The sequence below is a fragment of the Canis lupus genome, chromosome 2, assembly GCF_011100685.1.
Source record: "Canis lupus familiaris isolate Mischka breed German Shepherd chromosome 2, alternate assembly UU_Cfam_GSD_1.0, whole genome shotgun sequence".
NCBI lineage: Eukaryota > Metazoa > Chordata > Mammalia > Carnivora > Canidae > Canis > Canis lupus.
Window position 1 is genome coordinate 72,953,496 of NC_049223.1, and position 114,545 is coordinate 73,068,040.

The 114,545-nt window shown below is 46.4% G+C and overlaps 4 protein-coding genes and 2 non-coding genes across 21 annotated transcripts; 1 reads left to right on the top strand and 5 right to left on the bottom strand.

Annotated features, from left to right (window-relative positions):
- Positions 1–15,655: 15,655 nt before the first annotated feature.
- LOC119870609 lies at positions 15,656–15,762 on the bottom strand. Its single transcript, XR_005356260.1, has one exon. It is a non-coding gene; the product is annotated as a U6 spliceosomal RNA (small nuclear RNA).
- Positions 15,763–22,701: 6,939 nt separating this feature from the next.
- HMGN2 (high mobility group nucleosomal binding domain 2) lies at positions 22,702–26,446 on the bottom strand. The gene is given in 6 exon segments (NM_001003101.2): positions 22,702–23,543; positions 23,905–24,000; positions 24,631–24,681; positions 25,023–25,052; positions 25,236–25,280; positions 26,283–26,446. Coding segments are annotated over 6 exon segments (273 nt in total). The 5' UTR covers positions 26,298–26,446; the 3' UTR covers positions 22,702–23,507.
- A 1,139-nt stretch (positions 26,447–27,585) lies between these two features.
- On the bottom strand, positions 27,586–55,008 carry DHDDS (dehydrodolichyl diphosphate synthase subunit). 4 transcript variants are annotated; one of them, XM_038531459.1, is made up of 9 exons: positions 54,877–55,008; positions 54,266–54,383; positions 52,325–52,441; positions 51,273–51,415; positions 48,165–48,281; positions 47,154–47,255; positions 39,078–39,192; positions 36,955–37,062; positions 27,586–29,926 (listed from the first exon to the last, which is right to left on the bottom strand). In XM_038531459.1, exons 2-9 carry the CDS (start codon positions 54,326–54,328, stop codon positions 29,690–29,692), a joined length of 1,002 nt encoding a protein of 333 aa, XP_038387387.1. In that variant the 5' UTR covers positions 54,329–54,383; positions 54,877–55,008; the 3' UTR covers positions 27,586–29,689. The 4 variants fall into 4 exon arrangements, with proteins under 4 accessions (XP_038387387.1, XP_038387383.1, XP_038387386.1 ...); XM_038531455.1 differs by having other exon boundaries at positions 27,586–29,929; XM_038531458.1 differs by having other exon boundaries at positions 27,586–29,929; positions 54,266–54,338; positions 54,877–54,969.
- A 3,431-nt stretch (positions 55,009–58,439) lies between these two features.
- On the bottom strand, positions 58,440–71,933 carry LOC119876034 (protein lin-28 homolog A). The gene is made up of 4 exons (XM_038529593.1): positions 71,903–71,933; positions 71,255–71,439; positions 60,764–60,948; positions 58,440–59,640 (listed from the first exon to the last, which is right to left on the bottom strand). Exons 1-4 carry the CDS (start codon positions 71,931–71,933, stop codon positions 59,421–59,423), a joined length of 621 nt encoding a protein of 206 aa, XP_038385521.1. The 3' UTR covers positions 58,440–59,420.
- Positions 71,934–81,995: 10,062 nt separating this feature from the next.
- LIN28A lies at positions 81,996–100,562 on the bottom strand. Of its 4 annotated transcripts, XR_005355941.1 has the most exons (5): positions 100,137–100,562; positions 98,552–98,694; positions 98,117–98,219; positions 92,267–92,596; positions 89,864–90,507 (listed from the first exon to the last, which is right to left on the bottom strand). It is a non-coding gene; the product is annotated as a lin-28 homolog A (transcript). The 4 variants fall into 4 exon arrangements; XR_005355942.1 differs by lacking the exons at positions 89,864–90,507; positions 92,267–92,596 and adding an exon at positions 81,996–82,415 and having other exon boundaries at positions 100,137–100,559; XR_005355938.1 differs by lacking the exon at positions 92,267–92,596 and having other exon boundaries at positions 89,870–90,507; positions 100,137–100,557.
- Positions 100,518–111,522, top strand: ZNF683 (zinc finger protein 683). 10 transcript variants are annotated; one of them, XM_038531461.1, is made up of 7 exons: positions 100,669–101,084; positions 102,800–102,881; positions 103,726–103,846; positions 104,743–104,947; positions 107,782–108,470; positions 109,994–110,122; positions 111,152–111,522. In XM_038531461.1, exons 1-7 carry the CDS (start codon positions 100,997–100,999, stop codon positions 111,446–111,448), a joined length of 1,611 nt encoding a protein of 536 aa, XP_038387389.1. In that variant the 5' UTR covers positions 100,669–100,996; the 3' UTR covers positions 111,449–111,522. The 10 variants fall into 10 exon arrangements, with proteins under 10 accessions (XP_038387392.1, XP_038387397.1, XP_038387394.1 ...); XM_038531464.1 differs by lacking the exons at positions 100,669–101,084; positions 102,800–102,881 and adding an exon at positions 100,518–100,662 and having other exon boundaries at positions 103,722–103,846; XM_038531469.1 differs by lacking the exons at positions 100,669–101,084; positions 102,800–102,881 and adding an exon at positions 100,542–100,658.
- Positions 111,523–114,545: the final 3,023 nt, after the last annotated feature.

The window sequence follows — 114,545 nt, forward strand, 5'->3', positions numbered from 1 at the left end:
AAATATTACAAGGCTTTCTACAAAAACAGGAGGCAGGGGATCCCTGGGTGGCTCAGCGGTTTGGCGCCTGCCTTTGGCCCAGGGCGCGATCCTGGAGTCCTGGGATCGAGTCCCGCATCAGGCTCCCGGCATGGAGCCTGCTTCTCCCTCCTCCTGTATCTCTGCCTCTCTTTCTCTCTATGTCTATCATAAATAAATAAATCTTTAAAAAAAAAAACCCCACCAAAAAACGGGAGGCAGTCCATCACCCACTTCCTCCTATTTCCACTTTTCCAGAAGCACCTATTTTCAATTTTCAGCTGACTGTATTTTACATTTATCTCCATCACCTCTAAGTAGCATGCTTGTTTTGCCATTTCTTGATGTGTCAGTTTTAAGCACTATCTCTTGATTTTCTACTGAGGAAGATAAAGTTTTAACTCTTTCCCCATCACCTGCCCCACATACACATAATCCTGTCTCCCCAAACTGCTAACATAATTTTGGTTGGTTGAGTAGTTACTGTGCACACTATTATATGTAAGTTATGATTATTTTTCATTCATTCATTCATTCATTCATTCATTCATTCATTTGAGAGAGAGGGTGCAAGTAGGGGGAGGCAGAGGGAGAGGGAGAGAGAGGGAAAGAAGCAGATTTCCCACTGAGCCTGGAGCCCAGACCGGGGGGGGGGGGGGGTGTTGGTGGGGGGAACACAGAGAGGGAATTGGAGTCCACAACTCAGAGATCATGACCTGAGGCGAAACCACAAGTTAGATGGCCCTCTGGCTGAGCCACCCCGGTGCCCCTACTTTTCCTTTCTCGTACAGCTGTTTGCTTTCCCCAGAGTTAATAATTGTCCTGTTTCGTCACTTGCTTAGTTTGTATGTATCCCACTCTCCACCAGTTATCCAAATGTCTTCCCAAACTGTTCCCATACATCAGTGTCTCAGGTTGGTATCTCTAGAGGTGGATGGGGAGTTAGAGATGTTTATTAGGGATCAAAGGAAGTGGGTGGAAGCAGAGTTGGGCAGAGGAAGAAATGGAAGTTCAGTGAGGCCTAGCAAAGCCCCCCCCCCCCCCCCCCCCCCCCGCAAGCCTGGCAGGGAGCCTTGGAGCAAGTGTTTCCCCTCAGAGGGTCTGGAGGCCGGCTGACATGCTCAGGCCCTTAGACCTGCCAGTCACAGTGTGGGGGTGGCCTCAGGGAAGGATGCCATCTTGGGCAAGGCGGCTCTGCATCGGGGGCGCCCTGAAGGAGCTGGCAGCTGGCAGTGGTGCGCTGTCCAGACTCCCTGCAGATAGGCAGCAAGCCCTTCCTGGAAGTGGGTCCTGGAGGCACAGCTCTATCTCCTACTACTTCACATATTCAGTCAAGTCCATCTCCTTGAGGAAACTGTTCTCAGAGTCTTCTTTCTATTCCGATCTGGAGTATTTTCTCTATACACCTGGTGAACAGTTAGCATTCTAGGCAGGGAAACATCTGGATTTTGTAGGGTTTAAAGTTTATACAATCTGGAGGTCCTAAAAAAAAAGCATACAAAATTAGGTATAATTTATTTAGATTGATAAGCCAATAAATCCTGGAGCCTCATATCCCCTGGAGACTCAGGACTTTTTCTTCTGAGATCTCATCAGGCAATCTAGCAGAAAGGATTTCTGATTATAGTTTGGCTTCTCCTGCCCACCTAGAACCCTCTGCAACTCCCAGCACTCACAGGGCCCCGTGGAAGTGTAGAACTGGAGCTTAGGCTTTGGGAGCTTCTCAGGCAGCTCCCCCTGCTCAACCTGGGATCTTCTTCAGGCTTCCTAGAGATTCCCCTGGGGACTGATTTACTCCATCCTTTCTGTGGAGCACCTATTCCACTAGTTTCTTGGGAAAGAGGATGTGGGAAGCGACATTTTGAGATCTTACGTGTCTGCAAACATCTTTGTTCTACTTTCACCCTTAATAATTTGACTGGGTACAGAATGTATTTTAAAAACTCCTAGAGGGCACCTGGGTGGCTCAGTGGTTGAGCATCTGCCTTTGGCTCAGGCCGTGATCCCAGGGTCCTGGGATGGAGTCCCACCTCGGGCTCCCTCTACCTATGTCTCTGCCTCTCTCAGTGTCTCTTATGAATAAATACTTAAATCTTTAAAAAATGAATAATAAATAAAATAAAAACTCCTAGAACAGTTCCTGGCATGTAAAGGAAACTGGGTGGCTGAGTTGGCTAAGTGTCCAACTCTTGGTTTCCACTCAGGTCATGATCTCATGGGTCTTGAGATCCAGTCGTGAGTTGGGCTCCACACTCAGCGAGGAATCTGCTTAAGGTTTCTCTCCTCTCCCTCTTCTCCTCCCTCCTCTCTCTTTTAAATAAATAAATAAATAAATAAATAAATAAATAAATAAATAAATCTTTTAAAATTTTATTTTTAAAAAGAACAGTACCTGGCATATTATGAATACCATTGGAATTTCGCTATCACTATTATAAATAATTCTAGTTGAGGATTATTTCTTTTTAGTGCTGTTACTGAGAAGTCCAAAGGCATCCTGATTGCTGGTGCTCTGTATGGAATGTCTTTTCCCCTTTGGAAGGTGGAGGATCTCCTCTTTTTCTCCAGGGTTCTGATATTTCATGACAGTGTCTTGATACTGGTCTGTTTTCATCCATGCACTGAGCACTTTGGAGATACTTTTCAACATGGAAGTATCCATTCTTCAGTTCTGGGAATTGTCTTCAATTTTTAATTGACATCTCCTCTCTTTTTTGTGTTTTTCTCTTTCTGCAATTTCTGTTGTCCACATATTGAGTGCCCTGGGCCAGTCTTCTAAGTTTCTTTCTTTCTTTTCTTTTCTTTTTTTTTTTTTTTTACTTTCTTCTTCTCCATTTCTTTTTTTCTTTGTTTTCTTTCTGGAAGGTTTTCTCAAATTTATTCCAACGCTTCCATTGCATTTTTAATTTGCAAGGGCTTATTGATGATGATTTTTTTAAATGTTTGTTCTTTTTAAAATAATGTACCCCTCTTGCCTCATGGATGCAGGATGTTCTCTTATCTCTATGAAGATATTAACAGAGGTCTCCTTGGCCTGATCGGATTACCTCTGAGAAAACTTTTCCAGGTCCCCTGCCTGGAGCGCAAAGCCCTGATCCAGCTTTCTGGGAGGCCAGCTGGGAAATGGGCAGGAGGTGTCTCAGCATTCACAACATGGATGCTTGCATCACTGCCTGACTTAGGAGGATGCTCCCTCCCCTGCACCTGTGGTTTCCCCATTCCAGTGAATCTGTTTTATATCCTTTCCAAAGAATAGACTTCCAGTCTTCTACCGGGATCGGGGAAGGAACCCCAATGTCAGACCCCCAAGGGACCTGACAATTCTAATCTTGAAACAGCTTCCAAAGTCTTATTTCAGACTGCCCTACATTTAAACATGTAGGCCCCTACCTGGGCCTTCTGAGGGAGTCTGTGATCCTTCTTCCCCACATCCAGCTTAGGCTCCAGTTTTCTTGGGTTCGCTGTGTAGTTACCACCCAACCATCTGTTTCCAGCTTCCAGATGCTCTGCTCTGATCTCTTCCTGCACTTTTCTCATCTTAGGGGGTTTGTGCCTTAAACAAAATCTCTTTACTGTAGTTTTAGTGGGGTTTTAGGAGGATGTGGAATTAGATGTGTATGTTCAATCTGCCATAATTTTCAGAACTTCCATTTTTCCCAAACTAGTAAGCAGGATAATAATTACAGACTGTGAGAGCTTTGGAGGGAAACAAACCTGGGGCCAAGATGAGCACAGCAGGCAGGATGACTCAGATATAAGAAACCCACATTAGTCGTCGTCGTCTTCTTCTTCTTCTTCTTCTTCTTTTTAAGATTTATTTATTTACTTGATAGAGAGAGGGCACGTGAGCATGATTGGGGGTGAGGGAGATGCAGAGGGAGAGAGAGAACCTCAAGTAGACTCTGAGTCTACTCGTGAGTGCGGAGCCTGACATGGGGCTCAATCCCACAACCCCGAGATCATGACCTGAGCTGAAACCAAGAGTCTGACGCTTAACCAGCTGAGCCACTCAGCTGCCCTTGGCTCAGATAAATTTAAAAATTTTTGCATTTATGTTTTATTGAGATATAATTGACCTACAACATCATATTTGTTTTAAGTGTACAACATAATGAGTTGATACTTACATATATTACAAAATGATGAGCACAGTATGTCTAGTTAACACTCATCACCACCCATAGTTACAGTTTTGTTTTGTTTTTCTTGTGGTGACAACTTTGACATCTACTCTCTCTGCAACTTCCAAATATATAATACAGTATTGTTAACTATAGTCACTTGCCATACCAATAATTATTGAAAGAACCAGATGAAAGTTGGTGTCATCTCACACAGATGGTGGGTTGGAGAAGAGGCTGAAGGGGAGACCGTGGACAAGGTATGTGACCTGGGAGGGAGAGGTGACAGCCTGAGCTCAGGGGAGGAGCAGAAGTCCTGAGAGAGGAAGCGATAGGTCTCAGGGCCTGGTGGACTTCAGCTAAAGGAAGCCATCCCTGAGCCTTTACTCAGTGCTCAGCCCTTGGCCCATGTGAATGTCTATAACTCTGGACTTGGTGAAATTAGCTGTGAACTAACTGCGTTATGGGCAGATCACACTCGGTGAGGGTGTCAGGAGGAGGAGGATGCCCTGGAGATGGATCTTAAAAGCTGATGGGGACATGGCCAGGATGTGGGAATGATTCAAAGGCCTCCAAGATTCTGAGCCTGGGTGAACAGTTGGCTAGTGGGGCCACAGGCAGAGGCAGGAGACCTGGGTTTCAGAAGCACTGATCAGTCCAGGACCTTGAGGATGTGCAAGGACCTCTGAGGGGCCAAGGGAAGAGGCAGGGCAGGGCATGCACCTCAGGCTCTGCATGGCCTGGTTTTCTTCCTGGGTTTGACCTCATCCAGCCCTGCTCCTCCCCTCACTCCCCCTGCACCCCTGTTTTGCAGCCCAGCCTGGTTCCAGGCCGCTGACACCAGGTTGTAACAGCCCCATTTTCCCTACCTCACTCCCAGCCTCTCCCCAGGGGGCCTGCCCTCACCTTCCCGCCAGGAGCCTCTGCCCCTCACTTCAGCTCCCCAGAAGTCCTCTAGGAAATTTTGGGCTGGGCACTTTTATAGACCTGTCTCTTACCCCCTTGCATTTGGTCAGGTACCCCACATTTTAAAGATAGGAAAATTGGGGCAACAGGATGGCTCAGTTGGTAGGGCATATGACTCTTGATCTGGGGGTTGTGAGTTTGAGCCCTATGTTGGGCATTTAAGCCCCACACTGGAACAGTAGAACTAATCAGGGAATTACATTTGGTGCTGCCGACTCTGACACCTGATCTCCTCACTGCACCCCAAATGCCAGGCAGACAGGAAGCCTGGGGTCAAGGCTACTTCTCATAGCCAAAGCTCTGGGTGCCCTGTGGGGGGGGTTCACGTTGTATTAAACAAGAGAGGTAGGAGTTTGAGGGACAATGCAGCAGTGTTTGGAAGCATAGACCTAAGGGCCTTAAGTGCCACTGTGCTCAGGCTCAAGTCAGCTCTGCTGCCTCCCCTACCTCAGTTTTCCCTTCTGCAAAATGGGATGAAAATAGTACTTGCCTTACTATGGGTATTGTGGGGATTAAATGAGGCTCATAGAAAACCCTGTGCATCTCTTTTCCGGAAGCCCCTGTCAGGATCAGCTGTTCCCCATACTCCGGCTAGGGGCGAGAGCCAGGGAGCGCGGGTTTCCTCTGCTCTAGCCTGAGGACTGAAGACAGGAGGAAGTATCATTTCTTATCTCCATTTTATTACTGAGGAAGCCAGGCCTCAGAGAGGAGAGGTTACTTGCCGAAGATCATACAGTCAGGGACAGAGCCAGGATTGGAAACAGGGCCTACCCCAAGCCCGAGCCTGGCATCTTGCCACCGTACCAGCTCCTTCCCCACCATGTTGTTGGCCCCTCTGTGGGCAGGATGGAAATACTTCCTTCACTAGAGGCCCAGATTCCCCTTTTCCTGGTCTGAGGTACCCATAAAACCCCATATCTTCAGGAATGAGATTCAACCCCTCCCCTGTTCTTCTGTGCTGGGCCAAATCCTGGCCCATCCCTGTAGCTCAGGACCTGGTGACAGACCTGCTCCCACTCCCATCCCAGTGAACCTGGGGAGGGCCAGAGGCGGGCAATCAGGGCATGGAAGGCAGGCCTAAGCTGGTAAGGAGAGTGGACTGTGGGTTCTGGAACCAGATGCCCTGGGTGTAAATTCAGCTCTGTCATTAGCTTTTACTGGGTGACTTGGCTAGATAACTTCATCTCCCTGAGCCCCATGGCATTCAGCTGTTAGATGATGGGTGGGGATAAAACCTCTTATTAGGACTCTTTTTTATTTTTTTTCTTATTAGGACTCTGGCAAGATTGTTATCTTGGGGTTGGTGCCAGTTGGCATCTACTACTTCTTTGCTGAGTGACCAGCTGACTGATCAGATGAGTATAAAAGGTTTGTTAGCACAAGGCCTGGCTTGGGAATGGCAGCTTCTGAGGAACAGCTTCTCAATACCTGGCCCTACCCTGTGATGCCCCTTATGGGCACCCTCTCCACCCCCAGTCCTATCATACTTGGGTCCTTGGCCTGCCGGGCCACCCAGCACCAAGTGCTGTCCCACTCCCCACCCTGTGTATGGTCTCTTTCCAGCCATGCCCACCCCCAGCTTCTGAATACATCCCTCATTGTCCCATCGCTGGCCCAGCTTATGACCTCAGACCTAGAGCTTGTCTCTCTTCAACATCTTTTTTTTTTTTAATGATTTTATTTATTTATTCATGAGAGACAGAGAGGCAGTGACACAGGCAGAGGGAGAAGCAGGCTCCCCACAAGAAGCCCAATAGGAGACTCAATCCTGTGACTCCAGGATCACGCCCTGAGCCAAAGGCAGACGCTCAACCTCTGAGCCACCCAGGTGTCCCTCTTCAACATCTTATATTCGCCCTCAAACACAGTTCACTTGTTCTCTTAACATTTATTGTTTGGTTCCTGCATAGCAGGCAATGGTAGGGGCCAGGTTGAATAAAGTCTAATACAAAAATACCATAAATGCCTCTTATTCACGGTCATCCAGCATGGCTGCACCTGAGGATGGACTCAGAGCACTTGAATTCATAGCCCAACTGGACCGCTTATTTACTCTGTGACTTTGGGGAAATTATCTGACTTTCCTCACCCTCAGTTTCCTCATCTTTAAAATGGGATAATAACAGTATCTACCTGATAAAGTTATAAGAAATGAGCAACCTAGAATGGAAGTTTGAGAAGAGTGGGATTTTGGTCTGTTTTGTTCATTGCAGTATCACCAGCACTTAGCCTAGTGTCTGATACATATAAGCTATTCAACAAGTATTTGTTAAATGAATCTGTGTGATAATATAGTGAGGTAATGCATGTAAAGTAATGCTAATAGAAATACAATGCAAGTTACTTATAATTTTTTTTAATATTTTATTTTTTTTAATTTTTATTTATTTATGATAGTCACAGAGAGAGAGAGAGAGAGGCAGAGACACAGGCAGAGGGAGAAGCAGGCTCCATGCACCGGGAGCCCGACGTGGGATTCGATCCTGCGTCTCCAGGATCGCACCCTGGGCCAAAGGCAGGCGCTAAACCACTGCGCCACCCAGGGATCCCTAATTTTAAGATTTATAGAAGCCATGTTGAAAAAAAGATGAAAAATGTAAAATTAATTTTAATAATATATATTTTAACATTATGTGTCCAAAATATCATTGCAGCATGATCTCAATGATTTCAGTAAGAATTATTACAGAGGGGACAGCTGGGTGGCTCAGCGGTTGAGAGTCTGCCTTCTGCTCTGGTCATGATCCTGGAGTCCTGGGATCAAGTCCCATACCCGGCTCCTTGTGGGGAGCCTGCTTCTCCCTCTGCCTATGTCTCTGTCTCTCTCTCTGTGTCTCTCATGAATAAATAAATAAAATTGTAAAAAAAAGAATTATTACTGAGATTTTTTTTTTAAGTAATTGCTATGCCCAACGTGGGGCTCAAAGTCACAACCCCGAGATCAGGAGTCATATGCTTTACCGACTGAAGAGTCAGCACCCCTGAGAAAGTTTGGATTCTTTTTTTCCTACTGAGACTCTGAAATCTGGTATGTATTTTACCCTTCTAGCACATGTCAATTATACAACAATATCATAAGCAATGACCTACCAAAAAAATAAAATTGTATTTAACAAATATTTTTGTTTTTAAATTTAAAATAATTAAATAAACTGAAAAAAACTTGGTTCCTCACTAGTACCAGCCATATTTCAAGGGCTCAGGAGCCCCATGTGGTTAGTGGCTACCAGATTGGGACAGCACAGATACAAGGTACTCAGGGCACAAGTTAAGTTCCTAGGGAAGTGCAGCTACTACTAAGGATTTGGAAGACGTCTGTGCTTTAGGTTGAGTGAAACAAGAAAGTCACCGAGCACTGTGTACAACATGATTTCACGTGTGCAAACAAAGAAAAGCCCCACCCCCAAGCTATTTATATTTGTTAAATATGTAACCCAGATGTAAACAGAAGCCTCCTCGCCTTCTAAGGGCTCCAAACCCAATCCATGAGAGCAGCAGGAAAAAATGAAATGTGCCACAGATGCCTGCTAAGGAGAGTGGGCCCAAACAATGGAAGGCCTTTGTGTTAGCTCCAAGAGGAGTCTGGCGGAGGAGCTGGGAAGCAGAATTGCTTGTGTTAGGAAGGGAGGAGAGTTTGAATTTCCCAAGGGTCAAGGTGATGGAACGCCTGGGGCAAAGGGCCGGGGAGCACCCCTCCCTGGGAATGGGGGTGGCTGAAAGGATGTAAACCCATCACAGAGATGACACTGAACGTTGCTTGCTATGTGGGGTAGAGCGTGAACACTTTGGGGCCCCCCCAACCCTCTGTGACGTCTACTTGCCTAACCAATGTCAGTGTGCATGAGTTGTGGGGTAGAATCCATAAAGAAGCTGAGCTTTTCATCTGGGTCAGAGAGAGGAGATGGCAAGGGCAGAACCAAGGGCCAGAGACTGAGGAGACTGGACTCACAAGGGTCCCCTTCTTTCTCCCAACACCATTCCTGGGATTCAGAGAGGTGACTTTCAACCTCCCCTGATTCACAGAGGTGGACGTGGCAGCTCGCCTCAGCATGTCTGCTGTACCTCAGAGGCCAAGGGGGCCTAAGAAGACATCTGGACTCCTGTGTTTGTCAATGCCCAGGAAAACGCCGGGAAGAGTCCACATCCACATGACGGTGGCTGCCTCTGGGAGGAGTGTGGGGGTGGAGAGGTGAGATTTTCACGTTTACCCTCTCTATGTCCGTATGGAGTGGTTTCAAAATGCTTTTACAGTGAGCAGGCTGTACTTTTATGTTTAGAAGGAATAGAAAACACTGCCCCTGAACCGTCCTCTCTGCCTTTGGGTAGGCACCCAAGGATACATGGCCAGTGTGGAAAATTTAGAATATACAGGTAGGTAAGTAGGAATGAGCAGCAAAAGTCATTGTAACTCACTGCCTAGCAGTGACTGCTCTCGAACTGCTGCTGAAACTGCAGAAATGTCTAGCCTCCGGGCTGGCCCTCTGTAGGGCTGGCCCTAACAGGCCTGGCCATTTGGCCCCAGCCCCAGACTAGTCAAAGGTCAGAGTGGCCAAAAAGGTTGTCTTAGGGCCCGGGGCTGTGAGGGGTCTCAGCCCGGTGCCTGGAGTGCCCTGGTGGGAAATGGGGCCTTTGCTTTGGCATGGAGACTACTGTGGGCCTTGGGTATGTCTCCATTCAATTTGGGGGCTGCGCAGGGAACATAGGAGCCCCCCTGTGGCACTGAGGACATTGCCTTCTCATGGCACAGAGGGGAGGAGTTTGGTCAGCCTAGTTGTGAACATGTTACTTAACCATTCCACGCTTCAGTGTTGTGTTTTGTAAAATGTTGTGAGGGTTAAATGAGATAATGTAGGTCATACAATTGGCAAAGTAACTTTAGGAAGAATGAAGATTTATTTTTATTTTTTAAAGATTTTTACTATTCATGAGAGACATGCAGAGAGAGAAAGGCAGAGACATAGGCAGAGAGAGAGGCAGAGAGAGAGGCAGAGAGAGAAGCAGAGAGAGAAGCAGGCTCCACGCAGGGGGCCCGATGTGGAACTCTATCCCAGGACTCCAGGATCATGCCCTGAGCTGAAGGCAGGTGCTCAACTGCGCTGAGCCACCCAGGCATCCCCAAGAATGAAGATTTTCTAAGAACAGTCTTTGCTCAGCTAAGCCCTCTAGCCCTGGTGAAGGAGGTGAGAGGGTGAAGTTTTTTCCTGTTAAACATGAGGGAGTGGGGGATGGAATCCCAAGGCCCAGTGTTCCATCTGGTTGAAGCAGAGTCAGGAGCCCCTGTCCTGGGGTAGTGGCATCAGCAAGCAAGCTGGACACTCCTGAAGGCTCAGTGGTAGATGATGGACACTGGGGTGGCAGTTGGCAGCTTTAAGGTCTGGGGCGCATCTTGGGAGCCAGACCAGTACGGAGGCAAGTGTCAATTCTAGTCCCCACTCTGCCATCAATGTGGCCCACGGTACTACTAAGGCCTCACGATAGTGTGGAGGTTTCTTTTTTTAAATATTTATTTATTTTAGGGGGATTCCCTGGGTGGCTCAGTGGTTTAGCGCCTGCCTTCGGCCCAGGGCATGATCCTGGAGCCCCGGAATCGAGTCCCACATCGGGCACCCTGCATGGAGCCTGCCTCTCCCTCTGCCTGTGTCTCTGTCTCTCTGTGTGTCTCTCATGAATAATAAAAGCTTTTAAAAAAATAAAGATTTATTTATTTTAGAGAGATAGCATGTGTGAGTAGGGGCAGGGGCAGGGGAAGACAGACTCTCAAGCAGAGGCCCTGTGGAGCCTGACCGGGGCTGGATCTCACCACCCTGAGACCACCTGACCTGAGCTGAAATCAAGAAAGTTGGATGCTCAGCTGACACAGGTGCCCCCGCACAGAGGTGCCCAGTGCAGCCTTCCTTTGGGCTCAGCCCATCCAAGCTCCAATCAGGTTTAGTTACTTGACAACTATGTGATTTGGGGCAGGTTACTTAACACTCCTGGTGCTTCAATTCTCCCATCTGTAAATGGGAACCGTGAGGTGACTAGCTTGCTGTGAGAATTAAATGTGGGAAGGCAAACAAATTATGCAGAGGATACCAGCCTTACAGTGAGGGCTCACTAGCGATGCAGACTTGTTGGGATGGCCTGTCTGCATCACAGAAGTGGCAGGTGGTCCTTGGGATTCTTTCTGGTTTTGGAAGTCATCATCTTTCGTGTCTGACCCAGCTTCTCAGAGTACCCTCCTGTTCAGTTCTACCTACAGCCCTGAAGAATGAGAAAGCTCTTGAATAACTGAGAAAAACACCCTCTACCCCATGCGTTTTTGTGGGAAAATGAAGGCACTGTTTCTGCTGTGACCAGTCAAGTATGCTTCGACTTCTCAGTCCAGAGTCCACTCTGGGCTCTGATGGTTCAGTTTCACACCCAAGTCATTAATTCACACAACAAATGCCATCTGAGCATTTGCAGAACAGATTAATGGCTCACAGGATGGGCTCTGGAGTCAGATGTGCCTGAACTGGACTTGTGGTTAGGCTACACTTAGGTCTCCAGGACTCTGTTTCTTCAGCTGCAAAATGGAGAAATTAATTCCCATTTCTCAGGTTAATGTGAGGATAAAACCAAACACTGTCTTGAATCATCTGGGGCTGTTTTTAGCTACAAGTAACAGATTAGCTGACAAAACCAATCAAGGCGCTTAGTTCTCTCACAGAAGTTTCTGGATTTGGTAGCTCTGAAGTTGGCTGGGCAGCTATTCAGGCTCACTCTTTCTGCTCTGCCATCCTCAGTCTCTGGACCTTATGATCCCAAAGTAGTTGCTGCAACCCCAAGCTTCATATCCTCACAAACTCCTTTCTTACCTTAAACAATCTTTCTCCAACTGTAGCAGGCACAAGATTCACCCAAACAGCTTTTTAAAATCCCAGAGTCAGTCCCAGGTCCCTTCTCCCGAAATTCTGATTCCGTGAACGTGGGGCAGGACTCAAGAACTGCATGCTAACAAATTCGCAGGGATGCTGAGGCCCCAGAATTCATGGTAGCTTACCCTGGGAATGTGTCTTCCCCTAGTGCTAACTTTAGTCCTGAAGAAGAGGCTGGGGCGCCTGTGGTGGCTCAGTCAGTTAAGCAGTTAAGCATCTGCTTTCAGCTCAGGACAGGATCCTGGGGTCCTGGGACTGAGCCATGAGGCAGGGCTAGGGCAGTGGGTGGGGTGGGGTGTGGGGGTGGTCCATGGTCAGCCAGGAGTCTGTTTCTCCCTCTGCCCCTTCCCCCTGCTTGTGCTCTAACAAAGAAAATCTTAAAAACAAAACAAAACAAAACAGGCTGAGGAATGGATTCAAGTGCTGGTACTTTATTTGGAAGATGCAAGCCCAGGGTGGGTGGGGGTGGGGGAGGGGAGGGAGGAGGCAAAGCAGTGAGAGGAGGTGCATTATATCCTGTACTGCTTCCCAACAAGCTGCAAAGAGGCACAGTTGGTCACTCAGCCAGTATGTTAATTAACCCAGAGACTTTTCTGGAAGAGCGGAAAGGAGGAATTTTGGAGAAAAGGAGGTGGCAGTTAACCCAGTTCCCTCCCTTTCCATCTATCATTTCCTACCTTTCAACATTTGCTTCTGGGGAGCTTATGTCTCCACAGCTCTGGAGGGAATCAACCAGCCTCTTGGCTGCCTCTGAGGAAGCCAGAGCTCACTCACGCCCCTAGGAGTGGTTTTCCTTTGGTGGTTGGTACAGGGTGGGGTCCAAGTGGGAGCACTGAAGAGGCAGTTGAGAAATCTGGGAGAACCCACAGGAGTTGTGTCTACTAGAGGTAGAACTGCGCAGACAGTGGCAACTAGTTGAGTCCAAAGCAGATTTTAGATACTGAGCCAAGAGGATTTATTGATGGATTGATAATGGAGTGTGGGGAAGGGAATATTAAGGTTTTGATGGATGATGGTGCTGTTTACTCGTATGGGGAGAGCTTGAGGGGAAGTTACTTTGTCAAGAAAATTAATCTTTTGCCCATGTTAAATTGGTGAAGTCTATGAAGTGGTTTAACTCTGGATCTGAGGGGAGAGGTTCTTTCTGGAGATCAGAATTTGAGTCACATACACTGTCACATACATGGTATTTAAAGTCAGAGTGCCAGTTGTGGACACCTAAGAAAAGAGGTTGGTTGAAAAGAGAAGGGAGAGATGAGGCAGGACACAGGGCTGGTGGCCTGTTTACCAGGTGGGAGCAAAAGCCTCCTTCTCCAGGTGGGCGGAGGACAGCATGGGGGGTTGGCAGTGGTCATGAAGAACACACCTCTTTGGTGAGCTTTGCTGTAATGGGGAGCAGAGAAATGGGGCAGCGGCTCAAGAGGACCAAGGGAGGATGCTTTGAAAGTGTTTGCAGATGGGAAAGATCCACAGGGACGAGATGGAGAGGTGAGAGAAAGGGGACCGCTGCCCGAGTTCAGTCTCATAGCGCAGACGGAGGGATCCAGATCCCAAACTGCAGGCTCAGACTCAGAGAAGAGAGTAGGGGACGTGGGCACACTACACTGCAGGCAGGCGGTAGAGGAAAGGGGAGTGAATTCACCCTGTCTGACTCCATCTTCTAGGACTGAAGTTTGAGTCACTGAAGTGGGTTTGGGTTTGAGTCATTCAAGTCACTGAGGAAGGTGTTGGAGATGGCAGAGGAGACAAAGGTGGGAATTCTGAGGAGAAAAGGTAAGCGTGTCAGAGCAATGTGACAGGAGAGCTGGGCAGGGTTGGGGGGCCAGCAGAAGTGCGGGCCGAACCGTGAAGTGGGTTGGTTAGCGTGGCCAGTGGACATTGCAATGTTCAGCCGCAAGGTGCAGGGGCTGGAGATGGGCTGTGCATGGGAGGGGGAGGGGACCGGGTGGAGGGTGGTTTGGAGCTGGGCAACGACAGCTGAGCTGAGTGAGAAGGGAAGTGAAGACAGGGGAGAAGAGGTGACTGCTGGAGCAAAGTGCAAAGAGGTAGAGGCCATGGGTTGGAAATCTCAGTGAGGCTGGAAGAGGGGAAGGTTATTCTAAAAGGCAGTAATAAAAAGTTAACCACTGGACAAAACCGTATGTTTCAAAATACTAAAGACAAACAGCTACAAAAAAAAAAAAAAAATGAAGAGAAGGGGTGTCTGGGTGGCTCAGTCAGTTAAGTGTCTGCTATGGGCTCAGGTCATGATTCCAGGGTCCCAGGATAAAGCCCTGCCTGCATCAGGCTCCCTGCTCAGTGGCAAGTCTGCTTCTCCCTCTCTCTGCCCCCTCCCTACTTGTGCTCTTGCTCTCTCTCAAATGAATACAAAAAATTAAAAGAAAAATGAAAAGAGAAAAAAATAGACAACAGAAGGACTATATATAAAAGACTTGAGATATATATAACATAAAACAGTATGATGGATCAAGGCCAAACATATTTATCACTTTGTGCTACTGTAAAAGAACTGAGGAACATCTACAACGGATCTCTAGAATATACTGTTTTTTTTTTTTTTTTAATTTTATTTATTTGAGAGAGTGTGTGCAAGTGCAAGCTGGGAGAGGACCAGAGGGACAGGGGGAGAGAACATCAAGCAGACTTCCCACTGAGTGCAGAGCCTGTCTTGGGGCTTGATCTCATACCCCCAGACCATAACCTGAGTGGAAATCAAGAGTCAGTCACTTAATTGACTGAGCCACTCAGGTGCCCCCAGGATATACTGTTAAGTGAATAAGCAAGGTGGAGAAGTGTATAGTAGGCTCTCTTTTTTATAAAAGATTTTTTTTATTCATGAGAAACACAGAGAGAGAGAGGCAGAGACATAGGCAGAGGGAGATCTTCGCAGGATCCCTGTGGGGAATCCGATGTGGGACTTGACCCCAGGACTCCAAGATCATGCCCTGAGCTGAAGGCAGATGCTCAACCGGTGAGCCACCGAGGCATCCCTCTCTCTCTTTTTTAAAAAAAAATATTTGAGAGCAAGTGAGAGAGTGCAACAGGGAGTAGGGGAGGGGGAAGAGGGAGGAGCAGAGGGAGAGGGAGAGTCTTAAGCAGACTCCACTCAAAAGTCCACGTGGGTCTCAATCCCATGACCCTGAGTTCACAACCTGAGTGGTGGAAACCAAGAGTTGGTTGCCTAACCCACTGTGCCTACCCAGGTGGCCCCTACATAGTCATCTGTTTAAATTAAAAAAAAAAAAAAATAGAATGATTAAATTAAATAAAACAGGTCACTGAATGGAAAGAGAGGGAATAAGGTAGAGGACGTAGAAACAGAAATTAGATTTTGAATAGATCTCGTTTTGTAGATTAGACTTGGAACTACATAAATATTTTATGTATTAAACTAAAAGAAATTATTATTCTTTAATTCTATAAGGAAATGCAAGTTGACATTTTCTCATTTCCGAGCTATGTAGAAAGGACATATTTGCATCTAAATTTCCAGGTGTAACTCAGCTTTGTTAACATGTCACAGACTGCTTTACAGGAGTATTTTTATAGTAAAATACCATAATTTCATTATTCAATACCATATATTGTGCTTTGACTCATCATTTCCTCTGAGTTAACCCAAGAAGGGTTGCAGGACGCTAGGGAACTGCACAAAATATGGAGCGCTTCACAAATTTGCGTGTTCTCCTTGCGCAGGGGGCATGCTAATCTTCGCTGTATCGTTTCAATTTTAGAATACATGCTGCCGAAGTGAGCCCAAGAAATTCTTAAAAAATGGAAAAATAAATAAAACAGATTAATGTAAATGCGCATCCAGTCAGTAGCAAGCCACACAGAGAGAAACTATAGTAAATTTAAAACACAGTGAGCTGACTCTTATCTGCCAAGGAGGAAATATCCCCAAAACAAAGTACAAACAAAACCTTAAGGGATCCCTGGGTGGCGCAGCGGTTTGGCGCCTGCCTTTGGCCCAGGGCGCGATCCTGGAGACCCGGGATCGAATCCCACGTCGGGCTCCCGGTGCATGGAGCCTGCTTCTCCCTCTGCCTATGTCTCTGCCTCTCTCTCTCTCTCTCATTAAAAAAAAAAAAAAAAAAAAAAAAAAAAAAAAAAAAAAAAAAAAAACCTTAAACTCCCTCTTGTTATTCTAATACTGTTGTGGGATATGGGATAAAACAACGGAGTAATGGTGTTCAGCTAAGTTCATAATTCAGAGTGCAGATGAGAACTGGCATTCTCGATGTCGGGAAAAAATATACACATGGAAGATACAAGAGTTAAGAAAAATCTCAAGTCTGAAATGTGAACACAAAATAGGAGTATGTTTTATCTTAAAAAGGAAACGTGTCCTAGCTTTGTATAACAAAGGCCATAAACGATGACCACCACAACAACAGTGGACACTCTAGAACTTAGATTTTGGTCTTGCAATGCCATTCACCACTAAAAGGAACCAGAATTTGGGTTTTTTCCTAGAAATAAGTGACCCAGGACTGGAGCAGGAAATGTACAAGTCTGGAATATCCTATCCTACTAGATAGCAAAGGAAGTTACCAAATGTTACTTACTATCAAAAGGGTTGTTATCAAAAGGACTCAGCAGCCCCTTGAAGAGGCCCCCCCTCCACTGGACAATAAGAACAATTTGAGCATCAGTAAGTTTAATAACAGCAATGAACTGAAATGCATAAAATGTTTAGTTCAGTGATCATGATAGTAACAACACTAAAAAGCAACCCACTGGTCACTTTTGTTTGGAGAATACTAGTTAAGTCCAACTCATTATTTTGAAAACTGGTCCAGGACACCTGGGTGGCTCAGCAGTTGAGTGCCTGCCTTTGGCTCAGGGCGTGATCCTGGGATCCCAGGATCGAGTCCCACATTGGGCTTTTTGCAAGGGAGGCTGCTTTTCCTTCTGCCTATGTCTCTGCCTCTCTTTCTGTGTGTCTTTCATGAATAAATAAAATCTTTAAATAAAAAGAAGAAAAAAATGGACCAAAGACTTGGGCATCTATTCTTTTTCTGATACGAACTGCAATTCCAGCTAACCAAATAGCAGGTGAGTCAGTTTCTCTTCTTGGTGGTATTTCAGGCATTATGTGAAGAATGGGTAGTAGGCTTATCTTCATTTTGCAACTCTTGATGAATAAATCTAGGCACTGAACTTCAATGGCCATAATATGTAGACAACCAGACGTGGGGTCTCCTGATGAAAGCAAATGACACCATGTGCTTTTACCACTAAATATGAATCCAATCACACTTCTAAGTCTACTCCTATTTAGTAGTAAATACAAAGGACAAAGAAACCTGTGAAACAACACCATAGAGAAAGAAGAGCAAAACCAGACTGGCAAACAGAGATGGAGGGAATCCATAGGAACCAAGAGATAAGAAAGATGCCATCATTTTTAATACACAGATCCTGTTTGGATTCTCAAATAAATTACTGAAGAAAAAAAGACACTTGGGGAATTAGAAATTTGAGAATTTGGAGTATTTCATATTAAGGAACTGTTATTTTGGTATGCTAATGGTATTATGTTTTCTAAGAAGCCTCTATCCTCTAAAACAGTTAAGTATTTATGGATGAAACGGTGTGTCAGGTTATGGTAAAGGGGAGGAGCCAGTGGTATAAATTAAGCAAAATTAGCTGAGTTTACAATTGCTGAAACTAGGTGCTAGGTACATGGGGTTTTGCTGTCTTATTCTACCTTTGCACATACTTTTTTCTTTTAAAAGATTTATTTTAGAGAATGGATACATGGGAGGGGGGGGGGTTAGAGGGAGAAGGTGATAAGCCAACTCCCCACAGAGCCTGACACAGGGCTTGATCTCATAACCCTGGGATCCTGACCTGAAACCAAGAGTCAGATGCTTACAGACTGAGCCACTCAGGTGCCCCTATTTGAAATTTTCCATGACAAAAATACAAATTTCTGAATTCAAGTCACCATGATTTAAGGCTTTCACTGGCCATTGTGATACAAGGAAGGACAGAGATATCTGCGTATCTTCCGGGTTTCTTGCTTGAGGAATGCAACGGGTAGTTGTGTTTTAGCAGGTGTAAGAAAAGTAGGGGATTTAAGTTTGCAAAGAGGAGTTCCACTCTGGTCATGGTGATTTGAGGTGGCTGTTGTCTGTCTGGGTGGGACTGCACAGGAGGTTGGTGGAAATACTGAACCCGAGAGATGTGGGCAGGGAGTGAAAATGTGAGTCACTGGATGATGTCCCCAGGGAGAAACCACAGAGAAGGGCTTTGAGAAGTGGTCAACCAGACAAATTGTACTTTAGGAACTGGGGGGCCCCAGAGAGGTCTAGGACAGTTTTTAAAAGGAGGGAATGTGGGATCCCTGGGTGGCGCAGCGGTTTAGCGCCTGCCTTTGGCCCAGGGCGCGATCCTGGAGACCTGGGATCGAATCCCACGTCGGGCTCCCGGTGCATGGAGCCTGCTTCTCCCTCTGCCTCTCTCTCTCCCTGTGTGACTATCATAAATAAATAAAAATTAAAAAAAAAAAAAAAGGGAATGCTTGAAGGCTTACTTCACACTGTATACAAAAATTAACTCAAAATGTTTTAAACACCTCAATTTAAGAGCGAATATTTCCTAAAACTCTTAGGAGACACAAGTATAAACCTTTATGGCCCTGGACTGCGCAACAGATGCAGATAGGACACCAGGCATAAGCAGTAAAAATTACGGAAATTGGACTTCACCAAAACTAAAAACTATTGTGTATCAAATGTCACCATTAAGTGAAAACCCTCAAAAATGTGAGAAAACATCTGCAAATCATAAATCTGTTAAGAATCTAGTATCCAGAATATATAAAGAACTCCTGCACCTCAACAATAACAAGATACATAGCCGAATTAAAAATGAGCAAAAGGGACATCCGACTGGTTCAGGCAGTAGAGCGTGTGCCTCTTGATCTTGGGGTTGGGAATTCAAGCCCCATGTTGGGTATAGAGTTTACTTAAAAAAATAGGCAAAGGATGTGGAAAAAAAAAAAGGATATATATAAAAAAAGATATACAAATGTTCAATAATCATGGAAAGATGCTTAACATCTTAGGGTGTGGAAAACACAAATCAATACCACACTGAAATATCACTTCATACCCACCCGGATGCCTACAATAAAAAAAGAAATGGGAAAATATGTGCTGATGAGGATGTGGAGAAATCGGAACCCTCATGCATGGCTGGTGGGAGCGGGAAATGGTGCAGCTGCTGTGCAAAAATGGCCTGGCAGCTCCTCAAAAAGTTGAGATTCAAGACCCGGCAATCCTACTCCAAGGTATGGGCCTAAAGGAACTGAAATCATAGGTCCACACAACAATGTGTAATAGAGGATTCATAATACCCCCAAAGTTGAAACAACCCAAATGCCTACAACTAAGTAAAAATCTGGTACAGGTTTCCCCTGCTGTCCAGAAGTAGAGCCTTCCCATGAAATCTTTCCTAAGCCTGGTGACACAGAGGGAAGCAATCACCACTCACTTATATGAGGACATTTTTGAGCTTTCCCAGACTCCAAAAAATGACATTTCTTAGGCTTTTGAGACCTTAGGACACTCTCAAATGGATTCACAAAATAAATGGAGAAAAAGCACAGATGCTCACACAGCAAAGGTATGATGATGGTTTGGTGTGGAATGTAGTTATGGAGGAGGGAGCCTGGCAGGTGCCACGCTTGCCGCTCAGGGGGTAGTGCTGCCTGTAGAAGGGGTCGGGGAACCCAAATGCTATTTTGGAGGGCCTTTTTTTTTTTTTTTTTTTTTTTAAGGGCTTTTGTAAAAGTGAAGTGGCACAATGTGAACTTTCAAAAAGTGGAAGATGTATCTGTAAAATGAGTATTTGACAAAAGCAATCAAGTACATGCTAGAGTGCAGATGAACCTCAACCTCACGCTATGAAGCCAGTCACAAGACAACACCTTATAGGATTCCATTCAGAAATGTCCAGAATAGGCCAATCTAGAGACAGAAAGATTTGCAGTTGCCTAGGCCAGAAGAGGGAACAGGGAGTGACTGCTAAGTATGGGGTTTCTTTTTTGAGTGATGAACATTCTGCAATTATATAGCGCTGATTGTTGCACAACCTTGTGAATATTCTAAAAACCAATTGCATGCTTTAGAATGGTGAATTTTTAATGGGAATTCTAGCTCAACTTCAGGCTCAAGCTCAGCAAATGCTGCAGTGAAGCCAGGCCAGAGGCCTGGAGAGACCGCAGGACCCGAGCTGGGTGGCAGCTAGCCACTTATGGCACCTGTCCTCTTCTGTCATCTATCCTTCCCCTAAATTCCAGGAACTCTGGCGAATCCTGAACAGAATCTGGCCTCATCCCTCTTGCCATGATCTGTTTAGGAGTAGGCAGGTGGTCCAATTTCTGCCCAAAGAAACTCAGGTTGCCAAGGGGCTTCCGGGAAATCATTTTCAGCAGAAACAGGTCTTTGGGGATGCCTGGGTGGCTCAGCAGTTCGGCACCTCCTTTTCGCCCAGGGCATGATCCTGGGGTCCCGGGATCGGGTCCCGCATTGGGCTCCCTGCACAGAACCTGCTTCTCCCTCTGCCTGTGTCTCTGCCTGTTTATCTCCCATGAATAGTCTTAAAAAAAAAAAAAAAAAAAAGAAAAAAGAAAAAGGAGGTCTTTGCCTCTGGACACCAGAGTGTCAAATTGAGACCTGGAGCAGCTGACTTGGGGGTGGGGTGGCTGGATAACATGCTGAGGCCACCAGGGCAGAAAAGTTGGAAAGAACCAGTGGGGCAGGGATGCCTGGGTGGCTCAGTGGTTAAGTGATTGCCTTCAGCCCAGCGTCCTGGGATCGAGTCCCACATCGGGCTCCCTGTATGGAGCCTGCTTCTCCCTCTGCCTATGTCTTTGCCTCTCTCTGTGTCTCTCATGAATAAAGGAATAAAACCTTTAAAAATAAAAAGAACCAGTGGGATAACTTAGAACCTCCCTACCTTCTCTTAGGGAACTGGATCTTCCTCTTGTTTAAGCCACTTTATTTTACTTGACTAGAGCCTAAAACATCCAACCTAACACAGGTTATGGTGACTGCTCCCCAGAGATGGGGAGATCTGGGCTTGGAGACCAGGCCAGGGAAGGAAATCCATTTAATCATGTTCAGACTTAGTTCAGGTCAGGGCTGTCAGTGAGCACGGTTATTATGGCAATCTTAAACATCCTTACCAGGTTTTCAAGAGTAGTTTCTTGCTTTGTAAGCCCAGGTATTCTCATGGTCCATAGCTAGTCAAATCAGCAGATATTTTCGGTAAGGGAAAAACAAAGTTCAAGCTCACCCTACTCATCTTAATTCATAGATAACAGCAATAGAGGATTACTACTACTGGGTTTGACTTCAGCTGGTCACTTCACTTCTGTTTTAACTGTAAAATGAGGATAAACACCTACACACAAGATGGACACAAAAATTAAGAGCATTTGGCTGAGCTCCTGGCATGGCCCATAGCTCAACACATTTGACAGAATCTGAACACCTACAAATATTGGTTAAAGTAACCCCAGCTGCGGCTTTCTCAAATTCTGCAACTTCTGCTCAAATACCAAGCTGCTGTACCCCTATCAGCTGTAACATCCCATTCTGGAGGAGGGCACCTCCCTCTGAATAAAAATTAAGAGTCCACATACAACCTAGAACTCTCTCCGCAATAAAGCAAGTGGCTGCAAACTGCCCAAGTGGACAAATTTTATTTTATCCAAAAGGTGCCCCCAAATAGAAGTCACAAGTTCTTTTTGAATAAAGCTGAGAGTTTGAATCCTGACTTTGTTACTCACTCTGTGGATACATAACCCTGAACAAATTTCTTCATCTGAGCTCACTTCCTTGCTCTTAAAAAGGGTGTTAACACTTGTGTTACACAATTGTCCCAAGACCAAAGACTGGAGGTAATACACACACAAAAAAATTATCAAGAAAGTTCTTAATAGGATAGCTCTACTTTTCCAGGGGATAAACAAAGCAATGTAGGATATTTGTTTTATAGTCTCCACTTTATTTCCCCCAAACAAGAGAGGCCAGTGACCTGTGGAAGGACATTCGAACTGCAAGTAGCAATTTATGACAAGTTCTATTTCTTAAAAGCGGACTTCTTGCTCCTTTCCCTAGAGGGGAAAACTAAAGCCATCAGAAAAAAAAAAACAAAACAAAAACAAAATCTCAGGTTTGGGAGTCAGAGCAGTTCACCAGCAAGGACAAGAATTTCATCAATTCACAGAAGACTTGTAGGTCTGCTGCAGAACAAGCGTGCCCAGCTGTCTTACACATCTCGTGGCCAATTGTAGGATACAAACACAGAAGCACTTTTTCCTGATATAAGGACCATAGTAGGACCTACTAATTTTATAGATTTTCAATGTGAATGAAGTAAAAAGACTCTTCTGTCAGCTACCAGGCCAATACCTCAGACCTACCAAAACTGCCTTTAAAGATACGCTTTAGGTAACGCTGCAGAACAAGTACAGAAATCACTCCTCTGCTCCCAGCCTCTCACCACCAGTCCACTCCAGGGATCTTTCCTAACTCCACCTAACACTGTGTTCTACAGACTGATTCTGGACCAGAATAGCTGTACCTAAAACCTCTACACCTCACACCAGAATGCATCCTGTCCCGAGAGACCTGGAGAAACCAGGCTCCCCCACTCCCGGGAAAAGATTAGAGGCAGCATTCCAAGCCAAACTGTATCCAGCTTTATTAAAGATACTTTTCATAAACAATCATGGTATTTCAGGCAGGACATGGGCGGACGATCGTTAACAGTATACAACAACTTTCAAACTCCCTTCTTCAATGGACTACCAAAATCAGAAAGCCACTATAAAACCCAATGAAGTCTTCATGTGATGCTCTGAACAGGGAAAGTTTAGAGTGAGGGTTGACAGTTCACATTTAGCATGTTGTTTAACAACTTTTCACAAGCCGACCCTGACTTTCAGGAAATGAAATGAAAATGGCAGAATTATCAATCTGAAGATCCACAAGCTAAAAAAAGGAACTCTTTTGAGGGACGCCATCTCAGTGGTGACACCGTAAAGTCCAGATTGCCTGACATACTGGGAACCATTTCATGGGATCAGGTTCCAACAGGTCTCTGGGTTTAAGGGAGTCAAGTCTATGTTGAAGGCAGAGAGGGAGAAGAGGACATAAAAAAATGAATTTTAGTTTTTCCACACCACCAAGGTGGCTCATGTGTGTCAACATCAAGGAATCCCTCCTCCTGGGAGCCAAGAGGAAGTTTCTCAAAACTAGAAGGGGAAGGTGTTTTTCCCTCGTTATCAATCTAGCTTCGGAAATATTCTATTAGTGACATATGCCCTTCCCCCAAAACAACAATGAAGTGTTCCGTGTGCTAACAACATAGCTTAAAAAAAAAAAGTAAAACAAAATTCTGCATTTTTATAAAACTTGATAAAAAATAGTATTTCAAACTGTACAGTCACCAGAAGTACACAGTTATCAAAAATGCACACACTTCACTTGGCATCTCCAGCACCTTCAGCTTTCTGTGCCTAGAAGAAAAAGATTAAGACGTTACCACCCATAGATTTCAAACTATTCTCATTCATATCCCATCCCTAGCATTATTTTGCTCCCACACCCAAGTTCAGATTTTAGCTCCTTCAAGACTCAGTCCTTCTTTTGAGGATAACCTGGTAACTTTCCCTCTGGACCTCACTGCAAAAATGGGGATGAGGGCACATTAATGCTAGAAGATTAAGTTTATTCCCAACTTGAAAACTCTATGGTGTAGCATAGACTTAGGACAAGGATCTCCACTGCAGTGCTCTTTAAAACCGGACACCAGGGACTTTAAAAGCTTTTGGGATCAGTGACTCAGAACTGACTTAACAAAAATGAAAATACTTGTACCTGGTCTGTTTTGGCATCTCCATTTTCTGCAGGATTATTTCCATCCTTGCCAGCATCAGCTTTCCCCTTTTTCCCTTTGGGTACCTTCTCTCCCTTCTAAAAAGGGGAAGGAAAGAAAAAAAAAAAAAAAAAAGGCAGTTTCTTCTAATTTCATATTAGCAGGCTACGGTCTGCAAGGTTCTGTACGACATAGAATTAGTTTATCAAAAATAACGCAAACTATAAACCCTTCCCCACTGATTAAAAAACTCATCAAAACAAGACCAAATTATCATTTGCTGTGGTCTAGAAGTTTTTGAGTACAAAAAAAATAAAAATAAAATATAGTGCCTTAAATACTTGGGTTTTAAATGTATAATCTCCTGTAAATGGATGACTTTTCCCCTGAAAGTTGTTGTTCAATTGTTTTTATCCTGGTAGAGTTCTTGATTAGAACATCAGTACTACAAATGTCAGGGATAAATAAGGCAAGCTATCAAAAACAACTTAGGAATATCCATTAATGGGGTCACCATTGTGCTAAATTAAGACCCTGAATGAAGGGCAGGCCTCACCCAGTGAAGTGACCAATTCTAACATAATTTTAAGGTCCAGTCCAATTTCTTTCTTCTATGGCGAATGGGCCAATGGATGGTCACTATATAGCAGAAGTCCTGTCAGCAACCTGGGAAACCGCACAGCCTTACGCAACTCCTAGAAGTACCCTTGTCTCTCAGTTCCACTCACCTTTGCAGGGGCCTTTTTAGGCTTGGGCTCTGGCTTTGGAGGAGCAGGTTTCTTTTATTTCAAGGAGAGAGGAAGAGAATATTAGTACAATAGACCAAAAAAACAACCCGCAACCAAACCACAGTACCACTGGCACAAAAGTTCCTATTTCGTAAAGCTTCTAGGGTTGGCTTTCCGTTTGCATTTCCTATCTTCAGGAACCCATTTGAGTTAACACATTAAGGTGTCCCACTTTGGCTACAGCCACCAGAATTTCAGAACCAGCAAATATCAAACCGGTGAGAACCCCCAAGAGAGCAGATCATTTAAAAGCAGCCGCTAACCATAACCCATGGGAAACAAAGCAGACTTTTAATGGTTTTCGGATAAACAGTTTCATAACAGGGACTTACAGCAGATAACCTTGCAGATCTTCTCTGTGGCTATTAAAAGGAAAAAAAAAAAAAAGATCAGAAATATGACAGTTGAACTACTTACGAAAAATTAAGAGATAAAAAGTTTTGGTATCAGTTTGGTCTACATTACAGAAAGTGCAGAGAATTTAGGGAAATTCAGGGCTAGGAGTGTGATTACCAGTAAAGGAGTCCCAAAAGCTTAAGACTCACCTCATCCTTCACCTTGGCTTTATCTCCTTTAGCATCCCCTTCAGCCTATAAAAAGCAAACAAAACCTAAGAAAGTTGTTGTTTCTAAGGCAATTCTTAAGGACTCACTAAGCTTAGCAGTCCTAAGGAAAAAGCTAAAGGGGAAGTCTTGCACACAACTTTTCTAAGGCATACGAGTCTTCCGGTTTTAGCATCCCCAGCTCCTATGAAAATGCCCTAAGTGCTCAGAAATACGACTGCTCCTCTGTGCAAGGATCACGCCCGAAACGGCCCAAAGCGCGCAGGGAAGAAGGGGGTCCGAGCCCCTGCCCGCCAGGAGCCTCCTCCGAGCCGCGCGGGGCAGCGCGCGCTAAACCGAGCCGGGAGCGCGGAGGAGCGCAGCCCGCGCCGCCGCGCCAGGCAGAAGCAACAGCTGCAGATGGTGCAAACAAACCCCTCCGGAGGCGGGGCCCGGGCGCCGTTACCATGGCAGCCGTCGAGGGCGGGAGACTGGAGGCGCGCGCAGCCGGGGGAACTCGTGGGCGGCAGCGGCGCGCACCGGCGCGAGTCTCGTGCGCCCGGGCCGTGGGCGGAGGCGGGGCCACACGGCGAAGCCCCGCCCCGAGGGACACGGGCCCCGCCCCCTCACGGCGGCGGTTTTTTGGCGGCAGCGCGCTCCCCCGCCCGCCAAGCCCGAGCGCCGCCTTCCCGCCCTTTCGGGTTTGAATTGCCCGCCCGCGGGGAGGGGAGGGGGCATGGCGGTGGGGGAGGGGGCGCGGGGCGGGCACGTCGAACCCGAGGGGAGCGGGATAAACAGCCGCCAACATGGCTCCTCCCGCCGCGGCCGCCGCTCCTCCAATATGGCCTCTGGCGCCCGCGGGCAGCCGAGCCGCGCAGGGTTAGCCCGGGGCAGCCGGACACCGTCTCGCGCCCCCGTACGGGGCGCCCGAGCCCGCTCCAGCCGGGTGCCGATTCTCGCGCCCCGAGGCTGGGGAAACGGCGGCGGCGGCGGCAGCGGTGGTGGCGGCGGCAGTGGCGGCCCAGCGCCTGGGGCCCTCGCGCCACGTACCTTTCTCTTGGGCATGGTGGCGACGGCGGCGGGACGTAAGCGCTGGACGCGGGGATGCGGCGGCACGCGGGCTTTGGCCGGTCCGGGGGTCGTTCTCGCCTCTTCTTCTTCACACTGCTCGGGCTCCGGGGGGTTTATAAAGTTTTTATAGCGCTGGGAGCCCCGGACCGGTTAGAACCGGATTTCACCTCCCGCCGCCGCTCATTGGCCCAGCTGGGGTCACGTGGGCGGGGTTTAAACTCACCTCCTCTGGAGGGAGTGAGGAGGGGGGTACGGGGGGGAGGGCGCGCGAGACGGCGGCGCGCCTAGGGGGTGGGGGCGCAGTGGGGGAGGCGCGCGTCGATGGCAATAAACGAAGCGGGGGGGCTGTGCGAGTCGGCGGGCTCTGCGTTTCGGCTCCCGCCAAGAGCTGGCTTTTGCAAACTACCAAGTTCCTTCCACCTTATGCAACCCAGCTACCCACTTCTCCAAGCCATGCGACACTTAGGGCGCATCTCGGCCGCTTTCCTTCCTGTTCCCGCTGGGGGCCCCAGAAGAAGGGTTTGCGAGGCCTGGCCGCACCGCCCTTCTCCGCCGGAGGCGGGAGGAAGCGCGCAGCTTGGAGGCACAGGCTGCAATTCCCAGGGCCAAGGCTGACGCTGAAGTGGGGAAAGAGCGGGGAAGCCAGCTTGGCGCAGCCGGACGTGCATCCTTCCAAGCTGCCACTCCGAGGAATCCTTTCGTGCCCCTCACCTGGAAGGCAGTCCACCCGAGGTGGGGTGGGGGTTCCAGGGGGGAGACTCTACACGCAGAAGTCCCATTCGGGTGCAGTAGGGCAGGTAGGAGCTGTCCTTTCAGCACCCGTTTCTCAGCCGCCTCCCCAAATGCCAACGAAGCCCCCCCACCCCAAAGCCTGTCGAGTGGCTCTCTTAGGTCCCTGTCTTCCCGGACCTCGGAACCCCGCCACAGAATGATGGAGAGCAGCCGCCTAGGCCTACTAGCACTCCCCTCCCCCTACGCTCCACCCGCTCTGGAGACATCAAGCTCAGCTGCCCCCACCCGACGCGGCCACCAAGCCTGGGCGCTGCAAACGCAGCTGGCGAAATCCCTCCTTCCACACTGGCAGGCTGGCTTCCTCTCACTTGCGCGAGGACAAGGAGGGTGGAGGCAAGCGACCGAGGATTAGGAAACAAGTAGAGGAACAGGTGTTGCGATGGCATAAGGGCTCTTCCACTGGCTTCCCCCACCCCACAAGCCCCCAAAGCTAGGGATCCGGGAGGTAGCCAAGCGCACCTGGAGGAGGGCAGACCACCGCAGCCGCAAAGCAAGGTGTTCCGTTGTACTATTTGTAAACAAGTTTTACATCTAAGAAAGAATCTTATCATTCTACTTGAAATCCAGGAGGACACAAGAACACAAGAATTATCCTGAAGTCAGGGACTGGCTCACAGGTGAGAGGACATTTAAACAGGTCCCATCTACTTAATCTTGAGGCAAGGGTTGAGTAGGTTTGTACAAATCCTACCGGTAGAAAGCAATCACGAGGAGTCCGTATCAACTGTTTGCAGCTCCTGCTCCTTGGCAGTAGTGGTCCCTTGGCCCCCTACCCATCCCCGTGTGTACCTTCCTCCAAATACAGGTCCTAACGCCAAAGAGAGACACCAGCTCCATTAATCACTTCTCAGCTGTACCCCAGTCATATTAGGGAAAGTCAGACACAGAACGGAGACAGGACTCAATAGCCAGGCTCACTGGGCAGATTCCGTTTGTTGCCTCCAGCCCCTCATTCCCGCCTTAATTGTAGGGCTCTGCATTATAGCCGCATAATTCATGCCTCCCTAATTAAGGCTGTCAACAGCCCCATTGTAAAGCTGGAAAATGTACAGCACCTGCTCTCTGGGAACCCTGTGCCAGGGATTGGTTGCGGGGAATGCCAGGTGTGTGTGGGGGGCTTGCCAAAGGGTGCATTGATTGGCTTTTCAATCGCAGTGTCTGGCATTTTGGCCTGATTCTGGGAGCAGGGATGATGGCCAAGGGGTCTCTTGTGCCAGGATACCTGGCACAGGAAGGGGAAGAGGAGACTGGAATATAAGGAAGGTAGGGGTTTAAAGACTGCTGTGACCACTGCTTGCAAGACCCCACCTCTCCCCTAGAGGGAGGTGCTGGGGAAACAGTTTGCAGAAAGTAAAATGGGAAGACTAAACAGAGTGGTGTTTGGCTGGTGTTAAAGGCTGGTGCTTGCTGCTCCCGGCACCTGAAGCAGAGCTGCTCAGGCAGACAGCTCTTCAAAGGCACTAATCCTCTCAGCAGCTCTGCAGCAAGGCCTGGCAGGGAGAGGTAAGGGAAAGGACATAGCCCTTGACTTGGCCCTCTTCTCCCTGCTGGGCAGTGTCAGCCCTAACAAGCTGAGACTCTGCCACGCTGAGAAGAAATCGTCTCAGGGGCTACTTAGGGGGCCAGCTCAAGAACAGAGAAGCCTCAAAGGCTGAGACGGCAGGCAGCAGAGTCTGGGATGGTGAGGACAGCAGTCAGTCGGGAGAAGGGCTTGTTTCTGTGCTCTGGGTCCTGTGATGTGGGCCAGGGAGGGAGGCCTGTGGTGGATTAGAGTCACCAGGGCCTACAGGCCCTTCTGTTACCCTGTAGTCATGGAGGGGGCCGGTCTCACAGGGGCGTGGAGCCTGGCCCCATGCCCTGCAAGAGGAGGAGAAAAGCTTGTGTGGGCTGAGTCGACAATAGGTAATTGGATTGTAATCACCCGCCTGGCTTCCGCGCGCCATTGGGGGCGCTGAGCCTTTCAGTGAGCAATCAGCACTGTGTGGTGAGGGGGGGGGGGGGGTAGAGATTCAATAGCAAATCCCAGGTGGAGAGCCCAGGGGGAGGAGCAGCAGATGGGCACATTTTCTTTCTGTCTCTCCCTCCCCTTCCTTGCCCAAATAATGCTGGCTGCCTATGAGCTATTTACCAGCAGATCCAAGGTGGAGCCGAATCTTTTGTAAAAGTCGCGTAGAAGGTTAAGATGGATGGGTAAAGGGCTAAGGTTTTGGGGGAGAACTCTGCCCTGAAACTCTGTGTGTTGAAAGATGTGCTGGTGAAAAAATAAAGTGCATCTAGGAGCACATGAAGAGGTGGCAGAGGCGGAGGAACAGGCAGCCAAGAACTGGAGCTCTCTGCTGTCTGAACCTACCAGTGGCCAGAGCCAGGTTTAGTGTACTTGTGGGAGACTCTCACCTCAACCCTCCCCAGGGTCCACTGTCCCAGTCAGTCCAAAAGGTGTCTGTATGGCCAGCAGATCTGGCCTCTGGGGCTCCCTGGCCAAGCAAAGGAAACACAATTCATCACTAGGAGGGAGGTGCCTTTCACCAAGAAAAGAAAGGGGAGTGGAGGCCTGGAGGCAGAGGCAGGGCAAAGTGGCAGGAGGCCAGCCTCCCTCAGGCTGATGCAGTGCCCAGACGTGCCAGCCAGTCAGCCCGCTTGAGTTCCAGGGCCTGCAGGAAGCCTTGGACCCGCTCTTCCCGTCTGGCTGAGAGTTTGTGCAAGCGTGTCCGTCGGAGCTGGGCGTCCCCACTGGCCTGGAGCCCCTCTCGCAGCAGCTGCTCTGTCACTGCAGCCTGGTCCCTCTCCAGCTGCTGCCTCTTCCGCTCCTCTGCATACATGTCTCGGGCCTTCTGCTAGAGAAAAGTGGGGATCAGGGTGGGGAGATCATTTTTAGGTGTGAGTGGAACTGGGATGGAGGAGGCAGAGGGTGAGGCAACAGGCAGGCCAAGTCAAGTGGAACAATGGAGAGTCTGTACCAGATTTGGAAAAGCTTGGGGGTAGGTGTATAAGGGTGGTGCCCATGATGTATAAGCACGGCAGTGGCAGTTCTGGGTCCATCTTGGTTTGTTTTGGGTTCGAGCCTCTGTATTTCTTAAAATTCTTCTCAGGCTCACACTTGGAAGGGAACCAGGTGAACATGGGTCTGACTTCTGGTTCCCCCACCAACTAGCTTTGTGGCTTTGGGCAAATCCTCTCCTAACCTCATTTCTTCATCTGTAAAGTGGGGGTTGTGTCTACCTTGAAGAGTGGTTTTAAGGATTAGAGATAATATATGCAAAACCCTCTCTAGCATATTAAGCAGGCTCTCAAACAGAAACCACAATTTTACAAGTTATTGTCTATTCTCTGCTGTGTGGAAGATCCTAGTCCTGCCTGGGGCACGTCCACTGGGTCCTTTCCTTTGGCTTCCCAGGTCACTTTAAGGGAGCCATCCTCCCAACTCCTGCAGCTGTTTTTCAGAGTTTGGCTCCAAACTTGCCTCCTGTGTGGAGACCAGCCTGACTCTTCCAGCAAATGATCCTCCTAGGAACACTGTGAGAAACAGGTTTGGCTCTCTTAAGGCACTTACTGCCTTCTGCCTAGTAGAATAGGTTTTAGTGTCCATAGCCCACTTTTTCTGTTAGAAAATAAAGCACTTTGAAGGCTCGATAGAGCACTGACACCAGGTTAGTAATCATGCTCCCTGGCAGCACTTGTCATATCTTTGTGTATCTTCAGACAAACCATAAACTCCCAGAAAGCAGAGATTGTATGGCTTTTCCTCTCTGGCACTTTGGCACTCTGTACATGTGAAATAATCAATTGATGACCGGTTGATCCTAGGAGGGCAGGGAGGATGCTCTTGCAGAGGGAAAATCCCTCTGGAGCAGAACCACAGCCTTGCTGTGCCTCCCTGATGTGATCTGCTCCTGCCATCCTGACTGGCCACAGAGCCTTTGCACCAGAGCTCCTCTTGCCAAACCTATACCACATGTAAGAAACTATACTTTGCTGCTAACTTGGCATTCTATATACCCTCATGACCTTTACATTCTACCTTGTATTACGGTATTTGTGTGCCTATCTGTGTCCTTCTCAGCTTATAAACCTGGAATGCTCGGTCTTCCCCCTTTAAAGAATATCTTACACATGCAAAAGCACTTGACCCTTGCAGTGGAGCTACTTTTTATGTGCTGGAGACAGACATGGAAGTTCAGAGTAGGGAAGTGATTTGCTAGGGTCTCTGAGCAATAAAAGTTTACTGCATGAATAAAGACGACAAATGGAAATTCTGGAAAATCCCTTCTTAGGCTCCTGAATGAACCCAGGCATTCAAGGGCACTCTTCTGCTAGGGTGATGAACTCACACATGGAGCTACGAAGACTAGAAGGTGTTTGAGAAGTTGCTGTGAAGGCCTTCCATCGTACTAGAAGGACTTCTTCCTGGCCTTGGTCAGGAGGAACCTTGGGTTTTACATACAGGACCTTATGAGTTATGATGTACAAGATATGGTCTCAGAAATTCATGTGCTTATGGGCTGATTAGGCCACAGATCTATATACAAAGTCCCATAATACAAGGCAGAACATGGTAAGGGTCATCAGTGAGGCAAGAGAAAAAAGGTCATGGAGCTCAGAGAAAAGAGACATTGTCACTGATGAAAGTCAAGGAACAGTGACAGCTTATGGACAGGCAGAATTTGCACTGGGCTTTAACGGATGGGGAGGATTTAGATAAAGGTGGGGTGTACGGCGGGGAGGAGGGTATCAGGCAGTGGAAATAATGGCAAAGACACATGGAATTGATTGAAGAGCTTGACCAGGCCAAAGTGAGACCTCTGTACAACAGGTGGCTTGAGGAAAAATGAAAAAACAAATGCCCAACCTGGTGGCTGGCTATTAACTAACGGTCAACTGTTCTATCACCACTGCTTGTGACTAGAGCTAAATACCTAAGTTCTGGCAGGACAGAAAGGAGGGGAGTACCCAGCCACAGAGGGAAGAAACATGGAGCTGCTTAAAGACACTCTGTAAGGCTCAGGCTTCTTCTGAATGGCATCCCCAGACTGAGTGCAGGCAGGGAGGCTGGAGTCAAGGGATAGCCTGGCTCCTAATTGCCAGGAATCAGTGATTCACTGTTAGAATGACAGAGCCAGGGGAGTTCCTTAAGACCAACCCCACCCAGCCTTCCCACTGTACAGACCAGGACACTGATGCTGAGCAGGGGGAGGGACATGGCCTAGGTCACAGAATGGGCTAAAGTTCCATTGGTTCCTCCACTAAGGTAGCTTCTTGAGAGAAGCTTCTATGGGAAATGTGTCTTGTGCCTCTGGGTAAGCTACACTTTGTAGGGGTGGCATGGGGAGCCAGGTGTGTATGAATGGCTCTCTGTCCAGCCTCTGTATGGTCTGGACCTACTTCCACATTTCATAGGTGTTCTAAGTTTACTCAGGTACTCAGCCTCAGAAAATCCAGGCTCAAGAAGTCCTCACAGTCAATTTCTCTCTCCTTGACCATACTGTCTACTGTCCCTATATAATGACCAATCAGGTGTAGGGGTAGTAGTAATTTCCTTAGTGATTTTTGGTACAGACTTTATGCCATTTTGGTACAAGGGCTCCTGGAGCTTCCTTGGAGAAATGGGGCTCTGACCTATTCATCTAAACCTCTATTGAGCATTAAGCCTCTCTGCTAATGTTCACTCCTCAGCAGAATTAGGGAACAGGATGTAGTAAGCCCCTCCAGTACATAAATCCTCAAGTCCTCTGCAAGATTGTCCGGATCTGGAAAGAGGCTGCAGGCATTTGGTTACAAAACATTCATTAGCCAATGACAGGTTCTCCCCTAAGTTCCCACTTGCCACAGTCAACATGTCCAGGTCAGTGGCATGGGGGATGCCCTCCTGAAGGCTGTGTGAGACAGCTATCGCTGCCAGAAATACATGTACTGAAGCACTCCCAGAACTCCAGGCAGTCCCAGAATTAGCAGGCAGCAGTGACTTAACCCTGCAGAATATCATTTTCCTCATCTGTAAAAGGAGAGGAGTGATATCAATAAGAATACCTGCCTGGAGTGCTGGGGTGGCCCAGTCTGTTCAGAGTCCAGCATCTCCTGATTTTGGCCAAAGTCAGGGATGTCTGAGATAAAAGTTCAAGCTTTTAACTCTTCCTAAGGAGAAGACTGTGACTACCTGAAGAAATAGTATAAAATAGAAATAAAGCAGTCAAATGACCCAGCCTCATGTTTAATCTCTGACAAATGCATCAAAGGAAGTTTAGTGGGAATGCATTATCTTCTATGATACTATTCTTACAGATGAGATGGACCAAACACTTACTACTCATCTGTCAGGGACCCCTCACGGAACTTCCATTAATGCAGCTTGTATCGGAGGCTTGGTGGCTCTGTGCTGCCACCTACCCCTCCCCTGCTGATGTGTTCTCTCTGCCCTACTGCCTCTGAGTCAACATTTCCTCCCTTTATCAGCCATTTCCTACAGCTGATGCATGATCACCTGAAGACTGCCAAGGGCCCTTCAGATACCAAGCTCTAGCCCCAAACAACTTGTAGCTGAGTCCCTGTTTCCCTTAGCTTCCCTGAGTTGAGGGTATGCTCATCCCAGTGAGCTACTCTAGGTCTAGAAGCCACCTCCCTGCTCTCTGCCCTGACTTCCTGTAGAAACAGAGACACTCTGTGCTGGACTTAGAGACAGCAGCTCAGATTTTAACTACGGGGATTTGGGAAATGGGCTGGGAACACAAACACGGAGGTTGGGAACTGAACAAAGTACCATGAAGAGTCCAGTTTGGTCATGACACAGGGGATATGAAAGGGAGACGCTGGGAAGATCAACTTCCTGGTCGGAGGCCACATTGGCAAGGATGCTGTTAGTCTGGAATCTATCCTTACTATTTCTGCTGAGGTGCTAAGATTTCTAGAAACAGAGCCTTGAAGACTTCTGGGTAGATAAAGCCTGGTCAGGATCCCCAAGAGGCCCGCTGAAAAAGGGTTCAGGATAGTCAGTATCTCTGTTATACCTGTGGTTCCCTCACTTCAAAAATGGTGGTAATAACAATGGTATTTACCTCCTAACACTACACAGAATCTATGTAAAGGTTGCCTGATATGGTAAGAACTCAAATGTTTGCAATTATGACTCACAGGTACAAAATGGAACTCTTAATGATTTTCCTTAAACATGTCCTATCCTCACCCCAGGAAACAGCAGAACCATCCTCCCAACTGCCCAGGCCAAAACCTCAATGTCTGGGTTCCTAGTAACATTAATATTTGTACTCAATTTGATTTGTCTTCCGAGATACCTAAGAGTTTCAAAATTACATCATCAACATTACTGCTAATAAAAACCTCTTAAATAATGTTTAATTTTCCTTTCAGTTTGTATTATCCTTAGAATACATCCCACCAAAGATGTATAGTCAGAGAACTATGTTCAGATAACTTGAATTAATTCTTTCCTCTAGGGGTTATATTATTAACTTGGAGTTACTTTCATTTGTTTCTATCTTAAAATTTGTTTTTCTCCCCATCTCGATCCACTCAGCCCTCATCCTCCCTACAGCCACTATTTGACCTTGAGGCATATCCTCTACAAGTTTGGTCCCTGATTCCTGCCCCCCTATCCCGAAAATCTTGAGTGATTTTTGCAAAATCTAAATCAGATCCTGCCATTCGTCTGATCACAATTCTTCAGCTCTGTCACCATGGCCCATAAGGCCCTATATAACCAGAGGCCTGACTCCCACCCAGCCCCATCTCTAACCCTTCTCCCTCATGCACAGTGGCCTCTTTGTTCTTCTAAGACCCAGACTTGATAACCTCAGTACCCTTGCGTTGGTGCTCCTTTTGTAGACAATAATTCTCTACCCCCAGATTTTCACACATCTGGCTGCTTCTCTTCTTTTATATCATGGCTTAAAAACTACCTCCTCAGAGAGGCCTTCCTTGACTGCTTCATTCAGGACCTCTTCCTTTCTTCACTGTGTTCTAGCGTATTACTCTATTTTCTTCATTGTCTTATTACAGTCTGAAATTTTCTTATATATCTGTTTACTTATTATCTAACTCAAGTAAGACTATAAGCTCCACAAAGGTAGAAATCTTATGCTTAATATAGCCCCTGACTCATATTTGGTACTCAATAAATATTTATGCAATGAATGAAAGTAACTCCTCTGACAGCCATGTAGGAAAGCATCTGAGAAACCCGAAATTACTATAAAAGGCTTCGGAGCTGCCAAATCAGAGGCAAGAGTATCCATACGTAGAAGCTCATGCACCAACATCCTCAGAGCCAATTTACTCTCACTTTATAGACCTAACTCTAACAAGTTAAACTAGCTGGTTTCCTTGTCTATAGCCAAATTAAAACAGTCAATATGAAGAGGAGGAGGGATGCTGTCAAAATTAGCCATAGACAATGGTAGAAAATGAGACAGAGGATGTACAAAAATTTACATGAAATCCCAAAGCCAAGTATTTGGGGGCCATCTAGCTTAAGGTAAACAGTCCCACTCTTCAAGGACATCACTGCCCAATGAAGGGCTTCAAGATGGCAGCTGCCATCATCATTATTAGCATCATTAGAATGTGATTATTCTAATTAACATTATCAGCAAGTGTCTGGTATATAGTAGGTGTCAATGATTATGAACAAGACACATTTCAGAAAGTTTCCCATCAAAAAAGGATAGAAAAAAGTTTTGGTTCTTTTTTTTTTTTTTTTTTAAAGTTTTGGTTCTTAAGAGAGCTTTGGTCATATGGAAATATCTGATATTCATTTTTCACTGATGGTGGATAACTGAGACTCTGCTATTTTTCCTTTCACGTTAACAGAACTTCCTTTTTCAATTCCTTATATTCTAGTAACCAAGCACATGATTTGATTGACTTATTCCAGGAGTTCTGGACTTGGGATTCATCGACAAATTCCAGGAGTTCTTTGAGCCCCTGGTAGCAATATAAGTGTTTCAGTGATGAGTATAATTCTATGTGAAATGCCATATGTTAGAATGATCTGTGCAATTTTTCTAGGGAAATGGTCTATGTTTTTTTACCAGATTCTCCAAGGGATTAAGAAGCCCTGACTTAAATCATTATTTCCTTCTGGCCATTATCTTTCTAGACTCAAGGAACAGCACCAGCTTTGGCTTTAAAATTCTGTGGCCTTGAGACAGGTTACTCTGCTCCTCTGTTTCCAAATTTGGAAAATGAAGACACCAAACCTGTGGGATTGGTGGAAGGGTTAAGTAAGAAAACTTACATGAAAAACAGCTAGTGAACTAACCACAACACACACTACCATTTATTATTAAGAATTCTATTCAGATGTAGGGGACTCTGCCTCCTATTAAAGCCTGTTTTAGGATGTGGTGATCAAAATTGAAATATAACTGCAAATGTTGGTAGAACATAGTTTTATATAATAGAAAGCATTACTTTGTTCTTAATCCCTTCTGGAAGAGGCATGAAATTTGTATATTCTAATTTCTACAATCTTTTATTAGCTTAAAATGGCCAGGGAATGGCCAATCAATCTCTCTGAAGTCTTTCCTGTCTTTCTGTGGCAAAGAGATTAAAGACATGGAATTTGAATCCCAGTTCTGTCTCTTACTGGTTATATGTCCTTAACAAAAGAATTTCTTTGTATTCACTTGCACTAGCGGGGCTGATAATACCCATGCCATTGTGATCTTGGGGGCATTAAATGAGATAGTACCTATCAAATGCTCACAGTGCCTGACACATAACAAATAAGTAGTAGCTATTATCATCATTAACATGCTTACTAGCAAGTGCCTCCTGTAAGTAGTTGGTGGTCAATCAGTGCTAACCTTTTCTTCCAGGATATCCAGTCAGGTCAGCCCTGAACTCTTACCTGGAGCATGCTATGGTTCATCTGGTACTGCAGGATGGCCTCACAGAGGTTCCAAAATGTGTATTCTGGCCATAGAACTGGTTGGAACACCAAGCAGCAGTGGGAAGTCTGGGAAAGCAGCGGGAAGGAAGATAGTATAGTGTAATAGCATGTTGCTTAAACATATTTCTGGTCAGGATTCCAAAGGAGGAGCACGACCCAGGAGCCCAGAGTTGAGACAGCCCAGGCACCTGGAGCTGCAGCTACTGCTGCAGCCAGCCCCAATGTCCCTCATTCATGGGGAGGGGTCATCTGAGGCACCTGCGTGCAGCAAGGCAGAACTACAGCAAGACTAGAACAACATTCCCACCAGGATTTTTCTAAGAGCCAATTTTAGGACTATGAAATAACATCTGGATTATGTTATTGGCTCTTGGCCCTCAGAGGTCATCTGGGACACATGTTGTCTGATAAAAGTCAGCAATGAGCAAATGGTAGCTGAGGCTGTTATTTTTAAGTAGCAGGGTAGCAGGGTGGTGAAGACCATGAGCTCTGGGGCCAGGTGACCTGGCTTTGGATCCTGGCTCCACCATTTACCATCCATTTGACCTGAAGCGAGTTACTTAACCTCTTTGGGCCTCGGTCTCAACTGTAAAAGTGGGTAGTAAGAAAAGCTGGTTTTTAGGGTATAATGAAAATTAAACAAGATAATGTACATAAAGCAGCCAGAGACTACAAAGCTGGGTGAACCCTAATAATAATCACTGATGTGAGAATTCCTTTTGAAACTTTCTTGACAGCCACTGCTTGATACCTTCAGTAGTGAAGAATTCACTGCCTCAAGAGGGCTAACTTTAGTTGTCAGACAGCTTGTTATGCTAAACCAATGTCACCTTCCCGGCAACCTCTGCCAAAGTCTCAGGTCTTCGCTCTGGAACAGGATTGTTTCTTCTTCAAAGTGACATTCTTTCAAATATTTGAAGACAAGATTACAGCTGCCTGTCATCTGTCCCCAAGGTTATAATGACTTGTTCTGGCCTTTACCAACAAACTATAAATTATAGAACAGCAGGGATTATTTCTGACTTGATTATTGCCATATTCCCAGCACACAGGAGGAACTCAGTTTTTCCTTAGGGAATAAACTGCCACCATGCCTCCCTTTCTCAGATTGCTATCCTGCACTCATTCCCTACATGGCATGAATTGCAGGTTGGCCACTTTTGATAAATCCTCCAGTTTACCAATGCAGTCTTTTAAAACTCAGTGTCTAGAAGTAAACTTTCCAGACACGATCTGACCTACACAATAGGCCACTGAACCATAAGCTATGCATTATTTCCTTCAATATAGCTAAAGACTGAAAAAGTAGCTTCAGTAGCTAAATCTATTAAGACTATGGTCCATTAAAATTTCTGGAAGTTGCTTCAAAGCTGAGTCCCTCCAACCTCTCCTTGAACAGCCATGTGCTACTTGGGGGCCAAATTAACAGATGATGGAGATTTTCAAGCAAAGGCAAACTGACTTGGCTACAAGCTTTTGGAGGACTACTTACACTGGGGTAAGAGCTGAGCTGAGAGGCAGCAGCAAGACCCTAAGAAAGAGTCTGCATATAGTTTATATCCCTTGTGATCTGTGCTTGCATAGACACAGCTGCTGAATCTGAAGGAGAGAGACCTGTGACTGCAAGGCAAGATCCTAGCCCAGATGGGCTGGAGTACCTGTAGATCACCTGGGCAGCAGCCAAACCTCTGGGACCCAATGCAGAAGTCTACTGCTTTGAACAGGGACACAAGTAAAATTTCCACCACAGCTGGATAGCCTTGATTTTCCTCTAGGCACTTACTTACTTACTTACTTACTTACTTACTTACTTTATTTATTTATTTATTTATTTATTTTCCTCTAGGCACTTTAGAGAGCAAGAACCACAGAGGTGGCAGAGTCAGGGACCGAGGAGGAAGGGACAGCAGATATTATCAGGCACAGCCTGGATGCACGTCCCCCCTCAACTCCTTCCTCTCCAATAGTTCTCTGGTATCAGCATGACTAGGAGTGGGGATGAGCCGCACTAAATCCATCCTATGGGTGCAGTTACAGTTTTCAGGCTGACACAAACACAGCAGTGGTTGCAAATTACTTACCTGCCAGAGCAAGAAGTCGCTGAGCCTCACTTCTCCAGAAGTCCGTATCAAGATGTCAGGATGAGGAGAGTGGTTGGTATAGAGGCACTTATCAAGCAGAGACTCAGAGACATCACTAAGGCAAGTAGGGAAGAGACAAAAGTAAGCACACATCTCTTTTTGGATTATTCTCCTGGTGAACTTATACATAATAAGGCTTCCCAGTTTATAGAACACTTAGCCAATATAGGCAGAGGCCCTTAACATTTAAATGAATGTATGACTTTAATCCTTACAACTACATAAAGTATTTCTATCCTCATTTTATACATAAGGAAACTGAAACTCAAGAGAAGATAAATTAACTTGTCCAAAGCCATTTCACTACAGGCCTAAAACAAGATACACCCAGTAGAATGCATCCTTCACTTAAAGCATCTTGTTTTATTATTTTATTTTTTTTAAGATTTTATTTATTTATTCATGAGAGACACAGAGAGAGGCAGAGACACAGGCAGAGGGAGAAGCAGGCTCTCTGCAAGGAGCCCGATGTGGGACTCGATCTCGGATCCCAGGATCATGCCCTGAACCGGAGGCAGATGCTCAACCGCTGAGCCACTCAGGGATCCCTCATCTTGTTTTTTTAAAATGCATACATCTGGGGCACCTGGGTGGCTTAGTTGGTGAAGTGTCTAACTTGGGCTCAAATCATGATCTCAGTGTCCTGGAATCCAACCCCATGTCCGGCTCTGCACTCAGCCAGGAGCTGCTTCTCCCTTTCCCTCTGCCTCTCCCCACCCTGCACCTGTGCGCCCCTTCTCTCTTTCAAATAAATAAATAAATTATTAAAAATAACAAAAATAAAATGGATATCTGACTCTGCAATTTGATGCAATACTAATGCAACTATTTTTAATAAAGATAAATCAAGGGACCCCTGCGTGGCTCAGTGGTTGAGCGTCTGCCTTTGGCCCAGGGCGTGATCCTGGAGTCCCAGGATAGAGTTCCACATAGGGGTCCCTACACGGAGCCTGCTTCTCCCTCTCCCTATGTCTCTGCCTCTCTCTGTGTGTCTCTCATGAAAAAATAAATACAATCTTAAAAAAAAAAAGATAAATCTAAACACATTAAGAGGTCTCAGATCTAATAGTAAATGGAAAAAAAAAAAAAAAAAAACAAGCATCAGAAAACACACAGTGCAGGGGCACCTGGGTGGCTCAGTCAATTAAGCGCCTCTTGATTGGCTCAGGTCATGATCTCAGAGTTATAGGTTTGAGCCCTGTTTTGGGCTGTTCACTGTGCATGGAGCCTACTTCAGAGTCACTCTCGCCTTCTCCCTCTGCCCCTCCCCGAAACCTTTCGAAAAGAAAAGAAGAAAGAAGAAAGAAAAGCAAAAAGAAATATACAATGCAGAGGTGCCTGGGTGGCTCAGTCAGTTAAGCATCCGACTCTCGGTCTCAGCTCAGGTCTTGATTGGTTTTGAGTTCAAGCCCCATGTTGAGCCCAGAGCCTAGTTAAAAAAGAGGAAAGAAAATATACAGTGCAGAAAACACACACACATACTCAACTACTCACATACATAAATATAAGTATATATAAAAAAAGAACAAAGTTTAGAAAGATACACCATTCTCTTAATGGTGATTACTTCTGGAAGGTTGGATAAGAAGGAAAGACTATCTCTTTTTTAGTTTATGTACTGCTTTACTATTTGAATTTATTATAATGAATATTTTTTTAAAAGCTTTATTTATTATTTGAGAAAGACAGAAAGAGGGAGAAAGAGAATCTCAAGCAGACTCCCTTCTGAGTGCAGAGCCTGACCCAGGGCTCGATCCCACAACCTCGAGATCATGACCTGAGCCAAAATCAAGAGTCAGCCGCTTAACTGACTGGGCAACCCAGGCATTCCTAAATAACATTTTTAAAAATTTTAAGTCATATGGACCATGAAACACTGTAAAAAATCCACACTACTCAGGACTTTTAAAAACAGAAAAATGATCAGCTCTCTTGTGTCTGTTAAGAGCTACTTTCCCAAGCAGATGGACTTTAGAAAGGAGATGGAATGGCAGAGAATGGGAACTCCCACCATTTATCTGAAGTAAAACACTCCTGTCCACGGAAAGAAGGTATGTGTAAGGCCAGTGTCTGTTGGTTCTAAGAACATTGTTTACCTGTCCTACTAAGCAACAAGAGGCAGAATTTGGAATCTCCAAGTGGCAAGACTTGTATCTTGCGAAGGGTCTAGAAGATAAAATTTCTTGGTGGGAAGGTTCTTCCAGGAGCACAGTTTAAATTTTTTTTTTTTTTTTTTTTTTTACATTTTTATTTATTTATGATAGTCACAGAGAGAGAGAGAGAGGCAGAGACACAGGCAGAGGGAGAAGCAGGCTCCATGTACCGGGAGCCTGACGTGGGATTCGATCCCGGATCTCCAGGATCGCGCCCTGGGCCAAAGGCAGGCGCCAAACCGCTGCGCCACCCAGGGATCCCAGGAGCACAGTTTAAAAAGGTTCTTCAGTGAGATGGGCTGAGGGTCGTTTTGTTTTGTTTTGTTTTTAAAGATTTATTTATTTATTTGAGAGAGAAAGAGAGTGACCATGAGTTGGGGGAGTGGCAGAGGGACAGGGAGAGAGAGAATCTCAAGCAGACTCCCTGCTGAGCATGGAGTCCGACTTGGGGCTTCATCAGGACCCCAAGATCATGACGTGAGCCGAAATCAATAGTTGGAGGTTCAATTGACTGAGTCACCCAGGCGCCCTGGGGCTGAGTATTTAAAATGAGAGTCTAACTTTGAGTAAGTTACTCCATCTCTTAGTCCTCTTTTTGCAAATCACAGAGAGAGCTTTATTTTTTGTACCATCACATGGGAAACAACATTCACTTATGAATTATAAGACGAAGGACTCTATTTCTTGTCTTGGTAGCATGGTCTTAATTCTCTAAGAATTCTGAGATCCTATACAATCAATATAATTTCTCAGCTCTCTTATCTTTGAAATGGGCACATTTGACCTATCTACCTATATGTTACTGTGAGGGTCAAATCAAATGAAGTAACAGGGGCTCCTGGGTGGCTCAGCTGGTTAAGCATCTGACTCTTGGGATCCCTGGGTGGCGCAGCGGTTTTAGCGCCTGCCTTTGGCCCAGGGAGCGATCCTGGAGACCCGGGATCGAATCCCACATCGGGCTCCCGGTGCATGGAGCCTGCTTCTCCCTCTGCCTATGTCTCTGACCCCCCTCCCCCCGTGACTATCATAAATAAAAAAATTTAAAAAAAAAAAGCATCTGACTCTTGATTTCGGCTCAGGTCATGATCTCAGGATTTTGAGTTTGATCCTGTGTCAGGCTTCATGGTAGGTGTGGAACCTGCTTAAGATCTCTCTCTCTCCCTCTGCCCCACCTCCTAAAAAAACCAAAAACAAATGAAGTAACAGATTTGAGTGTATCTTAGGAACTAATTATAAAGTACTATGTAGGGTTGCCTAGGTGGCTCAGTCGATTAAGCGTCTACCTTCAGCTCTGGTCATGATCCCAGGGTCCTGGGATTGAGCCCCCCATTGGGCTCCTCACTCAATGGAGAGCCTACTTCTTTCTTCTCCTCTCTGCCTCCCCCTGCTTGTGCTCTGTCAAATAAATAAGTAAAATCTCTCTAAAAAAAAAAAAAAAAATCAAGTGCTATGTAAATGAAGAAGAAATGTTATTTCCAGTTCCACAACTCTGCTGTGTGACTTCGGATCCCCACTTAAGCTTTCTGAGTTTCAAATGTGTCTGTAAAAGGTTTGTTCCACCTACTTTAGGCAATGGGCAGAATTCTTATTCAAAATGAAGTAAACTCTGGGGAAGGGGGGGGAAGGAGATAAAACTGACAAAATGAAAATAGAACACCTGTGCTATGGCCAACAAAAACCCATCATGGCATTAGCCGTCTACATGAAGACCTTTAATAAATAATTTTTTTTTAAGTAATCTCTACACCCAAAATTGGGCTTGAACCTACAACCCCGAGATCAAGAGTCTCATGCTCTACCAACTGAGCCAACAGATGGCCCAAGAAATAATTTTTATTATTTCTAAAAGTAAAATACCAACTTTCACCTATAAAATTAGAGTAGGTTACTATTTTATTTGGCAAAAATAAGGTGAAATGGACACATCCAGACCCACATCCTAAGATAACAATCCAGAATTTTGATCAGAATTAAGTTTATAGATTTCAATTGTAGCATTATTTGTAATAGAGAAACTGGAAACAGCCTACATAACTAACAACTTGAATAATTAAGTCAATTAAAGCAAGATATATTCTGCAGCCATTAAAAATAATGATATGACAAATTACAAAAAAAGAAGGCATGGAAAAGTGCTCATATTATAGCATCAAGTGAAAAACGTATGATCCAGGTTGTAAAGTGTTCAGAGTGTGATTTGTTTTAAGTATTTATATCATTATTGGCTTTGTGTTTTTTTAAGATTTTATTTATTTATTCATAGACACAGAGAGAGAGAGAGGCAGAGACACAGGCAGAGGGAGAAGCAGGCTCCATGCAGGGAGCCCGATGTGGGACTCGATCCCGGGTCTCCAGGATCACACCCCAGGCTGCAGGTGTCCCCAAACCGCTGCGCCACCGGGGATGCTCGGCTTTGTGTTTTAAAAAGATGACTCTGGCTGAACGTCGAACCACAACTGATCACTACTTTTGTCAGCACCAGCTTGTGCCCTGCGCATCCATTACTGTGGCAACAAGCACCATGGATTACTTATGTGTGTACATGAAACAGACTGTGAGCCGCATGAAGACAAGCCCCATGACACATTCATCTCTGTATTCTTGCATAGGACCTTCTTGGGACAGAGAAAGACTTGATACATGTTTGAATAAATGAACCAAGCAATGAATCACTGAAAAGAGATCTCAGAAATAAATACATGTTGGTTTTCTGAACGTGAGGAACTTATAAGCTAATACAGTTTTTGACAACGTGCTTCCAAACAATCTGGAACCCAAATACAGGTAACAGACATGGTCACAACTTGATGGGAAAAACCAATTCAGTTGATTAAACTCACACACATGTATTTAAGCAAACAGAAAGGGCTAGAAAGACACACTTAAAATCAAAGTGTTACCAAGAGTGTTGTTGATCCTGGAAGATCTAAATTTTCATCTTTATGCATCCAGTAGCTTGCAAATCCTCTCTGATGAACATGTGTGACCTTTTTAAAAGTATATGCATAGTGGGGCCCTGATTAGCCCAGTCTGAGTAGAACATCAACCTTCCTAAGCTTGCAGCCTCCTTACCTGAGGGACCCTGCCCCACCCACACCATGTCCACTTGACTAATCGCACATTTGCGTAAATTCCTAAGCCATGCAGGGCAAAGAAAATGAATTCGGGAAAACTTGCTGAGCAAGAAGGTGAAGGTAAAGGTCAATGGTTGTTGTTGTGGTATAAGAATCAAGTACACCGAACTAAGAGGCAAGATCAGAGTCCTAGTCCTAGGCATGAAGCCACAGAAATCTACTTGCTAAAAGCTGGCTTTCTTTTCAGCGTAAACATTTGTCTCTTTAAATGAAACATTAACTGGAAAGCACAATAATACTGTGAACTATGAAATCACTCCAAAGGTCAAGAATTAGAAAATCACAATAACCTGTAGTACTCATATAACCCCCTTTGTCTTCTATCTCTCATCTTCCTGTTTGCCCCCCACTGACTTAACCAGCATCTTAATTTCTTGCCCAACAGTTCATTTTCAATCTACAGCTTAACTGACTTCTCTATAGCATTTGACACTCTGCTCCCCATCAATGCCTGCATCCTCCCGACCTGCACCAGCAAATTCCCTTTTCTATTGGCTTCTGTAATACTGACTGCCTGGTTTTCTTCCTGCCTTCCCGCCTTTTTCCTTAAGGCTCTTTCTCCTCTACCCAGCCAGCAGAATTTAAGAGTTTCTTAAAACTCGATCCTCGGCCCTCTCCCCTTCTCAACCCAGACTCTCTTCAATGTCCTCACACCCTCTTTCCTTTGGTTACCAACTACTCAAATGACCCCCATGCTGATATGTCCAGTCCCACCTCTCCTCACAACTGCTGACCTGATATCTATTTTAAACCTCTACAGTGTATTCCAAATTAAACTGCTGAACTTCCTCCTCAAACTGAATTCTCCCTCAGGGTTCCCTGGCACAGGGAAAGGCACCACTATGCACTGTTTTGGAAGTAAAAAACCCAGGAGTCACTCATAATCATAACACAGTCCTTACCCAGACTTAGCTCATCAAGGCATCTTGATTTTATCTATTTCCTAACACCTTTTCTGCTTATCTAATCCCATTTTCAGAGCAACTTTCTGATTTTTAATTTAGTTTCCCAGGTAAATAAAATTATGCCCAAGAAGGAAATCAGACAAATTCCTGAGTCCCAAGGTCCTAGACGACAGGAAAAGGACGAGCACTCTGAAATCAGCTCTAGAGATGAGTTATCTCTAGTGCTCACTAACAGAATGGCCTAGGGAAAGCCAACCTAACACTCAGCTCAGTTTTCTCATCTATAAAACGGAGAAAACACATGAACCTCTCACAAATGAGATCAATAACTGAATAAAATACAGAACATAACATATTGCCTGGTACTTATTTTTGCTGGTACTTTACTCTTGCTATTATTAGTTTATTAATATTATTACCAAATGTTACACTAACATGTAACATGAAGGGACCAAGTGGCTAGATGGCTTCCAAAGTCTCTCCCCTTCTTTTTTTTTTTTTTTTTTTAATTTTTATTTATTTATGATAGTCACACAGAGAGAGAGAGAGGCAGAGACACAGGCAGAGGGAGAAGCAGGCTCCATGCACTGGGAGCCCGACGTGGGATTCGATCCCGGGTCTCCAGGATCGCGCCCTGGGCCAAAGGCAGGCGCCAAACCGCTGCGCCACCCAGGGATCCCAGTCTCTCCCCTTCTAATAGGATTCCACATGCTGCTTATAATGAATACTTCTTGAAAAAAAAAAATACCTGAAATCTTGCATGAAACTGTGATACAAAAGACCTAAAGGACTATACCCTCAACAAGCCACATTCCTAAAAAATCATTCTAGGAAAAACACTGCTAAAGGGCAGGAGGTCATCTTTATTTTTTTTAAAGATTTTACTTTTTAAGTAATCTCTACACCTAACATGGGGCTCAAACTCATAAATCTGTGATCAAGAGTCACATGCTCCACTGACTGAGCCAGCCAGGTGCCCCATTGAGGACATCTTTTTTTTTTTTTAAGGTTTTATTTACTTATTTAAGAGAGAGCATGAACAAGCAAAGGGGGAGGCAGAGGGAGAGAGAGAAGGAGAACCAGACTCCCCACTGAGCATAGAACTCAACATGGGGCTCGATCCCAGGACTCTGAGAACATAACCTGAGTCAAAGTCAGATGCTTACCTGACTGAGCCACCCAGGCACCTGGAGGGCATCCTTTCAAAAAAAAAAAAAAAAAAAATTATGGGCACCTGGGTGGCTCAGTCAGTTGAGCATCTGCCTTTGGCTCAAGTCGTGATCTTGGAGTCCTGGGATCTGGCCCCGAGTTGGGCTCCCTGCTTGGAGGGGAGTCTCCTTCTTCTTCTCCATCTGCCCCTCTACACTGCTCATTCTCTCTCTCAAACAAATAAGACATCTTAAAAAAATTTTTAGCACTTGGCTCGCTCCGTCAATGGAGCATGAGACTCTTATTCTTAGGGTCATAAGTTCCGGCCTCATGTTTGGTGTAGAGATTACTTAAAAATAAAATATTTCTAAAAAATTAATTCCAATATAGTTAACATACAGTATTGTATTAGTTTCAGGTGTTAAGGACATTATTTTTTAGTGAGTGCCACAGCCTTGCTACCTGCTACAGCATTTTTCTGGGGCTTCTTGGGGTGTGGTAAACACAGAAATTCTGAAGCAGGCTATAATAAGCCTATCCTAAGCTCTCTCTGGGAAGAATCATGCCCCTAACTCTGTCTACATGCATCTGTGATGGGACTTCTGGCCCAAGTGCAAGGCTTAGGAGGTATACACCTGGTCCCTATCGGTTACCATGATAAACAACTAGTGATACCTGGGATCCAGCAGGCCCTGCTCCACTCCCCAGGCCATCTCTCTCACAGCATTACTGATCTCATGACGGGATGTGTAAGCAAAGCAGACATTTAGGAAACACCTAAGAAGGTAAGAAGAGAGTCATTTAGCAGACAGGGACTAAAGATTGTGGAGTCACAGCTTACAGAGTACAGCTTCCATGGAAGAACACACACACACCCAAATGTGAATCATAGACATCTCTGAAAGGTAAGATAATGAATTCTTTGCATTTTCCAACTTTTCTTAGAATAGACACATTATTTGTTTTGTAATAAGATGAACCCTAATTGGCCCTTTTACCCCCTAACCCTCTGTCCTTCTGTGGCCAAACAGCTTTTAGAGGATATGAATCCACTGTGACATTAGCACAAAGTAGAACAGGAAGGAAACTTGATGAAATCCAATCCACTGCCAAATACGTATTATATTCCAAAGGCACATATAATGAAGTTTGGACTATTGAACTCTGTTTGCCTCTGCATCTGCATGATATCCCAATGTCAGCCTCTCCACAGGTTAAAGGAGTGGGACAGAAAAAGAACTTCTCAAAGGATCTGTCTTCAAGGACAGGATATATACTATAATGTAGAGTATCAGGCAAGTCCTGGAGAACTCTGATCCAGAGCTCAAGGCCACATCCATAGCTTACCCACCCTAAATGCTCATTTCCACCCTATCCTCTGTCAAGTAAAATAATAATGATGATTATATATATATATATGCATATGCATCTATCATGGGGTGTAGGCACATAGAGGAGGATGAAAAACTGTATGTATAAGTACACACACATTTAACAAGTTATTAAGAACCATCTCTTGTCTGCCTTGATGATAGAGGAAGTCTCTAAACATCCGAAACCTCTCCTTGTCTTTTGTACCAAATGCAGACCAAGACCCCACATGCAGAGAGGTCCCACATGTCTCCCTCGAGCTAGCAAGGAGTCAAAGACTGCTACAGGTCACTAAGGGGAAATGTGAACACTTACTTGTTATAGTGCTTGGTGGCCCGCACTGCTTGTGCAATCAGCTCCTGGAGATCCAAGGGCAACAAATGTAGATCACCTAGGACCCGGATACACACTCCGTGCTTCTGCAGTTTCTCCCTGATCAGGAAAAGGAGGCAGGGTTGGGACAGAGAGCCTGTGGAGCTGGAGAACTGCTACCACTCCACTCCCAGGTCCTGAATGCTTCCCTGTGTGTCAGGCACTGTCCCATGTGCGGTGTTTCACCGATGTCCCCTCAATGACTCTGGCCAGAGCCTGCCACATTCCCAATTCTCTAGCAAGAAACTGAAGCTCGGACAGGACAGCCAGACAGACTGCCCAAGGTCATACAGCCATCAAGGGCGGTATCAGAACTGAAACCCAGGTCTGCCTGATTTTGAGAACCTGAACCCAAACTCTTTACCACTTCCATTACACCACTTCATGCAAGTCACACTTGATGTATCCCGTCCCATTTTGACAAGTGAAAAAACTCAAGGGCAGGAGCTATATTATTCGTTACTTCTGTACCTTCTGGTAAAATATGTCAGTAACAGCATCATCTCACATTAATTTTGTTTACTAAGTGCCAGACACTGGTCTAAGTGCTTTACATGCATCAACATGTTCCATCCTTACACCAGCCTTTGAAGCAGATACCATTATCATTCCACTTTTACAGATGAGGAAACTGAGGCACAGGGAGATTAGGTAATTTGCTCAACATCAGGTGGCTGGTGAGTGGAAAGCTGAATTTGAACCTAGGGAGTCTGGTTCCAGAGCCTGTCCTCTTCATCATGGCATTTATCTGCTTTCATACAGTAATCCCAAACTCTGCACAGCAGGCACGAATTCAGTTGTCCAACTAGCTTCTCTCACCTGGGGAAGCTATGGAGAAACTGAATGACTAGTGTTTGGAAGATGGGAATTTAATAACAAGAAGTATCCTTGTAGGCTGGGGTATTAGGCAAGTCCTGGAGATCCCTGATCTAGAGTGCAAGGCCACATCCACAGCTGATCCACTCTGTAACCCATATCACTTTTCTTCCAGAGGAACCAAGATCTAACCACCTGTTTTTGAGAATCCAATGAAGCTGTTATAGTAGACATATGTATAGGGATCAAGGTAAAACCAGAATGAAAATAGCTAGATTCAAGTCCTAGAGCCAGCACCTACTAGCTGACTTTGTATAACACTTAGCCTCTCTGAGCCTCAGTTTCCCTCACCCTGTGAACTGGGGGTGATAACCATCTCTGTGTTGAGTGAACTAAAGTACATGAAAGTGCTTATTCTCAGACAACAGGCAGGTTACTTGAGTGGTGTCTATAGGGAAGGAGAGGCAAAAGCCCTGGTGAGGAGTGAGGAGATCTGGGTTACCAACCTGGCTTTGCTATGAGCTTGCTGTGTAACCACGGGCACACCTTTCACTTCTAATCACTACGGCTGTTTCCCAACTGATGAAACTGAACCAGGACAGCAGTTTTCCAGCCTTCCTTTAGCCAAGAACTCTTTCTTTAAAACACATATTAAACAGAAGCCCAATATATAAAATAGGCAAATGCCAACGAGCACCTGATACCCCATTCCCTCTGGCTTCTTTGCACACCCACTCCTTAGAACTCTGAGGTTCTGCGGCACATTGTTGGAAAGCCAATGTTAAGATTTCTTCTTGGGGACACCTGGGTGGCTCAGCCTGCTTCTCCTCCCTCTGTCGTGTCTCTGCCTCTAGGTCTCTGATAAATAAATAAAATCTTAAAAAAATAAAAAGATTTCTTCTTGTTCTGTCCAGGACTTTAGAACTGAAGACTCTTTACTGCTAACTGATTCGAGCAATCTCAGTAGCACCTCTACTGCTATGCATTTTGATCTTTCAGGAACTGTAAGATTACCTCCTGTCTTTCAGACTACAAAGTAGTAGACAACAGCTCAGCTCTGGAGTTGGAAAGATCTTGTACCCAAGAGACAACCTAAACTTCTCTGGTTTTCACTTTCCTCCTCTCTACAACTGGGATAATAATCTCTTTCTCACAAGATAATGTGAATGAAATTAAATATATTAAATGAAATGAAATGTATTAAATGAAAATACATGTTAGGCTCAGGGCCTGACACATAGTATAAACACTTTAAAAAGGTGAGATCCATGTGAAGTACAGAAGAACTTGAACATCTGGAAAGTGCCTCCAACACGTCCAACCCCAGCCCTTGGGTGGGAACCCTGCTGGGGACCAAGAAGCAAGGTCTGTGGCCAAGTCTTATTTATCCTACATAAACCAAGAGAAACCTAGCTACCCTCCCCCCCCAATCACCAAATCTGCAATGGGACAGAAATGACAAAACTGTTCTAGGCCCAGCTCCACTAGTACTCTAGGTCCTCTGTTCTCTCTGGTCCCATACCCTGCGTCCTGGTATGGGGAGGAGGTGGGCAGAAAAATGGTTGTAATGAAGAGTCCAGGGCAGTTCCAGCTGGAGAGGTTTCTATGCTTTGAAGCAAATAATCTCCATCAAACTTCCTCTTTGTCCCTTTCTGGCGTTGCTCCCTAAGTTAAGCTTAAACTTAGTGATAGTTAAGAACAATACTGACTCTTCCCCCGTAAAGGCCTCTTACACATCATCCTGTCCCTTCCAAGAGAATATGCAGAGCAGTACAGCAACTTTTTTAGGGATAACTGCATGGCAGAAAAGGACTTCTTCAATGTTTCTCTCATGCTACACCCCTATCACAGTTTATTGGTCATGGGGTAGATACCTGACCTAAGGTGGGCTATTAATTAAGGGCTTTAGTTCATTCAGGGATGCTCTCTTGAAACAGAGAAAGGTGGAATATAGAGGTAGGAGAAAAGGCCCTATCTAACAGATTTCAATTCCTAGATTCAGTTTTGCTTGAGGCTGGTTATACTTGTCCTTGAATTCTGTGAAATACCTTTATGTGCTCAGATTAATGCCCCCTTAAAAAGGGGGAAGAGAAAAACTAGCTTGCCAAAGTTTCCATCAAACAAAGCTAACATTAAAAGGGTTTAGAGTTCCTTAAGCTTCAGATAAGAGAGTTGAGGGTTAGTGTGGGCTGGAGGTGGAGTTAAGAAATACTACCCCCTCTGATAGAATCTTACTGTTCTTCCATCAAGCGGCTGAACTTCTGCCGGGCCAGATCCATCAGCCCGTCTACCTCACTCTTGGAGCGTTTGAAGTTCTCAATGCTGAATGCGTAGACTGTCACCTCTAGGATGCCCAGGTTCAAACACCATCGCAGAGTCTGAGAGGGAAAAACTGCCTCTTACTTAGTCACAAAAAAGAAGCTGGGATCAACAAACCTAAAGACCTCCTCAGAGTATTTGAGAGAGCCCCACATCTTCTCATTCAAGGCAAAAAAATATATATATCATTGCCCTGGCATCAGGCCATGTTCTTGTGTTGAGAAGCTGAGATCCACCCAGACCATATTGCCATTCCTCTTAGAGTTAGCTTCACAGCAACAGACAATATTCCATTCTTGTTGTTAAATTTAACATTCTCCAACTTGCAGCATGCATTAAAAGCATAAAAAGCCCTTGATCTTTGCTTAGAGTGATGACCCAAGTTGTCTGGCACTTTTCCCAGTTTTAAAAGGCTGCAGGCAAACCAGATAGATAGTCACCCTACCTTTGCTCCAGAAATGTCACTTAAAAGAATTTATTCTAATATGGAACTATTTGTAAGATCTAATAATAATGAAATAGCTAAACAAATGTCAGATCCTTATAATAAAATATTCTACAGGGATTAAAACATACAGTTAGAAAAGCTACATATCAACCTAGAAAAAGACTTGCGAAAATATCACGTAAAATAAGGTTACTGAAGATATAGGTGTAATTTGATAAATGTTAAGTCATGCAGAACATACTCAGGGACTGGGGTGAGGCAAAGAAAACTATAAACTGCTGATTTACTAAGATTGTAAGAGAAGTCAATTTTGTTCTTATTTCTAATATTCTGTGATGATTCACTATTTAACTTAATTTTTGTTAATGTTGATATGAGAACTATAGCAAGCAAATAAGTGACAAAACAAACAGCTATTAAAAAAATACTCTCAAACCATAGTGAAGTCAGGGCCTAATTTTGTAGCTAAAGCCCAATTCTCCATAGACTGTTCCCATTGGCTTCTGCCACCCACACTCACCTCAGCCAGCTTGTTGAAGCCCTGCGAGTGGCCTTCCTGTCGCTCCACTTGGCACTTCTTGGCATAGCGACGGTTTCCATCCATTATAAAAGCGATGTGTTTGGGCATTGGGCCCGCCTGTGAAGTAAGAAGACTAACGATACACACAGGGAGACACAAAACCCAAAGCTAATAGGCTCGAGTTAGATGATAAAAGCCCCCTGAGGAATGGAACTGGGTATTTTTAGCTTTTGGCTCAATAAATGGGTATTAAGTGCTTTTACTTATTTATATATGCTTATTTACATTGAGCACTTACTACATGCCTAATACTATGCTAGGCTTTTTATACTTCAATTCAGTTTTCTTTATTCATACAAACCTCAAGTAAATAGTATTATCTTCATTTCATAGGTGAAAAAACAGGCTCAGAGAGGTCAAGTAACTTGCATAAGTCACACAGCTAAGAAAAGACAAAGTGGTCATTCAAACTGAAGACTATGCTTTCAGAATTCATCTTTCAACCATATGTGCTGGCCCACCACTTTGATTTCGTGAATCTCCAACTGGAAGGCACAGGAATGATACTGATGGCTGTGGCCCCGTGGCAAGGATATCCTCCACAGAAAAGAGGAATCCATTCTATCCAATTGCTGGCACACAGGAACAGGGGCCCAATGTTGTTGCTCTTCTAATTACTCAAGAGAAACCAAGCATCGAGAGTTTCATCAAAATGTAAATGTCGGGAACCCTGGGTGGCGCAGTGGTTTAGTGCCTGCCTTTGGCCCAGGGCGCGATCCTGGAGACCCAGGATCGAATCCCATGTCGGGCTCCCGGGGAATGGAGCCTGCTTCTCCCTCTGCCTATGTCTCTGCCTCTCTCTCTGTGTGTGTGTGACTATCATAAAAAAAAAAAAAAAAAATGTAAATGTAAATGTCATGAACCATTTCAAAGCAAACAAAAAAGACATTTTGGGGACCAACAGAACTTATCTGCCTTAGAGCAGCCTTTTGTTGTCTATCACAGCAAAAATTCACTCCTGAGCCTAATTCCCCTCACTGGAGGGCCTCTTCACTGACTGCATCTCCTCACCTCTCCAACATTTTCAGCTTTTGTCCTGCATGTGTACTCTTAAAAAAAAAAAAAAAAAAAAAAATTCCAGTAAAATCATGCAGTTTGTTCTTCCCAACACATGACTGCAGTGGTTCCCTAAGAAGACGCCTTCTATTTTCCTGGCCTGCCTGAGATCACTTGGCATTTGTGTGTGAATGTGTGTGGGGGGTGGGGTATAAGGCTTGCTGACTCATAGATTCACTTCTACCCACTGCTTGACAGACTGTAGTTGAAAGACACAATCAGGCTGACTCTCTTCAATCTGAAACCTGTTATATACAGAAAATATAACATTGTTGTGATTCCTAGATAAGAGTGAAGGCAAGATCCTGCGGATGTAAAAAGTAGGAAATCGAATGATTGGAATCTTCTGACGGCTGAAAACAGGCCCAATAATAGCAGTAATTAAGAACTGCTAGACCCTGCTGTTTTTGATGTATCATATAAAGTCACATGGTTTATAAAAGATAAACAGAGACTTTCATTCTGTTTGTCTCTCTCTAAAGCCCAAACTCTTAACTATTATGCTATACTGCCACATCAGGGAAAGATTAGCCCATCTAAATCCAAAAGAAGAAAAGGAAAAAGAGATTAAAGTTCCAAGTAACAAATTTCAGCTCCCTATAAGAAAGACCTAACAGTCGATGTTGCCCAATGATATTGAGAGGTCCTGGGGTTCCTGAAAATGTGAAAGTTAGGACAATAATCTGCCAGAAATGTAGACCTGGAAGCTACCTTGCAATTCATTGACTTGCTGGTTCCATTGTTAAATTTCACCTAACACCATGGGTCACTCAATTTTAATGATAGGTTTTGACACAAGATTGCCCAACTAACCAGGAGGCTCACCTTTATAATGTTGGCACAGAACCGCTCCCAAAGTGACAGCTCTCCTTCCTTGATCCATGACATAGCTCCTGCCCTGGCAGAAGATGATCCCAGAACAATAAGACACCAGCCAGGTAACCTCGGATGAACAAGAGAGACTAAATCACCAGAGCTTGCAAAAAGCTTCGGATGACTTTGTAGAGATTTATCCGGACTGTGGAAAGTAGCTAGTAGTAAGTAGGATCCAAAGACACTGGCCTAAGCCTCGAATTCTTTCCCATCCAGAGCTGATAAGCCATGAGACTTCGGAGCAGAGGTCCTTCCTTGATTTTGGCTTGGTGGACTTCGCTTCTATCCCCTCTTCCTCGGTATCTGCACTGACTTTTCCTGAACATCCAACGTGCTTCTTGCCACATCATAGCGCCCACATCCTGATCCCTCCCCGCTTCTTCTTTCTTCATCTTCGCCGAGACTCCGTTTCCCATTCTGCGCTCCGACACACTAATCCCTTCAGGTGTCGTCCGCATCACCTGCAACCTCGGTGGTCTCCCAATTATTTACTCCCTCATTCATCTCTTCCACTGTCCCCTCTGCTTCTCTCACAGCCGCCTTCCCGCCCAGTCACCACTCACCTTTAGCTCACAGCTTGAACACGGCGCGAGCCCCGCACCGCCAGGCGCCCTTCAACCGCTCCACTTCCTCACGACGTGGCGCTGGAAGAACACGTCATCGTTGGGCGCTGGGACACGCCCCCGTCACCTAATGGGCGGGACTCCACCCTGCGCCTGCGTACTGGGAGGAGGGGCGGTGCCAACGTTCCGGGCGAAATTCGCACTCCCGAGAGTCGGGGAGGGCTGTTGGGGCGGAGGGGGGGTCCTGCGGGAGAGCCGCGCTCCCGTGACGGGCGGCGGGCGTGCAGGCTCCGGGACACGTGCTGGGGACCCGGCCTGGGGGACCCGATCACCTGGGGGAGCTGGGATATCTGTAGACCAGGATTGGGAGGCCCCGCGCGGGCTACCCCGTAATAGAGCGCGAATCCCGGGATCCCCAGGACGGAAGCACAACTTTTCAGCAGCTAGTGGCAGGTTAGGACTGTTGCGAAATGGGAGTTGGGCGATGCCCTACTTGCTGGAACGCCTGAGAACTGGGCGATGGAGTCCTGGTTCAAGACTTTGAAATTCTGTATTTACTGTTTGCAGTTTTCTTTAGTTTATTTGATCCTTTGGTAAATTCTTAGCCCTAGTCAGTCTCACGGACGCGCTTCCTATCAATCCATTTTGTGCTGATTTAAGGCACTCCTATTTTAGGATTTTCAGATTCTCACGACCTACCCAGAGCAACTCAGAATGGGACTGAGCCTGGAAAGGGCTCTGCTCTTGAGAATGACTGAGAAGATAACTGGAAGGCCATTGTTAACCCTCATAGAAAAATCAAAGGCATTAAGCTCTGTGCCAAACCTTTAAGGAAAATTGAGGCACTCAAAAAGAAACTTAAGAGTTCAATTTTCTCAAAATTAAAAAAGGAAAAAAAAAATCAACCTTACAATTTCTAAAGAACCTTCTTATAGTTTCTCTTTGGAATTGTATGTTCATCAAGGAAACAAGGAAGTTATTACACTGGTAACTCCCAGTTCATCATGTGTCTCATGACAAGGGTTACTTTTAACAAACATCAAAGAAAGCCCTAAAAATGAGTAACCCACCCATGAATAGTCTTAAGCTTTTCCATCCTTCCTGCTTTGCACCCTGGGAATTAAGTTTCAGCCCAGTTGATTATTTCCAATTTTGCAGGAAGACCACTTTCGCCCTGGCCCTTTAGTAGTTTGCTTTTAGAAGCTTCTTCCATGGTCAGCTTTGACTTTTTGGTATGTTTCTGCAGTGGATGTATGAAACTGCTTACCCCTGTTCTGCCATTTCTGTGCATTTTGCAGAATATATGGCATACCTCCAATCAAGTTTTGTTTTTTTTTAAACCATCATCCTTTTTTGGGGGGCGGGGGGCACTAGATGTTTTAAAATACAATGTTCATTAGAAGGCTAGCACACTTGTGTTCAAAGAACATGTTAGCGTTTTTGTATAGCTAATCAGTGTTACTTCCTCTGGCCTCAATTTCCCTAGTCCCACATATTTCCCTCCCTGGGGTGCTGCAGGGGGTTAATTAATTAAGATTTGTAAAGGGCTTTGAGGAGCAGGGGAGAAAGTATTAGGGTCTCATGCCCCAAACCATGGCCCCATCCTTTCATCCCAGCCAGTGGCACAGGCAACCCCATTCTTATGCATGCCAAGCTCCTAATCCCCTCTTGAATGTGGCAGCTTCCAAGGAAAAGGACAAGAGGCCTTAACTAGAAACAAAAATCCACTGTAATGAGGTGCTAAGAAGACTGAATTTTCAAGATTCATTTTTAACAAAATGGCTGAACAGGAAATTTAACGGTTCTTCTGGGGTTTCTGTGTCCCAATCCAAGAAGGTAGGAATTATGGAAAACACCCTAAAGATCCAACAAGAGGACAGTTTCAGTACCAATAAGTTTTTATTCATTGTATTTTCCCAAGGTAAAGAGAGAGGGAAAAGGGTCCGCATGTGTGTTACAAGACAATAGCAAGTGGGAAAGGAAGTACCCGGCACAGCAACATCAACCATCAAATAAACACTCCCCAGAGATGGAGTCACTAAAGCCCAAGAGGGCTCAGTCTCCTGCAGTTCAGAAATGAGGGGAAGGGATCAGGTTAAGAACAGATAGGTACAGCTTTCCTACCACCACCCCCCTCCCCGCCCCAATAAATTCAAGATTTCACAAAGCTTTGGTTTCTAGCAGTAAACATGGGAGTTACATTCGTCCGTCTCCTATTAAACAATCTTGTGGCCACTTTGACAGAAGTTTCTTGCACCTGCATAAAAGTTCCTGAGTGACTTGATATACATTCATCTTCCTTTCTTGGTCTCCTGACCCTACTTTCTACATTCAAGGCCCCCCTCGTTGCTTCTGCTTCCCTCTACCCTCAGCCTGGAGAGATTAAAGTAGGTTTGTTCCATCCAAATACAAGTGTATTAGTATGAATCACATCAAGGAATGGTCTTGACACAGGAGATTGGGAACAAGGGAGGAAGTGTTCTTCGCTTCTTTAGAACGTGAAATGTGTAGGTGTGGGGCTTTTTCTTGGAAGGAGGGATAGGAGAAGGGTAGGGTAGGAGTTAAGTTTTTAGGACAGAAGGTCTGGCCCAAAAAAGGAAATACGGGGAGAGAACACAAAAGGATAGTCCAAGGCCGCCACACTTCAAGAGGGGTCACCAAGCTATGTTCCAGTTTCTTTTCCTGGTGCAGAACCTTTTGTCAAAGATGCTTTGGCTATTTTTCTCAATACAAAAAAGAAGTTTGTAAACAATAAAACCCCGAAAGAACATGGAGAAGACCAACACATTATATTTACACAAACCAGGCCACCTAGCAATCACCCAATCAGCTATTCATGAAAACCTACAAAACCCAGACAAATACAATCACTAGAGGGGGCAGCAAGCAGGGGAGACAAGAACCCAGGATCAGACACACATCACCCAATGTGTTCTATTGCATCTGCCCCATTTCAACACAGTGAGGTAGGTTTGTGGTGATCTCACAGCATATTAAGTAAAACCTTCTTTTATCCTTTAACTACCACGACACTAATCACTGCTGCAGCAGGGCAGGACACTGGCTCTGGACACTGCAAAGAAGCCATGGCTTATGGTCTCTCTGGAAGTCAACAAGAAAAGCCCAGAATTTATAAAGGTTAAGAAAGTTAGCCTTTGCTTCATACACCGCATCCCTGGGCAGCTCAAGATGGGTTCCAGAGTTACTATTCTTAAACCTATCCTTACCAACTCATCTTTAAAACACGCGCACGCACGCACACACACACACACACCCTGTTGTGCATGGTAGGCCTAGCCCAATCCAGCAAAGGATGGATCCGGTATGTAAAGTGAGTCCCGTGCCCTGGGATTAGAAGTCTGGAACAGGAATCCTTTATTACACGTATAGACAACCCTCAACTAATCCTGGCTTCCCCTCCGCACCTTTTAGTTGGTGCAGCCTCTCCTAACGTTACTTCCTATACCAGCTTTTCCTGTTTAGACCAATTTCCAATCTTCCACTAGAAGGAGATCAAATCATGGAGCAACTGAGTTAAAATCTCATCTCCCATGGAACACTGAAGGTAGAGGGGTTTCAAGAGAACACTATGGCAGAAAAGCCAGCTCTAATTGGCAAAAATGAGGTAGTTCAATAGGCTATGCACTCCAAATAGTTGTTCTCCCTGGTGATAAAACAAAAAAGTATTCCTGCTGTGCAGACCTGGAGCTGCTGCTGACTTATCCCTGAGATTGCTCATGTACCTGAGAACACAGTGCAGGAATGAGGGCCTTAAGATTAAAATACACAAAAATACAAAAACCAGAATATTTATATTACGAAAAAAAAAGTTAAAATGCACAAGATACGTCATTCGCACACAGCTAGTGCAGTTGGCATCCTGGAGAAAGTGGGGCCCAAGGTGCGGTTGTCCAAGGGAGCAAATAAATAAAATCCTATCAGCCCAGAATGGGTGGGATTAAGCTTAGGAGCAGGAGGTCTGTAGCTCCAACACAACAATCCCTGTGGCTACTGTCACAACCCATTGCTTGGGATAGTCCTCAGCACCCTATCCCAAGAGTGGGTTATGGGACAAGATGTAGAAAACCCCTGCCTTACCCCTTAGAGATTCCCTCCCCATAGAATATAGTGGTCATGGGTTGGGCCCATCAATCTGGTCTCATGCTTCATCTCTACACTCTGGCATGGGAAAAATTATTATTACATGTCCTTCTTTGAAAGGAAAACAACTTCCCTATCCACGCTACTTTCAAAAGCTGGAGATCTGAGGGTGGAGACTCAGGTAAAGCACACGGGGAGGGATTTTCTTCAGAACTCTCCACAAGCATTTGGATAGAGCACGGTTGTAATTCATTTGCCTCACCCCTTCCCCCCTACCCTGCCAAGAGGGAAGAGGGGGTGATGCTGTGGGACCCTGGCCTGAGATATATGGCAGAGCCAGCTGCCCCCTACCCACCTTGTCCCCACTTTCTCCACTCTGCCGATTGATGCCTGCTCCTCCAAACTTCCTGATCACAAAAAGAATTACCCCCACCCACTGTAGCTCAATTCTGGGCCTCTGGGAGTAGGGCAGGGCTATGGATCTCTTCTTCTTCTTCCTCCCGAAAGTAGGCTGGCTTTCCCTGTGAGCTGGGGGCCTGCTGGGCCTTCAGTGGACACGAGGCTACCATATGGCTGATGCTCTGGCAGAAATGGCACTTCTTGGGCTGGGGTGGCAGCTTGCATTCCTTGGCATGGTGGTCTAGACCTCCACAGTTGTAGCACCTAGTACAAAGCAGAATGGTAAAATTGAGAAAGGAGTAAGAGCAGAAGCCTTCCTCTGAGTGAGGACACCTGGGCTCTGGTCAGTTACTATGCTCACTCCCCTTCCTGGAAACCAATTTCCCCACTTACAAAAGGAAGGACAGGACCATGACTGATAACTCTTAAGTTCTTCAAAATCTGTAATTATTTACATGGATCTTCAGATTCAGGTCAACCTGAAAATACTGAAGTAAAAAAAAAGTAAATTATGGACCCCAACTGGGAACTGTAATTCAGGAGAAAAGTGAGATGCTACTGTACCCTTAAGAAAGGGTACCTGTCAGGCAGCACGGGTGGCTCAGCGGTTTAGTGCCACCTTCAGCCCAGGGCGTGATCCTAGAGACCTGGGAGTCCCACATCGGGCTCCCTGCATGGAACCTGCTTCTTCCTCTGCCTGAGTGTCTGCCTCTCTCTCTGTGTTTCTCGTGAATAAATAAATAAAATCTTAAAAAAAAAAAAAAAGGTACCTGTCATTCACTAAAAATAGAGAAAATTAAAGGAGTCAGACTATATGATCTGTTCCAGCACAGAGTGAAGACAAAAGAAACCAGCCATTTGGAGACTTAGTGAAGAAGCAACAGGTATGTACACCAGCTCGACCCCGTCACTTAAGATTTTCACATCCACGGTCTCCTTTGCTTCTAAAATAATCCTGTGAAGGGGAGCCTGGGTGGCTCAGTCAGTTAAGCGTTTGCCTTCGGCTCAAGTCATGATCCTGGGGTCCTGGGATCCAGCCTTCTTCTTCCTCTCCCACTGCTCCCAAGCTCCTGCTCTCTATCTCAAATAATTAACTCAATCTTTAAAAATATAATAAAAAGTAAAATAATCATGTGATGCTAGCATCACTATCCCTAACTAGCAATTGAGGCTAGAGCTCACAGAACAAAAACTGCCTGTCAAGTAGAAGAGTTAGGTCAAATGCCTTCCTTACCTAGGGCGCTTTCCCCACCTCCCACATCCAAAGGCAGAAACCACGAACACCCAGATGTTGCTAGGAATCACAGGCTTCATTTGGTCTTTGGCATCCTGGTCCAAGAAAGGTGCTAGATCGGGAGACCTCTCTCCATTCAAGTGGCCTTCATACCTGTCTCCCTTTGATCTGCGCTTCTGCATGTTCTTCCCTTTGGGCCGCCTCTCACTTCCAATACAAAATACTCCACCAGGTCCAGTGACCCGGATAGATTCTAAGCCTTTAGCAGACTTCTTAAAGGTGAACTCCACCGCCTCACCCTCCTTCAGGCTCCGGAAGCCCTCCATGTGCAGCTTGCTCTAGGGAAGGGAAACATGGTAGATTTGAATGTTAGCCTCCATTCCTACACCAAAACCTACATACACACATTCTTGTAAGATCTGAAGCACAAGTGTGAGAACACTTCCATGTTATCAGCAAAACTGTCAATTCAAAGAGTAACCACAACGAAGCACAAGGGATCCAAGTTATGTTAACAAAGAACAATCATTACATAAACAGATGCTGTAGGGATGCCTGGATGGCTCAGAGGTTCAGCATCTGCCTTTGGCTCAGTGTGTGATCCCAGAGTCTGGGGATCGAGTTCCACATCGGGCTCCCTGCATGGAGCCTGCTTCCCTGCCTCTGCCTCTTTCTGTGTCTCTCATGAATAAATAAATAAAACCTTAAAAAAAAAAAAAAAAAAAAAGATGCTGTAACATTTTTGGTAAGTTATTCTCACTTAAACTAAAATAGAACAGATGGAAAATTCTTAAACTTAGCATTCATAATAAGTCAACAAATAGGGGTGCCTGACTGGCTTGTTGGGTGGAGTGTGCAAATCTTGATCTTGCGGTCATGAATTTAAGTCCCGTGTTGGGTGTAGAGATTACTTAAAGAAAAAGAAAGGAAGAGAAATCAACAACTATAAAATTGTAAAATATAAAATAACAGCCTTGCAACAAAAAATAAAATAAAATAAAATAAATAAAATAAAATAACAGCCTTGTACACTTTAAAAATATAAAATAACAGCCTTGTATACTTTAAAAATTTGAGGTCATGAAGAAGTCTGAATAAGTACAGAAACTAAACAATTAAGTGCAAGGCATGCGCCTTGATTGGGTCCTGGAACCGGGAAAAAAACATTAGGACAACTTAAAATTTGCATACAGAATATAGATAAATGTTTCAATGTGAAATGCCCAAATTTTGATCTTTGTACTACTGAGATTATGAAAGAGAATGACCCTAGTTTTGAAAATAGACGCTGAAATATTTAATGATAAAGGTACTTGATGTCTGTAACTTATGATTAAGAAAGAGACAACTAGGGCAGCCTGGGTGGCTCAGTGGTTTAACACCACCTCCAGTCTAGGGTGTGATCCTGGAGACCAGGGATCAAGTCCCATTTCAGGCTCCTTGCATGGAGCCTGCTTCTCCCACTGCCTGTGTCTCTGCCTCTGTGTGTGTGTGTGTGTGTGTGTGTGTCTCTCATGAATAAATAAATAAAATAAAATACAATACAAAGAGAGAGACAAGTAAGTGTATCTATACAATGAAGAATGACAAGACAATGGGACAGAATATTAGAACTAAGAGATCCAAGTATATATAGAGATATCAACAGGTAAGGAAAAACAGTTCAAAACTGTAGAGAAAATTAGCTATCCATTTTGAGCCAGACTTCTGCACTTTATAACACATGTACACAAAATACATTCCAGAGGATATAAATATTAAAATGTTAAAAAAAAACCTGTAAAAGTCAAGTCAGATAGACTGATAAAGCTACAAGAAAGTGACTATAAAACAGTAAGAAAAAAAGAATCACAATATTTAACACCTAATACATTTTTGAATGAACCAATGAGCCAAGAGGTAAATCTGAATTATTGGACTTGGAAAGATGACTAGGTAATACTGATGAAGGAAAAAAAGATCTAGAATGCTTGGAACAATCCCACTAAAACACTATTTATACCAAAATTTAAATTTAAAAATATCGGGATCCCTGGGTGGCGCAGCGGTTTGGTGCCTGCCTTTGGCCCAGGGTGCGATCCTGGAGACCCGAGATGGAATCCCACGTCGGGCTCCCGGTGCATGGAGCGTGCTTCTCCCTCTGCCTATGTCTCTGCCTCTCTCTCTCTCTCTGTGTGACTATCATAAATAAATAAAAATTAAAATAAATAAATAAATAAATAAATAAATAAATAAATAAATAAATAAAAATATCAACACCTGCCCGGTAGTCTTCCAAAAAATATAGGAGTTTATCACATAGCTAGCTGAGTGGCAGAAACAGGGTCAGAAGAATCGAAGATTCCTGACTTAAAGCTCATAGTCCATTCCACCTCGCCACTTAATACATCAACAGGTACACATTGGTGGAGGACACAGCCTCTCTTGTATCCTCCCCAGAGTAGACTTCGTTATAGCTTTACTCCATTATAGTCAAACATCCAAGAGTGTGTCAAATGTCAACAAGGTATTGTCGTACAAGATAGGGTTCAGAGAAGCAAAAGGGATCACTGTGCACCCAGTCTTAGCTTGAAGGAACATAAGTAAGTAACATTATTATATCATGGAGGTGGTGATTGTTAGGAATATTTCAAACTGGACTTAGGTCTTAGGCACAACATGCTCTTTAGCCAGATGGGATCCCAAATTTCTCATTTACATTGCTGTTTTAATTTAGATGGCATTGCTGAAGACAAAGATGCCATCGAGGTAATTGGTTAGGAGCATAAGCTTGAGTGCCAGACATCATAGTTAATGAAATGCTGGTTCTACCAGTTTTTGGCTGCATGACCATAGTCAATCATTCACCTCTGGCCTTCAGCTCCTTCAGAGAATGGGATAACAATAAGTTATCCACCTAAGCCTCTAATGAAGATTATCTGGGCATGGTAACATCAAGAATGTGCTCAGCAAATACTTCAAGTATTATTATCTGTAGCTTTTGTCCACCAGTTCCATCATAGGAATAGCCTCTCCCTTCTTTTCCTTCCCACTGGAACAGCCTGGACAAGAGGACTGCTACCCTCCCCCAATGTTGATATGAAGGAAGGGGCAGAGTTATGGCAGGAAATAAAAACACTGCAGAAAAGTGAAGGGCTCTTTCCCCTTTCCTGTTGCACAGAAACCATCCTGATTTGAAGTTAGATTTGACTTGTAGAGGGGATCCCTGGGTGGCTCAGTGGTTTAGGGCCTGCCTCCCGCCCAGGACGTGATCCTGGAGTCCCGGGATCGAGTCCGGCATCAGGCTCCCTGCATGGAGCCGGCTTCTCACTCTGCCTGTGTCTCTGCCTCTCTTTCTTTCTCCCTCTCTCTGTCTCTCATGGATAAACTATATAAAATCTTAAAAAAAAAAAAAAAAGAAGAAGAAGAAGAAGAAGAAGAAGAAGATTTGACTTGTAGATTCTTATTTAGCTGGGACAAGCCAGTTGGGTCAGGAGGTATAATCCCAGGTCCTCCCATTTGGCTAATGGGCTCTGAGGCTGGGAACTCCCAGTTTCAGTTGTGATTCAGCCGTTAGTGATAAGAACAAGGGTTTGGGGTCTGAGGGCCTATTCTCTCCTTTCTGCACTGACCTATAAAATGGAGCAAATATTAATTTTATGGAGGAGCTATGAGGTTATGCAGGAAGAGTAGTTAACGCATAGCCCAGCCACACAAATCCTCCATGAGTAGCAATTATCAACCCCTTCAGACTGGATCAGGGCAGAGTAACGGTGAGATCCAAGTGTCAAAAGACTCAAAATTTTAACTCTGGTTTTTATAACTGCGGAAACTCAGAAAAATATCCATCTACACCTCCCAGGCTTACTGGGGGAACAAGACAACAGCAGTGGGAGCAATGTGAAATTGAATTGTCCTCTTGGGTCACACACTGCATCACTGGAGTATCTGAGGTCTATTTAAGACTCTCATAGTTAAAAAAATAACCCTGCAGACACCTTACCATAGCCAGTCAAGATTTAGACTGGTGGTCTCCAGGGGTGGCTCCCTGCCCCCCCACCCCGCCCCTTTCTACAGCACATAGTTTGAATTCCTCTCTTATCAGATAGGTAATCACTGTGCAGCCCCACTGAGCTGGCCTCACAGGGCCTGCATCAGAAAGGAGCCTGAAATTCTTGCTACCACCCCCACCCCACCCCCCAACCACACACAAAGCAGGGCCCGCCCCTCTCCCCATCCCCTCCGAAAAAGAAAAGGCCTGGGGGGGAGGGGCAAGGCTTGAGCTCCCCCAATAGAGCCCAGCCCCAGGAAACAAAGAGTTGACACTGGTTGGTTCTGGTGGTCAGATTCCTGGAGTTCCAGAGGCTGCAGCTTCCCCCCACTACCCCCTACCCCACATTCACCACATTCACCACATTCATCAGTTCCTTCCTCTCCACGTTGGGGTTATGGTCACGGAGAGAAACGGATAGACACCCCTTTCTTCCCCAGTCAAGCCTGCTGGGTCTGCCAACGGCGCCACCAGCAGCCATTCCTTCTTTCTCCCTGACCTGCCATCCCAGCCTTCCACGGATAGAACTACACAGGACACCTCTGCGCCCCCCGCCCCAACTCGTTACCTTTGGTCAAATCCTTTATGCAGGAAAATGAATGAGGGTCATTTCTTCAGATAAATTATTTTAAAGGTTAGTGGAGGAGGCAGGCTTCCTTTCCATCTTCCTTACCCAGTTTCTTCAGGCAGGAGGTGGGCAGCACATAGAGGGTGGGGATGGATGCGGGAGGGTGGCATTTAACCAGACAGAAAAGTTGCAGGAGGCATTTCTTCTTTTGGATGGCACAGAAGGACTGGGGCCAGTTCAATATTTAGATCTTCTGCTTCCTTCATACCCCAGCACTGTCTACACTAACCTCCCCCTCATCAAATACTCCATCCCAGCATCAAGCTATGGCTTCAAGCAGTTGATATAAAGGAGCTTAGGGACCACTCAGGGAATGTACAGTAAAAAAGCAGAGGAAATTTCCTTGAAACTTGCTCTACGAAGATCAGGCACACTGATTCTTTAATCATTTGTAAAAGCTGCGGGTCTGATTCCATGATAACTGGCTCCAACAATGCCCCTCCCCCCCTTTAAGATTTCATTTATTTATTCATGAGAGAGAGAGGCAGAGAGGCAGAGACACAGGCAGAGGGAGACGCAGGCTCCACACAGGGAGCCGGACTCGGGACTGGATCAGGCCCTGGGCTGAAGGCGGCACTAAACCACTGAGCCACCCGGGCTGCCCAACAATGCCCATTTTTAATCCCATCACTCCTTCCACTGAAGTGGCAGGGAGAATTTCAGCAAACTTGCTTTGGTCTCAGGGTTCAAAGTTTGGGTTCCTGTGTTTTTGGCAACCTTAGCGCCACTCCAGCTCATGACTGTCTAGTGTGGGTCCATCCCTTCGGTTCTAGACACCGAGCAGTACGTGAATATTTGTGGAATAAACCAAGTTCTCCACTATCCAAAGTTGCTGACATCTATCCATGCTTACTATAGGCTAAGCAGAGCTCTAAGCACTTAACCCTTATACCAAGCCTGCCAGGTAGGCCTTATTATATGACCCTGTGTTACAGCCAAGGTCACAAAGCAGACAAATGAAGCACCTCGCCCAAATTCAATGGGAGGTAGAGCCACTCTACCTGCAACTAGCCTGACCCTACAGCCCTGTGCTATGCAATGTAACGCAAATCACATATACACATTTTAAAACTTTCTAATAGCTATATATAAGTAAAGGAAGCAGATAAAAGAAATGACTCAGTCCTGAGGTGTCACCATGGGCCTACCTGAGCTTCATTCCTGAAGGTAGGGTTTGGTAGGGGCTAAGGAAACCAACCGGTTCTACCAGAAGCAGTTTATTTGAGGATGTGTCAGGGAGGGTTGAGGAAAGAGATCAGTCCAGAACCAGAGGCTGCCAGCACCTCACATACCACTTCTGCTCACACACAGCCAGGACCACCAGCTCCTGCCTGGAGTTCTCCACCAGATGGTGCTGCTCATCAGTCTGTCTGCTTAAAGGTGGCTGGAGAGACCAAAGGAGCTGCCTGATTCTTAACTGAGAATCAGAGCTTTAATCTCCCCATCTCCCCAGGGCAAGGATCTTCTGTCTTCAGGAAAGAGTTTCAAGGGGACCAAACTTTCAAGGTTAGGGAGCTGACTTCTCACTAGGCCCCTACCCACCTAAACGGCATAGAAGAAAGGGTCCTCACCCAAAGGGCATAGAAGAAAGGGTCCTGCAGTTTTAAGCCAGAAACCCAGTTAGTTGTTCTTGTGCTCTTTACCCTTTACAAAAACCATTTACTCTTCCTAGACTTTGAGTTCCTATCTGAATTAAATAACTCCAAGCTGAGATTAATTTGAAATTACTCTGTACAAAAAGAAAGAAAGAAATTACTCTGTACCAATTATGTACTATTCCTGAAAACTTTCTCCTCCTCTTTCCCCACACTGCCTGACCCCAAACTTAATATAGATAGTAATTGTTACTCATGCCTGCAGGAAGAAGGGACGGGTAGAGGCTTTGCCTAGAGCAGTCCCCTCCACACCCAACAGGCACTTCTAATAGAATTGTTTGATCAGGAATGTTCAAGATACAACCTTGCCCTCGGGAAAGTCACTAAAAACCACTTACCAGCCAGGCAGTAGTGTCACCAGCTGAGAGGTGACAAGTTTCTCATATTGAAAGCTCACTCTGGATAGCAGTACAACCATTACACTTGGGGTACTGTCTAGAAAGCATGTCTCTTCAGAAAAAGACCCAAGAAGATCCCATAATGCTCAAACTAACCTCTACCAACTTTTCTGAAAATCAGGGTGGTTCACTTACTTTTTTAAAATCTGATTTGTCCTGTTAAAATGAAAAGCTAATGAATGACCACCAAACCTGTGGCTTGCTTCCAGCCCATAAGCAAAAACTAGAGGATCCTATCTGGGTCTCAACACTGTGACATTTACACCACAAACTTTCACGGGGCATCTAAGAGCACAGCCCTATTTTAGCAGTCCGGAAAGAACAGTGATCAGCTAATGCTCTCTCCCTTATCTCCAGTCTTTTTCTCTGGGGGAGGACCTCTACTGACTGACAAGGCCCCAAAACTGTAAATGACTCAGGAGCTCCTTACTTCATCCTCATTCCTTCAGCCCAAATACAGACAAGGGAAGAAACTAACCAGACAGCCAATCCTGCTCTTCAGAAGAGCTTCTAAGTTAGAGGCGATAAGACAAGCACATCACTAACTAGACATGAGACAAGTAATCAGAGGCACCAGTAAGGTTATAAACCATGTGGGAAAGATCTCATTACATTCTCCCTCTCTTCCCCACCCCACCCGAAATCCTAATCCAGACCCTGCCTGAGGTTGCTCTCCCACTCACCCTTTGCAGAAAAAGCAAGCCACGTGGCTTCAGCTGTTAACAGTTTCTCGGTATTGAAGTTTTTTTTCTCCTAAGCCAAACTTGGTCCCTGAGACTTGGGCCTCCAGGCCTTCCAATACAGCCCTTTACCTAGAAAGCCACCTTAAACATATTTGGGTTCTGAGCCACTGTAGATGAAGCAGGGAGCCTTTTCTTGTTCTCAAATTTGTACAAATCTTAGGGTTTGGGGAGCCACAAGAAACAGGAGTTAAGCAAAACTCTTAAAATGGCTGTGAAGATTTCAAAATTCTTGCTGAATCTTAGGAAAACAGTTTAGGGCTTTCTTGCTCCTGATTTCCCTGTATAACGTTCTCAATTATGGGGGGGGGTTCTACCTCCCAGGGGGGTTTTGGCACAACCCAGGGATGCCCTGAACAAAGAGTTATCCTTCTCAAAATATCACAAGTGTTGAGGTTGAGAAACTTTGACTTAAGGGCTGGGGATCTGCCATTGGGATTCTTAAACTCTCCTAACCCCAGGGACAAGCAGAGAGTTCTAGATCTGAAGATGGGTGTCTAAATAAAAGAGTTGTTTAGAGAAATATCTTTGCCCTGATTTTTTTTTTTTAAGGGTTAAGGGTAGGTTTTCTTTCCTATTCAACTCCTGGAGGACAGGGTTTTGAGAGGGAGCACAAGAACAGTAGTGAATAGAATGTTGTGAACCAAATAAGCCCAACCTTGGAAAGGAAAAGAAAACGTTGTTTCCCCTCCTTTTCCTCTTTTCTTAGAAAGGGGCTTCCTGAACCTCTCCCCTGGCAGAGTTTCATCAGGACAATCATCCTTCTCACCACCTCAGGCTCTAGGGTACCCACCACCAGCAGCCAAAGAAGGGGAAGTTTTCTTCTTAAAGAGAGCTGCCTTACTCCCACATAGACTTTGGGAACACTTTCCTTCCCTAGAACAACTTTTAGGATCATCCTGCATCTCCTTCATTCCTCTACATTAGATCCCCAAGAAGATATTTCAAATTTCTCAAGTGCAGGGACTTGAGAGAGTAATGACCAGTGTACTGCTACCGTAGGGTTTGAGAATCAACCCAAGTCCCAGCAGCATGCTATCATACCAGGTTAAGGCTCAGGGAATTTCCAATCATTGTCCTCTATGACTATTGGTGTAGGGTGTTTGGGAGACAAATTCTTGATTCCTTCCCCCAGCTCAACTCCTCTTGATAACTTATTCAACTGTGGAATGTCCCTGGACATTCCAAGACCCTAAAGTCCAGATGATCTCCCAAATAACCTATATGAAGGAGCATGGTACAGGCTCCACTCCCCAAACCTTAAAGTCCCTACTTTCCTCCATACCATCCAATTATTTTCCAATAGCTTTTGACCCTAATGTTAAGTGGACTGAGGGACAGTCCATTTGTTCAGGAAAACCTTCCTTGAGATTTGGATAGCACCAAGGAACACTAGATGAATGAGAGGCTACGTTCCTCCCAGCCCTACTGAGCAGCCTTTGGAAAGGAGGCAAGGAAATGTTGGGTCTCTTTTATTCCAAGCCTCCCAAAGTTGGGGAAGCTGTCCAGTCTGTCTCCAGACCAAGAGATTTTAATCTCTTTGTGATCAGATAAATGGGAGAGTGGGAGAGCTGGCTACCCCGCTGAGGAGGGCCATTCAAAGCTGGTTCCTGTAATAAAGTGATTTAATAGATCTAAAGAGGCCAATTCCCTTCATTCTCCCACAATTACTTCCTGTGGGTTATCATTCACATATGTAAATGAGACAATGGGAGGGGGGACCGAGCCAGAACTAGTTGCCTGATCGTGGGGTGGGGGAGGGGGGTGGTTAAGAGTGGGAGGACATGCAGGACACAGCCAGGAGGTAGCTAAGCATCCTACTGCACACCCTCCCAGGGGATGTTCGAGTAGCCCAGCGACCCCCAATACCCAACAGGAACTGACTTCCTGATCTCCTATCTCCCTGGTTTCGCCCCACCGTGTCCTCACTGGAGGCCAAGCTACAGAGACTCTCTCCTGCAGCCTCCCATCAGTCCACCCAGGATCTCCCTTCTCCACCCCTCCCCCTCCAGAATACCATCCCTCAGGCTCCAACCCTTAATCCCCACATCCTCCTTTCCCCTCCCCCATGGCTCCTAAAGCCAACCTCTCCAAAGTAACCCCTCCCTGCCCGGCCTGGGTGTCAACCTACTGGACCTGAGATTATCAATTTCTCCTTCCCGGGTCTAAAACCAAACCTCCAAAGGTGGAAGGGACACAAGCAGCAACTTCCTTTACATGCTTGTTATGGGTGGCTGGTGTCCCAAGACCACCGGAACACTTCTAAAGATATTCAGGAGGGGGTGAGAGGAAGAGGAAGCCAGGGAGGAGGGAAACCTGAAGTCTCCCGCTTCTTGTTCGAGGCTGGAATGTTAGGACAGCAATCAATGGCTGTCTAGGGCCATAAATGCCAAGCAGAGAATAGGTCCAGAGGCTAGCCTCCCTCCACCCCCTGCCCTGCGACACTGAATTTCACCCCCACCAGGCTGCCTTGCTTTAACTGAGAACTTGGGGTTGTGACCTAACTCCCTCCCAGCCTGGACTAGGGATCTTCAAGGCCTGGGCTCCCTAGGTTTTCCTTCTGGGTAGAATTCCAGGGCAACAGCCCAGTAGGTTAACTATGTGCCTAAGATGAGTATTCTGGAAGAGTTTCAAGTCCCAGGTCCTTCAAGGATCTGCCAAACCCACTCAGGCTTGAGTTTTGGGTGACCACCTGGGTGGAGATCCCGGCTGACTTCCTCGGTTTTACCCCTGTCTGATCCCGGAGGGGTTTGCCTGCCTCTCTCCCGCCAGGGAGATGCATTCACACGTTAGTGAAAGACGCTGGGCACTCAGGGCCCTGCTCTGAACGGGCATGTGCTTCCCTGGCCAGCCTGCTCGCCCTCCCCCCACCGGCAAGCACAATACAACCTTAGTTTCTGCCACATGGGGTCACCTCCCTGCCCCCTGCCCTCTTCCCAGGGGAAAGAGGTAACAGACACGTGGTAAGCCAGAGGGGTTCCGGGAAGGGTTGGGGGTGCTGATGATAGACTGCACCCCACCCCGTCCGGTCGGAGTCAATGGGGACTCAGAAACGGGGTGCCACGGCCCAGATGGGAACGCACAATGAGGGCCCGCGATCTCCCTCAATCCGACAGCCGAGTCGGTCCGCCCAACCTTGAATATGCGCGCCAACATCCCCTTCCCTCGGCAAAGTTCCCAGAATCGGTCTCACCTGGTGCACAAAGACATCCACCGGGGGGTCAAGCGCGACCCCGGCGCGGGCGGTCATGGACAGGAAGCCGAACCCCATGCGCACGTTGAACCACTTACAGATGCCGGCACCGTGCAGCAGCTGCGGCTCCTCTGCCGCCCGGGCGGCGTCCTCCGGCGCCTCCTCCGGCGCCTTGGCGCAGCCACCTGGAGGTTGGGAGGGCGCTCAACTGGGGGGCCACGGAATTGGAGGGCCCTCTCGAGACCCAGCAGGGAGACCCGAGAGTCCACCCCGCGGGTGGGCACCCAGGTGGCTGCAGCTACCAAGCAGCTGGCGAGGAGAGACCTGTCCTGGCCGCCTCCCGCGCACCCCAAGCTTACACCGAAGCCAGCGTTGCCCCAAAAGTTTTGCTCCTCTTCCCACAACACGTTGCCCAGGGATAGATGGCGGGACAGGCCCCTCCTCTTCTCTCCCCCCGCCCCTGTAGCCTCGGCGTGCACGCCACTGGGACACCAGGGTTCCTTGGTCCAGAAATGGCCCCTGAAGCAGGAGGCCGCACAGACTTAAGGTCCTTCGGTCAGTCTGGAGGACATTTCCCCACCTCCCTTTTATGTGGCTCCTTGGCGCCCCTGAGGCCTAAGGTGTCCCCAGTAAGTCCCGAGCTCGAACCTGCAAACTGCTGGTTTGACACAGAGCCCATGGTAGTCGGCTGAGCCCGCGGCCCCGGGCCCCTGGTCGGGTGGCTGCTGGCCCCAGAGAAGTCCGGAGGCAAAGGGGTGGCTCAGAGAAGAGGCTGCTACATCTTCCCCAGCACAATAGCGGTGGGAGGGCCCACGGCTTTTCAAAGGCTCCCAAATTCTAAAAGACAATGACCCAACCCCCCGCGGGCAGCCCCCTCCCCTCCCCTCCCTCTTCTTTCCCCTCCCTTTCCCTCTGGCTCCAGCTCCGGCCCTCCCCCATCGCTGTGGTCTCTGACACCTCTGGGGTGTCCCTTCTCAGAACCTTGAGGTTTGACACCCCCTCTCCACACACACATCTGGAGATGGGGGTCGTCAGCCCTAGAAGTCTTGAGTACCCCGGAATTTGGGATCCTGTACTTTAACGACTTAGTGGGGGCCCCCAAAGCAGCATACAGGTGGGGGGCTCGTGGGGGGGGTAGTTTTAAAACCATGTGACTGCTCCCACACACACTCACACACCACCCCCACCCCCCGCGCAGATAATTATACATTCCAGAGAGTTGGGGGAGGGAGGTGTGAGCCTGGCAGCGCTGGCCAATCAGAGACTCAAACCACCTGTCAAGGGAGAAATGGATGAGCCCTCCCCCTCCCCCAGCTCTTGAGCGCCCCTCCCCCTCCCTTCCCCTTCAGGCCTCCGAGCTGACCCGGCTGCTTGGCGCTGACCCGCTCTCACCCCCCACCCCCGTGTGCTTAGATAGACCTGGAGTTCAGGACATTAGGAAGCCTGGGATGGGGAAGCAGGGGGGAGGCTGGAGACCCAGCAGGGCTGATCTCCAGTCCTGACCCAGGGCGCTGCTTCTCAAGGGGATGTCTCTGACTAACTGAGTGTCTCTGCCTCCCTGAGTTTCCGACAGTTTTTCTAGATCTCTCAAAGTGCTCCCAACTCCATCTGAGTTAAAAAAAAAAAAAAAAAATCCTCCCATCTTTCCTTCCAAATCTGTGTCTAAAATTGACTCCACGTGGTGCTTCCCGGGAGAGCAGGAGGAACCCAAAGAGGTTTTAAGTGTGTTCCTCTCTCCTCCAGCTGTCCTCATCCTGTCCCTATCCCAGTCGCGTCCCTATCCGTCGCAGGGAGAGGGACGAAGTTGGATAGGTGGGTGGAGGCATTTCTTCCAACACTCGGGACACTTGGGTTCCCAGACCCGCCTCCCTGCAGAGTCCCATCCTTAGTGAGCTTCCCTCCCCAAGGAGTGAGGTTGGTGGGGGAACTGGAGTAGAGGATCTTCTTACTTGAAGAGGTAACCTCCCCTTCTAAGAGATAAAGAGGGTTGGTCAAGGGGGTGGCTAGTGCCCTGGTTGGAGATGGACAATGGCCGGGGGCTCAGTGCACGGCCCTGGCCCTGCCCCTTCACTTCCGGTGCTCAGTTCAAACTGGACAATGCCAGCTCCGGCCAGTTCCCCTCCCCCACTGCTACAACCCATTTAAAGAGACAGAGCCTGCTTTCGGGGGCATCCGCTTGCTCTGAATTCAGTCTCCTCCACCAAGTGTGCAGAACCTCTCGCGTTTCTCATCCTGAGCCCCTGTGTGTGTGTGTGTGTGTGTGTATTTGCGCGCGCGAGCCCACGTGTGTATTTGAAAAAGAGAGAAAAGGAATGAGTGGGGGCAGGGAAGAGAAAGAGAGAAGAGCAAGGGGCTGTGGAGAGATTACTTTTTTCTCTCTTTCCTACATGGAATGTTCAAGAGACTAAAACTTGAGTGTAAACGATGGCGGATAGGATATTGGGTGATAAAGAGGACAACCGTGCTGCTACTCAGCCTAAAAAATACATATCATTAACAAAAATCATTAGCAATGCCCCACTCCCGACTGAGAACCTTAATTTAGTTCTTCCAAGTACATCGGCCAAAGCCATTTTTATTTATATAATCCTACCCGTCTCAGAGTCTTATCTCCCCTCGTTACTAGCGCCTTTAAAATATAATGCACTTCCTGTATCTCTGTTCTTAAGATTAAAGAACAGGTGACTGAGGTCTGGGTGAAAGGAGGGAAAAAGTTTAGCGGTTTGGTTTCGCTTGGTCCGCTCACAAATGAGAGTTGCTCCCTCGGCAGGCTTGACCAGCCTCTCTGTCCAGGGTCCTGAGAGAGGCGGGAGCCCTGTCCACGGTGCTGAATAAAGCCAAGCTCTCCTGGCTCCCAGCTCCCAGCTCTGAGAATGCCTTCTTGACTTTCCACCTCCAAATCCAACCCAGAAAACCTGATTCTTCTCAACTCTTCAGCGACCCTGACACATTTGAGACAACTGAAGGGATTCTCTTAAACGCCAAAAAAGGGAACTTCCAGCAGTACAATTCTGTGAGAGAGCAGAGTAAATATCTCAAGCTCCCTTTCAGAAAAATGGATATAACTGTTAATTTAGCCACAGAGGGTGAGAAAAGAGGAGATAATGTTTCCCGATTCAAAGGAAACCAGAGTAGGGGCACCTGGCTGGCTCAGTCGATAGAGCATACGAGTCCTGACCTCAGAGTTGTGGGTTCCAGCCTCACACTGGGTGTGGAGATTATTCAAAAATAAAGAATTTTTTAAAAAATAAAATATTTTTTTAAAAAAGGAAACCAGAGGGACGCCTACGTGGCTCAGTGGTTGAGCATCTGCCTTCAGCTCAGGGCGTGATCTCGGGGTTCCAGGATCAAGTCCCACATCAGGCTCCATGCGGGGAGCCTGCTTCTCCCTCTGTCTATGTCTCTGCCTCTGTGTGTCTCTCATGAATAAATAAAATCTTTAAAAAGAAAAAAAAAAAAAAAAGGAAACCAGAGCAGGAGAAACAAAACAAAACAAACAAAAACAAGGGAAACCAGAGTAGGAGAGAAACTAATCTTTGTTTTCAAATTATTTTCCTAATTAATAGGAAAATAGGAGCACAGATGTTGGAGTCAGCCTGCCCATGTTTGAATGTCGAGTCTACTTTCACAGCTCTGTGATCTGGGGCAAATTCTTTAACCTCTCTATGCCTCAGTTTCCTCCTCTGTTTGATGGGGATAATGAGAATATTTAACTCTCAGTTATTATGAGGATAAAGTTAGATCATGCGTGTAAAGCCTTTAAAATACTGCCTGTAAAAAAATAATAAAATAGTGCCTGTGATAGTTTTAATAATGTAAACTATAGTTATTATTATAGCTATTGTGCATATGATTGTTTCTATGAACCAGAAACTGCTGGATCATTTGCTTCTTAGAACTAGGCCATTCATGTGTTACTTCTTTCTGCATCTTCTCCCACATCCTTACTAGTACCTAGCACAGTACCTGGCACATAGAAGACACTCAAGAATCTCCTGAATAGGCTTTAATTGAAATAATAAACGTCATTAGAATCATCATATTTATTCTCTAGGCTATCTCTCTCAAGTCTACACAATACAACCTGGGAGGCATTCAGGGCCTCATAAAGTTGTATATGTAGAGGCAGAGGATGCTTTAGGAAGGTTCCCAACATAATTGACTCCTCATCCCCAGTGGATTGATTCTATGTGGGAGATGGGGACTCATGACCAAACCTTCTTCTTTTGGGTTCTTGTTTTAGTGAAAACTTGGTAGGTACCCACTGTGATCAGTCAATGTGTTAGCTCACAAGTTTGGTGGAAGAATCAGATAAGTAATATGTACTAAGTAGTATGATGACCAAAAAGTAAAGAAGAAACATGTCCATAGCATCTGGCTGGCTCAGTTGGTAGAGCATGTGACTCTTGATCTTGGGGTTATGAGTTCAAGCCCCACACTGGAGGTAGGGTTTTAAGAAAGAAAGAAAGAAAGAGAGAGAGAGAGAGAGAAAGGAAGGAAGGAAGGAAGGAAGGAAGGAAGGAAGGAAGGAAGGAAGGAAGGAGGAAGGAAGGAAGGAAGGAAGGAAGGAAGGAAGGAAGGAAGGAAGGAAGGAAGAAAGAAAGAAAGAAAGGAAAGAAAGAAAGAAAGAAAGAGAAAAAGGAAGAAAGAAAGATTCCTTGTCTTCCAAGAACTTATAATCTGGTTAGGGAGACAAGACCTTATATAGCTAAGTATTGCAAGTTTCTTGTGTATTTCTGGAAATGATAATATCTCTGTAGGAAGAAAAAGGGCTCTTTAGACAAAGGTATCTAGTATTAATACAAAGAACATCTACTCTTTAAAGAACTTTGCCAAATTTTTCTTGTGTAGGCTCATATATTTATAAAAGGAAGAGCTGAAAGACGTCTTAGTAATGACTCACTCAACATTTAAAAAATATTTATTGAGCACTTCCATGTGGCAGGCATTGTTCTAATTGTTGGGAATACATCAATATACAATATAAAAAGGTGTAGCCTCTGTGGAGCTTATATTCTGACAGGCAGTAATAACAACAACTATTATTTATCAAGAATACAGGCACACTGCTTTACTACATTGTACATCTGAAATTCACATAACACTGTACATTAACTAACTGGAATTAAAATAAAAACTTAAATGGCCAAAAAAATTTTTAAAAAGAAAGACACATTTCTTATCTCATTCAAGCCTGTCAATAACTCTGAGTAATAGGTATTAATATTCTCACTTTGTAGGAGAGGAAATTGAAGCTCAAAGAATCAATATAACCTGCCTAATGTAACTCAGCTAATACATGGCAGAAACAAATTTAAACTCACGTTTGACTCCAAAGCTCATATTCTTTCCACAGTCCTAGTAAATTGTGACTAGTGTTGTCCCTGTTTTATCAATGAGGAACAGATATATACAAGCAAAAAGACTGTGGAGCAAGCCTGTATGTTCAGTACGATTAATAAATACGACCCAAGCTTGTGATTTCTCTTTCTTGTGCCACAGCTCATCTGTCATTTTTATTTATCACCCTCCCCAAAAGTCCTTGGCTTTGTAAATCAAAGAGCTGGCCAGAGCCAAAGCAGGTCTTTTTTTGGGCAATCATCTACATCCAACTCCTGTTTCTTTTCTTTTAAAAAAAATATTTTATTCATTTATTCATGAGACACACAGAGAGGGAGAGGCAGAGAGAGAAGCAAGGTCCATGCAGGGAGCCCGATGTGGGACTCGATCCCGGGACTCCAGGATCAGGCCCTAGGCCAAAGGCAGACACTCAACAGCTGAGCCACCCAGGTGTCCCCAACTCCTGTTCTTGAAGTGTTTTGAGAACTCGGTGGTAAGTTCCAGGGGGTGGTTTGGAGTTAAGCCCTGACCATCTGCTAACATGAATGGTGGTGTGCATTTGAAAAAATATTTCCCACAATGTGTCCTTCAGGAAACTAGTTCCATGAGATGATTAATACATTTTACTATTTTTAATAAGTTTCTATAGTGAAATATTTGGAAAATGTTAACTAGATTTCCTACGCAGGGCTTTTCAAAGCCTTAGTATATACTCTGTGATTCATCAGGAAGGGAATACAGGGATCCCTGGGTGGCGCAGCGGTTTAGCGCCTGCCTTTGGCCCAGGGTGCGATCCTGGAGACCCAGGATCGAGTCCCATATCGGGCTCCTGGTGCATGGAGCCTGCTTCTCCCTCTGCCTGTGTCTCCGCCTCTCTCTCTCTCTCTCTCTCTCTCTCTCTGTGTGACTATCATAAATAAATAAAAATTAAAAAAAAAAAAAGGAAGGGAATACAATGCACAGTGTTTCCATTCATTCACACAATCCCCTAACAAATATTTGAGTATCTATTGTGTGTCAAATGGCACTGTTTAAAGCACTGATATCAGTGAATAAAATAGATGAAATTCCTGTCCTCATTGAGCTTACATGCTAGAGGAGAGGGACAGACCATAAACAAGTAATTAAGTAAAATGTATAGTATATATAGTTCAAGCCTGTTGATTTGCTCTATTATCTCAAAAAAGACACTTGTTTTACCCTTTAAGAGCAAAATGAGGGCATTAGATTAGCTGTTAGACAAATGTTTCTTCCAATTCTGACATTCTAAAGTGATATTTGTATGTGTGTGTGTGTGAAAGACAGAGACAGAGACAGAGAGACCGAGAGACAGAGATTGAGAGAGAGACCCCATTCCTAATTACAGGAAGAAGCAATCTGTTTTCACCCATGTTGTCATCTTCATCCCACTCTAGGGACTAGGGCTTCCTACATCAAGTGTGATTGTGTACCTCTCACCTCTTAGGCCTGTTGAATTGGCAGAAGGAGGATGAGCCAAGGGAGTCCCCTTCCTTCTTTCAGTCCTGCTCCCCATGCGGGCCTTGCTTCACAGAGCAGGACGCCAGGCACTTGCTTTCACCAATAATGGCTTCATTACATTGAAAGGAGACGAGAGTGACCTCAGTGAAATAGACTTCCTGACCCCAGCTGACCTCTGACCCTCACCCTGACAGCCTCTAAATCTTTTCCTTCTGACACATCCCCCACAAGGTACAAGCAAGAGGAGGAAATGATGAGCCTGCTATAGCCCACTGTCCAATGACTGTAACTCACCAGATGTCCTGTTGCATGGAACTTGCCATGCCCAACCATAATTTACTTCATGGCTGCTGATCTTTTCAGTGATCTTCACTGTGACTCCAGTCTGGCCCACAGGTCACAGCTCATGCAACTGTCATTCACCTGGTATCCATTTGTAGGTGTCCAATGATTGTCATGTATCGTGGAGGTTGGAGGCAGGATGTCTAACCAAATGCTGTCATTTCCCCAGTACTACTTCAGCCTCAGCCTTTTTCCTGACTCTGTAGGTACTGTTTATTGAGAGCTGATTATACGCCAGGCGTGCACTAAGTGCTCTGTGTGTATTGTCTCTTTTTTGTCTTCAACCATCCTAATCTGACCCCCATTTTCCTGAAGAGGAAACTGAGACTTAGTGAGTGGAGTTAGGTGATTTGCCTTGACTCACAAATCACAAAGAGTACATCCCAAATCTATCTCACTCCAATATTCTTCTTCTATACTTTTTTTTAACAGTTAAAATAATTAATGGATGTGATTTAAAAAATCAATTAGTATTGAAAGAATTATAATGAAAAACAATAGTCCCCTGAATACCCTACCCCCTCTGCTCCTATGTAGCAACCACTCTTTGAGCCCTTTTTTTCTGGAGGATACTTCCATATCTCTAAATAATATGTGTGCATCTCTATTCCTTGATTTATCAATTTTATTTTTTTATTTTTATTTTTTTGATTTATCAATTTTAGATATTATCCATTGATTTCCTATTATAGTGGGCAAGGACTTGTCTTTCTTACAGGACCTGCCTCCCTTTTTCCCTTCTTCCTAGTTGAGTTAAATCACCACTTTCTTTCTTTTTTTTTTAATAAAGATTTTATTTATTTATGAGAGACAGAGAGAGAGGCAGAGACACAGGCAGAGGGAGAAGCAGGCTCCATGCAGGGAGCCTGACGCGGGACTCAATCCCGGGTCCTCAGGATCACGCCCTGGGCCAAAGTTGGCGCTAAACCGCTGAGCCACCTGGGCTGTCCTAAATCACCACTTTCAACCAAACTGATAACCAATGTTTATATTGTTAGGATTATGGAAATGTTCACCATATTGCCAAGTTGTACACTAAGTAGAACAAAATTTCTTTTCTTTGCCACATTTTATTTTTCCTGGGCTCTCTCACCATATTTCTTTCTTTCCTGCAATATTTGTAATTGAAATATCTTCAATTATTTTCAAGGGATTCATCACATTATGTTTTTCACTTAGCCCTCATTTTTCCCAGAGCCTCTTTCCTGAGACTTTCCTTCCTGGTTACTTTCTGGGCATGCTTCATAGCTGTCACCCTGTCACCTTCACTACAGTGGTTAGAGCCACTGATTCCTGGACCCCAATCAATCTCTTTCTTAATCACACTTAAGGAGCACATCCACAAGTAACTGCCTAAGAAAGGGTGCATGGGAGGGAAATTTTCGGGACCTTACAAGCCTAAGTGTGTTGTTTTGTTACCTTTACTTTTTTGATGGTTACAAAGCCATACTCTTTACCATTCTGCTACACTGACCCCCTAGCAAAATGAAAAAAGACACTTGGCTTGCTTTGAGGACATTGAAGTTGGAGATGACTTTTCTAGATTCTGAAGTGAACCGAGAGTTATCAGTGGAACAAAAGTTATGACAGTTAATGCTTTTTGATAGTTCACCATGTACCAGACACTGTGATGAGTGCTTTACATAAATTATCTCATTTAATCCTCACACCAAATCTATTAAGATAGGCATGTTCCCATTTAAAGATGAAGCCAGGGATCCCTGGGTGGCTCAGTGGTTTAGTGCCTGCCTTCGGCCCAGGGCGTGATCCTGGAGTCCTGGGATTGAATCCCAGATCGGGCTCCCTGCATGGAGCCTGCTTCTGTGTGTGTGTGTGTGTGTGTGTGTGTGTGTGTGTGTGAATAAATAAATAAAATATTTTAAAAATTAGAAAAAAATAAAGATGAAGCCGATGGGATGCCTGGGTGGCTCAGTGGTTTAGCGCCTGCCTTCAGCCCCCAGGATGTGATCCTGGAGACCCAGGATCGAGTCCCACATCAGGCTGCCTGCATGAAGCCTGCTTCTCCCTCTGCCTGTGTCTCTGCCTCTCTCTCTCTCTCTCTCTCTTTCTCTGTGTGTCACTCATGAATAAATAAATATCTTTTAAAAAAAAGAAGCATATGTAACGTACTGTGGAAACACTGAAAGCTAACTCATGTGATATGTTATGGAAGGCTTCACAGGGAAGATGACACTGCACTGGACCTGGTGTAGGACTTTGAAAGCCAAGGAGGGCAGGGCATTCTAGAGGAAAATCACAGTAGAAATGAAAGCCAGGATGACTGAAAGTGAACAGCTTGATTGAGGAACCACTGCAAAGTTTGATTCCCACATTGGCAAGTCCCCTATGTCCCTGTGAAGACATACAGAGAGACTTGTCCTCCTTTCATTCAATCTTCACTCACACATTTATTCAACATTTTGTCAGTAAGAGAGATATAATGGTATGGCAATAAAATTCTGGGCTCTAGTCCTAGCTCTATCACTAATTCACCAGGTGACCTTGAGCAAATCTCTGGGCCTCGGTTTCCTCAACTATCAAATAGGAAGAGAAGATTTATGATCCTTAAGATCTCTTCCTGCATTTGTGATAATTACAGAGTGAGAATAGGACAAAGGGTGTCTGAGTATCCTTGACTTCCCCCCTTTAAAGAGGAAAATCATATTTGTTACCTTCTGCTAAGTGCTAGGTATAGCCCCCTCCAACCACCCTGTGAGAGAGGTGTTATCTCCCCATTTCACAGAAGAGAAGACTGGGGTTCAGACTGTTTGAATAACTTCCTCAAATTCTCCCAGCAAGTAAAACAAAAAGTAAGCGCTAACATGTATGAATGTTTACCATGTGCCAGACACTCTGTCAAGACCAACATTAGCTCATATAATCCCCCAACAACCAAAATCAAGGCTTTCAGATGACAAGGGACTGTCCTTTCCCTCTCCTCACCACTGGGCGCCTGTGATTTGGCCATGGTGGAGGAAAGATGACAGAAGGACAGATGTATAGAAGCTGTCTTTTTTTTTTTTTTTTTTTTTTTTGAGCACCTGACTAGCTCAGTTGATAGAGCATGCCACTCCTGACCTCAGGGTTGTGAGTCAAGCCTCATGTTGCCTGTAGAGATTACTTAAAAATAAAATCTTAAAAAAAAAGAAGAAGAAGCTGTCCCCCCCCCACACCCCCGCCTCTTCTGAATACAAACAGCCCTTTGAGTTCTGAGAGGAGGGATCCCTGGGTGGCGAAGCGGTTTGGCGCCTGCCTTTGGCCCAGGGCACGATCCTGGAGACCCGGGATCGAATCCCACGTCTGGCTCCCGGTGCATGGAGCCTGCTTCTCCCTCTGCCTGTGTCTCTGCCTCTCTCTCTCTCTCTCTCTCTCTCTTTCTCTCTGTGACTATCATAAATTTAAAAAAAATTGAGTCCTGAGAGGAGATGCCCCCAATGCTGTTCTAAAGGAGAGAGTACAGAGCAGAGAGAATGGAGACCCAGGATCCTTGATTCCAAGATTCTCAGGTCAAAAGAGACCTTGCAGATCAGCCAATGCTCTCCCAGGCCCCAAATTTGACAACAGCCATTTTGTAGACTCAGATGCAAACCTCCAGCAATAGGGAGCTTACAGCTTCTGGAAACCTTGCCCATCCTCTTATAGTTTGGATTGTCAGAAAGTTCTTTCTTCCATCAAATTGAAGCTGATCTCTATATCCTTTAACCACTTGTCTTTAGAACAAGTCCTCTCCCTCTTCTGCAAAGACTCTAGGATCAATCTTTTTATTCAAATCCCTGTACCATCCTTCCCCAGTTGTGTGACCTTGGGCAAATTTGTTAGAGGCTCAATGCTTCAATTTTGGTTGATTTCCCACTGTTCCTCTGGAAGTTAAGTTAAAGCCAGATTTACCCAGCTTGATCCTCAGCCTCTTTCTATTGTCTGTGCATTACTTTGTACAATGTTTTTGCAAACACAAAGTGTTTTCCCATTCATTGTCTTACCAGACGCTGGAAAACAGTTGCTGCAAAAGGAAGGAGGCAAGAGGGGTATGTGGTTATCTCAGTTTTGCAGGTGAAGCAGGTCTCTACCCCCAAAACCAGACTTCCCTCTAAACTTATACTCTTGACTCCTGTCAGTTAGCCTTCCAGGGCCTCCATACCCTTGCTCTCCTTTACTTCCTGGTGTTTTTCTGTGCTTAACCCTCTGCCCAAAGCATCAGTTCCCATACTTCACTTTTCCTTTACTTATTCATTCTTTTTTTTTTTTTTTTAAGATTTTATTTATTTATTCATGACAGACACAGAGAGGGAGAGGCAGAGACACAGGCAGAGGGAGAAGCAGGCTCCATGCAGGGATCCCAGGTCTCCAGGATCACACCCCGGGCTGAAGGTGGCGCTAAACCACTGGGCCACAGGGGCTGCCCTACTTATTCATTCTTTAGGCTCCAACATAGATGTCACTTCATTCAGGAATCTCTCCGCCTCCATCCACTCACTAACCTACCACCCCTCTCACTTGTTCTTATAGTACCCTATACTTCTATAACAGAGTATTTCCCCCATTTTATTATATTTGGCTATTTGTCTTTCTCTCCCATTGGCTATCATAATGTAACACCATGACATCAGGAACTACATCTGTCTTGTTCATTGTATGCCCAGCACACAGCATAAAGCTTGGAAAAGAGTAATTGCTTATTAAATGTTATTAAATGTTTGTTGAATGAATAAATGAAGGCTCAGGCTTCCATGGCTAATAATGACCCAAGAGTAAGATCCAGGTTTTATTTCTAAGTCCAAGAATTCTTTTTACCATCTTTTGAACCTAACCTAATTCCTACCCTTAACCCTTACTGGCAGCCCCTGTCCCTACTTGATTCATTAGAATCTTATATTGTAAAAATTAAAAAATAAAAAATAAATTAAAAAAAGAATCTTATATTGTTTATGTGGAAGAAATGTTAGAGCTCATCTGATTCAATCCCTTCATTTTACATGTAAGAAAAACACACAGAAAGAGAAAGAGAAAGAGAAAAAAAGAAAGAAGAAAGAAAGAAAGAAAAAAAAAGGAAGGAAAGAAGGAAAGAAAGGAAGAAAACCATAGAGGTTAAGAGATTTGCCTAAGTCCATGTAGCAAATTGCGGCTGTCCTTCCTGACCACCGGACTGGTACTTTCCCAGAGCTCACCAATGAGTTCATGGACTCACAGGTCTTTGTCTTAGGGGTGGGAGCAGTTGCAAGTAATTCCATCCAAGTCCCTGCTTTTATGCTCTCTAGCTGCTCAAAAGTCCAGATACCAAGAGTTTATTCTGAAACATCTCTAGATAAAGTTTCAGGCAAGACAGGATGGAGTGGGGATGTATGTGTTGTGAGGAGGAGCAGGTCACAGGGAGCCAAGGATGCAGACATGAAAACCAGGCTGTGCAGCACAGCCCCACGTTGTGGGGTCCCTTGAGGCCCCCACTGTGGCAACACCACTCCCTCTGCCCCTGATGCTGACCTTTGGGGCCAGAGATCAATAACCTGGGACTTTGGCTTCAACCCCCTTTAGCCCTCGAGTGACCACAGGCTGCTCAGAAGAGCTAGCAGGACTCAGGGTCATTAAGTAACTGTCACTCTTCCCCAGACCCACTTGGGGCACGGCTGGGGGAGGGGCCAAGAATGGGAACCACTATGGCGAGACATAGGTATGGTTGGTTCTCCTCCCCACCAGAGGAGTGACTTCTATTTCTTCTTGATCCCTACCCTTTTCCCCAAGATTAACTCCTGCTCTCTCTGTGCTGCCCCTCCATCTTCAGCACTGAGCTTCCACTCCCCTCACTGAATCCCAACCTCTTCTCTGAGCCTCCATCCTGTTTGCTGAGCCCGATCCCTCTCTCACTGAAACCCTGTATTTCTCTTAGTCTAATCTTCTTAGACTCCCCACCACACATAGACTGTGCTGTATAATCTAGAGATACTTCACACTCTGTCAGTCAAGGCAGTAGACAGGAGTTCCTCATCAATCATTTTTAAATATCTCATCCCAGGTATCTATCTTCTCATCCCCCTCTTCTCCCCAAGAGCAAACCCACTCTTCTGCCCCTAACATTAACAGGATATGTTCCAGAAACACACTCACCCACCCCAGCCCCATCCCCCCCAACTTTCCATGATCCCTGACCACCATTCCCTCCCCACAGCCACCCCAGTGCCCCAGCCAATCATTCTCGATTGATTGATTAAGGAGGAGGAGGAAAGAGAATCGATGGAAGAATCTGGGACTATTCTTATTCAAAGCTAAAGGTCCAGGGGGGAGGGATATTAATTGTGGGGAGGCTCAGGGGCGGTCACTATGGAGCTGGGAGGAACATAAGGTGGTTGGCAAGACGCGGGGAGGCTGAGCCCAGGGCTCAGACTATTCCCTGGACGTTGGGAGCAGAGTTGGGATGGAACTCACAGACGTTAGAAGGCATAAATTGGTAAGAGTCGTAAATGAGGCTAGGGTCCTTAAGTACTCCTCTGATGAGAAATGTATCACCCCATCATTCTTCCGGCAAGGAGTCCTGGGTCCCTGGTGCGTTGGTGTCCAGCAGGGGGTGCTCTACCTCCACATTTCCCCCTTATTCATCACCAGCACCAAGTTCCTTTGTTCATTCATTCATTCAAAAATACTGAGCTCCACCGTGTGCCAGGCGCTGTACACCAGACACTGTGCCACTAGACTGCAAAAATGCAGGCACGAAGAGACAGACAAACAAGGCCCAGACTTTGTGGTGCTAACAGGATAGAACTACAGTGAATAAATAATTATAGTGATTTAATTTAAGAGAAAGGGGATCAGGAAAGCCTCCCTGTGAAACTGACTTTTAAACTGAGACTTAACAGATGCCTAAATCTTGACCAGGTGACAATGTGGAAAAGAGGTTTAAATGGGGTGTGTAGGGGGTGCATTTCAGGCAGAGAGAACAATGTGCAAAGACCCTGAGGCAGGAAAGATCAAGACCCCTTCAGAGGGAAGGAAAGAGGCCTGCATGGTGGCTGCATTCAGCTTTGGTCAGAGGTTTAACCCTTTGTATTGTGGAACAAGCACAGCTGGAGCCCTCAGCTTTCCAAGGCTCAATTTTCTTGATAATTGCCTTTTTTTTTTTTTTTTTTTTTTTTTTTTTTGAGAAAGGGAGGAGTGAGAACCAGCAGGTCTCTAGGGCCTTTCTAGAGCAACCAAGTTTGGAAGAGAGAATTCCTGCTCACCCCCTTCCTAAGCTCAAAACTTTTTGTCCAGAAGGAGTGGAACAGAAGTAGATTAGTTTTAGTAGATTTAGTAAATTTAAGCTCAGGGCTCCGCTGTGGGGGAGCCAAGTCATGTGTGCATGTATTTTTATAAAATGTACATAAATGAGATATTTTAATCACAGTTAAGAATTTGAAGTGTGAAATACCAGTAGCTATTCTGTTAAAAAGTAGTATAGAGGTGCGCTGGACAGTTAATACAAATTTTTTGTGACATTTCTGGTATTTTTTAGCTTTTAAAAGATGTGATTTAGGGCACTGGGCTGGCTCAGTGATTGAGCGTCTGCCTTTGGCTCAGGTCGTGATCCTGGGCTTCTCCCCCTGCCTATGTCTTTGCCTCTCTCTGTGTCTCTCTCATAGATAAATAAATAAAATCTTTAAAAAAAAATGTGATTTATCATGACTTCTTTTCTTATTCTAAATAAATATTCACTAGGAGTATACATTTCATATTTATAATTTTTGTTTTCCTTTGTTTAAAGAGGGCCTCCTAAATTGTAAAAGCTCCAGGCCCAGTAGACCTGGATCTGCCTGAGTGGGACTCCAGAGACCCATCTTCTGGCTCCAGATCTCAACGGGCCACTGAGCCCTTCTGCCTTTGCTCAGTCTCTCCTACCCCTGTGGTCCACAACACCTAGGTGGATGGCTCATGGGTAATGAGAATGCTAGGAGAATAGAGCAGCACTCCCTTTTTTAAAAAATATTTTATTCATGTATTCATGAGACACACACACAGAGAGAGGCAGAGACACAGGCAGAGGGAGAAGCAGGCTCCATGCAGGGAGCTCGATGTGGGACTCCATCCTGGGACTTGATCCCCGGACTCCAGGATCATGCCCTGGGCTGAAGGCAGACCCTAAACCAACTGAGCCACCCAGGGATCCCCTAGAGCAGCCCTTTGGTTCCTGGGGGAATCATGTTGAGGGCTACAGAGTTTTGGATGGCCCCTCACCAGCCCCTCCTGAGCTGGCCCCAAGAAGAAAAGCCGTCTCCAACTATCCACAATCTTTAGGCTAAAATGAGAGTCTGTGGAAGTGCTGCCATCAACTCATTCACTAGTTCATTCCTTCACCCTGTTGACCTATCTAGCACCTCTAAGGGGCTTTGTTGGCTTTGATGTCTACTTCACAGACGTGTTTTAGTCTTGAGTCAGAGGCATCTCAGATAGACCTATTTCCAGGTTGTGGTGCAGGCAAGGGGGCTCAATCCACTCAATGGAGTTGCATAGGTATTTTAAGATGGGGGAGGGGTGAGAATAGTTTGAACAGTGTAATTTCTTAGGATAGACAAAGAGAGGGGATCCCTGGGTGGCTCAGTGGTTGAGCGCCTGTCTTTGGCCCAGGGTGTGATCCTGGAGTCCTGGGATTGAGTCCCACGTCAAGCTCCCTGCATGGAGCCTGCTTCTCCCTCTGCCTGTGTCTCTCCTCTCTGTGTGTGTGTGTCTCTCATGAATAAATAAATAAAATCTTAAACAAGAGAGAGAGAGAGATAGAAGCTCTGAGTGTGGGGTGCATCCCCATCAGGGACTGGGTAATCCTGATCCTTCAAACCCAGGTGGAAGAGCAGCCCTAGATCTGAAACTTAGAGATCTGGGTTCAAATCCTGCTGCACCACAAACTTAACAGCTGTGCAACATACCCTCAGTTCTCTACACCCTTGTAACCCACATTTGTAAAATAAGGATGTGGTAAGACCTTTTTTTTTTTCCAACTTCTACATGAAGAGCCAATGAAATCATTGATGCTCAAATGTTTTAACTTTTTATTTTTAGATCATTTCAGATCTATAGAAAAGTCGCAAGAAGAATAAAAGTCCTATATCCTCTTCACCCAGATTTTTCAAATATTAAAAATTCTACCTCATTTGTTATTTCATCTCCTCTCCCAGTTCCTCTACACTCAACTTTTTTTTTAAGATTTTATTTATTTATTCATGACAGACACAAAGAGAGAGAGAGAGAGAGAGAAGCAGAGACACAGGCAGAGGGATAAGCAGGCTCCATGCAAGGAGCCTGACATGGGACTCGATCTCCGGTTCCAGGATCACACCCCGGGCCGAAGGTGGCGCTAAACCGCTGGGCCACCAGGGCTGCCCCACTCAACTATTTTTGAGTAAATTGCTGAGCTCATGCTCTTTTATCCCTAAATACTTAAGGGTATGTGTTCTAAAAATGCAAGGACATTCACAAACACAATCATAATACAGTTATTAAAGTCAAGATGTTATAATCTATAGATTTTACTCCAGTTTTTAGAAATTACCAAAGTTCTATTTTTTTCTAAGGTTTTATGTATTTATTCATGAGAGACGCAGAGAGAGAGGCAGAGACACAGGCAGAGGGAGAAGCAGGCTCCCCGCAGGGAACCCGATGTGGGACATCAATCCCACAACTCCAGGGATCACGCCCTGAACAGAAGACAAATGCCCAACTACTGAGCCACCGAGGCGCCCCTACTACCAAGGTTCTAACAATATAATTTTTTGTCTAGAATCAATCCAGAATTTAATTTCCATTAAATTCTCACAACTCTTCTCTTCAATCTGGGAAAATTCTTTGTATCTTTTTGTTTCTCATGATATGGCATTTTAAAGCATATTTATTTTTACACCCCATATGGGGCTCAAATTCACTGAGCCCAAGATCAAAAGTCGCATGCTCCACTGAGCTAGCCAGGTGTCCCTCACGACCTGACATTTTAAAAAGTAATAACCCAATTTTTCGTTGAATATCCTTCAATTTGTCTGTCTGATGTCCCCTCCTGATTAGATTCAAATTTTGCATTTCTGACTGGCATATCACAGAAAAGATACTTCTCTCTCAGTACATCATATCAGGAAGGAGATGATATTTATTTGAACCATTGCATGTTGAGTTTGAATTGCTTGGTTGAGGTATCAGGCTTCTCCACTGCAAAGTGCCTATTTTCCCTACAATAATTGTGTAGGGACACATGCCAAGAATGACACAAATATCTTGTTTCTCACAAACAATATATGTGGACAAAAGTCCACAGATGTTTTATCTAAATGATCTTAAAGATTTCTTGATTTAAGGATGTTAAAATTCTTTTGCTTTGCTTTGATTTTTTGATATTGATAATATGGACACTGTAAAGATGCAGTATGGAAGAGGTGTTTTAGACCAACTCCAAAAAGCATCTCACATCCACCCTGTAGTTTTAGTATCCCTTAGTTAGTTGCTGAATCATTTTTTTTTGTATGTGTGATGGTTACCAAATGGTAACCACCAAATGGTGGTTTTCTTTTTTTTTTTTTCAAATGGTGGTTTTCTAATTACATTATCTCTGCATTTATTAGAAGAGATCTGCCTTCTCCCTTTGTTTGCTCATTTATTTATATCAGAATGGATTCATGGATTCCCATTTTTATTTTTATTTTCCCATTTTTCAATAGGCTATAATCCATTCCTATTATTTTTTAAAAAGATTTTATTTATCCATGAGACACACACAGAGAGAGGCAGAGACACAGGCAGAGGGAGAAGCAGGCTCCGTGCAGGGAGCCCAACGTGAAACTCTATCCCTGGTCTCCAGGATCAGGCCCTGGGCTGAAGGCGGCGCTAAACTGCTGAGCCACCTGGGCTGCCCCCATTCCTATCATTTAAAAAAAATATTTTATTTGACAGAGAGAGAGGGGAGAGAGAGAGCACATGTGTGCGCACAAGCAGGGGGAGGAGGAGAAGCAGACTCCCCACTGAGGAGGGAGCTGGAATGGGTGGAGGGGGCGGTTTCCATCCCAGGACCCTAGGATCATGACCTGAGCCTAAGGCAGATGCTTAACTGACTGAGCCACCAGGCACCCCTATCATTTATTTTGATGCCTAATTGTCCTCAGTTGGGCCAGTGGTAACCCCTTCAGACTGGTGCTTGGGTCCTGTGTCCTCATCTTTCTTTGAGCACTTTCTTACTTTCTGGCACTTCAAGCTGTTCCAGCCTTACCTGTATTTTCCCAGCCCAGTGCTGAGATCAGCCATCTCTTCAAGGAGCCAAATGTTTCATAAAATGAATGTGATAGGCAGGAGCCGTATTCTTATTTATCTAGGACGTTAAATCTGTAGAACCCAGTATCTCCAATTTCTTTTTTTTTTTTTTAAGATTTTATTTATTTATTCATGAGAGACACAGGGAGAGAGAGAGGCAGAGACACAGGCAGACAGAGAAGCAGGCTCCATGCAGGGAGCCCGATGTGAGACTCAATCCGGGGACTCCAGGATCACGCCCTGGGCCGAAGGCAGGCGCTAAACCACTGAGCCACCCAGGGATCCCCCCCTTTTTTTTTAAAGAGTATCTCCAATTTCTTAAAAAGCCTTTTACCTGAGAGAAGATCTGACTTTGAACATGAAGTTTGCTTACTGACTTTATAATCCTAGGTAATATGAAATGGGACCAATAATGCCTAACCCCCAGAGTTGTTGTGAGGATGTCAACTCCAATGATCATTGTCAGCTTTTGACTATAGTGTCTCCAGCACCTAGCAAGGACCGGTGTGCACAAGGGTTTGAAGGGAGGAGCTGAGGTGACAGGTGTAGAGTGTTAGCATTGTGCCTCATGCTCAGCCAGCCTGCAGGTAGGGGTGGCTTCTTTCGTGTTTACTGGACATGGTCTTCTTTGTGGACTGTTAGTATATGCCCAGAGTTAGAGCTGATCATCAGGAGTGCACTGGTTAGCTGGAAGCCTCTGCCCCTTTCAGAGGGAGAAAGGGTTCCGACTGAAGAAGCAGAACTGAACTAGCTTAAGTTCCTAGGCCAAAGACAGGCAGTGGAGTCCAGAGGAGGCTGCAGGTACCAATTAGCCAGCAGTTCAGGAAGGTGTGGCAGAGCTGGACCTGTAGCAGAGGGTGGAGTGGAGAGCCTTAATAGAAGCAGACTTTTGGGAGATGGGAAGCTTTGCCACTAGACTTGGGGAGATAAATTGATGAGGCTGCGTTTTGGAGGCCCCGTATTAAACTCTTGATTTAATGCAAGACACAAGCCTCCTCATCTCAAAGGGAGACCAGGACACGGCCATCTAGGAACTCCTAGTCAGATGAAGGAGACACAGACCTCACCCTTGGGGACCTCATACCCTGATCTCACCATTAACCCCTGTCCACCTCATTCTGCTCCCTGATCCCCCTCCAAATCTGATTGGACCTCAGGCTCTTGGCTTGTCCCCCTTCTGTCCGGGAGGCCTTGCAATCTTGCACCAGGCTACATTTCTTAAAAACACCCTCCTTCGCTCAGCCTCTGAGGGTTTCCTGGAAACGGGGTGGTGTTGAGTCTGCTTCAAAGTGGCCAGGGGTTGTTTTGGAAGGTGACACCTTCCCCCTTGTCTACCACAGCCCCCTTCCAAAGCCTCCTCACCTTCCAGCACTCAAAGCTGCTCTAACAGCTGACAGGGGGGAAATGAAAATACAGAAGCTGAATCAGTCTGCTCCGGAAGGCCACAAGTAGAGGGTGGTGGGCAGCTAGGTTCCTGCTTGGCATGCCCAAGTGGGTACAGGGTGGGGAGTGCAAGCAGCCTCTGATGCCACAAAAGCAGTCACATTGCCATAAAGTCCTCTGCCCAGGAGCCTGTCTCTACGGGACTTGGAACTGCAGGTCCCCAGAGACAGGTATGAGCCTCTCTTGTTTGTACCCATTTTAAGGTGTGAAAACTAAAGAAATGGATTGAAGAAGTTCCCAGAGCAAATTGGTGGCAGAACTAGGCTAGAACCCAGATTTCCCACCTGTCCTGTATCTTCTTTCCACAAACCCAATTATCCTTGGCTAGGCATCAAAGGAACTCAGAATTTTCCAAAATGTTTTTTGAGATGTAATGTAGCATTCTAAAATGCAATCAAGGCTAGTGATATTTTCACCCTTTTAAATTTATTGGAAAAAATAATAATAAATAAAATTTATTGGAAAAATATATGCATAATAAAAATAAACACGTTTCTATGATTGATCCTGCTGTGACATAATCATTGCCTTTAATAAATGGTATGCCACACCCAAGCACTGTGCAGGGCCCACCGTAATGGCAGAAATCCCTTGCCACATTCTCTCCAAGACCACACTTCCCATGGCTTGCCCCCGGGCAGTGACTGAGCAGGCAAGGGCTGGAAGCCAGGGCTATCTTGGGAGACCAACGAGTCTTCTAATGGGCAATTTCAGATTGAGGAAGACCCCGTGGCTCTGCTGAAACTTTCTTAAAATTTCATCACAGTCTAAGACTTTCCCAGCCCAATCTTCATTCCTTCCTCTCTGTCCTCCATCCGGGTCTCACTGGCGCCATCTCCTGCCAGCTCTCCCAGCTTCCTCGGCTCCTTGCCTGTTTTCCCTCACGAGTCTTTTCCTCAATAAATCTATCCCACATTTAATCCCCTTCTGACATTTGCTTCCAGGAGGACCTGAACTAACACATCAAGAAGTCCTACAAGCTTCCTGAACTATTCCCCGGTGCACAAATGCATTGCTTCATTTCAACAAATATTTCTTCACTTTCATCTTAATTAATGTGTTCTCCAACCACATACTGAATTGCATTTAAGATATTTGATAATTTTACTGTGTCTTGCACCTAGTCTTATAGTTTCAGTGACTGTGGTGCTCAGTACTTACTGTCTATTCAAAATAGGAATACATTTTTTATCATTTCTTGTAGCAGTTAATTTGTGACACCTCTGTTGTTTTGTGAGACTGGGATGTCTCCTTTAATCTGGAGGTCGTGACCTTCTGGTGGTGTTCTGATATATTCTTACTTTAAGAGTATTCTATGGGAAATGAGTTTGTGAAGAGATGCTCCAAAGCCAGCTGGAACATGTTCCTCCTCAGTTCCTGACACTGCTCAGGGCAATGAGCTTTAGACAACTTCTGCCTGAGGGCAGAGCAGAGACTGGCATTGCCATAATCCACAGGGAACAAGTCTTCTAGAATCTGTGCCTGCCCATCCTGTACAGAAAAGAGGACCCTCAGTTTCTTCAGCCACCTTGTGTTGACCTCTTTGGTTTTCTTTAAAGTGTTAAGAATGACTAAATCTACAGGTGGTAATACTGTTGGATGCCTTGTGGGTTTTGATCAAGATGAGAGTTGTTTTTTTTTTTTAAGTAGGCTCCACACCCAGTGTGGGGCTTGAATTTATGACCTTGAGACATGACCTGAGCCAAAATCAAGAGTCAGATGCTTAGCCAAGTGAGCAACCCGGGTGTACCTCAAAAGATTTTTACTGTGAATGGTGTCTTTAAATTTCTCTCATATGTTTTCCAAATTGCTCATTTAGTTCTTAAAAAAGATTCTGTGATTCTTAGAGTTAGGAGTTAGCTCTGGAGTTAGACCTGGGTTCAAATTCTAGCTTGTTATATAACCTTGGGCCAATCATTTAAAATCTCTGAGTCTTATTTGCTTTTCTATGGAATAGAGATGCTACCTCCTCTGGCAGGATAAAGTGAGGTCATGTACATTAGTAGTGGGCAGGGAAGGGACTGCTAAACCAGAGGGTCTGGAAAGCCACTGAAGCATTGAGTCATTAGTGACACAGTAAGTTGGCCTTCTCTGGACAGCAGAAGGAAAGCTCCCTGCTCTTTATTCCTTCAACACTTTCTGTCTCTTAAAGCTTTTCATCATTGTCCTTATTATAGTCTGTGGTCCAGACTGGGAGATTTTGGACGGCCAGAAGATTTGGAGTCTACTGAGGTTCAGACACTGTGGGCTGAAATGAATCCAGGAAGCCATTGTGTACAAGGACTGCCCCTGGGAGAGTGAAATGGCCAAGACACTGAGTAACAGCCACTGGGTCTGATAGGCCAGCAAACCTACTTGTCAGAGCTGAAGGAACTGCTACCATGAGGGGCTCTGATATATCAGAAAGCAAGTCGGGCTGTCTTGGCTCCCCTCTGTTGACAGAGGGGGACCCAGATATGAGAGGGATATTCTTCCTATTACTGAGAGCACATTGCTTTGGTATGGTAGGCATGACTTGTTGGCTCAGTGTTGGGGATTCCCAGGAGACAGTGTCCTTGGCTCCCCATGGAGACAACTGGTGGCATCCCTCAGGTAGCATGTTTGAAAGCCCATCAGGCCATCCCCAAAACTCCCCAGATAAAATCCCCCTCACAGTTCCCATTCATCCAGCCTTTTTTTTCTGTGCAAGGTGCTGGGTTAGGCACTTTCCATGCACAGCCTGCTACAACCTTCATAACAACCCCAAGATCTATTACTAGTCCTATTTTATAGATAAGGAAACTGAGGCTAAGGCATGTTTCAGAAGTTGCTCAAGGTGCAAGCTAGAGCTCGCTTCAGCAGCACATGTACTAAAAAAGGTGCAAGCTAGAGTAGCAGAGGTAGCATTTTAATTTAGTCCAGTTGACTGGGGCCTTGGGCTATTAACCAAAATAATGAACTACCTTGAGGCAAAATAACTGAGGAAGGTTTCAAGGTTGGGTTGGGGTGAAATTTAAACCATTTCTTTTAACATATCCTCATTTACTTCCAGGCTTGGTAAAGCCTGAGTGTTTGAGTTACATTTGCATTCCGGGTTTGCTACGCATCTACCTGGCATCTGTAAATATCTGTTATGACAGAGTTAAGGCAGCAGGAGTCAGAACCATGGGCCTTCCTGGTATCTAAGACTCTTGCCTCTCGTGCTGGAGGAAGCTGTCTGGCTTTGGCAGTGCCTCTTGACCAGGGCTCGGAGGTTCTTCTGGCCCCAAGCATGAACACTGTCTCTCAGTGTCACAGTATCACACCTGTGGTCCTAGATGCTTTGTTCTTTGTACATGAGCCAAAGATGGTAAAAAGCTCAACATACTTGGCCTATGATTCAGCTCTGCTACTTATTGGCAGTGTGATCCCAGCACGTTAATGAGCCTTTCTGAGCTCAGTTTCTTTTCTTTTCTTTTCTTTTTTTTTAAGATTTTATTTACTTATTTGAGAGAGAGAGAGAGAGAGAGATAGCAAGAGAGAGCAGCAGCTGGGGGCAGGGAGAGGGAGAAGCAGACTCCCCCCTGAGCAGGGAGCCAGATGTAGGGCTTGATCCCAGGACTCTGGGATCATGACCTGAACCAAAGGCAGCCACTTAGGCTGACTGAGCCACCTGAGCTCAGTTTCTTATCTGTAAAATAGGAGGAAGAATAGCCACCTCATAGGAATGAATGAGGAAATAGATGTCTAGGAAGTAACTCACTAAAAGAAATCTATCATAACAACAGAAAAGTTCCAATTCTTTTTCTCCTCTTGGTTACTATCACCACCATTACTTTGTATGACTTCTGAATCTCATAGTTTCTACAGCCCACTGAGGAAGCTTCTGGGTCTGCTCCCTGCAGTGGGGAGGCAAGTCAGAGCCAAACCTCAGAGCCAGGAGGCCTATGTTCTCTCAGTAAGCCACCAAGTTGCCATGAGACCATGGGCAAATCACTTTCCCTTCCCAAAGATCAGTTTTCCCATTAGCAGGCAGACAGAACAGTGCCTTGCTTGCCCCACTGGGCTGTTGTGAGATTAAAGACTACAAGGAGCATGAAAGCATTTGTAAGGGGTCAAGCCCTTGAAGAGATTATCGTGTCCCTTGAAAGAAGAGCAAAAGATGCAGGAACCCAGAAGAGCTGTCTCTCCTGCCTCCAAGTTTCTGCCTAGAGCTCTTCCTCCTCTTTGCATGCTTCACTTATTCATTCAACATAAATTGGTTGAGATCCACCGTCAGAAAAAGAAAAGAAAAAAGATGTCTCAAATCTTGATTCTGGACCCTGTGCAGACACTCTTGCAAAATGGTTGACCTAGAGCATTTGATCTCTTCACTTTAACCTTCCAAATTTTACTCAAATGTATCTAGAGCAGAACCATATTCACATACCCAGAGTCCTAACTGCAAGGGATTCTGGGAAACTTTTCGGTGGTTTTTGTTTGTTTGTTTGTTTTGTTTTTGTTTTTTTTTCCTTCACATTTCACCTGTGTCCACTTGTGTAGTACAGGAAGTTTTGGGTTGTGGTCTCGGAGCCATAAGATAGAGCCCTGTGTCAGGCTCCACACTGAGTGAAGAGTCTGCTTGAGATTCTTTCTCCCTCTCCTTCTGCCCCTCACACTTATTCTCTCTCTCTCTCTCTCTCTTTCTCTCAAATAAATAAATCTTAAAAAAAAAATTACAACCATCCTAATGGGAGCAAAACAGTATTCATAGTGGTTTTCATTTGCCTTTCCCTAATGATGTATGATCCTGAACATTTCTTTATGTTTACTGGCCATTTGTATATCTTCTTTGGAGAAATGAATGCATGAGCATTTTAACCCATTCACTGAGAGAGAGAGAGGCAGAGACACAGGCAGAAGGAGAAGCAGGCTCCATGCACCGGGAGCCCGATGTGGGATTCGATCCCGGGTCTCCTGGATCGCGCCCTGGGCCAAAGGCAGGCGCCAAACCGCTGCGCCACCCAGGGATCCCGCCTTTTTTCTTTTAAAAGTCTTTATTTATTTATTCATGAGAGACACACAGAGAGAGAAGCAGAGACACAGGCAGAGGGAGAAGCAGGCTCCATGCAGGGAGCCTGATGCAGGACTCGATCCCGGGGCTCCAGGATCACGCCCTGGACTGAAGGCGGTGCTAAACCGCTGAGCCACCCACGGATCTCCAATTATTTGCCCTTGCTTATTAAGTTGTAAGAGTTGCTTTTATATTTTGAATACAAATTCCTTATCAGGTATTATGATTTGAAAATATTTTTCCCATTCTTGGGTTGTTTTTTCACATTTTTAAACATAGTAAAATTCACATCACATAAAATTAACCATTTCTATTTTTTGCTACTATAAATAGTAGGTAAACTAGACTTTATAAAATTAAAAACTTTTCTGCTTCAAAGGATTCCAAGAAAGGAAAGTGTGTCGGGACGCCTGGGTGGCTTAGCGGTTGGGCGTCTGCCTTTGGCTCAGGGCAGCGATGCTGGAGTCCTGGGATCTAGTCCCGCATCCGGCTCCCTGCATGGAGTCTGCTTCTCCCTCTGCCTAAGTCTCTGCCTCTCTATCTCTCTGTGTCTCTCATGAATAAATAAATAAACTCTTAAAAAAAAAAAAAGGAAAGAGTGTCTATAACTAAAAATAAAAGTAAAAGAAGTGTTGGAAAAATTGTAGAGAAATTGGAACACTCATACATTGTTGGTGGAAACGCAAAATGGTGCAGCTGCTGTGGAAAATGATTTGGTGGTTTCCCAAAAAGTCAAACAAAGAGGGGTGCCTGGGTGGCTCAGTTGTTTGAGCCTCTGCCTTCATCTCAGGTCATGATCCTGGAGTCCCGAGATGGAGTCTTGCATTGGGCTTCCTGCTCTGCAGGGAGTCTACTTTTCCCTCTCCCTCTGCCCCTCCCCACCACTTGTGCTCTCTCTCTCTCTCTCTCTCTCTCTCTCTCTCTCGAATGGTCTTTCTTTCTCAATAAATAAATAAAACCTTTTAAAAAAAAAGTTAAGCAAAAAATTACTGTATAACCCAGCAGTTCCCCTTCTAGGCATATACCCCAAGAACAGAGAACAGGTAGGTGTTCAAATAAGCACCTGTATACACATGTTCATAGCAGCATTGGGATGGTTGTAATTTTTAAAACATATGTAATTAATAAGAGGAACCTGGCTGGCTCACATCTGTAGAGCATCTGATTTCTCTGCATTGTTGCCAACCATTGTCTTTTATTATATATATACATAACATTTAAAAAAGTAATCTCTATACACAATGTGGGGCTCAAACTCACTGAGATTAAGAGTTAGATGGAGACATTAGTAATCCTTATCTTAGAAGATTTTTTTTTAACCTTGAAAGATTTTGAGGAAGATTAAATGAGACAATTGTAGAGGTTTAACATGTAGGAGTCACTCAGTAAATGTACCCTTGCTTTTTCCTGGCTGCACAGTGTTTTGTTGCATGGTTGCACATAATATGTAGTGAACATATAGGTGGACTTCAGTTGTTCCATTTCATACAGGGTGCAAAGGACATCAATGTGCATGGTATGTAGCATTGCATAGTGGTGAAGAATATATCAGCCCTACTGGGTTTGAATCCAGTGCCTGTGACTTTTTTGATCTCCTATCCTCTTGGAATGATTGAGATGAGAGGATGGGTGGGTTCGGGTATTCTTTGAAGACATCTCTTAATTTTGTCCTCAGGACTGGAAGATAACAGGTGGGTGCAGGGGAAGATGCAAGAGTCTTGAGGCCCCTTCTGCAGATGTGAAAGCTGGGGCAGCCTATCTCAGGATCTCCCCACCCTAGGGTGTGAAGCCAAAACGAACTCACTGCATCTGGCAGACTGTCCAGGGAGATGAGATAAGTGAGTGTCAGGCAGGAGGAAGGAGGTGTCAACCACAGAGCAGAGTGAGGTGAAAGCACGGAGCTCCCCACCCTTAGCCCTGTCTAGAGTCACTTCCACACAGCTGCTTAACTCTCTGAACCAATGACAGTCCCAGATCCCCTCCTGACTTGGATTCCTTACCTGGTGTCCTTATAAGTATCCTTGTGACAGAGCTTCAGGACCCATGCACTGAGCCAACCTCAAGAGCTCAGCTGGCTGGCCTCAGGGTTGGAGATAGCCATAGCTGTGGATTGGAGAAGGTTTTGAGGTTTTCAAAGAGGAAGTAGGGCTTTTGCCCGTGGTTCCATTGTTTCTTCCTCTTACTGCACAAGCCAGCCAGACGCCCCTGGGTCTACTTTGCCCCCCAAAGTAGAGTATGCCTATTCTAATAATAAGTCCTGAGAGTTGCATCCCAATTTCTATTTTAGCTGCATCTAGCAAGGCTTCTGGTAACCAAAATGTGAATTTCCAGGGTCTGGGTCATATTTCCATGGGCTATATTCCCAGCAACTAGTCCAACACCTGAGACATAGTTCTCATAGTCCTAAAGGGAATAGAGACTCCACTGTACCACACCTGTGGCTCTTTTTACTTCTTCAAGGTGCCCCTCAAACAAGTCTTCCTTGAGCTTTCCTTCCTCTCCAGGACATTGCAGCCCTAACTTGGGTCATGTGGTCTTGAGCCAGTCACTTTCTTTTTCTGAGTTTCAATTTTCCTGCCTGTAAAATAGGAATAAAACTCTTCATCTTGAAGTGTCATTGTGCTGATTGGGTTAAGCAAAACATGTCAAAATGCTTTGCAGGGTTCCTGGCACATATTAAGTACCCAAATGCCAAAAGCTGTAATTATTGTAATGTGCGGACTGACGTAAGGGCAGGACAGCATTGGGTGAGCACAATGGTCTCCAACTAGGGGCTAAAGAATAAAATGGAATGTAGTTAATCTTTCCAAGTGTGATGTTCAAATTCTGGTCCTCCACACTGAGCCAGGAACATTCATTACAACTGTAACATTATTAGGAAGCCGACTTGCAGATACTTGCCTAACTAGGGCAAGGGTTGATGTACAATAGTAACGTTAACCCACGATTGTCAAGCGCTTGCTTTGGGCCAGGCACTGTTCTAAGAGCTTTACATAAATTAACTTGAGGAATTCTCAAAAGAACTCCATGAAGCAAGTACTATTATTATCCTCATTTGATAGATAAGGAAAAGGCACAGAGAGGTTAAGTGACTTGCATAAGTTCACTGAGGTGGGATTAAGTTCAGCAGAGCTGATATTCTTTTATTTTTTATTTTTATTTATTTGTGATAGTCACAGAGAGAGAGAGAGAATGAGGCAGAGACACAGGCAGAGGGAGAAGCAGGCTCTATGCACCGGGAGCCTGACGTGGGACTCGATCCCGGGTCTCCAGGATCGCGCCCTGGGCCAAAGGCAGGCGCCAAACTGCTGCGCCACCCAGGGATCCCAGAGCTGATATTCTTAATCACTCTGCATATACTTCCATACAGAGGTCTTTTCCAGTCTTGTGTAGAACAGGGAAAAATTGGAAATACACAATGCAGGAATGCCATATAATTTGTCCATCTCAAAAAAAAAATAATTTGTCCATCTCTATAGTGGAACCCTATACAGTCAGGAAAAAGTAAGAGGCAGCTGTGTATGCTTTGCTCGAAATGATGGTCACAGTAGATTGCTGGATACAGAGAGCTGCATGCACAGTAGATGTATTGTTATAATCCATGTTATATAAAAATAAAATTTGAAAGTTCATTTATAGGGTGCTTGGGTGGCTCAGTGGTTGAGCATCTGCCTTTGGCTCAGGCCATGATCCCGGGGTCCTGGGATCTAGTCCCACATCAGGCTTTCCACAGGGAGTCTGCTTCTCCATCTGCCTATGTCTCTGTATTTCTCTCTGTGTCTCTCATGAATAAATAAAATATTTTAGGGACTCCTGGATGGCTCAGCAGTTGAGCATCTGCCTTTGGCTTAGGGCCTGATCCCGGATTCCCAGAATCAAGTCCCTCATTGGGCTCCTTGCATGGAGCCTGCTTCTCCTCCCTCTGCCTATGTCTCTGCCTCTCTTTCTGTGTCTCTCATGAATGAATAAATAAAATAAATAAAATAAAATAAAATAAAATATTTTAAAAAGTTCACTTACTTGTTTGTAGGTTCATACATAAATGTCTGGAAGGATAAATACCAAACAATTCACATTGACCACTGGGAAATTGTGAAAGAGGGGAACTTCCATTTTTGTTCTTTTGTTCTCTGATGTTTGAAATGTTTACCACTAGTATGTTTTAATTTGTAATTGACAGAAAGAGAAAGAAAGTAAATGTGCATGAGCCAGGAGCCTGCTGACTTCTGTCCAGCCCTCCAGCTCGTCAGTTCTCACTGGCATCTCTCACTGACCCTGGAAGGCCCCGAATCCTATTTCCCCTCCACGTCCCAATCTCCTTCTTCTCCCTGAAGACTTGGCATGGTCTGGGTCTCTCATCTGGGTCCAGGCACTGTGCAGGTTCCCTGGCTAAGAGGCTGTGGTCCCATGCCTGTGCTACCCACCCCGGGTATGTCTAACATGGTGACATCACAGTTGGGCCAATGACGTCACAGTGGACCTGGAGGCTGACAACACAGAAGACCTGACAGGGCCCAGGAGATGGGAGCAAGGAAGGGATAGGCAGGTAGAGGCTATTTTGGGTGGGAACTTGAGGGACCACCTCCCAGGACATTCCTAGCCAGGCCTTTCAGGAATTGGAGACCCAGAAATCTCCAAGGCCACTTCCCTTTTTGTTTCTAATCAAGAGGTTGTCTAGACTTTTTTGAGAGTTGGGAGCAGAGTATGATGCCAGGAAGGGGTGGAGTTGGTCGGTGGTAGGTAGAAGCCAACATTGTGTGCAACTCCTCCTTGGAGACGAGTCTGCGGCCTTCTGTGGATGCCCCTCTGGGATTCCAGCAAGACTGTAGGGGAGGCAAACTTGTGGCCTTGGAGGCTTGGAGGGCTCTAGCTTTTGGGGCATGGAGTTTGGGTGGATCAAGACTACAAGGGGTGCTGTGGGAGGAACTCCTCCATTAATCTGGAAAAGGCAGGAAGCTGTTTATACAGGTAGCTAGCCACTCACATCCTTGACTATTCCAGCCTGAACCCTGTTGCTTCATCTTCTGTTCTGGGCATACATTATGCAGGATTCTTTTTTTTTTTTAATGCAAGATTCTTGATTTAAGCTATAGAAACCATTTCAGGGGGATTTAAGAAAAGCAATTCATTTAACAGATGTTGGGGAAACTCACAGAATGTCTGGAAAGGCTGCAGAGCCGGGCTTGGAGAACAGGCTGGAAGCCCCAGGACCACATGTCCCAGGACCAGCTCAGATAGGATTCTACAACCTCCTCTGAACCCCTTTGTTTCCCCTGCTGCCATGGAAGACAACATGGCATCATGTGCAAAGTGGAATCTCCACTGATCTCCACAGAAGCCAGTGGCCCCACTTCAGGGCCACTGGCTTCTGATCCAGTCTGGATAAGGGTATCTAATTGGGCTAGTCCACGTCACATGTCTGTTTCATGTGCTGGGACGAGGAGTCAGAATTAAATGCAAGGCCAGCCATTTTGGCTTTTATTTATTTATTTTTAAAAGATTTCCTTTATTATTTTGGCTTTTATAGTGGGAGGTGCCTTCTTCCTCCCTCCAGACTCATGGGGCTGGAGGGGGGGGGAAGATCCAAAGAACTGGGCATCCAGAAAACCCAGCAAATGTCTACAAGGGAAGCAAAAATGAGTAGAACAGTGGTCCCTGTCCTTGAGATGCTCCCAGACACGCAGGAGTCAGTTATATGGGAAGATAATTATGATAGGAAGTGATGGAGGCCATAGGGAAGGTGATCAGCAGCCAGGGGCTGGGCGGGGCTGGCAGAAAAAGAGTGATAATATGCCCCTGGCTCATGGCAGAGAGTCCAAAATGTCTTTGTGTGTTCCAGGCCACCTAGATGCAATGGCTGGGTGGAATCTGATGACGGGTTGGGGCTGTGTCACACTGGGCTAGACACTGTGTGACACAGACACATGGACCGGGCAGGGTTTGCGTCTCCGGAAATGATGCACCTTTTTTGCTCATAAAAATAATGAAATTGCTTGGCCTAAAAAGCTGCTCCCTGGCTAATGGAGCCTCCCTTTTGATAGCTAGCCATGCCTCATCAGCATTTTGCTATGTTCTGGAGTTAACCTCTTGCCCCCACTGGGGCCTCAGTGCAGCATCTAGATAAGAGAGTTTCTCAGAAGAGGCAGATCAGAGTTGGGCCAAGAAAGAGCAAGGTGTTTTTGCTGCCTCCTCGGCTTCTGCTCTGTGAGATCTGGTTCCTACTGTCTTCTCTGCTTCACCCTGTATCCTTCTTTGTTGCCTGCTCTTGTCTGTCTGCACCCATTTCTGTCCCTGCATCACGTCTTTGCCATCATCATCACCACTTGCCTCTATCTCGGCTGAGCTCCTATCTCCAGAGGGACCCCAGCTCCAGCTTTTCAGCCCTGCTCTGTCCCTCTTGGGCTCAGCCATCTGGGTTCTCTTACAGCCAGACATAGTAACCCCCACCCCACCCCACCCCACCTCCACACACTGACATTCCAGTAAGCCCGGTTCGTGGTGGTCCAAAATCAGCACTTTGTCTTGTAGAGTTGCCACAGGTAGGTAAAGGCTGGTGGGCGGTTCCCTCTCATTGGGTCTCGCAGGGCCCCCTGCCTGCCCGCCTACCCTCTTCTTCCTATTTGTGGCAGCTTCAAATGTAGTGCCTTCCTGTCATCTCTCACACTCACCGGGGCCCCAACCAGAGCAGCTGGTTGCCTGCCCCACCTCCTTGCATCTTCCAGAGGGAACTTATGCAGAGCCAGGTGAAGAGCCTCATGCCAGCAGGTGAAGAGCCTCTGATGGGTAGGGTTGGGAGGAGTCGGGGAAGAGAAAAGGGAGACTGGGGTTTGGAAGGCTGAGATACTCGAGTGAATGGACCAGGGGCACTTGAGAAGGAGGGATGTGTGGCTACTGAGGAGAATGGGAAGGAACCTTGGGACACTCGATGAGCTGAGGTGGTCCCTGTGCTATGTGGTCCTCAGTGAAATAAGGCAGAGAAGCAGAGTGCTAAGTGAGCAACAGCCGAGGAATCAGGGCATCTTCCCATCAGGCCAGTCAGGAGACCCAGAGGGTTCTTGGCCTACTCTCTCAGGCTGTCCCCAGGGAGGGAGCTAAGTCTGGCCCGGCTTCTTCAGCTGCCCAGAAAAGCTGTGTGGATGATCGAGGATGCAGGGGCACCCCTTGGTGGGAAGGCTGTGGTTGACAATCATGGAGGCAGAAGTCCCTCCCAGCACGGAAGGAAGCAGCTTCTCAATTCCTGGTGTCCTCCAGAAAATGTGGAATGTTCCTTCAGCTCTCTGAGTACACTTGGAAGTAACATCCATTAGAAACATCCTCTTTCTCTTCTCCCCTGGGGATGAGGATAAGGCCAACTCTGCTTCTCACCTCTGATTGTCTCCATTCAGTCTTCTGACACCTAGCAAGAGAGCATCACTGGCCTCCAAATGTCAGTACTGACTCCTTCACACATCAGCCTGTCTAACCCTCATGTTTTGCAGATAGAGAAACTGAGGTCAAGAGGGGCAGTGACTGGCTCAAAGTCACATGGTGATTTAGTGGAGGGGTCGGCTCTAGGAGCCAGGCTCCTATTTGGAGGTCCTTCACTGCTCACTTATGTCTTCCCAGGTAGTAAGGGCATGAAGTGGGAATCTGCTCCAGAACGACATTGCTGCCACAAGCCTAAGCCTCTGGGGAGTATAGGGAGCTCTCTGTCCTCCAGCTTGGATTCACAGCTCTGCCAAGGCGACCAGGTAAGGAAGGATTCCAGACTACTTATGGAAGGGAGAGGATGTCAGGATGAAGTGGGGGAAAATCGGAAGGGGCCAGATTCCCATCATTCCCTGGTCCTCAGCATCCCTACCCCACCCAGCACATCGAGGGGATGTGCCCTTGAGGTGCCAAAGACCCTCTCCCATGTCCCAGGGGCCAGACTCTTCCTCCAGGGCATCAGAAGGGATAAAGCCTGCCTGCTGGATACTTGGCTGTCTGGCCACGGCCTGGGCCTTAGGGGGAGGGGAACTCAGGGCCATCTTTGGGGGTTTACAGTCTTTGATGAGGATTTTCTCTAAGTTCATCTTGGCTCCATTCAAAACACAGTTGATGGTCTGAGACACAGTGGGGCCAGGGCGGTCAGGAAGGGAAGGTGGAAGAGGGAACAGGGCTCGGGAGAGAGAATAAGGCCAGAACCCCTGGAGAGTAGGAGGGCATACTGGGGTGAGCATCAAAGTGCCCCAGGAAAGAAATTTTCAGATGAGGGATGGGAAGCCCTTTGAGCAGCAGACGTGGTGGAAGGCAGCTCTTAGCTTCTCCTCTCCTTTTATTATTATTATTTTTAAAGATTTTATTTATTTATTTATTTATTTATTTATTTATTTATTTAACACAGAGGTAGAGCCAGAGAGCACAAGCAGGGGGCAGGGGCAGAGAGAGAAGGAGAAGCAGGCTCCCCACTGAGCAGGGAGCCTGACACGGGGCTCGATCCCAGGACCCTGGGATCATGTCCCGAGCCAAAGGCAGATGCCTAACTGACTGAGCCACCCAGGCACCCTTCTCTTCTCCTTTGGGAAACCAAACAAAAGCTGGGACCATCCCAGGGACACAGATATCCCAGCTCCCCACCTCAAGCCCCTTGCCTCCTGCCCTCCAGGTCTTCTCAGCTTGCAGGCCACTCTCTGACACAGTGGATGCCCGTGGCTCATCCTGTGCCAGCTGGCTGTGCCCCTCACCCTTGGCACCAGCCAGGTCTGCCTTGCTGACCTGTTGCCAAGGCCTGGACCTATACCTGTGCACCCTGCAGCCCACACCATTGGGCACAGCCGGGCAGAGTCTCAGAAGTGATGTCTTGAGCACAAGTAAGCCCAGGGCAGAGGGCTGTACCTTGATGGAGGTGGGAAGTGGGAGGCGGGAGAGGACTCTTAGGTTTCAGGACAAGATAGTGAGGGGACCCAGTGTCACTGGTGAGGACAGTGTCTCAGGCACACTTTACTTCCATGTTTAGGCCTGGAGTCTTGGTTTTGGCAGTGTGGTGGGGGGAGGTTTCAGGGTGACACCTGAGCCAGAGGAGATGGAGAGTGGCTTTCTCAGGCAGGGAGATCTGGAGTAGGTACAACCAAAGTCCTGGGGATTGAGGATGGGGCTTTGTCTGCCTAGAATGTTTGAGCTAGAGGATTCTTTTTTTTTTTTTTTTTTGAAGATTTTATTTATTTATTCATGAGAGACACACAGAGAGAGGCAGAGACATAGGCATAGGGAGAAGCAGGCTCCATGCAAGGATCTTTTTTTTTTTTTTTTTTTTTTAATTTTTTTTTTATTATTTTTATTTTATGATAGGCACACAGTGAGAGAGAGAGAGGCAGACACAGGCAGAGGGAGAAGCAGGCTCCATGCACCGGGAGCCCGATGTGGGATTCGATCCCGGGTCTCCAGGATCGCGCCCTGGGCCAAAGGCAGGCGCCAAACCGCTGCGCCACCCAGGGATCCCTCCATGCAAGGATCTTGATGTGGGACTCGATCCTAAGACTCCAGGATCACGCCTGAGCCAAAGACAGACACTCAACCGCTGAGCACCTAGGCGTCCCTAGGTGACTCTGACTGGGAGCCAGAGAGCTGAGGGTGGAGTCCTGGTTCTGCTCCTTCTGGAAATGTGACTTCAGGCACATCACTGAGGCCAGTTTCTTCTTCCATGAGAGTAGGATCCCGCTATACCTATATTCTAGGTCTGTTTTGTAGTAATGCACTATCTCATTACACACCTGTGACCTCCTGGAGGGCAGGAGCTTTGCTGCTATGTCCCTCATTTACCCAGCACGGAGCACAGAGTGAAGCAGTTCAGTGAGGTTGGCTCAGTGAATAAATGAGAATCCAAGCAGACAATTTACTTCATGGCATTTTTTTTTTCTTTTTAGTATTTCACTTTACATCCCTCCTAGCTTATCTCTAGCCTCCCTGGCTGTTGCATCTCAGTCTCCCTTGCTAGTTCTTCTCTACTTACCTCCAAAATATCTCTATGCTCTGGACTTCCTTCTCCAGAGCCTTCTTCCCTTCCCTCCCCCACTTTAGTCTCCTCTCTCCTCTTCTTGCCCTCCTCTTTGCTCTCCTCTGCTTCATGGAGAGTAGCACTTTTTTTGTTTTTGTTTTGTTTTGTTTTTTAGATTTTATTTATTTACTCATGAGAGACACAGAGAGAGAGAGGGGGGCAGAGACACAGGCAGAGGGAGAAGCAGGCTCCATGCAGGGAGCCCAAGGTGGGACTCGATCCTGGGTCTCCAGGATCACGCCCTGGGCCGAAGGCAGGTGCCAAACCACTGAGCCACCCAGGGATCCCCTGTTTTTGTTTTTTAAGATTTTATTTATTATTCATGATAGTCACACACAGAGAGGCAGAGACACAGGCAGCAGGAGAAGCAGGCTCCTCACAGAGAGCCCAATGTGGGACTCAATCCCAGGACCCCAGGATCACTCCCTGAGCCAAAGGTAGACGCTCAACTGCTGAGCCACCCAGGCATCCCAAGTAGCACGATTTGATAGAACTTCCTGCAATTAGGGATACCATCTATGCTTATGCTGTTTGCTACCTTGCCTACTGAGCCTTTTAAATGTGGCTGGTACGATGAATACCCACCATTTGCTTCGACGTGGATGGACCTGGAGGGTATTATGCTGAGTGAAGTCAGTCCATCAGAGAAGGACAATCATCACATGGTTTCACTCGTACGGAATATAAAAAATAGTGAAAGGGATTAAAGGGGAAAGGAGAGAAAATGAGTGGGAAAAATTAGAGAGGGAGACAAATCATGAGAGACTCCTAACTCTGGGAAACAAACAAGGGGTTGTGGAAGGGGAGGTGGGCGGGGGCAGGGGGTGACTGGGTGACGGGCACTGATGGGGGCACTTGACGGGATGAGCACTGGGTTTTATACCATATGTTGGCAAATTGAATTTAAAGAAAATATTTTAAATATTAAAAGTGTCATAAAAAAGAATAAACTACAAGTGCTAGGAAAAAAACGTGGCTGGTATGAGTGAGGAACTGAATTTTTTATTGTACTTATTTTAATTAGTTGAAATGTGATCACATGTCAAGTGACTATTTTGGACACTGCCGATCTGGCTCAGGTGGTCTCATTAGGCAGGGCCCCTGGCACCCAAAGGTGTATCTTCAGCTTGGATCTCTCCTTTAGACTCCAAACCAAATCACCAAACAAATAAACTCCAAACCAATTCATCCACCTGCCCACTTGACTTCACTTAGATGTCTAATAAGCTTCTTGAATAGTTTTCTTTTTTTTAAATATTTTATTTATTTAAGAGAGAGAGACAGAGATATCGAGAGAGAGCTCGAACAGGGCAGGAGAGGGAGAAGCAGGACTCCTTGCCGCTGTGGGGCTCCATCCCAGGACCCTGGGATCATGACCTGAGCCAAAGGCAGACCTGACTGAGCCACCGAGGCGCCCTTGAATAGTTTTCTCTGTCTAAAATTTTTGAGCGCTGCATAAACACTAGCAGCTTTTGTCAGCAAGTGCAGACCAGGAAGGCTCAGAGAGGGGAAACACCTGTCCAGTCATCCAGCAGGCTTGCAGGCTAGAGGGCTCCCCCACCCCGGGCAGGCCAGGTTGGATGGGGAGCAGAACCTTCCCCCAGGCTGCAGCACCCTGACCGCCCTGACCATCTTTCTTTTCCTGCTCAGAGCACCAGCCACCAGGGCCGAAGGCCGGCTCCATTGATGAGAAACTCAAGGCCAAGTATCCTGCAAGCAGGGACAAGAGGGGAAGTGGGCAGTTAAGAGCTGGCGAGGGGGCCCTCTGCCCATCCTTCTCTCCTCCCAGCGGCTCTTCCCCGACCCCCTGCCGGAACAGAAAGAGCCCCAGCCCTTTAGCGGTCTGCCCCTGCCCTCTGCCCACCCCCATCTCCGAAGAGCTCCCATTCTGCCTCCACCCCATCTCTCCTGCATATCCACTTCTGCTTCCTCCTTACCCCTGCACCTATGGGGCCCTACCTTCTGTCCAATGTCCCCCCCTCCTCATGCTGCCCTCAGGCTCCTCCTACCCCACCATGGCTGTGCCCAGTTTGCTGATGAAAGTCAATGAACCCGGGCACCCCACTGCCCAGAGGGACATCCCGTATCCTTACCCAGGGGCCTCCCCGGCCTGTGGCCAAATCCAGCCTTCCCAGGCTAGGAATCGAGATCCTGGAGCTGCCAGGACCTACTCCCCAGGGCCAAAGAGCACTGGCAGGGTGGCTGCAGCCAGGCGGGCCCCAGCAGGCTCCCGGCCGGGCACCACAGCGCCGCCTTACCTGCTGAAGAAGGAGAACGGAAAAACCCTGTACCAGTGCAACGTGTGCAGCAAGAACTTTGGGCAGCTTTCCAACCTCAAGGTATCTGCCTCCCAGGCCCCCGCTGCTCCCCTCAGTGTCCTTCCATGATCCCCTCCTAAGCTGAGTTCAGAATCAAGGACCTTAAAGCCACAGCAACTCCTGGGCAACCTCTAGGCTGTGATCTGGGATGGTTCGTTTGGCCCCTCACTGTCATGTTTGCAGAGAGGAGACACAGGATAGGATGGCCTCCGAACTCCTCCCCACTCTAAGAGACTGTCTAGGAGAGCTCTCATTTCAGTCAAAAATGGGGCAGCCAAGGGAAGGGTTTCCCCAAGCTCACTTTGGCTTAATGGTGAAGTTAGGCCTTGATATTAGCCTCTCGAGGTCTAGCGCAAAGCCCTTTCCTGAACAACTACCTTTCTGGATTCCCAGTCAAGCCTCCTCTGATTTGTTTGTTTGAAGGTCCAGTGGGGGGCACCTGGGTGGCTGAGTGGTTGAGCGTTTGCCTTTGGCTCAGGTCATGATCCCGGGATCTCTGGGATCGAGTCTTGCATCAGGTGCCTCGTGGGGAGCCTGCTTCTCCCTCTGCCTGTGTCTCTGCCTCTCTCTGTGTGTCTATCATGAATAAGTAAATGGAATCTTTAAAAGAAGAAGGAGGAGGAGGAGGAGGAGGAAGGCCCAGTTGGGGAACGGGTAGCTTTTAGTGAGTTTGGGTCACAGACCTGACAATTAGCCTTTTTCACATGGGATCCCACAAAGCAGCATGGCGCTGTTAGTGTCATCATCCACATGGTCCAGTGGGGGCATCGTGGGCACCTCTCTGTGTGGCAGCAGAGAGGGGTTCTAGGCCCATGCTGGCAACTCTGAAGTTGAGGAAAAGTTATGATTGTTGAGGAACTATTCTTCTAGGTTCTCCAGGGTGTGAGTTCTTAAGCTTTAATGAGATTCAAACCTGGAGCCCTAGGAAACATGCAGATTCTGAGGTCTCAGCCCCAGAGATTTTGATGCAGCTGGTCTGGGGGCAGGGCCTAAGCATCTGCATTTTCCACGTTTCCAGGTGATGCTAATCCTGCTGGTCAGTGGACCAGACTTTTTTTTTTTTTTTAAAGATTATTTATTTGAGAGAGAGAGAGACCAGGGAGGAGGGGCAGAGGGAGAGGGAGAGAGAGTCCCAGCTGACTCTGAGCTAAGCATGGAGCCCAATACAAGGCTCGATCCCATGACCCTGAAATCACGACCTGAGCTGAAACTAAGAGTAGATCACTTAACCAACTGTACCACCCAGGACGCGCCTGTGGACCACACTTTGAGCAGCACTGCTCAGGATATATATACATGGACTATACCTTACCTAGCCTTCTGGCACTGTCACCCCCCCCCCCCACTGGGCACCAGAAAGAGTGAGGGTATCTTAGGGAATGGAAGAGAGGCCCTGAGGGGAGTGATAGAGTAGCCAGGAGATTGAGAAGCCTTGGTGCTCAATAGAGGTCCTGTGGGAGTGTGGGGAGAGATCTGGACAGGATCCCGGGCTCTGCTGGAGGGTTCTGGGCAAGTTGGCAGCATTTCTCCCACACCTTGCTCAGGTCCATCTGCGTGTGCACAGTGGGGAGCGCCCATTCCAATGTGCCCTGTGCCAGAAGAGCTTCACTCAGCTCGCCCACCTGCAGAAGCACCACTTGGTGCATACTGGGGAGCGGCCCTATGAGTGCCTGGTGAGACCCTCCTTCCCCTCCCCTGTACTCCTGCAGGCTGGTGAGTAGCTCCAGGCCCATGGTGGGATGGCACCTATAGCCTCCAATCTCCAATCTTCCTGAGCAAGTGGAGACAGGCCTGGGGGCAAGGGTGGAGGTGGGGAGGCAGGTGGAGGTGAAAATGACTCCTGTCAGCTTGGAAAGACCAGAATGCAATATTGGAAGTTACTCCCTGGGCTTGGAGTGAGGACTAGAGATGTACGTCTATGGGAGGAGGCTAATAAAGCTGGGGAGTCCTGAGGAGTGGAGTCCCGGAGAAGTAAAAAGCCTAGTGTGTGCAAAGTATGCAAACACTACCAATAACATCAGCTTGATACGAGCTCCTCTCTTTGAAGTCCTGCCACGTCCAACAGCAGGAATTTTTCCCTGTTTTACAGAGGCAGACATGAATAAAGCATAGTGGCTCTCTGTCTTCTGGGCTACTTGGCTTCAAATCCCAGCTCTCCCTCCAACTTGTGTGACCTTTGGCTAGTGGCTCTCCTCCTCTGAGCCTCTGCCTTCTCGATGTAATATTGGAATTAGGCTAGCACTTAGTCATGCCTCTCCAGGGTCCTGGGAAAGACTATGTGAGACCAATTCCTGGCATGTGGCAGCTCCCAGTAAATGTTAATTACGCCCACGAAAGCTGTAGGCCCACGCGTAAGGGTCCTGTGTGATGATCTCATTCTGTCCATCATACCTATGAGGTTAGGTATTAATAGTCACATGTTACCAATAAGGAGAGCAAGGCTCAGACAGGAGATGTCACTTATGGAAGGTCACACAGGGAGGAAGAACCAGGATACTAACCCAGATCTACCTGGCTTCAATGTGCCAGACACTGTGGGTCCCAGGGAGAAATCTACAGGGGACAGCTTCCAGGGTCTGTGCTATAGGGAGGCAGTGGTGGTGGTGGTGTGTGTGTGGGGGGGGTGCCCACGGTGGGGAGGAGAGCAGAGATCCTGAGCCAGCAAGGTGCACAGAGCTGACACCAGTGCCCATTCCCACCAGATGTGCCACAAACGCTTCAGCAACTCCAGCAACCTCAAGACCCACCTGCGCCTGCACTCGGGGGCCCGGGCCTTCCAGTGCAGTGTTTGTCCACGTCGCTTCACCCAGCACGTTCACCTGAAGCTGCATCATCACCTGCATGTCGCACAGCCTTGTGGCCACCTGTCCCTGGCATCTCTTGCCTGCTTTGCCCGATGGCACCAGGAAGCACTGGATCTTGTGGCACTGCCATCGGAGAGGCAGACGGGTTGGGATTCAGAAAAGACCAAGGTGTCCTTGGCACCTGGGGAAAAGTAGGGGCAGCCAGCCTGAGCCCTCGTGCCTGGAGAGGAGGCAGGAGCAGAGCAATTAAAGGATTTTCTCTATGGCAAGTTGAGGCCTCCTGAGCTTCAACAGTGGAGGGAGAAGTCACTGTGTATTTGTCAGGCCTCACACCTCACCTGGAAGCAGGTCAGGGAACACAGCCAGGGAGAGCCTGTGATGCCCACTATGGGATGGGTGCTTGCAGCCATCCACATCTAGCTGGATTTGGGTCCTGCTTCCTTTCTGGGATCTAGTCCTCCAATCTCAGCTTGCCAATGGATAGTCCGCCTTCCAGGACTCTGCATGGTGCAGACTATGTTGCCAAGCACTGGGCCCACTGCCTTCTTTCCTGAACAGATGTTCTAGCACCTGCTGGAACACCTCCATGTACATCAGATGTACATCTGATGCTTCCCATCACCTTCTTGTCTCCCAGTTCACAGGAAACTAGTGTGCCTCCTTAGCTGGTACTCCCTGCCATGATCAGGAGGGGTGTGCTCCTCTCTCGGTACATGCCGGGATCTGAGCCGCCTGTGGGGGGTGGAAGGGCAGGAACACAAGGATGTCAATGTCCACTCATGACCAGGAAACACCATGCTGCCCTGTGTGCCAGGACCAGTTCCCGCGAGGGCAAAGAGCTAAGGAGGTCCAAGTCTAGGGGAGGGGCAGAGGCCCTACAAGGAGTGTAAACAGGTAAGAACTGGCAAAGAGAACCCAAACGAGGACTCTCCTAATGACCGACCTCTCTGCAGTCCCAGAGGATCCCCTCAGGTGTGCAAGGTGTTCTGCACCTCTGGACTCCTGGGAGTTAGCATCAGGTGGGAAAGGACACTGCCTGGAAGCAGGAGACCCAGGTTATAATCAGCAGCTATTACTGAACAGTAACAGCTGGCCGGCTTCCAGCAGGGGGCTCCGTTCGCGCCCCGTGGGTTTGAGCGCGGCTTCCCGGGCCGGGCGCGTCGTAGCTCTCCAGGAGCGCGCGGGACAGCTGTCACCAGGAGCCCACCGCGTCAGGGCCACGGCGGGGGGCTCTGGCCTCCCCAGGACGTGGGGATCAAGGTCCGGGTGTAAAGCCCACCGCGTCACCCCTTTGGCCCTGAGCCAGATGCCCAGCACTCGGGCTGAGCCCCACCCGCTCCGCCGGGCCGCGCCCCCTCCCGGTGTTGCCCCGCCCCCGCCTCCTCGCCCCGCCTCCTGGGCAGCCCCCGCCTCCGGGCCCCCGCTCGCGGGAGGTTCCTCTCTCCGCGCCCACCTCGTGCACCGCGGGTGTGGGGTCCCCGGCACGCGGGGCGCCCCTGAGGCCTCCCGAGGCCTAGAGAAGTCGCGCGGACCGCGCGGAGAGCACGGCAAGGGAGGGGAGGAGAAGTGGGGCTCAAGCAGGGGCCCCCCGCAGAGCGTACCCCCTGCCCGGGGGCCAGGGCAGCCTCTGGGTCCGTCCCCCGCCCTCAGGGACTGCGGGCGCGGCCGCTGTTTGCTCAAGGGGGCGGGCCGGAGAAGGCGTTTCTCTGCAGGGGAGCGGATCCGGGTGGCCCCCGGGGCCCGCAGCGCCGTAGAGCCTTGCCCTTGCCATGGCCGAGCGGCACGGGGGGCTGGGGGCGCGCCTGGCCCGCCGCTTGGCAAGGCTAGGGCTCTGGAGGGAGCGCCGGGGGAAGCGGACCCCGGAGGAGGCCAGAGCTCGGGATAGGTGAGGGGGATGGAGGAGGGCTGAAGGGGCGCCCCCGGCCCTGTGTGTGTGTGTGTGTGAGAGAGAGAGAGAGAGAGAGGGTAGTGGATGTTCAAATAAGCGTGTATGAGCGTCTCAGAGCATAAAAAAATGTGTTAGTGTGCTGCGATTTGGGGTATATGTGAACCCGGTCTTTAGAAAGTACCTGTGCTCTTTTAAAACTTTAAAACAACTTTTGCAATTCCCTAAACAAGCAGGCGGCCGGCGGACAGTGATTTCCTCTCTGTAAAGGCAAACGTGGTAGCTCCTCCCGCTCCTGTGGACTTTGATTGTCACATCACAGGCCAGTTTACCTCTGGTCTTCATTCCCTTTGTTGTGAGCATGACAAGCATCTGAGTTGCCTTAGACTGCACTGCATTTGCCCTTAGATGCCACGGGGACGATTTCCCCTGTCATCCCAGATCGTAATAACAATAAAGCTTTGTTTGCCCCTTGCTTCAGTGCCTTACCTGGATTATCTCATTTAATCCTCACAGCAGCTCTCTGAGGCAGGTAGTTCGTGTGATTCACATATGGAAATGGAAGTTCAGAGAGGTGAAGTCACCTGCCCAGTCACACAGCTGGGAAGTGGTGGAGCTGGGTTGCAAGCTTAAGCAGTCTGACTACTCCTGAGCCCGTATCCTGAAGCACTGGGCTGCTCTGTTGCCTGGAGACATTTCAGGACTGCCAGCCAGGGGGCCAGAGCACCATCCAAACCCTAGCTGCCACTGACCTTGTCACCTTGAACAAATTGCTTCCTCTGTCTGAGCCCATTCACTGGCAACTAATGTCCAGGTGGTAGGAAAAAGGCCCTGGATGGCAATGCTGAATGGCTGGGAGGTGCATAGTAAAGAGGACCCCAGTGGTTCACAGGACCTATATCTGAAAAGAGCGTGGAATATGTTCACAGGCCCGGGGTGTTGTGTATCTAGGTAGTTACCAGGCAATTTGTTCTGATCTTATCATGACACCGCTGTCTTCAGCAGCACTGGGAGGGGTGGGGTACCTGAGGACTAGGGCAGAGTGAGAGGAGGGGTTTGTTCTGCTCTCTCACACCAAAGAGAGAGAGAGACGAGGGGAGGGCCTAGCCACCCTGGAAAGCCTGGAAGCCTGGGTGCCCCTGGGGGTGCCCACACCCTGCCACTGCCCTGCCCGCCCCCACCTGGAAGACATGCCCTCTCCCATTACCAGGTCGGTTGGTTGGGCAGGAACCTGCCCTATAGGCCCAGGTGGTGGCACTGCCCCTCCCTTTCCCCACTTGAGAGGAGGCAGGGTTGGCATGCAGGTGAGTCAGGGGTTGGGAGGACATGGGAGGGACTGTGCATGCTCATGGGCCAGTGTGATGATACATCCCATGCAGGCACTTGGACTCGGTTCTCACCAGATGT

Coding starts and splice junctions, on each gene's coding strand:
- ZNF683 (XM_038531461.1), top strand. CDS start 100,997: ATGGAGTTTGGGTGGATCAAGACTACAAGGGGTGCTGTGGGAGGAACT. Junction 101,085..102,799: donor GCAGGAAGCTGTTTATACAG/GTAGCTAGCCAC, acceptor GGCCCCAACCAG/AGCAGCTGGTTGCCTGCCCC. Junction 110,123..111,151: donor AGCGGCCCTATGAGTGCCTG/GTGAGACCCTCC, acceptor CATTCCCACCAG/ATGTGCCACAAACGCTTCAG.
- DHDDS (XM_038531455.1), bottom strand. CDS start 54,328: ATGTCATGGATCAAGGAAGGAGAGCTGTCACTTTGGGAGCGGTTCTGT. Junction 48,282..51,272: donor AGCCGCTTGATGGAAGAACA/GTAAGATTCTAT, acceptor TTTCCTGATCAG/GGAGAAACTGCAGAAGCACG. Junction 39,193..47,153: donor CAGGGCCTGCTGGATCCCAG/GTATCACTAGTT, acceptor TACTTGCCTTAG/TGATGTCTCTGAGTCTCTGC.
- LOC119876034 (XM_038529593.1), bottom strand. CDS start 71,933: ATGGGCTCTGTGTCAAACCAGCAGTTTGCAG. Junction 71,440..71,902: donor GTCAAACCAGCAGTTTGCAG/GTTCGAGCTCGG, acceptor CCCAACCTCCAG/GTGGCTGCGCCAAGGCGCCG. Junction 59,641..60,763: donor CGCAGATCAAAGGGAGACAG/GTATGAAGGCCA, acceptor GCTTTGTACTAG/GTGCTACAACTGTGGAGGTC.